The sequence below is a fragment of the Coffea arabica genome, chromosome 2c (genome assembly GCF_036785885.1).
Source record: "Coffea arabica cultivar ET-39 chromosome 2c, Coffea Arabica ET-39 HiFi, whole genome shotgun sequence".
In the NCBI taxonomy this organism is placed as follows: domain Eukaryota; kingdom Viridiplantae; phylum Streptophyta; class Magnoliopsida; order Gentianales; family Rubiaceae; genus Coffea; species Coffea arabica.
In genome coordinates, this window is record NC_092312.1 from 66,496,356 (window position 1) to 66,623,743 (window position 127,388).

Consider the following 127,388-nt stretch of genomic DNA (forward strand, 5'->3'; position numbering starts at 1 on the left):
CAAAGGAAGGTTCACTTCCTCCTTGCCCCGAACTCCACTCGGTCAAGTCAGGACGTTTTACTATCCCTCAGGACAACCCTCACAGAGCTACACTCATGAAAGATTCACTCACAAATGAAAAGCTTACAAAGAACCTCACACCACTAAGACTACAAATCTTCCTTGAAGAGTATTTTCTCACTAAAATCTCTCTAGATCTTTTGTATCTTCAGTGTGCAAAAGTTGTTTGAAATATCTGACCAACCACTATTTATATAGAGCCAAGAAAGTGCCTCATTAATGCTTCCAACGAATAGAAAGTAGTTGAACAGTCAACTATCCGTTGGCAGCGTCGGACGTCCGATAGCCTTGTTTTATGCGTCCGACGGCAGGCAGAGAGTTTAAGAGATTTTCTTCAATTCTTTCGGACGTCCGGTAGGCTGGTTTTCTGCGTCCGAAGGTATGATGTAAAATTGGAAATTTTTCTTCAATTCCTTAGGACGTCCGGTAGGCTGGTTTTCTGCGTCTGAAGATACTCAATGGTTGTCGGACGTCCGATGCAGTATTTTTGAGCGTCCGACAGCTTTCAGCAACCTTTGTCTTCTTTCAATAGCACTTGTTCATGGAATCACATAACTTCATAACTGAAAATATTTCTTGGAGAGATATTAGATCATCCATTTGTTTTGTAAATATCAAAAGATAGGGATCAAGATCAACATTTTTCACCTTTTTGATGATGACAAAACAATGGATGGAAAGAAACAAAAATAAGTATAAGCTCCCCCTCAATCATCGCATCCAAAACTTATAATTTCAGAAAAACTCCCCCTTACACATAGCATCCATCTTTCAGAAAAACTCCTCCTTACACATAGCATCCATCTCTCCCCCTTTTTGTCATCATAAGATGAGAGTAAAAAAAATTAACTATCATAATCCAGCAACAAAACAGAGTATAAAAACAGAAAAAGACAGCAATCACCAACATATCACAGGAAATTTGATATCAAAAGAAGAATCAACATATAATAGAGATTTTTAACAAAACAAACCATCTTTAGATCAGAATTGTTCTTTTCTTTCCCTTTTGATATCATACAGATTCAGTAATATTCAAAAAATCAAGACAAATTCAGTTCAAACATCAGAAACATCAAAAGAGAATTACAAAAAACATTATAAACAAGAATCTCTTCATTCTTACCAAAATCTCCTACTTGTTAGAGTTATCATGTCTAACTACCCACATCCATTTCATGCATCTTCTCATATTCTTTTTCACATAACAATCACTTTTCATGTGACCTTTTTGACAACAGAAATTACACATAATCAAAGAGTTATTTACATGAACAGGTTTAATAAATCTTACTTGTCTTCTCTTATAAATAGCAAATTTGTTGGAATTATAATTCAACATATTCTTTTGGAAACAAACTTGTTTCTTGTGTTTAAGCAACTAATTTAGACCATCCATTCTTCTTTTCAAATCACCTTGTTCCTTTTTGAACAATTCACAAAGTTTTATTTTTCTATCAAGCTCAAAGTGTAAAGCAGTCTCACTCTTTTTGAAGTAATCATTTTCAGCTTTCAACTTTTTATTTTGTTGAAAAAGATTTGCATTATCTCGAAACAAAAAATTAATTTTCTGTTTTAACTCCTTGTTTCTAGTATAGGATTCTTTCAAACTATCATGCAACTTTATAATGAAAGATTCAATATCATCATCACTTTCATCATCACTTTCAAATTGAGAGTTACAAGATGTTACTTCATCAGCTCCAATGGCCATAAAAGCTAATTGAGCAGATTCTTCTTCCTTTTCAATTTCACCATCGGAGTTGCACTCATTCCATGTGAATTGAAATTTGTTGAATCTTGGTTTTCTTCCTTCATTCTTCTTCATCATTGGGCACTCACTTGCGTAATGTCCAGGTTGGTTGCATTCAAAGCACTGAACAGTTTGATTTTTGTTGAACTCTAGCTTCCCTTTATTTCTCGAGTTGTTGAACTGATTTGGGAATGAATTGCTAGGTCCACCTTTTTTGAATCTCCTCTTGTTGAGTATTCGTTTGAAACTTCTTGTGATGAATGCGATATCATTGTCATCACCTTCCACATTTTCTTCATCCAAGGAGGCAGAATCATCTTCATCTTGTGAGGCTTTTAGAGCAATACTCCTTCTTACTTTCGTATCCTCATCCTCTTGCATTTTGGACTTAAACTTCGGCTCATAAGATGTTAGAGAATTAATAAGAGATTCAATAGGCATGGTATTCAAATCTTTAGCCTCCTCAATAGTAGTCACTTTATTTTTCCAATCATTAGACAAGGCATTCAGGATTTTTCTATTTTTCTCACCAAGAGAATATTCTTTTTCCAGCACCTCTAAATCCTTAATAAGGTCATTGAATCTACAATACATCTCATCAATGTTTTCATGAGGTTGCATCTCGAAAGATTCATACTTTGTAACTAGAATGGACTTCTTTTGTTCTCTAACATTCTCATTACCTTCATGAATTTCTCTCAGTTTATCCCAAATTTCCTTGGCTGACTTGCAGCCTTTGACTCTAATAGATTCATTTGAGTCTAAAGTACAATATAACGCATTCATAGCTTTTGCATTCAATGTGAGATGAGTTCTATCCGCAACAGTCAGTTCACTTCTTGTTTTTTGTTTAGATCTCTGAGTATTTTCATCTATAAGAGAGGCATCATATGGACTTTCACTAATGATAAACCACATTTCAATATCAATAGATTGCAAAAAGATAATCATTCTTTCTTTCCAACTCACATAATTTGACCCATTAAACATAGGTGGTCTAATGACAGAATGTCCTTCAAAAAATATAGCATTGTTGGTTGTCATCTTTACTCCAAAGCCGATTGAGCTTAATCTCTAGGAGACTAAACTCTGATACCAATTGTAAGGCCCGAAAACAACCAATCGATAAGCAATTAAAAGATCACAAATGTAACAGTAAGTAAATAAAAAGGAAAGGATTGCAAACCAATTAACTACCCAACTCCTTTTGAGCTTGTAGATTAATTGAAACAAGTTACTTCAAATTGATGAATTACAATCACTCTTGTGTACAAAGGAAGATTCACCTCCTCCTTGCCCCGAACTCCACTCGGTCAAGTCAGGACGTTTTACTATCCTTCAGGACAACCCTCACAGAGCTACACTCATGAAAGATTCACTCACAAATGAAAAGCTTACAAAGAACCTCACACCACTAAGACTACAAATCTTCCTTGAAGAGTATTTTCTCACTAAAATCTCTCTAGATCTTTTGTATCTTCAGTGTGCAAAAAGTTGTTTGAAATATTTGACCAACCACTATTTATATAGAACCAAGAAAGTGCCTCATTAATGCTTCCAACGGATAGAAAGTAGCTGAACAGTCAACTATCCGTTGGCAGTGTCGGACGTCCGATAGCCTTGTTTTATGCGTCCGACGGCAGGCAGAGAGTTTAAGAGATTTTCTCCAATTCTTTCGGACATCCCGTAGGCTGATTTTCTGCGTCCGAAGGTATGATGTAAAACTGGAAATTTTTTTTCAATTCCTTAGGACGTCCGGTAGGCTGGTTTTCTGCGTCCGAAAATACTCAATGGTCGTCAAACGTCCGATGCAGTCTTTTTGAGCGTCTGACAGCTTTCAGCAACCTTTGTCTTCTTTTAATAGCACTTGTTCATGGAATCACATAACTTCATAACTGAAAATATTTTTTGGAGAGATATTAGATTATCCATTTGTTTTGTAAACATCAAAAGATAGGGATCAAGATCAACAGCCTAGAATTGCTCTACCCGATTGTACCCTTGGTTGGAATTTTGGAAGTTGAATCCAATTGGTTCTTGGATTTATTTTGGAAGATAAGCTGTTGATTTTTGGAGTAATTTTCGTGTGTAAGTAGCTAGCAAAATCTAAATTGGATTAGTTATGTGGTGACTGGGATTTGTTTACAATCATAAGTCAACTTGGTTTCCCAAATCAGATTTGCTTTCTTGTTTCAATCCAAGAGTGATCCGACTTCTTGTTTTCTTTATTGTTTTCACAACAACTCTTTCTTTCTTTTCTTTTCCACTTCGGATCAAACAGTCAAGGACAAGAATTCAAGCCGCAACAAGAAACAAGAATTAGCCGCTACTTTGTTCAAGAAATAGGAACTAGGGTTTTGCAAGAATTTCAAGATTTGGAAACTTTTGTTCAAGAATTCAAGAAACCCAAATATTTTCCCCAAGAGCTTCAAGATTTGTCAAGAAAGTATCCAAGATAATTCCAAAAATTCAAGATTCTTATCAAGAAATTTCAAAAACTTCAAACACTTTCAAGAGCAAGATTGATCAGCCACGATTTGACACCAAAACACAAAGGCAGCCACGAATTAACTTATAGAAACCAGTCACGGATTCAAAGCAACTACTGACCAAAATTTTTTTTAGATGAACAGTAACGGTGAACAGTGCACTACAGTACCGTGAACAGTGCCAATGAATAGTACCGTGAACAGTCGATTTTCTTTTAACTTTAAGAAACTTCAAGACTCAAGAAACGAGACAAGAAGACTAGAAAAACATGATGTAATCAACAAACACAAGCGGACAGCAACAAGAAACCAACAAGAAATCCTAGTGTATTACTACCAAGAATAATGACCAGATTTGAAACAAAGGAAACTTACTTTGACACGAACAAGATATACTTGAGTTCGTCAACTAAATTTGATTACCAAGCTTATACGAACCTGTCCGAAAGTATGAACTCGTATCCCACACAGCTCTAGATCTAGATGAAGAAATCAAGTTGGAGTGCGCAATAACATTTGACCCTTCTAAACCCTAAGATTGCGAATCTTGAATTGAATCTCAACTCACAATTGAATGATTTAGTGAACCAATGTTAAAAGTAGAAGAACACCACAACCAAAGTGTCTACTTGATTGATAAGTTCAAATTGAATAACTTAAAAAAACTCTCAAATATTCAAGAAAAGCTCTCTTGGAGCAAGAGAAAAGTGATAAGTCACATATTTCTAGAAAATTCTCAGTAATCATAAATATTGGAAAGACTAGGCTATTTATAACCTTACATTGACTCAAAACCCTAATATGATTTGGACTAAAAATCCAACTAAGATTCGGCCTCTTTGAAGACTAATCTGGCCGAATATTAACTCTATAATTAAACCACTAAAACAGCAACTAAATTGACAATTAAACCCTTCACTTGACACTGCCAATAAACATCACTTACTAAAAAAACAAATAACTAAACTAACTTGCTTCTACTCTTTATGAATGATAACAAGTTGTAGTAAAGTAACACCACCAATTCAGTTTTGAATAATCTTTATGGATTTGGAAGGGAGCAGGTTCTTCATGTTTGTATCACTTTCTATATCTCTGTCTTATTTTATTATAATAATATGGACTATGACATCCAATCAAAATTGGCATTTGAATATCCTGACAGTATATTGCATTTTTTCTTTTTAATCCTTTACTCTTTTTATAAAGTATAACATACATATGTTATCTTTCTTCCTAAGATATCTGCTTGTTCTATTCTTACTTGAAATGTAGTATTGAGCATTCGTTTCCAAGGGTTAAAATTTTTGTAAAAAAACATTTTTAAGTAAGCACTAGCATTATCCATTTGATTGTGGATATAATAATAATATTCTTGAAATATATAAATATATCGTTTAATTGCGTACATGCCACATAAATGTAATTTTATTAATGAAGTAGCATATGTATTAATATTATTCTTATCTCTTAATATATTGCCATCTCCAACAAACTCAAGTTTGAAAGTTTCGATAGCTCTAGTTATCATATTTGCTATTTCAAGAATACCTTTCTTCTTTTTGGATTGTTGGAGAACTGAAGTTAACTTTTTTTACTTTTCAAAGACACAGTGTTCACAGAATTTCAGTGACCCAGTACTCTGATCGCAAAGAAGTACCTTTTTACTTAATATGTCCAAGCCTTTCTCGCTCATATGTCCCAAACGCATATATCACAATTTGGTGATGTTAAAATCAGACAAAGATGATGATGATGAAACTGCAGCCGAGCCTATGATAGTAGATCCCTGTAAAATATATAAACTATCAACCCTGTAAACTTTCATTACAATGAGAACACCTTTAGAAACCTTCATATTTTTCTTCCTTTACCTTAGTTCTCCCGAGTTGTGCAATCACTTTAGAAAGAAGTTCTGCATGTGTCTCTTTACTCATCTTTTCCCAGGATGAAGATGCCAAAATATCGTATGTCTTTGCCTTAGCGAACAATTCTATCAAAAAGAATATTTTAAAGGAAGACCATTGGTAAGATCTATCCTTATGATTTCTGCAATAATTTTCTCTGCGCACTCTTTTAAAGAAGAGATATGTTCGATAGGAGTGTCAAAAATCTGCTCACGAACATTCATCCACAAATTTTACAAATATTTTCTTCGATGCTTTTGGATTAATTTTTGTCTATGAAATTCTGAAACCAATACTGCCTTAGGCTTCTTTTGGATCTCGTACGAACTACTCAGTTCCTTCTTATGCATTGATAAGGTACATCCACTGGTGGCAAATTATTTTGAAATGCTGACGACGATTTTGTCACCTTTCTTGTTTGAAATTGCACTATCAGCTTCAAATTCAGTTGGTGAATTGTTACCAACATCTTCTTGACGAAATTCAAGAAAATAGGGTTGAAAAAGAAAAAAAATTTACAAAAAAAGAAAAAAAATTTACAAAAAAAGAAAAAAAAAGAGAGATAATATAAGTTTAATTATCTTAAGTGGTGACACTCTAACTAATGATGATATAAAGAAAATTTCTTCCAAATCAGAAGAAATCCTCTTTTTTGATTAATTTCAATGACGGTGTTGACTACTACTGTCGCTTGCCAATGAATGGGTTCCTCCTTGGGTAGATACGGTGCCCTGGACTTGAATTTCTTTCTTTTCAATAGTCTTGATAGAATCGTGATCATTCAATATTTCAATTTTGACATCTTCTCCCATAGAAGTCATGGTTAAAGATTTTGAAATTATTGATGGCGTCTTCTGTATTGGAGTCGCTAGTTTCGTCTCTTTGATAGCCCGTTGAGAATTCTTTGAAAACTTATTTTTCGTGAGAACACTTTTCAAGCGAGTGCTTGTCATTTTGCCCTCTTGCAAGGTAGATGTAGTAGAATTCATTCTAGTATCTATGGCTCTATTGTGATTGTCGCGCCCCATTTTTTGATAAGAAAAATAAAAGACGAATTTTCGAAAAATGGCTTTTGATTCAATTTTGATTGAAAAATGAATTTTTGATTTAAAAAGAAAATGAAAAACATGGGTCTAAATGGAACTTGAAAATGCGACGATTTGACCCAAAATATAGTTTAAAAAGGATTTTTTGAATGAAAAATTGAGTCGCCACTTGGTATAGAGTTAAGGTGTACCAAGTCACCTAAAAATGAATTTTTAAAGAAAAAAATAGAAAATCCTTTTTAAACGATTCCAAGTCTACGAAAATCAGAGAAAAAAATTCGTGAATCACATTTGAAGAAAGGGAAGGCAAGGATAAGAATCCAAGGCACCCTTTCAACCTAACCAAGGCTAGTTGCGTGATTTAGTCAAAAAATTTCTTATTTTAATCTAAAGATTTATCACATTTGGATATACTTTATAAATGCAAACCCTAGATCTAAGAGGGTATCGGGAGGTCGAAATTTCTCTTCAAAACTCAATTGGTGCCAATCACATTAATTGTGATGCCCAATGTGAACTCTTTGGAGAGGTCGCGAATAATGCAAAAAATATAAAACTCTAAGAAAAGAAAAGGAAAATAAAATAATTATACAAATATATGCGACCTAAAGGAATCCATCATGTCGGGTACGGGGGACTAATGTTCGTGACTCAATTTTTCCTTTAATAGAGGGAATACGAGCGTGTTAAAATTAAAAAGCCAAACTCGTCCATATTCCATATCCAAGGGTTAACTTCCTAGTCTAATCAAGCAAATGTACTAACCTAGGTCTAATGCTTAGATGAAATGCAAGTCTAATGTCATGTTTCATACAAAGGGGTAAGTAGTATACATATAAGGGAAAATATGGGGGAAGGGATATACATATAAGGAGGGATGCCATGCAAAAAATGATAAAAGACCCTAAAAAGTGAAAATATGTATGAGATGAAATGATTTTGTCCCACAATCATGATCTAACGTGCGGATGGTTCCTAAGGGTCTAGCGTTGGATTAACCCATGTCTACAATTTCTCACTAGCATTGGACTAGTGAGAAAAGTCGGAACAAAGGGCCACAACTAGCGTTGGACTAGTGTGGATTCGAGAAATTGACCACAACTAGCATTGGACAAGTATCGTGACGTCACACATCGGTTACAATCAAATAAATCATGTAAGACCTAATGAAAGCATGTAAACACATAAATCACATATAGCACATAACACATAAGCATGATATCTAGATGCAAAACTCTAAGAAAGCGGTAACACATAGCACATAGACATGCAAAACACACATAAGGCAAATAAAGCAAATACAACCCTAACTATTACATTCGGGGGAAGCCAACTACAATCTAAGAGGGGAAGAAATAAAACAAAATAATAAAATAAATACCTAACTATTACATCTTGGCATTTAAGTGCCTTTCAAATAATCAAAATTGAACTAAAAATAGATATATAAACTAAAGCCAATAAAACGAAAAAATAAATAAATGAAATAAATAAATAAATAAATATTCAAGAGACATGCAATTAAACACGTAAAGTCACATAGACACATAGGGTCAAATAAAGTGAAAATAAGGGATAGAGTGTACCTCCCTTACAATGGTAATCAAATGAAGGAAAAATAGCTTCAAAACAATAAAAGGTCAAGGCACCAATTAAATAGTAAAATATAAACAAAACACAAGATTAAGTTAAACTAACAAATCACCAAATCCTTCCCAACTCCAACTTAAAATGTAATCAAATAATGTATAATTACAAAGAGAGTAAATTATCAATCAAATTTCTAACATAGAAAACTACTAAGGACCCAAAAGCAAACATTAATCAAACATTCAAATCCAATTAAAATATTTTGGGAACTTCAAAGGTCCATAAGTAAAGCAAAAGTCAAGAAATGGTTCAACTCGCAACTACTCTAGGACCTATTCGCAAGCAAATAGAACATAATTTGGCCTTCGTAGCATAGATAGAAGCTAAGGGGAGTAAAGTACAATTTTTGAAAGCTATTCTTCATGCAATCTTCATTCAAACACTCATAACGTAAACACTTATAATGCAATCTTCATGCAAACCGAAGCTTTCTTTGCTCTTGCGAATTTCTGCTGCTCTTCATTACCAACCGAATACATTACCAACAAATATCAACAACCACAAAGCACAACTCCCAATCATTAACCAAATCAAATACCACACTTTTATTGCTGGATTAAGGTAACAAAATTGGTCTGACCGACAGCAAAAGAGAGAAAAAAAATGCAGCAAGGGACGCAAGCCGTTGTATTGCCTCAGGAAGAAATTACAAGCATTAGCAGCTTCATGATGCCATTGAATGTAAAAATGCAGCAGATGCTCAAAGAGAGAAACTCGCGGCAAACATGCCCACGGCATACCAATATCAACCGAATACCAAAGAAAACATAAGTCTCAAGCAAGCCAAAACTTGAACAAACAAAGGAAAAATCACAGCTACCGCAGATTTTAGCTACTTGTCGCAGTTTAATGGTATACCGCACCTTGCTACTTGAAATGGCAGCAAGCACATACACGGGATACCATGAAACAACAAACAAAATTCCAGAGGTAGTTTAAGCCATTCTGGAAAATTTTAGCAGCCCAAAAGATTGATTTTTTTCAAAAACTGCTGCAACAAAAACCAGAACTTCAAACCTGTTGCAGCAGACCTTCATACGCAAACGTAACCAAACTAAAACTTCAACAAACCTCATGGATTCGTCAGGAAAAGACCGTTAGAAAAACTCCCAAACACCTCATCAGGATCCAATACCAAGCATGCAAACAAGAGTAAAATCTGAGTGGGAGGAAAAGCTAGCAAAAACCAGATTTGTCCATGAAACCTTGCAAATTTCTGGTTTTTCAAATCTGCGGCATGTCAGATCAAACAAGCAACTTGGAGCAAAAAATTTCACCAAAACATTAACCATCAGATTTTATTTTCTCAGGACAAGATTAAACAACAGATTTTCAACAAAACTCAACCCATTCGGCTGCCATAAGAAGCAAAACAACAAAGCATGTTCATAACAAAATGCAGCAAGATCTTTGGCATATTCAGAGAAGATCTAGGCTTGTATAAGAAGTAGAAGGCAAAAGAGATTACCTTTGACGTCTTGCAGAGTTTACTGAACTGGGAGTTGGTTGACAAGATTGCGTCCGGATGCAGATTTCGAAGTGGCAGATTTCTGGTGAAGATCGTCTAAGGGCTCTTCTGCTGCCTTTGTTCTGGCCGCCACTCTCTTTTTCCCCTCTCTCTTTTGTTCCCAACCGACAATGCCTTTTCTCTAGCTCCTTTCTTTTTCTCTCTCTACTTTTTCCTTTCCCAACGCAGCCGTCAACCCCAGCTCTCATCAGACCTCACCTCCTTTCTAGCCATTAAAAAACCTCCTCCTCTTGAAGCTCTTTCTTTTCGTTCATTTCCTCTAACTATCTCTCTTTTGCTAACTCCCTTTCTCTCTAGCCCTCTCTCGATTTCTCCCCCCCCAAACCCATTTTCCAGCAGTCACCTTTTCTGTTTTCTCTCCCCTCTCGCCGCAACTCCAGCTCTATGGTTTCTTTCTTACCTAGCCGTCCAAATCTCTCTTCCTCTCAACCCCCAGCCGTCACTCTTCTCTTATTTCATCCGTCCATGTTCTCTTTCTCTCCCCCCTGGCTGCATTTCTTTTGGATCCCTTTTATAGGAACCAGCAACTCCAAAACCCTCACCTCAAAGGTAAGGATGAAGGATGGATTTCTACAGAAAAACTGGAGCCATCCGATGGCATTCTTCTAGAAACATCTTGATATAGATTAGGAGCATAAGATGGTAAATGGTTTGAAAAAAAACAAAAAGAAGTGAAATGGGTTCACTTTGCCACCTGCAAAATTCTGGTTCGTGGCTTGTACGAAGGAGATGATGAATAGTTCCCTTCCTTCTTTTTTTTTCAAATCAATTTTAAACAACAAAATTAATAGAAAAATTATTTATTTTAAAGTAATTAAAACTAAAGGGCTAAAAACAAATTTTGTGAGGATTTTTCCTTCTTTTTCTTTTTTTTCCTTTTTTAAAAAATATAATGCAAAAATACCTTAAAAATAATGAACCTAATTTATAAAAATAATCAAAATGAACACTAACTATCATTTAATTAATAATAAAATAAAATTGAATTAGATAAAGCTAAAATCAAGCTAATGAAATTTTGGTGTCTACAGTTTGCCTCTCTTTCTCTGAGTTTCGTAGAAATTCAAGACAAAGACGTAGACACCAAATATTGACCTACAGTTATTCTGCCATGAAACACATAAACATAAAACAGCCAGCGGGATAAAACCGGTCCCAACGACATTGGTGGCATAAAATTCAAGCCCAATGTGATGTTGGTGGCACAAAATCCAAGCCCAACTTGATGTTTGTGATGTTGATGGCACTAGATGTTGGTGGCACTAAATCCAAGCCCAATGTGATGTTTGTGATGTTGGTGGCTCCAAGTCCAAGCCCAACGTGATGTTTGTGATGTTGGCGGCACAAAATCCAGGCCCAATATGATGTTTGTGATGTTGGTGGCTCCAAGTCCAAGCCCAACTTGATGTTTGTGATGTTGGTGGCACTAAATCCAAGTCCAACGTGATGTTTGTGATGTTGGTGGCTCCAAGTCCAAGCCCAACTTGATGTTTGTGATGTTGGTGGCACTAAATCCAAGCACAACATGATGTTTGTGATGTTGGCGGCACAAAATCCAGGCCCAACGTGATGTTTGTAATGTTGGTGGCTCCAAGTCCAAACCCAACGTGATATTTGTAATGTTGGCGGCACAAAATCCAGCCCCAACGTGATGGTAATGGTCAGTGGGATAAGATCCAATCCCCAGTTTTGATCAATTATTGTGCCACCGATCTTTCAATTTGCATTACGGCATGGTTGCTTCTCCTTAATACTTTGATTCATCTCTTCCTTGGTCCGAACCCTTCAATTCTTGGGTGACATTCCACAATCATATAAAATTTGCCCCAGTGTGTTGCTATTGGACCATTGGGCCTACAAAAAATAGAAATAACCGTAATGATAGATAATACCACCACCATCCGATCAATCTTGCTTTCAAGAAATGTGTAAACATGAGTACTTGGGCGTTTCTTCCTCGATGTAGCGAAAACTGAACTTTACTTTGTGAACTGTGTCAAGTATTCTCAACTTCCACCACTACCAAAACCCTTGATATTTAGCCAATCATAGGGGTTGCCGTTTGATAAATTCTTAACCCAACTGCGCTCCCCCAATCACATTAGATCTTCTTGACTTTTAATGCTAATAAGACACTTGGTATCCAGGTAATTCCAATAAATCACTGGGATTGCCATTGGATAAATCCAAATAAAATGAAACCATGAAACAAATGAAAGAATATTCTATTTACACAACAATGATGAAAGTCTCCGTAATTTGAAAATAATCATTCATTTTGAAAGAAAATTAATTTAAGAAAAATGAACCTGTAAACTTAAAATTTTATGTACAATGAACCAAAACACTTTGATTCTCGAACAAAACGCCGCATTTGACCTTTTGGATATCGTTCCTCCGGAGTTTAATGTCGGCAACTGAACCACAAGGTGAATAGAAATTCTAATGAACTAAGTCACCAGCCTTTCAAATCCAAGCTTACTTCGCCTTATAAAATCCTATCTTAGCGCCCTTTCAGGTTTTCACTAAGGTTACCACTCCACCTTTTTATTTTCTTTCTTCTTTTTTTTTCTTTTCTTTTTCATTTTCTTCTTTGTCTCTTTTTTTTTTCTTTTTTTTTTCTCTTTTCAAAGGTTCCATTTCGAGTTTTAACCTGAACCAATCCTTGTCAATAGCCCTTATCAACTCAGAAGTGTTTTAACAAATAATGGCATCAATGCGACAATCCTTCCTTTGCAAAATGGATAAAGGTGTATTGACATTATTTGCCATGTGACTTAGAAAATCTCTGAAAGAGGTGATGCAAAGAACAGAAGTCAGGACTTTCGGCTTTTGTAGTGGGGTCAGGTGAGGTGCTAAGAAAAGTTAAGGCTTGAAGGCGGATTTCAAAAGTGGTTAAAGTGATCTGAAATCGCATTATTGTATCAACCCTATTTTAGAGTTAAATTACAACTTGCCCCAATTTATTCTCAACTGAGGTTCTGTTTTCTTTTATTTTCTCCCCTTTTTTTCATTCATCTTTCGAAATTTTGAAAATTTGCCCTAGTTTATTTTTAACTGAGGTTTTCTTTTGTTTATTTCCTTTTCTTTCAACTTTCCTTCAAAATTTGAATTTGCTCCAGTGTGGAGTTTCTCTCTTTTTCTTTTGCTTTCAAAACTAAATTTGCCTCAGTGTGGGGTTTGCGATTCTCAGAGGTTGCCAAACGAAACGATTTATTCTGAAGGCTCAAAAGGGATAATTAGGGATATAATGTCTTAATGGGAAAGGAAGAGGGTCTGACTTTCATTCCATTTTTCGCATTAACTCTAAAAGAAAACTTTCATTTATCAGGCAAAGAATTTCTTACACATATCCGAATTGATCGGCTGAGAAAAACTTGTCCATTCTATTTCTGTGATAACAAGTGCTCCCCCAGGCAAAATATCTTTTGACAAATAAAAGGGTGCTGCCAGTTTAGTGTCAATTTGCCCTTAGCCTCCTCTTTGCACTGGTAAACTCCATTTCCACACTTTATCTCCTTTTTGAATAATCATGGCTTGTCCTTCTTATTGTAACATTTTTCAACTTTTCATTCAAAATGAATGCTAATTTAATTTTCTTAATGTTGACCCCGGTTCAGTTCGAGTTTCTCTTTATACCATCCGAGTCTCTTTGAACTACCTTCGGATATCTCCTTATTACTCCTTTCATTTTGAAATTCAAATTCACATTCGTGAGATATTGTCATCATCAAACTTCAGAACAGTGATATCCAAAAGTGTAGGAGGATTTTATTCTTAGCCATTTGAAAAGAATGCGTAAGTAACAAAGAGTATAGAAAACTGTACATTTTATTGAATTCAAGATGAAGATCAAAACGTGTCTTCAAAAGTCACTTGATTGAAAACTATTTTCAAAAAACCAGTTAAACAAAAAACATACGCGTGAACGATTTTTCATTGATTTTAACCAAAACAATTCTCCAAATTTATCGAAACTCCCTTCAAGGGAGAGGAATCTCACTAATTCAACCCCTTCCAGGATTCTCAAATTTCTTCATTGGGGTGGATGCCTCAAAGGCGTCCTTGTGTTCAGGAAAGGGATTTGTACTTATATTCGGTCCTTGTTCACCTTTTTTTCTTAGCACTATTTCTCCGAATTCGATCATATCCTGGATTTTATGTTTTAATGCCCGACAATCATTGGTGGAATGCCCGGGAGCTCCAGAATGATAAGCGCAGACTGCTTGAGGATCATAGTCAGAAGGAAAGCGCTTAGAATAGATCTTAGGAGGTATAACACCAATTTTTCCGGCAGCTTTCAATTGCTCATATAATTAGTCAACAAGCTGACCTAGATTGGTAAAGGTTCGGTATGGCGTTGAATTTTGGGTGTCACTGGTTTGTTGGTAGTAGTAATTTGGGTTAGGGGGTGGAATAGGTCTTGGGTTAAAAGGAGGGTGAGGTCTAGTTTGGAGATTTGGTTGGGGATTTTGAAAGGGTGGTGTGAGCACATTTGGATAATTTGGTCGAGATCGAGAATGGTTAATGGTAGTATGGTGGATAGGACGGGAGTTTGGGTAGTATGGATAGGGTGATGAATAAGCAATGTGGTTTGAAAATCTAGGTCTGGCCGAGCAGCCCTGACTCCCAACAAAAGCAGTTTCCCCTTCTTTTCCCTTAAATTGGGATTTCTTCCCACTGTTATTCTGGCCTTGCAGAGCCTCTAGTTGCATTTTCAATGTTGACACATTAACAATTTTTCCGGCCTTCACAAACTCATCAAATTCCTCCAATTTATTGACAATTTCGGCAAAGGAACACCCAGTCATTCGAAAAATTTTCTCAAAATAGGGCGGGTCATAAGTTTTGATGAACGTGCGAACAATCTCATTTTCAGTCATGGGAGACTCCACTTTGGCAGCCAATTTTCTCCATCTTCCTGCATACGTCTTGTGATCCTCATATAGCTTTCTTTTAGTCCCCTCAAGTGTGGCTCTTATTGGAGCAAGCTCACAATTGTACTCGTATTGTCTTACAAATGCAGTTGATAAATCCACACATGTCCTCATATCTTCAGGCTTTAAATTGGAATACCATTCTAGTGCATTGCCTTCTAAGCTCTCGGGAAACAATCGAACTGGCAAATTTTCATCATCTATTAGCTTGCCCAACTTGTTGTCAAACATTCGGAGATGCGTCTTAGGGTTGCCCGTTCCGTCATACTTACTGAATTTGGGTGTCTTAAAACCTACGGGAAGTTGCATATCAGGAAACAGGCACAACTCATTATAATCTCATCCTCCCTGTTTGCTCAAACCCTGACTTTGCCTTATAAACTCGTCAAATCTATCCAACCTTTTTAACAAATTCTTGTCGATCGGCGCAAAGGATTCCCAAGTTTCAACTTTTCCTTGGGCAGCGGTGTCCATGGTGAATGATTCAGCGGTGGGATAGTAATATGGTCCTTGAGCTTCAAGTGGCATGTTCAAGTTAGTATGTGGATAATTTGGAGGAATCTGAGTGTGAGAAAGATTGTCTTGGGTGTTGGGTGCATAAATATGTGGTAAGCCATGAGTGGGGTAGGTGAAAGTTTCCTCATGTGGATTTGTGACATGTAAAGCAAAAGAGGTTTGATTGTAAGGTAAGGACAAAGGTTGTGGTTTGGGTTGACTAAAGGCTAAAGGCTCATGTTGGACACCACTACTGCCACCAGCGACCAACTGATCAATAACGCGCCGTTGTGCGATCATTTCTACACTTAACTCATTAAATCTGTTTAGCACCTCGCTCAGTTGAGCTCCCAGATTTGTCAGGTCAGTTGGTGATGTCGTTGTAGGCCTATCAGATGGTTCTGGATGGGTACTCATGTTTACACTTTCTTTTGAAATTCGGCTATGTGATCGGGTAATAATGGGGCTTCTTTGTGTAGCAATATTTGTGATTACTACCTGAGAATGTAGGAAAACCCTTATTAGACGCCCTTCTTGATTGACTGTTGTCGAAAAGAAAGAAAAAGGAAAAGAAAAAGACAGGAGTTAGTAAAAATTACAGTAATTTGGATGCATGTCCTATTAGGGGACCCTTTTAGTGTCAAGGGTATGTCTATTATGAGAATGCAATCCTCTGAGATAGGTACTATATAATACCTGATGAATCCGATCAACTTATTGAGTAAAAAATAATAAGTTTAGAAAATTCGGCCAACTGTAGTGAGAAGAAACATGTGCCCTAAAAAACGAGGACAAAGTCCGAATGGATTGCTTGTTTTGATTGGCGCATGATGTGCAAAAGAACCTGCTCTTAAAAGGATTGTAATATCTCGACTAATTTATTCAGTGAATCTTAGACTTAAATCCTAAAAAGGAATAAACAAGTCCTGAGGATAGGATGAAATTGATTATTTATTGAAAATTGACTAGATTACCTTAAAATGGTAAAATAGTCAAATGTATTGAATGAAATTTGATTATTTATTCAAAATTAAATGGATAACCCTAAAAATGATTAAACTAATCAAATGAATTGAATGAAATCAATTGATCAAACAGATCGAGTAAAATGATGATTTATTCAAAATCGATCGAATTACCCTTAAAATAGGTAAACTGGTCAAATGGATTGGACGAATTTGATGATTTATTCAAAATCGATAAGATTGCCCTAAGAATGGGTAAACCAATCAAATGAATTGAATGAAATTGGTGATCTTATTCAAAATCGACTAGATTGCCCTAAGAATTGGTAAACTAGTCAAATAATTTCAAAATCGACTATGTTGCCCTAAAAATGAACAAATTGATAACATAAACTGGATGAAATTAATGAATAAAATGGGCCAATGGAGGGAATTGAATTGACAGCTTATTTGAAAATCAATCTATCCACTGGTAGTTTCAAAAATTTATTGCGATGCATTAGTCTATGAGCACTTCTAAAATCAAAATTTGGCCTCAATTTATTTATCGTCCCAATAGTGAGGAATTATTTGTGAATTTCATCAAATTAATGTCTTTTACGCAAGGAATTTTTACCAACTAGGTTTAAAATGGCAAAAAAGTGATTATTAGATGCTTATATTCTAAAAATTGCTCGATGATCAGATCCTACCTTACCTTGTGCGCTACCCCTTTGGAAGGTAAAAGGAATATAAACGTGCAAGTCTCATTGGATTATATATCCGAAACACAGGGCTGTTTATTCCTAATACGGGATCTCCTAAATGGCATTCCCTCTCTAGGGTTTATGCATGATGCCATTTTATCAAAGCGATAAAACATGCAATTTGAAATGAAAAATGACCTAAGGAACCCTTTATACGTCAGGTTAGGCCTAAAATTATATGGCATTATTAATTTATGAATAAAATACATCAAAAATTTTAGACGTGCAATAGCCTATCTATAAGGGTAGATCCTAAAAGAGGATCATGCCAGGTCTCTTATTCCTAACGTTTGTGAATGCAAAAGACAAGAAGACAAAGAAACGTTAGTTCAACACATAATCACATAACACTTTGGGTGATTAAAAGCAAAAAGATAAATAAGGAAAGAGGGGTGGGATCCCTCCCCTCATGCCTAGTGTTCCTAGTCGGGTAGGTTGATTTTATCCTAGGCACTTCTAACATGGATACATGAGGTTAGGTTTACTAATGCATCTAAACTCGATCAGGCTTTAGGCTCCCAAGCCTTCAGACCTAAAGGCGAAGGGTCATCAATCCCAGGGCCTTCGGTCGGTGGCTCGAGTGATCCCTTAGGCATCGCTATGGGCGCAGTGCACACCATCCGCATACCTAAGGCAATCGATCCTAATCCCACAGGAAGATGTGGGATGGCGCCCACGACAAAGAGAAAAAAATATGGTAAAAATTATGCATGCACGTATGAAGTGATTTTCCTTTTGAGGGGAGGGATTATAATACCATCACAATGCGGTCGACGGTTCTAGGGTGACTACCCCCCACCCAACAATGCAAGCATGATACAAATAAATCATCCATTCATTACATACATAGTGCGCGAGGAGTGATTACACGCGTGATAGATGCAAAAACCCTAATAAACAGAAAAAAAGGAAAAAGGAAAAGAAGAATGCAACCTACTACTCCAAATGTGATATATAAGAAGGTTAAAAGAAGAAAAGGTGGACTAAATCGAATGCTTGGACCCTCTAAATCCCCAGTGGAGTCGCCAGCTGTCGCGCCCCATTTTTTGATAAGAAAAATAAAAGACGAATTTTAGAAAAATGGCTTTTGATTCAATTTTGATTGGAAAATGAATTTTTGATTCAAAAAGAAAATGAAAAACATGGGTCTAAATGGGACTTGAAAATGCGACGATTTGACCCAAAATATAGTTTAAAAAGGGTTTTTTGAATGAAAAATGGAGTCGCCACTTGGTATAGAGTTAAGGTGTACCAATTCACCTAAAAATGAATTTTTAAAGAAAAAAGTAGAAAACCCTTTTTAAACGACTCCAAGTCTACGAAATCAGAGAAAAAAATTCGGGAGTCACATTTAAAGAAAGGGAAGGCAAGGATAAGAATCCAAGGCACCCTTTCAACCTAACCAAGGCTAGTTGCGCGATTTAGTCAAAGATTTTCTTATTTTAACCTAAAGATTTATCACATTTGGATATATTATAAGAATGCAAACCCTAGACCTAAGAGAATAACGGGGGGTCAAAATTTCTCTTCAAAACTCAATTGGTGCCAAGCACATTAATTGTGATGCCCAATGTGGACTCTTTGGAGAGGTCACGAATAATGCAAAAAATATGAGACTCTAAGAAAAGAAAAGAAAAATAAAATAATTATACAAATATATGTGACCTAAAGGAATCCATCATGTCGGGTACGGGGGACTAATGTTCGTGACTCAATTTTTCCTTTAATAGAAGGAATACGAGCGTACTAAAACTAAAAAGCCAAAGTCGTCCATATCCCATATCCAAGGGTTAACTTTCTAGTCTAATCAAGCAAATGTACTAACCTAGATCTAATGCTTAGATGAAATGCAAGTCTAATGTCATGTTTCATACAAAGGGGTAAGTAGTATACATATAAGGGAAAATATGGGGGAAGGGATATACGTTTAAGGAGGGATGTCATGCAAAAAATGATAAAAGACCCTAAAAAGTGAAAATATGCATGAGAGGCAGTGATTTTGTCCCACCATCATGATCTAACGTGCGGATGGTTCCTAAGAGTCTAGCATTGGACTAGCCCATGTCTATAATTTCCCACTAGCATTGGACTAGTGAGAAAAGTCGGAACAAAGGGTCACAACTAGCGTTGGACTAGTGTGGATTCGAGAAATTGACCACAACTAGCATTGGACAAGTGTGGTGACGTCACATATCGGTTACAATCAAATAAATCATGTAAGACCTAATAAAAGCATGTAAACACATAAATCACATATAGCACATAACACAAAAGCATGATATCTAGATGCAAGACCCTAAAAAAGTGGTAACACATAGCACATAGACATGCAAAACACACATAAGGCAAATAAAGCAAATAAAATCCTAACTATTACATTCGGGGGAAACCTACTACAATTTAAGAGAGGAAAAAATAAAATGAAATAACAAAATAAATACCTAACTATTACATCTTGGCATTTAAGTGCCTTTCAAATAATCAAAATTGAACTAAAAATAGATATACAGACTAAAGCCAATAAAACGAATAAACAAATAAATAAATAAATAAATAAATAAACATTCAAGAGACATGCAATTAAACACGTAAAGTCACATAGACACATAGGGTCAAATAAAGTGAAAATAAGGGATAGAGTGTACCTCCCTTGCAATGGTAATCAAATGAAGGAAAAATAGCTTCAAAACAATAAAAAGATCAGGCACCAATTAAATAGTAAAATATAAACAAAACACAAAATTAAGTTAAACTAACAAATCACCAAATCCCTCCCAACTCCAACTTAAAATGTAATCAAATAATGTATAATTACAAAGAGAGTAAATTATCAATCAAATTTCTAACATAGAAAACTACTAAGGACCCAAAAGCAAACATTAATCAAACATTCAAACCCAATTAAAATATTTTGGGAACTTTAAAGGTCCATAAATAAAGAAAAAGTCAAGAAATGGTTCAACTCGCAATTACTCTAGGACCTATTCGCAAGCAAATAGAACATAATTGGACCTTCGTAGCATAGATAGAAGCTAAGGGGAGTAAAGTACAATTTTTGAAAGCTATTCTTCATGCAAACACTCATAATGTAAACACTTATAATGCAATCTTCATGCAAACCGAAGCTTTCTTTGCTCTTGCGAATTTCTGCTGCTCTTCATTACCAACCGAATACATTACCAACAAATATCAACAACCACAAAGCACAACTCCCAATCATTAACCAAATCAAATACCACACTTTTATTGCTGGATTAAGGTAACAAAATTGGTCTGACCGACAGCAAAAGAGAGAAAAAAAAATGCAGCAAGGGACGCAAGCCGTTGTATTGCCTCAGGAAGAAATTACAAGCATTAGCAGCTTCATGATGCCATTGAATGTAAAAATGCAGCAGATGCTCAAAGAGAGAAACTCGCAGCAAACATGCCCACGGCATACCAATATCAACCGAACACCAAAGAAAATATAAGTCTCAAGCAAGCCAAAACTTGAACAAACAAAGGAAAAATCACAGTTGCCGCAGATTTTAGCTACTTGTCGCAGTTTAATGGTATACCGCACCTTGCTACTTGAAATGGCAGCAAGCACATACACGGGATACCATGAAACAACAAACAAAACCCCAGGGGTAGTTTAAGCCATTCTGGAAAACTTTAGCAGCCCAAAAGATTGATTTTTTTCAAAAACTGCTGCAACAAAAACCAGAACTTCAAACCTGTTGCAGCAGACCTTCATACGCAAACGTAACCAAATTAGAACTCCAACAAATCTCATAGATTCGTCAGGAAAAGACCGTTAGAAAAACTCCCAAACACCTCATCAGGATCCAATACCAAGCATGCAAACAAGAGTAAAATCTGAGTGGGAGGAAAAGCTAGCAAAAACCAGATTTGCTCATGAAACCTTGCAAATTTCTGGTTTTTCAAATCTGTGGCATGTCAAATCAAACAAGCAACTTGGAGCAAAAAATTTTCACCAAAACATTAACCATCAGATTTTATTTTCTCAGGACAAGATTAAACAACAGATTTTCAACAAAACTCAATCCATTCGGCTGCCATAAGAAGCAAAACAGCAAAGCATGTTCATAACAAAACGCAGCAAGATCTTTGGCATATTCAGAGAAGATCTAGGCTTGTATAAGAAGTAGAAGGCAAAAGAGATTACCTTTGACGTCTTGCAGAGTCTACTGAATTGGGAGTTGGTTGACAAGATTGCGTCCAGATGCTGAAGTAGCAGATTTCTGGTGAAGATCGTCTAAGGGCTCTTCTGCTGCCTTTGTTCTGGCCGCCACTCTCTTTCTCCCCTCTCTCTTTTGTTTCCAGCCGACAATGTCTTTTCTCTAGCTCCTTTCTTTTTCTCTTTCTGCTTTTTCCTTTCCCAGCGCAGCCGTCAACCCCAGCTCTCATCAGACCTCACCTCCTTTCCAGCCGTTAAAAAACCTCCTCCTCTTGAAGCTCTTTCTTTTCGTTCATTTCCTCTAACTATCTCTCTTTTGCTAACTCCCTTTCTCTCTAGCCCTCTCTCGGTTTCTCCCCCCAAACCCCTTTTCCAACCGTCACCTTTTCTGTTTTCTCTCCTCTCTCGCCGCAACTCCAGCTCTATGGTTTCTTTCTTACCTAGCCGTCCAAATCTCTCTTCCTCTCAACCCCCAGCCGTCACTCCTCTCTTGTTTCATCCGCCCTTGTTCTCTCTCTCTCCCCCCTGGTTGCATTTCTTTTGGATCCCTTTTATAGGAACCAGCAACTCCAAAATCCTCACCTCAAAGGTGAGGATGAAGGATGGGTTTCTACAGAAAAACTGGAGCCATCCGATGGCATTCTTCTAGAAACATCTTGATATAGATTAGGAGCATGAGAGAGCAAATGGTTTGGAAAAAAATAAAAAGAAGTGAAATGGGTTCACCTTGCCAGCTGCAAAATTCTGGTTCGTGACTTGTACGAAAGAGATGATAAATAGTTCCCTTCCTTCTTTTTTTTTTAAATCAATTTTAAACAACAAAATTAATAGAAAATTTATTTATTTTAAAGTAATTAAAACTAAAGGGCTAAAACAATTTTTGTGAGGATTTTTCCTTTTTTTTCTTTTTTTTCTTTTTTTTCCTTTTTTTTGAAATATAATGCAAAAATACCTTAAAAATAATGAGCCTAATTTGTAAAAATAATCAAAATGGACACTAACTATCATTTAATTAATAATAAAATACAATTAAATTAGATAAAGCTAAAATCAAGCTAAATGAAATTTTAGTGTCTACAGTGATGCTTTGATTCATTGATAGAGGTAACCTTGCCCTTCTTTGATGATTACTGAGAGATCTTAACTGTGAATTTAAAACATGTTGAAGAGACGCTATTTGATCGTATTGACTACCAGGTATCGTAGTCTTTTGTCATTAATGAATGCTTCCTATGCATAGGTATAGTCATCCGAGATCGCGTCTGCGTGCGATTTGAGAAATCCCATAATTGAATAGTCTCACCCAAAGTATAAATGTGAGTAATTTCTTTCAAATTATTTGGAATATCCTGACAGAAGCCGAATTACCTACTAAATCTACAAGGATAATATTTTTCAATAATAAAGATATTGTCCCTACGTAGAGTTAAGTGGCAAGAGTATTGACTGATAAAATAGCTCATAAGCCTTAATGATAAGGATCCGTTGTCGATCAACATTTTTTCTTCATTTTCAATCCAGCACAATTTGGAAAGTATCAAGGGATTCACTTTTTTGAAGATTTCCTCAACTTCTGATTTACTATAAAATATTGTCATTTTCTCACCAATAAATCTTGTTATGCATGCGTGGTGGCTACTCACTTGGTTATTCTCATAATACACGTCAAAGTATTGGCCAATCCAATCATAGACGTAATGGATTGAAAAAACTATCCCACATTCTCCAAGGTTAAGGATGTAGACGATCTCCCGCAACCCATGATATATGCTCGCAAGGACGAAAATTGCAAGGCAAAATCTTTTTTCTGTGGCCATTATGTGAGGATTTACAAAAAATTATTATTTTAAATTCCATTTCGAGCTTATTTAAATATTTAATGGACCGTTTGTTCCGAATATTATTTTCTAACCTCTTTAGACCTAATTATATGGGTCTATAGTTTCGTTATATTTTTAAAGTGACTTGTTTCAAAATTTAATTTTTGGAAACTCATTAAGTGAAAATAGTGAATACGCGATTGGAGTCAATAATCGATTCGAGAATACAATAAGTTTGAAAAATTAGAGACTTACACAATAAGTTTGAAAAATTAGAGACTTACACAATGGTCCTAAAATAGGTAATTTTATGTTTAAATACTCAAGTAATAGTTATTAGTATTATCGTTATAAGAAATTCTTAGAGGTTTCGCTTTATCGCGCTTAATTTGGAAATACGCGTTTTCACACGTGCGATTTAATTGAGAAACTTTAGACCCTCATTTTGGGACAATTAAGAGTGAATAATATTTATATGAATATAAGTGTATTGGAGGTTTAGTGCATTAGTAAAATAAACTCGAGAGAAATCGAGCATAAAACGCGCCCGTGCGCTCGCAAAGGAGGGTTGACTTTTGGTCAACTTTGGACCACACACTAAAGCTTCCTTTGGAAGTTTCATTTTAGATCAGAATTCCCTCTCTCCTAGCTCCATTTCCAGCGTGTAACTCCAAGGAAAAGAACCAAACTTGCTCCTTCAATTTTCTTCTCCATTTCCGTCACCAAACTTGCACCATTTTGCACCAAAATTTAACTACACTTAACTTATTACTTGAAGATCATATTAAACTACAAAAAGGGGGAGCTTTTCACGATTTTCTTGGCCAAGGAGAAGACCGAAAATTCTGTTCTTGCACACCAAGTGAAGTAGGTAACGATCTAACCTTCAAAACTTGGTTTATGGAAGTTCTAGTGCCCTTATATACTCATGCATGTTCATGGGCAGCTTGTTTATGGTGAAAAATGGTTGTGTGGGCTCTATGAACTCCCACCTTGCATATATGAACTGATTTGTGGTGTTTTATTGGTAATAATATTTATTTAGTGCCTAAACTAGTGGATTAATGTTGGGTTGTTGATAGAAACTCAAGAATGGTGCAATAACCAAAAGTGACCATTTTGCCCCTACTTTGTTCGAGCACTTTGGTGCAAAATTTTGAGGTTCGAATGGCTTGTTTATATTGTTTACATGTTATATTGAGTGTGTAAAAAGTTTCATTGAAAAATAACCTGATTTAGTCACCCAATATTGGAATTTCGGAAGCTTAGAAATCTGGAATTGGTTCCCGTCACTACCCAGGCAGTCATCTTGTTTTGGCTATAACTCATTGCTTCGATGTCGGAATTAAGTGCCGTTTGCGGCACTGAAAACTAGACATTCCCAGCTTTCCGTTGGTATAAAATGCTTGTCCTGGTTCCATTTGAGCAAGCCAAACCATTCGTTGAAATTTGCTATCCTGTTTCGTTGCTTCCTGGAAGGCAGCACATGAGCTGTAACTTGATGCCCACGAACGAGCTAGTTATAGACAAATTTTGAAAATAGTTTCTTCTGAGAAAATATACCCTTATGAGTCTATTTTCTAACGCCACCAACCATGCTCAATTCTGAGTTAAATTGAGTGATTTATGATCAAATTTCGAATCTGGTGTTGTGAAGGAATACCATGCATTTGGACAGATTTGAAACTAACAATGATTTGGGACTTGTTATCCGAAGCTTCTTAGTGTAAATCACCTATCGAATGTACCTTGGACATATTTTAGACATTTCCTACTGGAATGGACCATGTTTGAGATGTTCCTTGACCAAATGTTTGAAAACGGCAAAATGGAAGTTCAAAGGCAGCTTAGCCTTAGAATTTCTTGTGATTTCAATGGTCTTGTTAACCGATTTCCGTACATATTTTTCTATGCAATTTTATAGAGGAGTTGTCCTTATATGGTAGTGTAATACTGCTAATTTTGGTACCATTCCGAGTTCGTTACGATACTTAACCAAAGTCCCAAAGTTTGAAGTTTAAATTTGGAATTTTGTTTAACAGTTTCGATTTTTCACCAATTTTGAGCTATCATATCTTGGTGCTCAAAACTCCGATTGTTGACTCGCTTATTGTGTTTTAAACCTTGTATGCAACTCTAATGGAGTTCCAAATTTCAGAAGCTGGTTTGCATTGTGTGAATTTTTACCGAATTTACAATTTTGCCGAAGACCGACCTCAAAAACTGCCTTGGTGTCCAAAATAGTGACTTTGGGCCAAATTTTGAATACCTTCTATTTGAAATCATGGAAAAGTGTCTTCTAAAACTTTTAGTACTTTCTAAGAGGTTTCCAACAGTACCAAGTTTTTCAATTTTGGACTTGTAGAGAGTGAGATACGATTTTGCAAAGTGAGTGTAACAAATCTAAAAATTCATAACTTAAAGGAAATGGAGTTTTTTTCAAACTCTCTCGTTTCCTTTGATATCACTTGATCGTTTTACCCTCGATTTCAAAAACGAAAATCAGATTTCGCTTGTGTTTTAAAACTCCACTTTTGAGTCTCAATTTACGAATAATTAAGCTTCATTTTCGTGAAATTTTTTGAAATCGCACAAGTATGCAATCTTTCTTAATGATTGGGATTTATAAGTGATTGTTCATTATTAATTACTCAGACTCGCACGAGAACCTTTAAAAGGATCCCGCGGTGGACACCTGAATTTCCAGTGAAACTTCTTCTTTTGTTTACTTGGTGAGTGTCAAGTGTGTCGATTATGTGATATACGTGATAAGTGTTAAGTGTTATCAAAAATAGAGATTTTGAAAATACTGAATCGAGTGTGTATGTTATCGCACTCATTCTCATTTAAGTTAAGTGTACTTGAATTTCGTGATATGAAATATTTGAAGTGACTTGTTAAGTGAATTTAAGTGAAATATTTAAGTGATTATTTATGCTATGGCTGCATAAGTCGATTGGAGTGAATCTCCTCGACTCAAGTGGTAAGTGGGGGACGCCCAAATCTCACTGGCTAACCTTGGACTCGAGCCGGCATGGGTTTGGACGGACTCCATGGTGAACCATGAGATCATATAAGTTTGACCTATTGAGAGGTCTTACTTGACATACTCGCAGAGTATCGCCTCATAAATGTATTGCAGACTCGGTGTGGTATGCAAGGTGAAAGAGGAAGCGTAAGTGAAATTTCTACGGACTAAACCTACCCGATTGACGGAGTGTCAACTTGTAAAGGTTCGTGATCGTGCAAGTGGAAAATAACTCCTGAGAGCTCCTATATTTTTGAATTATTTCTGTTTATTTTTTAGCATGAATTGTTATTTATTGGAATATTATTGCCCGACTTGTTAAATTGAAATTGTTATCTGAACAATATGCTTGCATGCGTGTTCTTGGCCTCACGAGTTTTTTGCTTATCCTGTAGATTTGTTTTCCTTAACAGGAATGGATTTGGGATGAGACTCGAAGGGACTCCCTTTTGATGTACTCTTATAATAGGATTTCCAATGTATTGGGTTAGACATCTTGGTTGTTGTTTATTTTGGGTTTGGAGATGTAATCTGGAAATTCGAGATAAGGATTGGATAATTGTTGAACATCGTTAAGTTTGAAAGCTTCCGTACTTTTGACGTTATTTTATTTGATTGTAATGCATAGTATTGCTTTAAGCTCAAACGGAAATTGCTTGAGTCCTGGCGAGAGTTAGGCAGGCGTCCCGCGGATACCCTTTGGTTCGCCTTAAGGAGAAGTGGGGGCGTCACACATTAAGTATGCAACCTTGAAGACACTTGGACGAATGCGATCAATCTTTTTGCTTAGCAAAAGAAACTTGTAAATCCAACACGCTATGAATGCCGCAATATAGGTTTCCTTTCTCAAGGATCCTGGGATATCCAATGTGTCAAAAGGAATGTTGAAGTCCTTTGTATCAGCAAGGTCATGAGATTCTATGCTTCCAGAAGGGTTATAGGTCATTTTTATTTAGATGTGGTCTTTCTTCTATTCGCCCTCTTCAGAGGAGCCTTATATCTAATCTCTCCTTTGAACCAGAAATGGATCCAGTCTTTCATCCACACTCCTTAATCATTCGTCCAAAGGTGGTAGTAAGCGAAAAAGAGATGCCTACAACTCTCAGGAAGAAGTGGCTTCCCTTCTTTGTTACAAGTGAGAAGTTCTTGCGCCGAAAGAACAACTTCATCAAAGAATAAGCCATCAATTGAAAGACCACCAAATTGATAAAGGTCCCAAAGCATAATAAATAACTCCCCAACAGACGTATGGAGTGTATTTGTTAAGAGACACCAATATTTAAAGAAACCTCGCGAGATATTTTCACAACGGTTGTCGAAAAATCTAGACGAGTAGACGGTTTCAAATATGCCAGCACGTGTGAGTACCTCTTTATGCCTTCCAATGATGTCCACGACCCAATCCCAATAGTAGGAAGTGAAGCACGGCTCGCCAAAGAAGAAAGAATGAATCTTCCATGTAATTTTGTCATTATTGTATCCCACAAATGGAAGCGTAAATTTGACTATTTTTGGATCTCCATTATGAAGTGACGAGTTTAATACGACCACTTTTTCTATCCTCGACATAGTCAAAAAAGTCGATGGTGTTACAACTTCCTTAGTCCACTTGCTAGTCCAATTTTCAAGATGAAAGCATCCTTCAAGGAGTATAAAAGACTCAACAAAGGAGCCGATTGCTTGCTTATTAACATATAATGATAGACTTTTCGATTCAGATCCTTTTCGTTTGTCCGTCAATGAAATATGTGGTAATAGTGTGGCGTAATCTTTAATTTGCATAGTTGATGAAATTTTGTAAAAGAAATATTAGATGATGAAAGGAAATTCTTACAAAATTTTGGTAATTAAATTACTTAATTGGTTGTCCTTTTCTCGAGTCCCCGAAATTGCTTCAAACTCCACTTCAAGCGCGATTTTGGTTCTCTACAAGGGAGCAAATTAACAAAGTTGAAACATTAATATGGACTGGTGTGAAAATTAAGACCAGAGTTTTAGCCACAAGATATTGCTCAGATGTCATGTTTGGTATTATTCTAATAGATGAATCAAACGGCCAGGCTATTTTATAATATATGGCGATGCAATTCTATAAGTCTAAAAACACGTGCCCAATAGACATGCAAATTTCAAGTACTAATAAGATTCATGGCACTCAAGGAACCGTTTTGTCCGAAATCTCTTGTAACAATTAAATATTGTGAGTAAAGGGAAAGCTTCATGTACCTGATGGGCAAGACAGAGAAAAAAGGCAATATTGTTGAAGAGCACTAGCAAGCGACACCAATTTAATAGCGGCAGCAATGACAGATATTAGCAACAATGACGACTCAACGATGCAGCTAAAGGAGAGGAATAAAACATGTCCAAGAAATTGTGGCCTTGACTTGACTATATATAGTGGAAGGATTGCTCTTATTGAAAGAAAGTTTTCTTCCATATAAATTTGGAAAAAAGTCTATTCCTTTTTGGAATAGATTTATTGATCCAAAACCGGTTTGTCAAGATCTTATGGACTGCATTAGTAATACTCGACTAACTAATTTGCAATGACAAAGAATTCCAATTTGACTTGGAATTGAGCAAGCATAGCTGAAATAGGAAAAGACTTGTAATTCATTGGCCATGATTGTGACAACTAGAATCATATTGGAATCCACATTGGATTTTTTATTCAATTCGACAACAAAGTTGCACAAATTACCAATATTGCAAAGTCTAGCTCAAAGAGGTTGTTCGAGTCTTAAAAGGAAAAGAGTTCGTGTGTATATAATATTTGAATTCCCGAAAGCAACGGAAAAGCTACGGCCATGGTGTAACTATTGCATGGAGGGATTTAGTCTTAGAAATTGAAACCATTGACTTCACCAAGTTATGCATGCATTTGATATTTAGTAGTGATGACTTGGGAAATATTTTACATGGCCATCCTATGTCCATTCAAAAGCCACAGCCATGTGATTTGTAAAGCTTCAAGTTCTAGTCCATTTTTTTTAGAATAAATATTCCAATGGCATTCAAGTCAAATTGAAAAAAAAAATGCAAAGATTGTCCGTTCAAATCTTGCTTCAAGTCTCTAGCAATCACGAACAAGTTTCGAGGGGACATTTATAGACAATGGAATTTTAATTAAATTCTAAAATTACCATTAGTCTATAAATGATTTCTGTGGCTTATACTTAGCCAATCGGATATTGCCATATATCATGCACACTTGGAAGTTGTGCTATTTGGCAGCTATTCATGTCTCTCCACATTGTCGAAATGAGGTGTTGCGGCCAATTAAAATTATCAGAATATCTCTGCCAATCAAATTATACCATGTCACATGTCTATATGACTTAGCAAAATTATGGATAAATATCTAAATAATTATTTCTTTATTAAAGAAATAATATTTAGGGTTATTTAATATATGTAGATGTCTTATATATTGCAATAGCTTGTCCAACCAAATGGCACAACGTCATATGTCCCTGCAAGTTTGGCCAATCAAGGAACCACTCATTGATATTATCTCTTTATTAATAAATACAAAAAGAATAGATAATATTTAAGCTGGAACAGTCCTAATACAACAATGTCTTCAATTTCTATCTCATATTACAGTTATAAATAGGGGTCTCTCTACTAAATCAAGGGACAAAAAAAAAGAGGCATCTCATACGCTCAAGTATTGAAGTTCCAAGTTACAAAGATCTGGATCTTTAAGCCCTTCAAGTCTTTCATATATCAAGACTTGAATTTTCAAATATCTTTCAAGTTTTTCAAATCTTTCATATTAAGATTTGAAGGCATTAGTGGTTGATCCAAGAATAAACTGCGAAACCCTTGGACTGGCGTTTGAGGAGAAGAATCGAAGGAAACTCTCTATAAGCTTGAGAAAATCCCGGAGAATGTACTCACATATTTTCTTAAATTTATATTTTACATATTTATCGGTGTATTTTTTTTTGTCATTTTGTAGACTTAAAATTTTATTGCGTACAGCGGGGGATGGAGAGAGGAGAAAGAGTGTCAGGAAAAGAGTGAAGAAGGAAAAGGGGAGAGGAGAAGACAATTAAGGGAAGAAAAGGGAAAGAGGGAGTAGCATAGGGAGAGAGATAGAGAGAAAGGGAGAAGGGGAAAAAAAGAAGAAGGGTGACCTATGCTAATGAGGTGACTACAAGTGGTGGTTTGTGGGATGAGGTAGGGGCAGTAGTGGTAGAGGTACAAATGGTTAGGAATAGTGGTGGTAAAAGAGGGATTGGGTGTGTGTTTGATATTTTGAAATGTATATTTAAAAAACTAAAGGTTTGTTTGGATAGGAGTTTATTTGGATAATTTATTTAAGATAATTATTGTAGCACTTTTTGTGATGTGATTTATGTGAGGTAAAAAGATGATTGGAAAGATAAAAAGGTGATTGAAATTTATAAAACAAATTATTTTATTTTAAAACATTTCAATCCAAACACATTTTTTGTATGTATTTTAAGGATTCTTATAGACAAAAAAACTTATCTAATAAAAACAAGGAAAGAATTGAGATGCCAAGCACGCCCTTAAATTACGCGTATAGCATACATGTAACTGATATGGATTACCATAACCAAGGAGGCCTTAATCTAGTGGCTTGAGCCCCGAATTTAGAATTCTTGAGAAAAAATTTAAAAAATGTGACTAATGTGAGTAAAAAAATTGCATTTTATGTAAAATGTATATGACCAAAAGATACACTTGAGAAATTGAGGGACATTATTAGCAATTTTCCCAAAATTAATCTTTTCAAAGGTGTCTCCCCTCTTTCTTTCTCATATAATGGCGTCCGCGGAAAATGGAAACTCCTTACCAGCTCCGCCCCAACGGCCACAGTCCCCCCTCATCACGTGACACATTTTGAATTAGAGTTCGAATGTCACGTGCCTCGTCTTCCTCCTCCGACTACTCCAATTAAATCTGGATATAAAATTACAAGAATCCTCCAAATCCCAAAATTAAAACCCTTTTTCTCACTCTCCCCTCAAATCAAAACCCCTCTCTTTATTACTGTGTGTTCTGCGTCTAAAAATCGGAATCCATGGAGGCAATACTGACGGAGTGTGTGCAGAACAGCTTACGGCATTTCATGTACCGCAACGCCATTTTCATGTGCGAACGCCTTTGCGCTGAGTTTCCCTCTGAGGTAGCTTATAATTCACTTTTTTTCCTCTGTTTTTTTAATTCTTTGAGTAAAAGTTAAACGAATTTACTTATTTTGAACCCTAGAGTTGCTTAGTAATTAATTTTTTAGGTACAATTTAGTGTTGTTGTTATTAGTATTCTTAAGTGTAGGCAAAGTAGAATCCTTTTTTGGAAAATTAGTGGATACGTTTGAAAATTTTGGGTATATGTTTTTTGGGTTTCGGTGATGAGTTTTATGGAAAGGGGAAAATTGAAGTTTAGGTATCTATAGATGAATAGAGATGTTTTGGACAAAATGGAGATGTAGTTTTATGGAAAATCTGAATATTTGTGCATTGGCAATTTTTACGAGGCAAAATAGGGCTAGCTGCTTTGAAAGTTTGGACAATTAGGAATTGAAATTTATTCAAGTACATTTCGATGCTGAGGGTTAGTTGTACTGTGCCTTTTGAAGTTCTGAAGAAGCCCCAGTATCCTTTATATAATTCCAAATTTATTTTGAGTTTGAAGCATACGGTCCACGTGTTTTTATATGTTTAGTGATTGCCGCCATGCATTTTCATTAGGTAGGTTTCAGCAAGCCTTTTGGTTCTTTGATAACTTTTTTCTTACTTTTCAATGTCTTCTTCATGTATTTCAGACAAATTCGCAGCTCTTAGCTGTCTGTTACTTGCAGAACAATCAGGCTTACTCTGCATACCACATCTTAAAAGGTATGTTTTACTGGTTATGCTAGTAGTTTTACTCTCTCATGCACCTTGGTTCTTTACTTTTTGCTTTTCTTTTTTGTTTGGCACAGTAGTTCTTATTCTGGTCTTCTTACTTTTCCTTTCAAATATCTTCTGAAGGAAACCATATGGCTCATTCCCGGTACTTGTTTGCACAATCATGCTTTAAGATGGACCTTTTAAATGAAGCGGAAGCGGCATTGTGCCCACCTAATGAATCATCTGCAGAGGTACAAATATGGAAGTCAGCTTCTGGAACTGTCTTGTGCATTTGTGTGCTTGTATTGCTATATAAATTTGTGTTACATGTAGATTAGTTTGGATATATTTGTTTGTTTGAAGATGTGACGTAGTGTATTCAGCTGGAGAAGCTAACAGCCAGTGAAAAATGGATAAAGGAACACTCTGGGATTACAATTCTGGTGGAAAAAAAAGGGTCTAATAAGTAAAGGACCCTTTTCCTCCAGAATAATTACCTATGACCTTATTTATGGAAGTAAACAATAACTGTTTCTTTCTTCAGGATGTTGTCTGCGTATTATGTTTTAAATTTCACCCTAGATGTAGAACAGGTCTTTACTGGACAATGATAATGCATGATGAGTCCAATATGAGCTTCAAAATGCTGGTTAGTGTTATGGAAAGTGCAAACTTTATTCCAGTTAAGTGCTGGAACAAAGAAGTAAATATTTTGAATAAAAGTTTACATATTTTGCTTGATGCTAAAGCATGTAGCTATGAGTTGATTAATACTTTTGACTAGAGAGTTGGAAAGAGCATAATGTTTTGGATGGGAGGCAATGGCACAGACTCATATATGGCAGTGTCTAAGGATTTTGTTTTGACTTTGAAATTATATCTGACCACTTTGCTTTATATTGTTTTCCTTGCTTTCAGTAGCTTGGGCACTATATTTCCTGAGTGAAAAATACACTTCAATTGCTTTATGTTAGAGTTGTGAAATTTAAGTTGCTTGACTCCGTATATTGGTCATGGTTAAATGTTTTCGGTGGCAGGATTAAACTAAATATCGATAGATAAACTTCATTTTGATTTTAAATTGTTGGAAGTATAACCCAAGGTGCAGTAATATACATGGAGAAATAATGATGATATCAAGAGGGGGAAAAAGTTAGTAGAAAGTAGGCACTGTATTATGGCAGAAATAGAAAACCTTTCTACAATGCTTTCTTAGAATCTAGACAAATACAAGTGCCACCTTCTTTTGTAGTTATCAACCTTATATTCAGGTGATTTTACTTGAAGTATGTCTTTTTGGCAGATTCCAAATGGTGCAGCTGGGCATTACCTTCTTGGGCTTATTTACAGGTTCTCATTAGTTCTTTATCATTTTTTAGTCATTATATTTATGTGAGTTTTGCTATGAATTGATCATTCGTTTTCCATTATGTCTGCAAGTTTTGGAGAAGCTTCCTCTGGATGGATAATGGAGTCTGCTACCTTAGTACTTAATTTGCTAAAACTTGATGTAATTAGATACATCCAAAGTGTGACTTTGTAACATCACTTCCCAAAAGTTCTTTCTTGACTAGAGATGAGCATTTCAGAAATTTTCTTTTCCTTTTTCTGTTAAAAGTTTGGTCCATATTGTCACCATTTAATATCCCAACCTCAGAACAATGGCATATTCAAAGTTTACCTGTGTTGAAACATGAGAATGTGGGCTGGCTGTGTAGGTGTGTTCTTGAAATATTTTGTCAACTTTTATTAATGATACTATTGCACAGATTTCTTTTCTTGGTATCTTCACAAATACAATTTCTAATGTGTCTGGTTTTGGACATATTATAACTTTATATCATGGTTGTTAGTTTCTTTTGTTTTTCCCAAGTGCTTTGAGCTATTATGTATGAACATTTTTAAAGTTTCTTTACAGCAACTGGAATTTTGGATTGTGGATGATGCTTTTTTATCAATGCAACAGTTTACTTCTATGATTTGGCTTTCCTTTTATAACCTGCTTATTAATTTCTGCTACTAGCTAGTAGTATTTTCTGAATGGTATTTCACAGTTTATGGCCTGTCTGCACAGCTTTGTTGTTTTTTCCTCTTTTTCAGCTATCTTCTTACTGTTTTTTCATTCGTTTCTTGGGTTTTTTATTTTTATTTTTTTTGACTTCTGTTGTACTGGGTTCCAAAATTGTGTATTTATTAAGAAAAGTGTCTTCTATAAGTTTTTGTTGATCTGTTGATCTTTCACCATGTATTTCAGATGCACAGATAGAAGAAAGAGTGCCATTTATCACTTTAATCAAGCTTTGTCCTTGGATCCATTGCTCTGGGCTGCTTATGAGGAATTGTGCATATTAGGTTTGTATATGAACATTGGCGTTATTCAATCTTCCTTTTTTCTTTTGGCAGAATTTATTACACTAATCTTGTTGAGTTATTTGATAAGTAGTTGATAGTGCTGGCTACTTCTTATTTTGGACCAGCAACCATGAATAGTTTTCATTTTTTATATCTCATTGGTATTGGGGAAATGGACTAAAGGGAAAATCTTGACCTGAATTTCCACGGGATTTGTGGTTTTAGTTGCTTGGTTTGATTTAATTGTGACCAGATAGCAGACGCAGAACTCTATCTCCTCGAGAAAGATTGAATCATTCTCCATATTTTGCACCCATTTAACCTGAAAATGATGGCTGCCGTCATCATGTTGGTCAACTCAATTATAGTACCTTTAATTTGAAGTCATACAGCTTGTGATCGTGTTTTAAAACTATATTTTATCAGCACAATAAGGAAATCAAAAGAAAAAAGAATTTCTATGAACAAAGATAGGAATAAAATTCTTTGCCAGTTTGAGGTATTATTCCATTTTATCCACTGAATATGATTTTCACAGCTCAAATTGTCAGCAGTTAATGTAGATTCTGTTTGGCCAATTTCCAGTTTTATGATTAAAGAAAGTCCCTTGGATTACTATGGAAACAGTATGATTTGTTTTGGCTGAAGTAAGGTCTTCACCAGTAGAGCAATTCGGTTTTTTGTGTTGCATATTCCTCTTAAGCTACTACCTACCTTTATTTTATTTGTCTAACATTGCTTGGAATTGTTTTGTATTGTGGCTATAAGATTGAGCTAAAAACACACTTTGGAGACAGGTGCTGCTGAAGAGGCTGCTACAGTTTTTGGTGATGCTGCTTCTCTTTGTATCCAAAAGCAGCATTTGCCTCATGGATTGGGTTCCAAAAGTATGCAAGCATCTGCTGAAGATCAGGGTCTAATCTCTAGCAGGAATGTTGGTGCAGAAGATTTGAGTCCAAGGCATTTGAAAAATATCCATGGCAATAGTCAACGAGATGCTGCTGGGAACTATCACAGTGCACCTCAGCCTGGAGGAACTGGTAGTCAGCCTTTAAATGGTGGTCCTACTACTTTGTCATTCTACAGTACTCCTTCACCAATGGCTGCGGCCTCCCAGGTATGACAATCAGCTTATAGCTTACGAAGAGTATCTTGCCAGGGAAGGGCAATTGGGTGATCTTGGCCAGATAATATCATTCTATTGTTACTTTTGGAGATTCTATAATTGCAATTAAGTTTATTTAATTTCATAAATTAGATAGTAGCTTTTTCTTTTTCTAAGCTTCAATAGCTGCATATTCTTTATGAGTTTTGCAGATAGCTTGCCCGTCTTAGCTTCTTAATATCTTGCAGTTGTCAGGTGTAGCTCCACCTCCTATATGCAGAAATATGCAAATAAATGGCCCAAATTCTTGTGCAACTGGGGCTGATAGTTCTCCACGATCAACTGTGAACTCAACGATTCAGGCCCCTCGGAGGAAATTTGTTGATGAAGGAAAACTAAGAAAGGTTAGAAAGTTGTTATGTTGCTTTTTGTGCCTGTTCAAAGGACAACCAGTAATAGTGATGCTCCTAGTCAACTACTTTTGACTGCTTTCAAGCACCTCATAGGATCTCTAGGGAAATGGAGTGTTGGTTCCACATGCCATCCATGGTTTGTTGCACCTTCTGATAACCATCTTTTTCTGTTACCTATTCAAACTTCCCCTGCAATGTTTTTAAAGTATGTCATGCTTGGACGGAGCATATCATAGTAATGCATAAGAACTATGTGTCTTTCACCTGAAGGCTGATAAGGATACAACTCTAGCTTGAAATTGTTGTCTCACCTCCTGATTGTTAGATTGTAACCAAAATAATGTTTGTAGGAGAGATTGGTGCCTGCTTTCTGTAAAGCTGCATCAACTGTAGTAACTAAAAGGTAGATGGCATTTGTTAAACCCAGATGTGTGCTGTAGAAAGGTCCTTAATTTTGCTAAGGTAGTTTTAGGCTTTGACACTAATGAGTACTCTGGTAGCACACTTCACCATATATTGCACTTTTCTACCCTGCTATTTCAGACCAAAGTAACTTGGATACTCTTGTATTTGTTTCTTTTAGTCTAAAAAGTAAAATATAGTAAAAGCATTAGATAAGTTATGTGGGGGGATGGGGAAGGGGGGGAGAGAGAGAGAGACTACGGAAATGAGCTGAGAACCTTTCAGATGTATGAAAACTATCCAGATCTGGGTTATGTTGGTAGGGAAGTGAGGCTCTGCCTTGAGATGGAACATAGGCTAAAATAAATGGATGGGGTGGGCATCTAGTCTAAACTCTCAAGTAGTAAGTACAAGTAAAATGATATGGAAAATAGAAAGGAAACTTCAGGACTGTATCTTTAGATGGTCTTTGTACGGTAAGGTGGATATTGATTATGCTGGGCCATCAAAGCTCAGAGTCATGTTGAAGGCAAGATTCAACCTGAAGTTGGCTTTTCGATTTGTTATTGGTTAAGGTCATTTGAAACCTAATACTCTTGGGCATCACAGAGTTGTACGTCTGCTTTGCATCCTTTTGTGCTTTTGTTCTCCTTTTAGGTGCATATTGCACATCGAGTTCTATTTAGCATATATAAGTCTCATCTGACATTGTATTTGTGGCTGATAGTGTCTTGTGTTACTGATTTGAACTCATCCTGATTGTGGTAAGGTATCAGGGAGGTTATTTGCTGATTCTGCCCCTCGACGGAGCATAAGACTTGCCACTGGAGATTCTGTGGCCAACACTAATTCAAATGTGTCAACAGTGTCTGGCAATGGGACAAATCATTCGTCAAAATACCTTGGTGGTTCCAAGATTGCAACTGGATCAGTACGTCCAGTGACAGGTCGGAAAGGACAGTCTTGGTCTAATGAAAATTTTGATGAAGGTGATGAATCTTGTTGGCAAAGCTCCTGATAATCTATCTTGCTCATTTGTTTGTTAACTTTTTCATATATCAGTTGATTGGTAGGCTTGGATGTAAAATATCAGCACGCGTTCAAATATTTAGTATGCATCAATTCCAAGGATTAGGATTGCAGAAAAAACCAAGCTGCAATTCCAATTTTGGGTGGCTTTCTAGGGCTGAGACTCCCTTCTTCATACTGGCCCTTGTAATTTATTGAATATAATCTGGTTGAGCTCGCTGTAGGGCTTTTTCTTCCTTTACTAGGTCTCTAGCTGGTTATACTAAAAGTTCTGATCTGTATGGATAATTCCGCAAATTACAATATTCTTGTCTTTTTAACTGTCTACAAAATTTATGAAATTATTCTCATACAATAGATACAAGTTAATAGCATTTGCCTAATTCTACAAGGTCAAAGTTTTGTTCACTATTTGTTTTAATTTTTTTTTTTTGAGTTTGAGTAGAAATTTCCATTTAAGCCCATTAACTAGTCAGAACGGGTTCATATGCATTGTATTCTTTGTTTTGGAAGGTAATTATTATGTTCTCATATTGCTTTTGGGGGTGTATGAGCAATTATTGTGCATAAAGATCTTATGATACTTGGTAATTAGGGAAGTTGGTCTGCTTGATTTTAAGACAGACATTAGTTGAAAAAACTTCTTGAGCAATTGTCAAGTAACAACCACGTCAAAATAGGAATTTAACTGATGTCGCAAGTAAAGGACTAATAAGAGATATTCCACTATTTCTCCCAGTGTCAGGCCTCTTATATATGAAGTATTCCAGTAGCTAAAAGAAGTGGTTAACGTTTGCAGGGATTAAGCATGATGGTTATGATGATTCTCGTAATAGTAGCACAACTTGTTCATCCCCGTCTAGTGAATCTAGATCTCTGGATCAAGAAGGGCCTACGTCTGCAGCTGGGGTTTGCCTGAGCGGCTCAAGAGTCGCAGTTGGTGCTTCGGATTTATTGGCGCTCTTGAGAATACTTGGGGAAGGTTATAGACTCTCTTGTGGATATAGATGTCAGGTATGCATTTGACATCCTGAAGAAATGAAATCTCCAGTCTCTCTTGAAACTATATTTAGTTGTATGAATCCTCTTGCTAGGACAGGATGCATTGGATGTCTATGTTAAACTCCCGCAGAAGCAATATAATACAGGCTGGGTACTATCCCAGGTATCTTTGCTAGCTTTATTTCGTGCTTTATGTCTTGTGGATCTTATGATTTGCATGCACCAATTCAAGCAATTGACTTCACAGACATTGGCATCCCATCTCTCTACATCACCTGCAAAGCTTTTCTTCTGGCTTCTTCTGTGTATTAGTGGGATAAATGAACTGGGAGTGTGAGTTGAATCTAGAAATTTTCCTTGAGAGATGGTTGCCACTACCAGTGGTCAGAATCTTTGTTCTCAAGCTTTTAGATGTGGTTGATTTTGAGGGGAAAAGAAAAGATAGCTTCAAACGTGGTGTGTTGAGCTGAATATGTCCAAATTGAGTGTCTTACTTTCCTTTCCCCAAACTAATTTAGACTTTTCCTCAACTGGAAATCTTGAACTCTGACATGCTTGGTGCAGCCAAAAAAATAGGGACCTGTTTTTTCTTCGCTTTTTCCTTTGTACATTTGCACTTTAAGTGTTGGGCCCCATCTGGTTGCTATTTTTTCCTTGGACTATTGAATATTCCAAACTTCTCATTAAAGGAAGACCTGTCGAATGGCAACTTTCACTTTGGGATAAAGTGAATTAACTCTATTTAATGGTATCATGGGTTTTTCCAGAGGACAAAGCTGCAATTTACATCTTTATGTTCGTTTTAGGCAGAACATAGTGATAGGTCTTCCTTACTAACCATGTATAATCAGTGACATGTCTTACATACTTATTTCATGTATACGGATTTGTTGCAGGTCGGAAAAGCATACTTTGAAATGGTTGATTATGTAGAAGCAGATCATGCCTTCAATCTGGCTCGTCTTGCCTCCCCCTATAGCTTAGAAGGAATGGATGTTTATTCTACAGTATTATATGTGAGTTTTCAACACTCTTGGAAAGTTTATTCTTTGAATCATGAGCACAAAAAGGCGCTGTGCATTGCAAAAAAGCTCCCTGCTGTTTGTTCCTAAAGATGCTAAAGTAATTGACTGTTTTTAATAGTTTCCAATCAATGTAAAAAGTAGTTGTGGAGATAGTGTGAGCAGGAGGTTGTTTTATTCATTTAGCCTGAAAACTCAAGGTTATCAACATAGAAAATAAAAGAATTACTAAAGAAGGATTATGCTGCTTTTATTTAGTTATCATGAAAGTTGATTTCTTCATTTCCAACTGCATTTTCCTGGACCCCTCAAAACCTAACTGAATTTTATGTGAACCGTGTATATCAGCATCTCAAGGAGGATATGAAGTTGAGTTACCTGGCTCAAGAGCTGATATCAACTGACCGTCTGGCTCCCCAATCATGGTAGATATGCTATATTTGTGATTGTGTTTGTTTGACTAAATTATTAATCTTGAAAAATTAGTTTCTGCCAGGTGTCTTCTCTTCTCAATAGAACATTGTGTGCAGCACACATTCCCTTTTTCTGTGCTTTTACACTTGAGAGAATCAATTGGTTTTGGAAAATGCAACATTTCATGGGTTCCTTGGTTTTTCACATGTTAAATAGAGATGGGTTCCTTGGTTTCCTGAAGTTGTCATCCGTGCAAAAACGGTTGCTGAATGGTCTCTGACCTGATGCAAAATCTGTGCAGTATAGCTTTTGAGCCTGGGACTTAAGTGAGCTGATTTACTGCCAGTTGATGAAATCTGTCATTTATCTGAAATTAAACACTTTTACGTGCTTTGTGATGGTCTTGAGTATTTTAATCATAAAATGGTCGTTTTTCCATCCTATTTTGGAACTGGCCATTTTAATATTACCTGCTATTTTTGTTCTGTTGCTTTTTCAAGTTGGTGCTTATTGCTGTCACTGTAATATGATGACACTTTTTGGTTATAAATCCTTTAGTTGCAGTCATATAAGCAGTCTTTTGATGAGCATAGAACACCTTTCTTCTGTCAGACATTTTTGCTTCTGGTCACTTTCTTTTAAAAAAATTTTATGTTGATATGGCAGGTGTGCTATGGGAAATTGCTATAGCTTGCAGAAAGACCATGAAACGGCACTCAAAAATTTCCAGCGTGCAGTGCAGCTAGATTCAAGATTTGCATATGCCCACACCCTTTGTGGTCATGAGTATGAATATATATCTGCTCTTTTAGGCAAAAAATGAAACCAGGAGTTAGATGGGATCTCTCTTCTTTTTCACCTAAACGTAGTATCAGTTTAGAGATTATTTAATTTGAGGTTCTTATATTCACAGATATGTGGCCCTTGAGGATTTTGAGAATGGTATAAAGAGCTATCAGAGTGCTCTTCGTGTTGACACCCGACATTACAATGCCTGGTATGGTCTTGGAATGGTCTACCTTCGGCAAGAGAAGTTTGAGTTTTCAGAGCATCACTTCCGAATGGCATTTCAAATAAATCCACGTTCTTCTGTTATAATGTCATATCTTGGGACAGCTCTACATGCGTTGAAGGTTTGTCAAATTTTATGAGCTGGGAACCTTATCAAGACAGTTCAATTTTAACCATTGGCATCTTCTAAATTTGGCAGAGAAATAAGGAAGCATTGGAGATTATGGAGAAAGCTATTATGGCAGATAAGAAGAATCCTCTCCCACTTTATCAGAAGGCTAATATTCTTGTGACCATGGAGAATTTCGATGGGGCTTTGGAAGTCTTGGAGGAGCTTAAGGAGTATGCGCCGCGGGAGAGCAGCGTGTATGCACTGATGGGTAGGATCTACAAAAGGCGTGATATGTACGACAAGGCCATGCTACATTTTGGACTCGCTTTGGATATGAAACCATCTGCAACTGATGTTGCTACCATTAAGGTAACAATATAGCTTCTTATCTATGATTTCTACCTGTAATAGGTGCTACTGAAGTACTGATACAAGAATCACTGGTATTATTTGTTTATTATTTCAGCATGAGAAATTGCTAAAACTAGATACTGTTAGTATTATTTTTTGGATAAACCATCAACTTTGACTTGAACCGTGAGATTGCAACTCATGTTTAATACTGGTCTAGTGCATTCTGTTGAATCACAAAATTTGACCCCTCTCCATCCCTACATTTTATGTGTACAAGTATTTCCTACCGATTCAATCTTTTGATAGTACTTCTATAGCTCAGATATCAAGAGAAGTCATTTATCATCTTCATAATCAATTATAGATTATGGTGCACTTCCTCTTGTGGTTTACTAAGCTGGGCAATTTATTTGATCATTGCTTAAGTATACCCTTCATTCCTTCCTCGAACAGGCTGCCATTGAAAAATTGCATGTACCGGATGAAATAGAAGATAACTTATGAGTAATGAAACATGAGACTCCAAAGAGAGACGAGTTTGTAAATCATCCCGGACTCCCTGCTATAAGATTAGGGGTTCGCCATCTGCTTGTGCTGTCGATAATTTGTGGAAGAGAGAGAATGATTTGATCCTTTGGACAAATTCCTGCAGCAAGCTCTTCCAGTTAAGGAACCCTGTAACTCAGTTTTGTAGGCTTTTCGCATTACAGAGGAGGGAGCAATGTGACATTTGTTGCATCAAGTCTCCTTCTTGCCTGTATTAGAACAAAATTGCCCACTGCCAAACCGGCTTGTATCAGTAGCTGTACTCATTGTACCATTTCAATCTAATTCTGAATTTTTTTCAGTACAATATTGTTACAATTAGTCCTATACTGGAAGTGGACGAGAATGGTCCTATCTAATCTATTGAGAGGTTCGAAGAGAGCTAAACAACCTTCAGTCATGCTCTAGGGAAGGAAGCAACGCAGTTAGGGGGATTCGACCCCAAGACCTGCGCCTAGGGAGGGACTTAGTTCATCTTCCGGTGGTCAACTGAGAATTCTGAACTGATATGACGAGGATTTGCATCTTGTCAAGCTTTTGTTTTTCAGAAGGAATTATGATTCCATTGTCAATGGACATGTTTAAATCTTTCCAACCACATTTCCAGTATAATACTGGAGATTCTCATCCATATTTTCTCTTATAACACCATCGTCAATTCTGATCTTGTATCCCATTGTTTTTGCAGCGCTATTTGTGTATTTGTTCCAAATAATTCTGGTGTAAATTCAGCAAATATTTTCTGGTTGCATTTTCTACATTATTTATCAAATACCTCCTTTTCTCCATTATTCTGGTTTTGGCCCTATTTTTTCTTGGGACGACTCGAGGAAAGGGAAGACAAGAGTTGAAATCTATCAGTAGAGTATAATTTTTCACTAATTCTTAAAAAAGCTTGAAGCAATACTTTGTTTGTAGGATTTAAAAAAAGAAGTTAGTTCGAATAAATAAAATTTCATTGCCAATGTGGGACTCGCCATTGCTAATAAATTTGGCGCGCAAACACGTGTCACAATGTAAGAGAAGTGGGGCCCGTTTTGTTCATATCACCACCGTCAATTCAATTCCCCTCTTCCTTAAGTTTCCTAAACGCGCTAAGCCATGGATGGGATAATTTCACAAACCTCCCTTAAGGTTTCTCAAATTTTCACTTAGCATCACATCATTTTGAAAAATATCATTTGTCTTTGTTACTTTTAACTTTTTGTAATGTTGTCAACCCATTTCAAAATATAATATACAAAAATTTATTTTTTGGATAGAGGAGATGTTTTCATTTCAAAAATACACTTTGTTGTCCTACTTTTTTCAAAATTGTAAACTTGTCATAAAAAGTTAAATAAAGACGAATTGTACAAATGTGTAATTTTGAAAGACACAATATAATTGTAAGTATATCAATGTACACAAAATTTATTTTAATAATATATTCAAAGTGTTTTTAAGACAAAAAAAAGATTATTCCTTTATTATAAAGTGTTTTTGGTCAATTTGAGGAGTTTTTCAAATTTTTAAAGTTTTAAAAGTTTGTAAATTTCTTTTCTAGATTGATGCCTTGTAAATCATTAAAAAGATAAAATGTTTATGTTTACAAATTCATTTGAGATTTTCTCAAAGAAAAAAGTCATTTTTTTAATTCAAAAATATGTATGAATGAAATTAAAGATTTATGAATTGTGTATAAATTTTTTGAATTGCTAATTCTTTGACTAGATCAATGGCTTGAAAATTTGAATAACATAAAATTCTTAACTATAAATTTAAAAACTCATTTGAGGTGTTTCAAGGTGCAAAATGCTATTATTATCATTGAAAAATTCTCATGCAAATTTTTAGAATTTTCTAAATTATTTAGAATTTCAAAATTTTATCAAATTTCTTGTGTAGAATAATGGCACGAAAATTAAGAATACGTGTTTCAACCTTGTTAACTACTTTATAATTCCTAATTAAAAAATCACATCAGCCAAGTGTTCAAAAGTTAAGAGATTAACTATATTTGTTATGTAAACAAAATGGTTCACAAGAAAATATTGGAATGAAAATATACTCTCTATCCACAAATAAGTTTTTTGATAATATATTTTGAAATGTGCTACCAATGTTACAAAAAGTTAAAAATAATGGAGGCAATCAATTTTTTTAAAGTTCAGGGGGCTAAATAAAATTGTCACAAACGTTAAGGGAGGTTTCTAAAATTATCCATGTACAACATATCATAAACTTTTTGTAGTATCATGAAAGGATATATATATATATATATATATATATATGGATAGAATTGATAGATTACTCAGTTATGTTTAACATATTTACATGACATTTATTGACCCAAAAAAGGAAAAAAATTAAAAGATTATAACATAAAAGGGCGTTCTTTGTCTTGGAATAATGGGTTTATTTTTTGGATCAATCATTTCATGCACCGTTAGTATATATATTTTGCGAGTCTAGATGTATATCATATATATAAATTTTGGTGTTTAATTTTAAATTGATATGATGCAGTAGATAACTAGGTCCGTCAGTGCATACAATAACAATGTATGAAAAATTAATCCTTCCTTTTTATGTTATAATTTTTTATTTTTCCTTGTTGGGTTTTTATTTCCTTAAAAATCATGTTGAGTTTACCAAGTGATCTATCAATTATATCCCCAAATTTTGTAATCAGGTTACTAGGTGGTTGGATTCAGATTGAAAGTTGATTTTAAAGATATAATAGTTTCAATTTTTAAATAGGGTTAAAAATAAAAAAACTTCATGTGATATATCTAATACGCAAAAAAGCCCCCCGTGATTTCAAAATATACAAAATGACACATCATATTTTAAACTAAATTGTAAACTAACGGAATTCGTTAAATTTAACGAAAATGACGGTCTCAACTGTTAAGTTTACCGAATTTTGTTAAGTTTAAACGAATTCTGTTAGTTTATAATTTAGTTCAAAATATGAAGTGTTGTTTTATATATTTTGAAATCATGAAGGACTTTTTTGTGTATTAAGTATCGCAGGGATTTTTTTTGTTTTTAACCCTTTTAAATATCATGAATTTGGTTCGCAATTATAGCATGAGCGAAAATTATTTTTGTAAAATGTGAGAAATAAAATTGGTTATGTTTCTAAAAATAAATATCCGTAACTGTTAACCCATACCGCGTAGTAGGACTCAGTGAAGTAAAACACTCGTCTTCTTCTATCCATATGGACTGTTTGTGTATAAATTTAGAGAGATAAAGTACGAAGACCGAAAGAAAGAGGGAAGAAGAGGAGGAAAGAAATGAAGCACCTCTTGAAAAAGCTTCATCACCACCCTAATCGATCCAACGAAACTCCATCTTCTACTTCTTCGTCCACGTCATCATCGTCGGCGCCGGCGTCAACGTCAGCGTCATGTGGTGTCTCCGATCACCGTCCTTCCAACTTCGGCAACGCTCCGGCGTGTGTTCCCACTACTGCTACTGCTGCTTCTCCTACTACAACTTCGCCGACTTCTGCTGCTCCTGCCACTTCTCCGGAGGCTACAGCTGCGGCGGATAGGCAGCAGCAGCAGCAGCAGAAGAAGGATTATTTTGATTCGGAGGAGGAATTTGAGATGCAGCTAGCCATGGCAATGAGCGTCTCGGCCTCTTTGGCGCAGGAGTCTGGTACTATCGATGGGAATACTGATCATCATCATCATCAGAGTTTTCTCGGAGGAGGCCGAGGTGGCGACTCTGTGGGCCACAGGGATGATGCTGCTGCGGACTTGTTGTCCAGGCGGTTTTGGGTGAGCTTTTGTCCTTGTCGAATTTGCTTTAATTTTGTCTAAAGCTTTCTTTTTGTTTTTTCCTGAAAAAATTCTACTCCAAAATTCAGTTAGGCTACTGCATTCTTCTGAATTGGAAAATTTTATTATTTTAAGTCGAATCTGAATAAGGTGGTAAATTTGATTAATTTCATGTAAATGTCGAAGCTGGATTAAAAAATGCTCTTATTCTGCAGATTTTATTCTGCTTCTTTATTCAGTGATGTTGTTATCTCTTTAGATTTCTTTCTTACTATATTTGCTGAGTTCATAGCTATGTGAAGTTACAAAAATTAGAGACCAAAATGGCCGAGAAAATGGGAGAGTTGAGTGAGAAAGAATATTAGGCATAATTAGGAAGTGCTTGACATGCTTGATTTAGCCATTTTGGGTGTTGTACAGACATCTACATTTGCTTATGTTGGTAGTGTAAATTAGTGCAAATTAATGCAAGAATTCTTTTACTCTTTCTGAGTGCAGATTATTGTTATGAAGATGTGTTGGCAAATCAAAGGTTAGTGAATGAGAGAATTTGATTTTTCTAATTTTTCTGATTAAAATCAGGGAGACTGTTGAATGAAAGCTTGACCTGGTTTTGAGTGGTGGCTCTGTGTAGCTGTGCAATGTTTTTCTTTAGCAACTATATGCATCTAGCAACTTATCATTGAGCTTGAATACTGGTCATTGCTAATTGTTCAGTTCTAGAATCCCTTACAATGACAAGGAGAGCTTTTTTCGGCAAGAGATTGAAATAGTTTCCTTTATTGGTGAACCTTCTCTGTGGTAGAGCAGTAATATAATTCAGGTTAGAAACATTGAATCATACTCACATAACAAGGAAATTGGCATTGTCTATTTCAAACTCAAATAACAGGGAAGTATCCTTTCCTTTTCCATTAGCCTTTCGATATTGAAGTGTTCTTTCCTTATGCAGTTTGACAATATTCTTCTTGTCACTTAGGACTAATGACTAACCTGCACACTTAATCGTGGCACATTTGAGATTTTCAGTTATATCTAATCTAGAGCAGTAAGAATCTGTCTGCAGTAAGAGTTAAAATGACGGATAATTGTTTCTGATGTGCAAGTTTTGCAGCCACTCTGCACAGATTTTGGTCTTGGGGTTAGTGATGCATTTATTCATCCAATGCACGATACTGAGAATTGTTGGAAATTTTAATTGCCAGACCATTATTGTAGTGGCGCACTCTACTGATTTGAGAAGAGAGTTGTTGGTTCATTTGCCTTACAGGCTTTACTTGCGCCATTGAGTGCTGTATTAGACGTGTTTTGGTTTGTGGATTTCAACTTTTAAAATTCATATGCGACAAATACTTTTGAGGCATTTTGCGTTATGCCAAACTATTAGGAAATAGAATAATGGATATCAAGTAATGAGAATGGAAATTTTCCTGTTCAAAGTAATAAAATACTTATTTAGCATTTTGCATTTATCTTTGATTTGTCAGGAAGATAGTGGACTTGACTATGAGGAAAAGGTGGTTGAAGGCTTCTATGATGTCTTCAGTCTCTCCATAGATCCAGCAAGCAAAGGAAAAATGCCATCTCTTACTGATCTTGAGACAAATCCTGGTGGCTCTGATTTTGAAGTAGTAATAGTCAACAAATCTATTGATCCTGCTTTGAGAGAGTTGGCGGAGATTGCACGGTGTATAGTAGCAACGACTGAGATTGGTCTTCAAGTACAGAGACTTGCTGAACTTGTTGCAGACCAAATGGGTGGACCAGTGAAGGATGCAAATGTCATAATGGCAAAATGGCTGGAAAGAAGCACAGAGTTAAGGACATCTCTCCACACAGTTGTGCGACCTCTTGGGTCATTAAGACTTGGGCTTTTACGTCATCGATCGCTGCTTTTTAAGGTTGGGGTTAATATATTTCTTTTGAACTTAATTGTGTCCTTTGCTTGCTATATATCTAGTGTTGTTTCTGTACTTCACCAAATTTTATTAGAAAATGCTGTAAAAACTTTAATTCATGTCTTACCTTTTTCGGTTTTGTATTGATTTTTTTATTTGTTTTTGCTTGAATGCAGGTATTGGCTGACAATGTTGGTATACCTTGTAAATTGGCGAATTGGAGTAAATACACTGGAAATGAGGTTGATGTTGTGAACTTTGTAAAGTTTTCAGACGGAAGGTAAAATTTGTGCCTTTCCTTTTCCTTTTTACTCTTCATGTACTTTTAAATTGACCACTTATCTCAGAACTTTATAGCAGTATGATTTGCTCATATGTTTCTGAATTGGGGGGTATTTGTTCTTATTTCTCAGCTTTCTAGGTTAATAACTTTGAAGGTTATGGCATGCACCTTTGAGTTATTGATTGTACATTGTGTTTTTAAAAGATTGGATGACAGTACCTTCAATTGTTTATTTCCTTAGTCTGCGTGTGTGCTAGAGATGGCAGATTTCCTAGTTCTTGGTAATGCGGTTGGATATTGTGGATTTTGTTGGATAGTTGATAAAACTGGCTGAACCTTTTTCATGTATGTGTCATGTTGCGTACAGCTGTTTTGCTGAAATAGGAGTCAAGATGAACTACTGAACTATATTTAACCTGGTTGTAGAAGTTGCTTAGTTCCTCTCTACCAATTATATATTGGTCAATAGGGATTAGGATGAGGATGCTTTTGATGTAACTTGTTAGAGGCTGCAAGATTGATGTCAAGTTCTTGTACGTCACTTAATTGTGCATAATTCCTTGAAGGCTGCATATAATTGGAAACAAGTAGTCTTTCTGTATTTTGAGTTGTTAAGTCCAAGGATGTTGATCGAAAATAAATTGCAAAGGATTGAGTCACAAGTAGTGCTGGAAAAGGGACTGCTGCTCAACTGTTTCTTGACTGAATTTCTTGAAACAAGGGTTTTGGTATTGTTCTTGTGTCCTTAAGTCTTTGAATGCACTCAGAAATTGGTTTGTTTAGATGTCCGATTTGCAGGGATTTTTGCATCAGTATCATTGATGTCTGAGTAGCATCTTACAATTCAAAAATGAGCACAACAGCCCAAAGATTTCTATTATGTGGACGCCAGTGGAAGAGAATTAATACTAGTCTTTTGAGGACTTTTCCTGATTGTGTATAGATCCTGTCTGTGGGTACCAACTGGGACATTAAGTAGCAAGAGCGAATTTTTGAACTGATTATGTTCATTATCATAATTAGTTTATACCAACTTGAAGGTTGTAGGCCCATCTTTAAAATTCTATGATTTCATGAAGATTGTATCAATGCTCAGCACAATGAAAACCGTTTGACATTGTAAAATAATTAGATAAGGACACTGAACAAAAATGGAGGATACATGATTCAATCTTCTAATATCAGTATTGTACTCTGTATTTTAAACTGAGAAGGTTGAGGTTTGTGTTTTTATCTAGTTCCCTTTATATCTTGATGGTTTCAATCGTATTGCTGTGGTAAAGTTCTTGGAAAACACTGACATGTATAGTTCAACACGTGCACAAAAGACTAAAGTTAATTGCTGCCTGGTGAAAGAATGTGATGAAATTTATGGATTCTGTGTGGATAAAGAAAATTTGTAGGATATCTATTCTACGTTTGTTCCCCTTGTTTTACCATTTCATTTACATGAACGTGAAGATTCATGCCTCATTGAGAGATAAATAATTCTTTCCAGTAAACTAACGCGTGTATTGCAGTACTCGATTAATTGTATCAGTTGACACCATTTTAGATTAGCAGTACTTTTTTAAGTTATTTTTGGCTTTCAGTTCTTTTACTTTTTCTTGTCCAGTGGTATGTTTTTGGTTATTCTTGTTGAGCTACCTTTGTTTGCTTTCTTTTGTAAAGCATTACATTCTATAGCGACCTCATTAAACTTGAAGACTTGGTTTTTGACTGAAACAGTACATTTTTGCTTCTTATCTCTGCTTGTTCATAGCACTAACTCATAACCTTATAAATATCATAAATAAAAGAAGCAAACCCATCAGAAGAACTATTCTTTGGAGCTTACCCTATCTATTTGCGTGGTTATTAATGCTTTCTAAATGATTAATTTCCTCCTCCTGGTTTCTTCCAATCCTTTCACATTTAAGGTATTGAATGATCAACAAGTGCTCCATCATTTGTTTTTTGGGTTGGGGTGAGTTTGAAGACTTACTAGGACGAATTCATAATGAATGATAATGGAATTTGGGTCTCTAATTATAGCTGAAATGTTGAAGAATACTCTATAGCTGTTTTATAGAACAGTCAACGTTTGGTACTCTTGTAAGTGTATAATCCTATATATGGTTCTAGTTGATTAATGCTTTTATACATTTGCTCTCCAAATTTAAGCTCCTAAATTAATCTCTTTACCTGCAGTGAGTTCTTAGTTGATCTCATGGGTGAACCTGGGGCACTCATACCTGCTGATGTTTTGAGTGCAAAAGATGGATCTTTCAAGTCATATCCTCCGAAATTAGGCAAACTTCCCACTTTTCAGGCAACCAGTGATACTGGAGCTGCTCAATCAAATCCATATTTATTATCTGGACAGAGTTCCGCAGAGGAAAATAGTTTCTCTTCACAAAAAGATTCCGAAAAGACAGATTCATTGCCTTCTCCTCAGAATGGAAGAACCAGTAGCAGTGTTAGCTCTTCTGGATTGAACAAAAGGGCACCAGCTTCCAACCAGATGGATCATATCCCATCCTTGGCTATTGGGACTTCTTTGTACAAAGGTGGTCGTGGGCCCAATGCAGCTGGTGATGGTGCAAGAATGAATGTGAATCTGGTTCCATATAATCAGAGCAGTACTGAAGACCCAAAAAATCTTTTTGCTGATCTTAATCCATTCCAAATAAAAGGATCCGGTAAGGCTTCGTTGCAAGGGGACTATGGTAGGAAAAACTTTAATGAAATACCACGGCCAAAAGGTAACCTTCTTAGTGGCCGACCTCCAGTACCTTTGGCACAAAAAAGTAACCAGATATATAATGAGGCTTCCAAGAAAAATGAATATGACTTTGTTGAGAGCCTCTTCTCAAAGAGCAATCGCACAGCTGGTGAATGCAGTATGTTGTCAACTCCTTCTACAAGCTTCACTCCTCCAGTCGTAGCTAGAAAGTCTGATGATGCCTACAGAGAGGATGATGCAAACATGTATGCTGTTAATAATTTGGCAATAGCTGAGGTGCAATTCAATCGGTTGTCTCTACAGGATGACCAGGGCATTGATCAGAAAGAAACTTATCAAAGTGGTGGTGGAATGCTTCAGAATGGCCAATCAAATATTACAAAAGAGTATGGGAAGGATGCTAGTGGGATGCATGACCAGAGAAACAATCAGCAAGATGGTTTTACATTGACTGATTTAAGATTCAAGGATCAAGCATATCCAAGCTCTTCTGTTAATCCAGCTGTTCCTCAACTTGATCCTGTAATTGATGATGTCAGTGAATGTGAAATTCCATGGGAAGATCTAGTTATTGGTGAAAGGATTGGACTAGGTATATACATGGAACTGCCTGCTTTACTTTTTAAGGTTCTCCGACCCGTTAGAGTTAGCATTGACATATAATTGCTTGTCGTAACTTTCTGATACTTAATTATCCACCTTATATACAGGTTCCTATGGTGAAGTATATCATGCTGATTGGAATGGCACTGTAAGTCATTTTTTTCATGCTTAATATTGTTGTTTCTGCTACTTTCATACTTGATATCTGAGAAGTAGAAGTTTGTCTCTTATGAGATTCTCCTTGTGAAACTTTTAATTGAAAGTTACTGGTGATCCAGATGCCTAATTTTGCGATGTTTTCTTTCTTTTTTTTTTTCTTTTTTATTTCATTCTTAGGAATATTAAGTAAAGGTTCTTTGGAATAATTCCTAATCTTTTTACCAACAAGTTCTTCGTAAAGCGGATACTTCTAAAATTCCACTAAGGTTTAATTCAGCAAGTAGTTCACTTTTAAAGGAACCTATAGAGCTTTCTGCTTGTTTGCAACTGGATTTGGAAGTAGTTCTGGGCTCCAAGGCATTCTTGAACAGTTTTTCCAGCTTGCTATCGTTATGAAAATTGAGGAAGGAGCCATCCTTTAATGTTACTTATTGTCGACTTAAATTTTTAAACTAGCTGATACCCTATTCAAATGAATTAATATCAGGCAACCGTAAAAGAAGCTGGTATAGGCTAATGGGTGAATGAAGGGACAAGTACACAAATTTGCTTTGCTGCTAAGCTCAAGTGTCAATACTAGAATTTGTGTCAGTCACTTTTTTGATCAACTTAATTATAGATGGCTTTATCTGATATTAAATTGCTTATTTCTTGACCCAAGATCACTACTGTAGTTAAAACTTGAAAGTATAACGAAGGGACCATTTATACTGCTTGGCGGAAAGGGGATTACATCTTTCTGATGTTATGCTCAAAAATCTTTATATTGATTATACGTCATAGCATGGATTGCAACCCCCTGCCCCTCTTTTCTTCTTCTTCTCCTCCTCCTCCTCCTCCTCCTCCTTGGTGAGTATCAACTCGGCAGTCATTTGTTAATTCATCACTAACTTTTTGAAACTCTTGAAGATGAGATATGTTTGCATCTGTTTTTATTGGGACTTTAATCCTCTTTCTAGAGGACAGTCTTCTGTGATATTGAACTTGACATAGCTGTTCATTTTTCCTGCAAGAAAGCATGTCATTGGCTCTAATGACTTGTCTGGTGAATTGTCTGGATCAGGAAGTTGCTGTGAAAAAGTTCCTTGACCAAGATTTCTCGGGTGCTGCTTTGGCTGAGTTTAGGAGAGAAGTAAGAACTATTTCTTAGAAGCATCTTTCTTCTTCATTTGACTGGTAACTGTGATGTCATTCGTGTTAATCTATGTGCCTTTATGCGCATAATAAAGTACATTAGTCTTGTTCTGTTTATTTGCCCAAAAATATTTGGTATACACGAGAGCAGAATTTTACAGAAATCAGAGATTATAGCATCATTATTATAGCAAGCATTGTGAACTATTCTTAGTTAAGCCGATAACATAAGGTGAAGTGTTAAAAATGGAAATAAAAAAAAAAATCTGAGTGCGGGTTTTGAAGCGCTGGGTGCAACAATGAATTTTGATGCTGAAGTTGAAATTTATTTGTGAGGAATTATCTTAAAGTCCTCCACTTGTTGAGTGAAATACTATAACCTTTATTAGTGTACATTGACATATGATATGTGTGGTTACAATACAAACTAAAAGACAGCCGTTGTTATTCACATGAGGTCATGCTGTTTTTTAGATTTTCTCAATGTTTATTTACCTTGTTCTCCTTTCAATTTCTTGGTAAGAGTAAACAGAGATTGATATAAATCTCCATTTTACAATAAATCGGTTCACAAGGGATGAGCAACGCTTATTCGTGCATGCAGGTGCGCATAATGCAAAGGTTACGCCATCCAAATGTAGTTCTTTTTATGGGTGCTGTAACTCGGCCTCCGAATCTCTCTATTGTCACGGAGTTTTTACCACGGTACGTTTGCTACCTTCTTTTCTTAATTTTCCCCTGTTCTATTATCTATAGTTAGCATTTATGTGCAAAGGTACCTATTAAGGGGGTGCTACTCTTTTGCAAGATAGCATATCATGTTGCATTTGGTTTTGCTGAATTACTGGCAATTCATCCCATTAAAAGACAAGCTATGGTTTTTGCTTTACTTTTTGTAAATTATCCTGGAATCTGCTTCATGTGAAGTAGCTTCCCTGTTTTCTTCTGTCGTTAGTTTTTCATGGAGACTTACCTATTTTAACAGTTGGTTCTTTTGAGATGATTTGATGCATCAGATATTGTCAATTCATAGTGGTTGCTCCTTAGTATTGAAGTTTACGTATCTATAGTAACTGTCTCTGTTGGTTCTTGCTATCAAAAGATGTAAAAAGAATGGACCAAAAACAAAATGTAAAGAAACATGTCAAGGCTATTACGACAAGACAATTTTCCAAGTGTCAGTTCTCAAAATGCTGGTGGTTATGTCCCCACAAATTTGTGAACTCAAAACTTTGCATTATTTAAGAATTGCAGTAATTATACCAGACTCAAAAGACAAGGCAGTTTTTTAAGTATCAGTTCTCAAAATGCTGGTGGCTGTCCCCCCATCAAAATTGTGAACTCAAAGCTTTGCATTTTTTATAAGAATTACAGTGATTATGCTGCAGTTGTAATATGTTTTGCCAATGGTGATAAAATTATGATAACTGCCTAAAAGTAGAAGTGCTGGTCAATAGTTTAAGTGGCAACTGCACTCATCTATAGTGCTCAGGAAGTGTTAATAGAATTTATATGTGAGCTATTCATTGTGTCACTTGGGAGTTTATTGCTCGTAGGAGATAGCTTAAGACGAATATTGTCCCCTGCCCCTTGGTACTGCTGTCAGATGTCAGAAGCTGATAGTTGTTATCACTGTGTCTTTATCCTCAACATTCCTTTCTAGATTTTGTGAGTTCAGTTCATTCATTAATTCTTTTATTTTGCAGAGGAAGCTTATATCGGATTATTCATCGCCCACAGTGTCAAATTGATGAAAAGCGAAGAATTAAAATGGCTTTAGATGTGGTATGGCATAATGAAATAGTTGATAGTTGTTTTGGCTGATTTCCTACTTTTCTTTTGCTTATAAGCTGCATTTGAGGTTCTGTTTTTCAGGCAAAGGGCATGAATTGCTTACATACTAGCATACCTACAATCGTCCACCGTGATCTGAAGTCACCAAATTTGTTGGTTGATAATAATTGGAATGTGAAGGTATGTACACTGTTGAGATTTTTTTTTTTTTTTTTCTGAATTCGGCAACAACTCGAGTCAGCTCAACAGTAGCCTCATTCTATGGTGTCCACAAACTAAAATCGTAGTATCATTTATTCTTTTGTAATCCTCGTGGCTGCTTTTGTGAGTCATGCCTTTTGAACTATTGTGGGAGGATGACTTAACTGAGAAAAAGTGCTCCTAATGGGGGTTGTCTGGATGTCAAATTGATATTTCTTGCTTTCAATGAAGCAGCACTTAAAACTAGTGATGAAAGGAGACCAATGGTTCATTTGTTAGCTAGACCTGTTAGCTTCTGTGTATAATGGGGTGGAATCATCTATATGACTGAAAATTGTTATTGCTGTTTTCTTTTCTTTTCTTTTTTTGCCCCCGCCTTTCGATGTTTGCATAATGCTCTCTCATTAACTAATCAAGAATCATCTTGTCTTCCAAGTTGTAGCTCTTTCTTTATGCTTATCTTTTGTTTATTTCCATGTATATAACGTCTATCATGCAGGTATGTGATTTTGGGTTGTCACGTTTGAAGCACAATACATTTTTGTCATCGAAGTCGACAGCTGGGACAGTAAGGATGACCACTTTCAAGCTTTAGTAGATTAGATTTCAATCTTTAGTTGCTTTGTTCTTTTGTTTCTTATGAAAATAACTTTTACCCTGTAGCCAGAGTGGATGGCACCAGAAGTACTCCGAAATGAGCCTTCTAATGAGAAGTGAGTTGGCATTATAATCTGATCCTAAAAATGTCCATTGTGCAGCACACGATGTGTTTGGAGCTCATGTTCATCTTTTCTTTCCTAAAATTTGTTTACAACTTCTTCTTTACTTGAAATATGCTTATATCTCGTGTATTGCTAAATTGAACCTAGCAAGTCCTTGCGCCCTCGGGATATTATAAGTAGGCTATTTTTGTCTGCTTGCTCTTTTTTGTGTGGTAGGTTGACCAAGTTTTTAAAGCAAACTAAATCATTTTATCTAAGATATATCAAGTGTTATTACAAAGAGAGTTTTTTTTTTTTTCAAAGTATTATTTACAGAGAGAGTTTAAAAACTTAGAAATACTACCAGATTCTATATCTAAACTCATTATAACAAGAACCTAGTCACAATTGTCTTTTAGTAACTCTGCACAAAAATACTTTTCCGGAAGCCCTAGGCGGGTGCCATACTCCAATTCTCCTTGTTCCTGAGAATTGGAGTATGGCTCTTGGCTAGGGGCTCCATAAAAGTCAAAGCAATAGTCTAAAGGGGCGAACATGTGATTGAGCCGTGCAACTGATGGCTGATGCAAGAAATTGAGTCCATAATCAGTGGCGAAACCGATTTTCCCTTACATTTCATTTTTTCAACCTTGACTCCCAAACTCTTGTTGTGGACATTTTTTACCTTAGTCTTTCTAAATTGTCCCATATTAGCCCAATTGCTTATGTGTTTGTACATCATGCTTCATAAAGTGACCATATCATGTTTTGAACATATGTAGTCAACAATTTTGGGACACACACATGATGTGTTTGCGTATACTTTAAATTTAACATTATAAGTAATTGGCAGGATTATTTGGAAATTTTGATAACTTTAGAGTGCAATATGCCCATATAGAAGTTCCAGGTGCAAACTGGAAATTGGGAAAAGCATTAGAAATGCAAAGTCGCATTTGTCCTGATTATGATGTATGAAGTGACACTGGTGGTTTCTAGTTTCTGGCAATAATTGTTTGTATTCATTACTTAAATGTATACATGGGTCATCACAAATCCTTTTTTTTTTTTTTTTGCCCTTTTCATTCTTGAATAAAGGTTGATGAAACTGCAAGAAATTTGAACGGACATTGCTTTAGCAGTTTAGCACCATTCTTTGAAATTTTGGATATTACCATCTCCAACACAGGGCACAAAATGGATATGGGTTAATCAGGGAGCTTTATCCAGTGTCTTTTGTGCTTTTTGGTATTTAGGGCAGGGAGCTTTGCACTAAGGGGTTTGTGGATTTCTGTGCAGGTGTGATGTTTATAGTTTTGGCATCATTTTGTGGGAATTAGCAACCCTCAGACTACCTTGGAATGGGATGAATCCAATGCAGGTTGTGGGTGCTGTAGGCTTTCAAAATCGCCGTCTTGATATACCAAAGGAAGTTGATCCATTAGTAGCTAGAATAATTTGGGAATGTTGGCAAACGTAAGTTGCACAATATGACTACAGCGATGCATTTTTCTCTTTCATTTTGTCAGTTTTTCCTCAACTAATCAGCCTTGCCTGTTCTATGCCATTTTCTTTTACCAGGGACCCAAATCTGCGCCCTTCATTTAATCAACTCACAGTGGCATTGAAACCATTGCAGCGGCTTGTCATCCCTTCGCACATAGATCAGCCAAGCCAACCCATGCCTCAGGAGATCTCAGTGAATTCCACGCCTTAAGACACATCTCAGATCCTCAACTGTGAAAAAATATTGTTGTGTTTGCACAGGATGACGAACATGAACTATTCAGAAAGTGATAAAGTTTTGGAGTCGCTTCCCTGATGGAAACAAAAGCTGGGGATTTGCTGTTTGAGTTGGGAGCCAGAACTCAAATTTGCGAATGCAGTTTTAAGGTCAAAAGCAAAAGTTAATGTGTGTGTATTGTTTCTGCAGCTCGAAACTTGCTGTGGCTCTTCTTGTACAGTGGCTTGTGCATATGTGATCCCAATGCTTAAAATGTATAGCTTGATGTCTTGTAATATTTCTTGTTGGTCTCATTAAAAATATTGAAAAGCTACCATCTTATCATTGCTCGGCGCAAAAAAAAAAAAAAAAATCATTTTAAGCCGATAATAATTGCTGCTATTTGCCATTGGAACACATTTTCTTTGGCAAATTGTCTGATTCAATTATAATGGGGGTGAACAGATGATTTGCGATATTAAATCCCAAGTCAAAATGTTGCGTTAACAGGCCGTTTCTCAAGTTCAAGGGAATTTGGTATGTATGCGATTTTCCGGACTTGCATTAAAACCAGATTGACAATTTTGTATCACCCATGAATATATCTTTAGAGTGTATCGTTATGAATGCGTTACTTTTTTATGGAGAAGTTTAGACCTCTAGTAAATGTTCTTTTTTTTTTTTTGGAGGAAAGACCTCTAGTAAAGTTAATGTAGCAATTTAAATCTCAAATTTATCAAAAGACAGAGAGACAGAATTTTTTTATTAGAAGACAGAGAAATTATAGAAAGATTATAAAGTTGATACATGATAAAAAGTGACAAAGAGTACCTATTTTCATGAAAAAAAATCATGGTGGAATAAGGTATCTCCACCCCATTCATCGCGCCGTTCCCCATCTCTATAAGAGATATATACAAAAATATAGGTTAATTTCTACTTGTCAATGCCCTATGTAACTGAATTTTAGTTAGTGTTTAGTTTGGTTGTGGTTGTAAATGAACAATATTTATGGCCTTGGTTTCAACCTTAGCAGTTCTATTTGATTGCTCTTGAATTTAGAGCTACAAACCAATTGAGCCGCGCACAAGCAGTTCGACTCCGAGTTCGAGTCAAATTCGGTCAATATCGAGATCCAAATCGAGTTTAAGCTAATCAAGTCGAATTTGAGATACAAAAAATACCCGACTCATTAGTTCGCGAGCCGGTTCGATTATATATGTTAATTTTTTATTTTTATTTTTAATAATAAATTATATATATATTCTTAATATTTATTATTTGTTAAAATATTAATATTTTATTTATTTTTTAAAAAATAAAATAATTATTTTTTAGTTCTTTTTAACTGGAACTTTACATTGAGAGATTGAATTCGAGTTTCATAAAACTAAATTGAGACTCGACTCTGCTTGGCCAAAATTTGACTTGTTTACACCCCTACTCTTGATTACCTCGTGTTGGTGCTGGTACCACTAGCAAGAAGGCATTACATTTACTTTATAGGTGGCAAATAAATCCATTTAGATAATTTTACCTATACCTACCCATGAATAGTTGGATATGGGTGTATTAAGTTTTTACATATGGATATAAAATGGGTTACCCAACAAGTAGAATATTGCCCATGCCTTAGCATGGACTTATTTATTTATTTATTGTGAATTTATACAAATATAAATAATTTAAATATAAAAATTAACAACATTTCTACATGTTCATTCATATTAAATTTAAAAAATTACTGTAATTTAAATGTACAATTATTTACTAATTTTTAAAAAAAATTTATTCATTGTGAATTTATACAAATACCAATAATTTAAATATAAAAATTAACAATAATTTGACCTATTCATTCATATTAATTTAAAAAAATTTTAAAATTAATGTATATTAAATGTTCAATTATTTACTAATTTTTAAAAATGTGTTTACATGCTTTTACTATAATCTGATAGTATACATCAAATAATATACCACATATCAAAAACTTGGTAGATATTTTTTTTTTAAATAAATGTTCTTTTAGATAATTTAAATTTTTATAATGACCATAAACCTAGAACTATATATTCATATTTAACTAAGTAGAAAAAAGATCTAGCAATCCATTTTTCTTTGTCAATAAATATTTAGTTTTCAATAATATTGATAAATCTATCAATGTAACAGTTAATTCTTTTTTTACACTAAGTTAATTTAAAATTAAGAGAAAAGATGATGAGCAATTTGAATACTAATCAATGATATAGTGATGAAGTGAAGTAATTTATGGGATATGTAAGATTTCAATAATTGTGATTTAGAAAGGTTTTACTATACTTCTATGTAATAATTTGCTAGAATTAAGATTATGGTGGTGCAAGAAAGTAATTTTTTGGGATGTAAGGTTTCAATAATTGTGATTTAAAAAGGTTTTACTATACTTTTTTTTTATAATAAATAGAATAATATTATTAATTATGAGATCAAATCTGCAAACAAGTGCAGAACTAATAAAAGGTGGAGGAGAGTTTTTCCATATATACAATCTAAAAGATTAACAGCATATTTGACAAGGTTGTGCGTAGGAATATTAAAAGATCTAGGAATTCATGAACCTTCCCAACACATGAAATTTTGACATAAGATAATGGCATCATGAATCAACAAACCACATGATGAATCATCAAATTCCAAATGGTCCATCATTTTAATGACCTTTTGTGAATCTCCTTCCAAAACAATCTTATTGAAACCGAAATCATGTAGTAATTGAAGAGCATGTTTGGCCGCATATGATTCAACTACATTTGGCTCCAATATCCCGAGAATTTTTTTGGAAAGTTCAGCAATGAAACCTCCTTTATCATTTCGGATAATAACACCGACCCTTGATGATTTATCATCCATAAATGCAGATCCATCAAAGGTTTTACTATACTTGTATGTAATAATTTGACAAAAAGTAGATATTATTAAGATAAGATTAGTTATTTTTTAAAGTTATTTTAAAATTAAAGATAATTTTTAAACATATAATATAATCATTGTAATAATTTGATGGAAAGCAGCAATCATTAAGATAAGATTAGTTAAGATTGTTGGTTTTTAAAGTTATTTTAAAATTAGAAATAATTTTTAAACATATAATATAATCCAAATAGAATTAGCATGGATAAAATTCAAATGACCCGTAACCCGTTAATTCTTTTCAATTAAACATGCCACGTAGGAGTGAGAAACACTGTGATTAAAATAACTATTTTCACACACACACACACACACGTAGATTTGAGTTGTTCGTGAGCCGAGCTACTCGAGTAGCTCGGTCAACAACTCGACTCGAACTCGGGTTGACCGAGTTCGAGTCGAGTTTCGAGTAACTCGACTCCAACTCGGGTTGACCGAGTTCGAGTCGAGTTTCGAGTAACTCGACTCCAAATCGAGTCGAGTATCGAGTCGCATATTCCGAGCTCGTGGCTCGTCGAGTAGCTCGACGAGCCAGAGTTAATTAAATAAAATATTTATAATTTAAATAATATATATTTATTATAATTATAAAATGACCATTATGGGTATAGGTTATATGAAATTTACAATATTACCTTCTTTATAATAAAATCCTATAATGGCAAAAAAGTAATAACATAATTGTAAAAAACACTAAAAAGAAAAAATGTCTAAAAAAAAAAGGAAGAAAAGACTTTCTTCCTTCTCTGTGCCGACTGTGCGACTTTCTTCTCTGTTCGAAGAAAGCCTAGCAAAAAAATTCACTTTACCAGCCGGCAGCCGACTCTGACTGATTTAGATCTACACCCTCACTCCGTTCGTCGCCGACGCCGTTGCTCGCCGCATCGCCGAGACTCCATCGCCATCGCCATCGCCATCGCCATCGCCATCGCCATCGCCATCGCCTTAACAAGTCCCAAGTCCCAAATCGAAGCTGCTCTCTGCCTCTCCGGCCTCCGCCAGTCCGCCGCGCTGTACGTCTCCTGTCGGCTGTGTCCTGCCGTGCTGGTTCATCGCTGCCGAGTGTCGAAGACGAAGCACCAAGATCTCACTAGTTCATCGCTGGTTCATCACTGCTCATCTCTGGCTCATCTCTGGAGCACTTAGGTAAGTGCTCCTCTGTTTTTGGCTCTGTGTCTCTGGCATTAAAATGGGCCAAGATCGACTAGGAAACTTGTTATCCTGAATTGATAAGGGGACGAAATCTGAGCTTCCAATTGCAAACTCTAACTGTTGTAGTAGTTTAGATTAGGTGTGATATAACATAAGCTTTGTATTTTATACACAAGAAGCTCTCTCCAGTTGTGCAGCCTTTAAAAGTTAAGGCCTTGGGGTTGAGGCTATGTATAGACATTTGTAATCTTGTAGAAAGTGGGGTTGAGGCTATGTGTTGGTGTTCCACTTCGGGTGTTTTGTTTACGGAGTCTTGAAGGTCTTAACTTGCTTGTTTGATGCTAGAGTTTGCACCCTTGCGACTTCTGAAAGATTTACATTTCTGGGACCACACATGTATTAGCTTTAAGTACAATGTGATTTCTGTGCTATTTAGTCAATTTTTATAATTTCATGGCTGAAAGGAATAAATTTGCTTATTTTATGTGTTCCTGGGTAGTTAAAACCTTTATTTGAAGTTTTTGTAGTAGAAGCTACATTCCATCAGATAGTTGTTAGTGTTGTTTGAGGATTTTGCTCTAGTATCTGCTGCATTTTCCTTTTTTGCCTGCCGTTTGTATAAACTTAATGACTATTGTCTAGTTTTGTTGCATTAGTTCGTGCCTGCATTAATTTTTTTGCTCAGAAATATTAATTGTTAGATCTGTGTCGTTTTCTTGTGATTCTAGTTTGGAACTTGTTCTTTTCATTTTCTTGTTATTCAAGTTATATTCCATCAGAGAGAGAGGTGTAGCTGTATTTGAGCATTCATTTTTGCATGTTGAAAATAAGATCTTGAGTGCTGTTGATTGCTATTTTTAATTTTACTTTTATTACAAATGGATTTAGATCTGCTTTGTACGTAGATGATTATACTTGTGTTTATGCGTGTAGCTGTGCCAAAGTTTATCGGTCTTCATACATGCCCTTATGACCTCCTCAGTTGAGCACATGCGCATGCCTTTCTCTCTCTTTAGATTCAACTCCTGGATACTGAGTTGACTGGTTGCATCTCTACACTATTGCTGTCATCTCCTATTATGATTCTTTTAAGGAAATATGGTTTTACCGACATTAATCCCAGGGTTCCATTGTTGGGCAGGACTTAACAACTTATTATGGTCCTATGCTATGAGGCATTTGTCGTGGTAGAAGAGTTCCTTTTCTTCCCTTGTTTACCCGCGTATAGAAGTATAAAGCTGTTTACAGTCACCTTTGATCTGGTTTTTTGGTCAAATCGAGTCAAAAAGCTTGATAAGACTCGACTTGATAAGGCTCGATTAAAGATCGAGCCTTATCCAGTTGAGTCTCGAGCCTAAGGAAATTCTTCGAGTCGATCTTCGAGTATCGATTTTCGGGCTCGATCGAGCTCGAGTCGAGCTCGAGCCTCTGTGTGTATGAGTCGAGTCGAGCTCGAGTATAGCGATACTCGAGCTCGACTCGACTCGATTACATCCCTAACGTAGATATCCACTAAATCCAATTAATCAATTTAAAATTATTTTTAGCATGCTTGTTCAAGTAATTTTGCTAAAAATTCCCTGTCCCACCTCGCGGCCCGAAGCCATTCCTACTCAGGTCCCACAAATATCAAACTTATTGTCACTTGATCAAACAACAATGGGTAGATAATTACTACAAGAGAAGCTATGATCTATAATAACCACTATGCAAGGCAATTGGGGCTGATGCCCAGTGGATATAACATGCCCGTAGTCCGTACTCTTAAATGCAATATTAAGTATACTTCCGAGAGAGACGATTATCCCATAGTGGATATAAACCTTATGCCACGCTGGGCCAATATCATATGCCCGACCTTGGAATGGATAAATTCCACTAGTGCTAAATTTTTTAATAACCCATAAGTTTAGGGGTTATGTGAAATAAATTATTACCTCAATTATGATGAATTTTAAGATGACAAAACAATTAAAAAAATAGGAAAACAAAGATTAAAATGCATATTTTGCCCTTCTCTCTCTGTCTTTCTGTCCCGCCACCACCGTATGCGCTTTGCTGTGCTTTTGCCATATGTGCTTTGTCGTGCTTGTGCCAACTGCCTCAAATCACACATCTCTTCTGAAATTTTTTTCTGCTGTGACTCTCTTTGTATCTTTCAGTGCCGCCACCACCATACCATCACCAGCCCCACCGGCAAGGGTTCACCACCTTTATTTTGCCCAGAATTCCGGCAGCTGGTTAACTCAAGTGAGCTTCATCTTCCCCCTTTTTATTACTTCTATCATTTTCTGTAATTTCTTGACTTGTACCAAATATGTGGCTGCTTCCATTGCACCTCTCTGCCTGACTCGTGTTAGTCCAACGACCTGCCTTCAATCCCATTTTCTTGACATGAAGGAAAAGGGATATTTTATTTCTTCATTTTGGTGTAAAATATTGTTGGTTTTTTTTTTTTGTGTGGCTTTTCTTCAATTTTATCTGAATATTGAAGTTAAAAGACCATTGTTCATATGGTATGGTAAAATGGCTTCAGTACATCACGGTTGCTGAATTCGGCGTGTACCTAATGTAGCCATTCTTGCTTCTTAACTATCTACTATCTAACTTTCCTATTGTGCCATAGATTTAGAACTCCCCCCTATTGTTTTAATGTTACATCCTCCAAAAAAAAAAAAAGAATAGATAAGGTTGTTTTGCAAGTCAGAAGCTTGATTAAGCACGTAAACAACTTCTGATGCTGCTGGCTGAAAAGAGAGAGAGAAAGTGAAGACTCGGAGTCTTTCTTGTGCCTCCTTTGTCCATTTTTTATGCTAGTCTAGTGTTGCAAAATAGTCCTAAAGCGAATTGACCTTGTTTTTTGGTCTCAGAAATTGAAGGGAAACAGGGGAGTCAAAAAAAATAAAAATAAGAAAACAGCTGGTTTGGTTTAATTTGATAGAAAAAGGCATTTTATCGCAGAACTGAAGGTCTTGTTTGGGACCCTCCCTGCGTATCCCAGACGCTCTAAAGCAGAGAAATATTCTCTAACTCTTCTTAGTTTTTCCCTTTTGTTAAATTTATCTGCTTTCAAATAATGTGAAGATTGTAACTGTTAAAAAAAGAAGGAAACTTTAATAGGTTGCATTCAGAGTTCTTATTATGATGATTATTGGATGATGGGCTTTTCATACTAATCTGCTATGGGTGTTCTCTCAGAATGCTTTGTTTGAGGTTTACTCCGGTTAGTTTCACTAAATGGTGGGAACCGGTTCAATTTCACCGCATGAATAAAAATGTTGTGGTAAGTTTCTCCATTCCCTGCAGTACATATTTATTACTCTTTATTGGGTTTAGTAGTTTTCTAGGTGTCAGTGGTCTGTGACATTCTGGATAATGTATAGTACTATATAGGACAGTGCTTTTAAGCATCTGACTTTCAACAGTTTAAGATTTCTATCTAGATGTTTTCAAGCACTGTATTAGGACCTTTTCCATAATGCTAACAGTAGGACTTATTTTTTGACAACTGCAGTATTTCTTTGCTTCATTATTTGGTCAGGTGTTAGAATTGGCTCAATGGTTAATTTTCCTGCTTTTGTATATACAAGGAGCTTCAAATTAGTGACAGAGATTGATTCATATGGTTTTCCTACTTCACAATTGGAATAAAGTTATCCACTATAGTTACCTGCTTATCCTAGGAATATGGTTTGTAGGGTGAGTAAGAAGTTGACTCGATTGAGTCATAACTCAGATGGTCGTTAATGTTCGCAGTCTGACAGATTATTTGCAAAATACTAGATGGACCTGTCTTTCTTTGTTCTCCCCTACTATGACCAAAATCTTAGGTGTTGCTCTTTCACTAACTGGTAATTCAGAACTTGTTTGTTGCATAAGATGTTATATGATTTTAGTCAAAGCTGTAGATTTTTAGTATGCTAATGGAACACTTCTTTCTTCCATATTTTGTTTGGAACCTTATCTCCATGGCACAATATGTTACTGCTCAGATGAAACGGACCTGGATATCATTAACTTGCAGATAAATACTTATGGACCTTAATAAGATTTTTATTAAAGGAATAAGTAAAATTTTGGTTCAGAAGGGCCCAAGATATTAATTCAGCCGATCTTTACAAGCATTGTAAGTTAATCTCAATTTCTCAGATAGGGGATTTATATACATCACCTGTTTGATATCATATGGCACTTCTCTTGATGAGTTTGCTGAATTTAAAGCTTAAAAGCTATTATTAAACTAATGATCTATAATCTCTTATTTATCTTTTCTCATAAGCTATCCTATAGCGTAGCCTTGTACATGGCAAAATATGTTTGTTGTTGGATACTGTTCTAGTAAGCTACAACCTTTGTGTGGTAGTGGTCAACTGTATGGTCCACCTGACTCATAATGTTCCCTCTCATGATCATAAAAAATATAAGTATATATCTATCTATCGCATTAGACAAAACTGGCGCCTCGTATGTCTTTATTCAGATTATACATAGGCACATGTCAGTCAACATCATCTGCATCGCTTTTGGAAATTTAATTATAATTTGGCTGGAATATGTACAGAGACAATGATCAAACTGAAACTTGCAAGTGAAAAAGGTTATGAAGGTAGATGAGTTGATTCTGGTTTTTGTCATTGTGAGAACTTTGTATTTTTCTGTCTTCTGCTTAATACAGTTTAATATACCTCAGGTATGTGCTGCTAAAGGTCCTCGACCAAGGTATCCCAGAGTTTGGAAAACCAGAAGGAAAATAGGGACTATCTCCAAGTCTATAAAACTTGTTGAATGTGTAAGTTCTCTTTGCCTCTCTAGAATGTGATTTAGGTACTCTTTTATTGCATACCACTTTTGAGTTTTGTTGGACTGTTGCATATGGAAGAAGCTAATGGTTTACCTTTTTTTTTTTGTCAAAAATATGATAGCTATGACTAAGATTTTTAACAGCTTCAGAAACTATAATTTTCATACCTGAGCTAGCCATTCCATTTTGAGGCTGACCGGAAAACAGAAAGAAGTTTTTAATACATATTGAAAGGAAAACCATTATCTGGAGTCTTGTTCTGTGCGCAATGCATGGAACTTCGATGCTAGTCCAGCTAGGACAGTTTTGAGCGTGAATATAAAGTTCCATACATTTTGACTGGAAAATTCCTAATGCTTCTGTCTTGGAATAGGCTGAAATTAAATTTTAGGGAATTCTATCTTAGATAATTGGTATTGGTTCTATGATATTCCAAGTTTACCTATGTAATTAATCACACATTCTTGATTTCTTCTAGGGACTTACTGAAACTAAATGACTTATACTGTAATTCAGTATTGGAGAAAGGAAAAGACTATTTTATCGACAGGATAGTATATCAAACTGGAAGATATGATGTATCTTTGTGCTCGAATTAAATGAAATCTTTATAGTCTAGAATGTTCCTCAGCTCTCATGAGGTTCCCTTCATGGTTTCGCAAAGTCACCAGAATGCTTCTTGTGTTATGGCTTGTGATTTCCTTTTTTTTTTTTCAGCCGAAGCCAGAATTGAACCACTTAAAACTTTTTTTGTTAACAATCCTTGTAGATAAAGGGATTATCGAACGTCAAGGAAGAAGTTTACGGTGCTCTCGATTCATTTATTGCCTGGGAACTGGAGTTCCCTCTAATTACAGTTAAGAAAGCTTTAAAGACCCTTGAAAATGAAAAGGAATGGAAGAGAATAATTCAGGTAATATGAATCCAGTGGCCCTTGCTGCTGTTTCAAGGGTTTTTGGTGTCCTTATCTTATTAACAAATTAATAGGACCCCTTTGATTGCAGGTCACAAAGTGGATGCTAAGCAAAGGTCAAGGAAGGACCATGGGAACCTATTACACGTTGCTTAATGCTTTGGCTGAGGATGGGAGGCTTGATGAGGCTGAAGAACTCTGGACTAAGTTATTCTCCGAAAATCTGGAAAGCATGCCTCGTCTTTTCTTTGAGAAAATGGTATCCATATACTATCGCAGGGAAATGCATGACAAGATGTTTGAGGTACCATTTTTGCTTTTTCATTTGCATTCATCATTTGGTGCCTTTTTTCCTTTTTAGTTCAGTGGAATCTCCTCCTCTCTCTCTCCGCCCCCTGCCCCCCCTCCAATAAAAAAAACCACCACCACACTCACACATGTTTTTCACATTTATTCAACTCATTTTGCATTTGGCCTGTGAAAGCGTATAGACCTGGCATTGAAACCAACAAATATAGTTAGTTCAGTTCCTAAATCTGGATGAGCTTGAAACTGGGAACATTACTTAGAAGTCAACATCCATTTCTAGTTCATGTAATGGACCAACTTTATTTGGCAAACATACAAGGTTAGACATACTATTATATCATTTAACTTATGTCACTTTATACTTCATTGCTAATATTTTGGTACCCTTAATATAACCTTTTCACTCAGAAGATCTTTGGATGCCATTTGCTTTGCTTGAGTTGCTGTCTTGCATTCCTTTCTGAAAATATTTGCTTTGTGGAGTTCTCCAGTTCCTAATTACATCTAAAAGGGATTTTGCCTTTACGAGCTCCTGTATTAAACATAGGTATTCGCTGACATGGAAGAGCTTGGAGTAACACCTACTAGGTCAATTGTGAAAATGATTGGAGATGTGTTTCAGAAGCTTGGTATGATGGACAAGTGCCAAAAGCTGAACAAGAAATATCCACCACCAAAGTGGGTATATAGATATATCAAGGGAAAGCGTGTCAGAATTAAAGCCACAGATCTTTATGATTCTGATGATAGAAATTCTGTAGGTGATTCTGATGATGATGCTAACAGCGCTTCATCTGGGTCAACTGAAAATACTGAAATTCAGATGGATGAGCAGGGTGAGGTTGACCATCATCAGAATCAAGCTACTGATGTACGTTCTTTGGAATCTGTTAAACCAATTGAATCTAAAGTCTTCTGAGCCCTTTTGTACAGTTAAAGTTATTTGATTATTCCAAAATTCATGCTCAATATATGTATATTTTTTTGCCTGGAGAAAGTCTTGACTTGAACTCCACCCCATGTATGAGCCTGGAGGGAGAAAGGGAGAAATTTACATGGCTTCAGCCTGCGTAGCTCTTCCTTTCCCTTGGTGCATGCAAAACTTACAAGAGTGAAAATATTTGAAGTTTTTATTACTAGAATGCACGCGGATTGGTTATAAAACCCCAAACTTTTTATAGGCTGCAACGGTAATTTTTTTTTTTTTTTGGCTAAACAAAGGGAAAAGTTCACTTTTCGTCCTTAAACTTTCGTTCCAAAATTTTTAGACGCACCATATTTAGTATATAAATTAATTATTTTGGATCACATTTAATCCAAAAAGGGTAAAATATTCAATTTGGACGGAAAAAGTCGATGATTTTGATCGAGAAATTATTTTTATTTAACAGGTATGGGCTAAACACGTGATTTTCTCCATCCATATCAAGTAATTTACCATTTTTGGATAAAATACGGCAAAAAATAATTAATTCATATACCAAATGTAATGCGTCTAGAAGTTTGGATACGAAATGTATCTTTATTTCAAAGTTTAGGAACGAAAAGTGGATTTTTCCGGATAAACAAAGTTTAGGCGGACAGGCTTGATTAACAGTAGGCTATAGGTCGAACAAAGGCTAGCTTCAGAATGAGCTACTACAAACGAGATTCCTTGGCATTTGAGAAAGGACAGCGTTTGTGTGAACACCCAGAAAATGAAAATTAGACTGATGGATTGATATCTGTAGAAAGGAAGCTGTAAACAACCAAGTCGCATAAATTCCCCTTGAGATAGCTATACTTTCTCAATGTGCCCTCCTTCAGAAACCCAGCTTTCTCCAGTACCCTTTGCGAGGCTATATTTTCCGCAGCAGCATAAGCCTGGAGCCTTAAAACTTCAGGGAAGTCCTTGAACACCTGAGGAACAGCCAACTTTAAAGCCTCAGTAGTGATGCCTTGGCCCCAATATTCAACTGCTAAAGCATATCCTATGTCTGCTCTGCATCTCTCATCCCCTGATCCAGGGAAAACTGATACAAAACCCTTCGAAAGATCGTCGACACAGATCGAACGACGCCAAGGATGGGGTATACAGACTTCCCCGATGAAGGTCAATGCCTCCTCTTTTGATGCCAGAGTCTTCCATCTGATGGACCGAGTCACTCGATCATCACCTGCCCACAGAAGTAAATCATCCGCGTCCGACAGCCTGAATGGACGGAGCGTGATGCGTGAAAGGTCCATAACAATGTGAAAATGGAGGAAATGGTTGCAGAACAAAGAGTGGTTAAAGAAAGGTCTCCCAAGGAATATGCTAGCCTTTTAAGTCAAATGGAACGTTATATATTGTTGTACAACTCAGTACTGCCATACATAAACAAATAATCAATCAATCAAATTTATAGATAATGTGTCTCTGCTGTGCACTGCAAGAACACTTAGTCAAGTCCAACCTTGTTTTACATAATCATGATTTCATTTTGACGAGTGGTGCATACGTCGACCATCAGAATTGGCGTGCTAACAGTACTGATTAACACAACTATCACTGCGAAGTACTATGTTTAAATCCTTCATATACTAGTTGTATAAAAAAGAGGCAATTATGTATAGGGTGTAAACGAATCTAATTAAATCAAACACTCTAGCGTTCAAATTTGTTTGATTATTTTAACAAGTTCAAAGTTTTGTTTAAACTTATTTTTGTTTATTCGCTGAATGAAATTTGAATGAATTTTTTATCGAATTTGAATATTATTTAACATAAAATATTGTTCAAATTTAACTTGACTAATTGGCAATCCAAGTTTGAACAAACTCTTGTCAAACTACGGCTATCAGCGGTTCGGGTTTGGATCCGGACCCAATAGTTTTTTCTGGGTACGGGTTGAGAAATAAATCGGTTACCAAGATTCAGACCCGTTTATTCTAACAACAAAAAAGGTCAGATACAAAATATAGGATTCTGACTCATATCCGACCCGAACCAGGACAATATTTTAATAATTATAAAATATAAATATTTCTAAATTCAATAATTATTCTTTTACCAAATTAACAAATCCTAATCTTGTTGTGGCCTTATTTCTAAATACAATAATATTTATAAATATAATAAAATATTTCTAAATACAATAATTTTTTTAAATACATTATTTTTGTTGGTCTTATTTTTTCGAGGCAGACCCGGGACCCATCGGACCTGGTTCCGGGACCCTAAGCACAAGACCCGTCGGGGATACGGATCGGATCCAAAACCGGTACATTATAATGGGTTAGGGTCCGAAATTTTCAATTTCGTCCCAAATCCAACCCGTTGACAGGCCTATATCAAATCAAACTCGATTCGAGTATCGAATAGTTTGGTCCATTTTTCAGTCCTAATTATGCACTTGACCACTAATCCAACAGAAAAAGGAAAAAAAAAGGGGGGGGGGGGGGGGTTATTAGCGTCTATGCTTTGATTCTCTTTTCAATTTTATCTTTCCATAGAAGGGGTGGAGGAGACCAAAGAGAGTGGCGTAGACCATTTCGATAAGTTCATCATTAGGCCAAGCTCATCATTAATTTGTTCATTAGGCCCTAAGTTGTATCCACTATCCCTCTGAATCACCGGTCTAGTCAAACTAACACAACCATTAATCAACCAAATCCAAACGGAGATATCCAAACTCTCAATCTTCCAACTTCTTGCTTGTGATGGGAGTTACATTCAAATGTGTAATATAGGTCAAAACCATTTTAGTTGATGTCATTAATGGAATCATAAAAAAAAAAAATTCTATACGTCATATATGCTGTATATTATATAAAAGTAAAAGATAGTTTGTTATTTTTATGAATATATCTATCAGATATAGAAATTTTTTTATCTATCTCTCTCATAATTTATTTTCAGTTGTTTTTTACAGGCGAATTTAAAAACCTTTAAATTCTATTTGACGGTGAATGAAGAACACAATTAAAATAATAATGTATCAATTAAAATAATAAAATTTCCACACATTTTTATAGTCAGGGGTCCACCTAAGACTTTTACCGGGCTTTTGCCCAATTGTAGTGGGTTGTATAATCCCCATTTCTATAGGCTCTCCCGCTTTCTTCTCGCTCTCGGCATTGGCTCTAACAAGATCAAAGCTTGCAAACTAAAGCCAAATTCCCAATTCTTAGCATCATCGACGATCTAGGGTTTGTGATTTAATCTCAAGCTTATAAGGTAATAGTCCCTCTGCTTTTAATTTTTTGCCAATTCAATACATTTCAGGAGAATACTGCATATTATTTGGATTTTCTCTGCGTTTTGTTGTGCCGATTTTCACTGCTAAAATGGTGATATAAATTAGTATGAATTTTAGTAACAACAATAAACAATATTAAAAGAAACTATGGGGTGAGAAAAGGAACATGATTTTACTTGGGTTGGAAATTTTAACAGTGCAACTAGCATCTCTAAAGAAGAATTTTGTGTTCTAGTTAGTTATTTTCTGTGTTTCTGCAGTCTGGGTTCTGTGAATTATTAGAAACGGGATTATTAATGTATCTGAATAAATTTTCATTTTCAATTGATAGAAGTTTTGTCTGAATATTCGAGCATTCAGTGAAGGTGCTCATTCTTGCAATTTTCTTGGTACTTAGTTTTTTTTTTCAGTTACTTATTTTTTGTGGTTTTGATTTGCCAGTGCAGTGAATTTTACATTTTAAGCTGACCTGCTGGAGAACTGATATGGAGAATGAGGTGATGGACTACGATATAGGTTTGGGAGGTTCAGGAGGTGGAGGTGAAGATGATGGCCTGTATATTGAACAGGAAGAGGATGAGCCAGTGGTTGATGGTTCTCCCACTGCTGCCGGTAGTAGTGCTGGTGCTGGTGCTGTGGGTGGCTTCCAGGGCAGTGCCTCTTTAGAAACTTATATTCCTGAGGCAGACCCTGATCTAGAACCTTACGAGGGGATGGAATTCGAATCAGAGGAGGCTGCTAAGGCTTTCTACAATTCATATGCCCGGCGTGTTGGCTTCAGTACCCGCGTCAGCTCCTCCCGTCGCTCCAGGAAGGATGGGGCCATCATCCAGAGGTCCTTTGTTTGTGCTAAAGAAGGGTTCCGCAACTTGAATGAGAAGCGCACCAAGGACCGAGAAATCAAGCGTCCCCGGACCATCACCCGTGTGGGTTGCAAGGCCTCTTTATCTGTCAAGATACAGGACTCTGGTAAATGGCTTGTGTCCAACTTTGTCAGAGAGCATAATCACCAGCTGGTCCCCCCAGACCAAGTCCATTGCCTCCGTTCTCATCGCCAAATCTCTGGTCCTGCCAAGACCTTGATTGATACCCTGCAGGCTGCTGGCATGGGCCCCCGCAGAATTATGTCTGCTCTCATTAAGGAGTATGGCGGTATTAGCAAGGTTGGATTCACGGAGGTTGATTGCAGAAATTACATGCGAAATAATCGTCAGAGGAGTCTCGAAGGAGATATTCAGCTGCTTCTGGATTGTCTGAGGCAAATGCAGGCTGAGAACCCCAATTTCTTCTATGCAGTTCAGGGAGAAGAGGATCACTCTACTGGCAATGTCTTCTGGGCTGATCCTAAGGCCAGGGCCAACTATACTTACTTTGGGGATACTGTCACCTTTGACACGACTTACAGGTCCAACAGGTACAGATTACCCTTTGCACCGTTTACTGGGGTAAACCATCATGGACAGCCTGTTCTGTTTGGTTGTGCTTTCCTGATAAATGAGTCAGAAGCATCATTCGTATGGCTTTTCAAGACCTGGCTTGCGGCTATGTCTGGTTGTCCTCCAGTGTCCATCACCACTGATCATGATTCTGTAATTCAGTCAGCTGTCATGCAGGTTCTTCCTGACACTCGTCACCGTTTTTGCGAGTGGCATATATTCAAGAAATGCCAGGAGAAATTGTCCCATGTATTTCTTAAACATCCAAATTTTGAAGCAGACCTCCAAAAGTGCGTAAACTTGACAGAGTCCATTGACGAGTTTGAGTCCTCTTGGTTCTCTCTTCTTGATAAATTTGAACTTAGGGATCATGAGTGGCTTCAGGCACTTTATAGTGCTCGTAGTCAGTGGGTCCCTGTCTACCTGCGTGATACATTTTTTGCAGAAATGTCTATTACCCAGCGTAGTGACAGTATGAACTCATATTTTGACGGTTATGTGAATGCATCAACAAATTTGAATCAGTTCTTTAGATTGTATGAAAAAGCATTGGAAAGTCGCAATGAGAAAGAAGTTAAAGCAGATTATGATACAATGAATACTTCACCAACTTTAAGAACCCCGTCTCCTATGGAGAAACAAGCATCTGAGCTTTACACAAGGAAACTGTTTACGAGATTTCAGGAGGAGTTGGTAGGTACTTTGACTTTTATGGCATCCAAAGCAGAGGATGATGGAGATGTCACTACGTATCAGGTCGCGAAATTTGGGGAGGACCACAGAGATTACTATGTCAGATTTAATGTTTTAGAGATGAAAGCTTTTTGTAGCTGCCGAATGTTTGAGTTTTCTGGCCTTCTTTGTAGACATGTATTGGCAGTCTTTAGGGTGACAAACGTTCTTACTCTTCCATCACATTACATCTTGAAGCGATGGACGAGAAATGCCAAGAGCAGTGTTCTATTAGAAGAACATATTAGTGATGTATTTAGCAGCTACCTGGAGTCACATACTGTTCGATATAACACTTTACGGCATGAAGCCTTAAAATTTGTAGATGACGGAGCAGAATCTGTTGACTTGTACAATGTGGCAATGGCAGCTCTGGCAGAGGCTTCTGAGAAAGTTTCCCTGGAGACAAAAAATGAGGGGAGGATTTCTGCAAATAATGGACGTTTTAGGGATGACTCTAGGAGGAATGGGATCCAGGCAAATCATAAAAACCGGGATCAAAATAAAGGCAGCTTTGCCCAACAACTTTCTGAGGTTAGCCGTTAATTTTTTTTTTTTTTTTTGTTGAATTTTCTTTCTATTGGAATCACTTTTACCTCTTGCTCCAAGCAAGAGGCATCCCATGCTTTTTCAGACCTTGCTGGAATCTCCTTTTTTCTGTTTTCATAATATAATAAAGCGATTTAGATCAGGCTTTTAAAAATTAAAGATATTAATGTAGGTTAGCTGAGTTGAATCCTGCTTTATATCTCTAGTGATGCGTGGTTTTGACCGGGATTTGAAAATTCAAGAGGTTCAGATTGCTGCAAAGTTTGATAAGATGATAGCCTTCTGTTCTTTATGGTATTGTGGTGGTCTTTGTTCATGAATTTTGGTGCAACTTCTACAGTATTTAACTCATCTAACAATTTGTTGCTTGGTTTAACTTACTCTTCCCAAGACAAGGTTCCTTACTTTTCCCTTCTTACTTTTTGATTCTTTAAGAATGTCTATATGTATCATTCCAGATTTTATATCAGCTTCATGATGTACTATCTCAAACTATGTTCTGCGGATATTTTGGTTTACAATTTTCTGCAAGCTGTTATGCTTATGAGATCATGGATTTTTTTTCTGCATCTTTTTATTCAGCTATTTTGAGGAAATGCTTGTAATTTGGCTATATTAAGGATTCTTATTTCCCAAGTTTCTCTTTATCAGTTCAAGCTGTGAGCTGTAATTTGTATTTATTGACCACTTAACCTTGTTTAGTAATTGTATTTATTGATCACTCAACCTTATTTCTGGATATCTTGTTTTGGTATGAGTGTAGATCACTCAACCTTTTTTCTGGATATCCTGTTTTGGTATGAGTGTAGATTGTTTCTTTGGTTTTACTTTATTGTTTTGCATTTTTTCCCTTTTTTACTTGATACCTGTACTTATACATGATTGGAAATAATCTCCATTTTCTGTGGACTTTTTTTTTTTTTGATTAAATGTTTAAGTTGTCCTCATTGACAGGTTTAAAATCAGCATAAAATTGATTTGCAAAATATTCTTGGGCTTTTGAATACATGGAGAACTACCTTTGAACATTGAATGGTTGGAGATTAAAAATAGAATATTGAAGCTCAATAAAATAGAAAACATATGTTTTGCAGTATTTTCCCCACTTCGTGTCTAGTAGAAGTTGTTATACATTCCAAATTATGCATCCATAGTAAAATGTTGTATTCTGTATTTTGATTAGAAAAATATCTGTGCTTAATAAATTTCTTCACAATATTGTAGGAAGACATGGATACGAAAATTCATGAACTTATGCAAGAGGTGGAATCTGCTAATCGAAGATGTGAAGTTTATCGTGGAAATCTTCTCTCGGTTTTGAAGGATATAGAGGAACATAAGCAGCTACTGTCCATTAAAGTCCAGAATGTCAAACTTAGCATGCGGGATGGTCCTCAAAAGGTGAATTTACACCTTACAGAATGTGATTGCTTGATCTAAATATTTGTGTGTGCAAATTTGTGTTGATGTAGGCTCTTCCAAGGAAGTCCCTCCTATTCTGCTTCAATTCTTCGATTTGCCACGGCTGATATTCTTGGTTTATAGTTGTGCAAATGATTTTTTTTTTGGGCTGTAGATGTGTAAATATATAAATAGAAGACTTGTTCTAGTTGTTTGAAGTTTCACAATGCACTTTTTTTTTTTTTCATTTCTTTTTCTCCACAGTTTAAGGACTTATTCTAAGGCATAACGCATAATCCTTAAAAGTGGAATTTTTTTTTGGAATGCTGAACGCCCAGTACATTTTCATATCCCCCTTCTTTTCTTAATTTTCTTATGATTTCACAATTTTTTATCTTCTTGTTTCTTCTATAGTTAATTTTCTTTCTTGGGCTAACATGAAGTGGAGATTGTGGAAGTGGGAGTGGTTGAGAATCATGGGTTAAATCGTTTGGGTTGGTTTTAAAATATTTCTGCCTTTGTTGTAAAAATGCTTGAGAGGAAAAAAAAAAATCCAATTTCTACTGTTTTGCTTGTGAAATATCAACAACTGATGATGTTTCTCTGAGTTTCTCAAAGCTTTAGTGGTTGTTTTGGATGAAAATCTTTGATTTTGGAGACAAGAAACTACACCTTTATGCCTGGGTTTTTCTTGGTTGACCTGACTCGGTCCCTTCCTTTCAGGCCATTTTGTCTGAGTCTGTCTGGAAAACTAGGATGCTGAAGGCATAAAGATTGCTTATCGTGATTCATTTGGGTGCTGACCCCATGTATGTTAAGATTTAGGGGCTTTGGATATTCTGATTTAGAGCTTCAGTTCATGTTCTTCTCCTTGTTATGGTTGATTGTCCTGAGATTTACATTCTGTTTGTTTAAATAAACATCTTAACTTAAATTATGCTTGATTGGGAGAAAACTCTCCAATATTGCCCTTGTCGTGGGCGATTTTGTGTGGTTTCTCTGTTTTGATAAGTTTAGGGTCAAAATTGAGATTTACTCGAAAATTTGAGTGGGGTGTATGTTTTTGGGTAAAACCCATCTTTCAAAGTTGGTGACCCTTGGTGGTGCCATTGCCAACAGTGTGGCAGCTATGGCTGTTTAGTCTATAACTACCTGCACATATGGTATTTGAACTACCACCTCAAATAAGAGGCCATGGTGTTTCATACTTGCAAGAATCTTCTCTTCTCTGGGTTTGTGCTTGACATTTTCACTCTGACATGTTGACTGGTTATCTTCTCATCTTTGTATTGAAGAACTAGTTTCGAAATTTTGTTTTTATACCTCTTAAGTCTTGAAAACTCATATTATGTTTTTTGGGTGCTCAAAGAAATTTATTATAAAGTTAACAATAATCTTTTGTTTGCTGTGCAGTTTTGGCATATAATTGTTCATTCAGTCCCTGCTTCAGAGGTGTAATGATATCTTAGACACTAATTTCATAGATATGTTTACTTAGCTGACATCTGAACCCTTATATGTGCAGATACTGGAAGCTTTGTCTGTTGGTTCCTGCCAGGACTTTTGATGTGGAAGAGTGAAGCTATTGGGTGGTGCTTATATGAAAGGGTTGTTAGTCAATCTCTGTCCCAGAAACATGAAGGTTACTCACTTAGATGTGGCAGCAAATTTTCATCAATAGGGTGATGCTTAGGTATGCATTTTTGGTTTGGGGCTTAATGGCTTAAGCCAAGCATTTAAGCAGATGGGTTTGCTCCATCTATGTTAGCCTCTCCAGGACGCTGCCCTTCTTTGAAAAGGACTCAAAGGAAGGTGAACCATTGTTATTTGATCCCCTAATTTTGCATGACGAGACTAGGGCAGCTAAAACTATCAAAATGATGATGTGCATCAAGATGAAGAGTTGAAGGTGGTGAGCCGGAAAATGATTCAAGGTTATAGAGATTTCTCTAGCAAAATGCTGGCAGCTGTTAGGTGGAAAATTCAGCAGCGAATTGGATTGGCATAGATGCAGATGTTGATCTGAAGTAGAATGAGCATCCTGATAGGTCCAGATTGGTCCAGAGAATGTTGTGAGGTGTATCAACTTTGATTTGCTTGAAACTGCTTTGCGCATCAAATTATCAGTTGGAGAAAGAGATGTCAGCCGCAGGCTTAGGAACCTCCAGTTTAAAGCCACTGGCTTGCAGTTGGCTTTTGGCTACTTTAAAAGCCTATGTTGATGGTGTTCTCGTGGGATCAGCTCAGAATCATCGGAAGAAAATGGCATAGATTGGCTGCCCAAAACGCCCTTGTTACGCTAAATGAGAAGGCAGCTGAAGCGAAGAACAACTCTGATGATGGGGAGAAGAAAATTATAAAAAAAAAAAAAAAAAAAGGAATGGCAGCCAATTTGCCTTTTAAAAGGTAATTGTTTTGGAAAGATTGGCCAATCCCTTTTTTCGGACAAGGAAATGAGTTGCCAATCATGTTTTTGTAGTGTGAAGTGAAATTCTTTCCTTTAGTTGTAAATTCAATTTCTTATGGTATTTTAACACTTAGGTCCTATCTTCCATTCCATTATTTGTAAATTTTCTCTTCCTTGTACTTTCTCTCATTAGTCCTTCAAGGAGATATCCTCTTCTGATCCATTATTCGCAAATTTTCTTTTCTTCCTTAAACTTTCTCAAACTAGTTCTTCAAGGAGATATCCTATAACCTTTTGTACAATAATAGATAGAATACCACAGGTACCATAAGTATACTGGTTTGGAATAAACTGGACCAGTTGAGAGTAAAACTGATCAATTTACAGCACTTGCTTTGGCCGCTGTCAACGCTTGCAGTACTTTTAACAGGAGGTGTGACAAGAAGCAGTAGCAGAAAGCAGAAAAACTTCAAAAATACAACCTTGAATTATCAATGTTGGACTAGGATGTAAATACAAACTCATGACCCGAGACTTTCATGGTCTCCAAAACCATATATTAATCAGTAATACACATGCTGAGCGAGAGAGAATGAAGTAAAAGGTCTTGAAAATCTGGCTGAGGGAGTCCTTAAATCCACATGCTGTTTTATTGAGTTCAATGAAATCATATGTGAAACCTGTTGGATATAGAGGATTGCTTGTTCATAATATGAGCCCACAAACTCTGATTCAGTGCTCTGGCTCTAGGTCTTCCACCATATCAAGTTCTCTTTCAGACAAAGGACAACCTTGGTAGGAATTATTGTCCTTGCAATACCACAAAAGCTTATGCCAATAAAAATCCTGCAACAGAAAAGCAACAGATATGATCTATGCAAAACCCAAAAAAGCTTATGCCAATAAAGATCCTGCAACAGAAAAGCAACTGATATGATCTATGTACAACTTACTGGCTTTACAAAGTTGTGTTTACGTCATGCGGTGCAATTTGTTCACATGTCATACAGCTCTACTACTTTGAAACTCAATATGTTGAACATAAGATGTAGTACCTGTTTTGGAAGTTTAGCTGTCCTTTTTCTTGTTTATATGCAGCACTCTATGAAGAAGAAGGCTTTTAGGATGAAATGAAAACATGGCAGGAATACTACACAAACTGAAGATGTGGTTTTATGTGATTAATTTATTTACTTACTCTCTGCCTTAGCTAAGATCAGAAATTTCTCAAAGTCAGGAGAATAGCATGCTAAGGTTGCTTTAGCATATATGTGTCAAGAGTAGTGGTAAATTTTCCTAGAGCTCCACACGTTTTTTCTGATGACAAATTCTACAGAATAAGGATCAAAATAAAACAAACCATGCAGAAATCAAAATAATCTTTTACCAGTTATGTGCTCCGGATTCAATTGGGGGATTGAGGTGATTATACCAACATAATTCAACGAATCGATTTATGTCCTATGCATTTTCCAAAAGCAAAGGTATAAAAAAGAATAGGGCAACTGATACACAAGCCCATGATGTGGTTCATAAGTTGATTAGATATAAGAGTACAAAAATATTCTCTGGCTTTTCTTCTCCCAAGATCTCTATATAGTCCATAAATCTGTATATCTTTGTCAGTCAACAGTCCTGGAGCAGGCACAAAATTCAGACACACAGACACAAACAGAAATGTATGACTTTGTAAGTGAACTAAAGTATCTCCTGCATGGAGGCATTATATATGTAGTTGGACCATAAGTGCTAATACCATGTTTCTTTTTGGCTTTGAGATTTTAACAGCTGGTAAAACTCACATGAAGCTGCGTTAGACACAATTGTTGGATATCCGTTTTTTGAGGTTCGTAAAGTTGGAGAACTGCAAATTATATCTATTTCCTCTTCTTGAAATCTCTAAGCAAGAAATTAGAATTCCAACTAAATTCTAGCTGATCACAAGACTGACATAGAAACAAGTACATCACATCCAGGTTATCTGATAGTGGTGCTCTGTTGTTTCTTAAGGCATTTTTCGCCAGACGGTATCAGCAGAAGGGAACCCTAAATGTATGCAGAAAAGGACAGACCAGACACTCGGCATGATTTCCTTGGCTTTGATGACCAGAGACTAGTCAAATGTTTGATTTTTAACACATCTGACACCATCAATGTTATGCACATTATCCAAAGGCATGAGAGTATAACAAAAACTGTAAGAACTAGTAGAAGTACAGATGAAGCAATTGAAAAAAGAATGAGGAAGTCTAATCTAGCATTAGTACCTTACTGATAATGTGTGGATTGCCCACTATGACAAGCAATGATTTTGCACGTGTAAGTGCAACATTAAACCTTCTAGGATTACTAAGGAATCCAAGGCTGAACGTTTTATCATGCTCGTTGTGTCTGCTAGTTGACCGGACTGTAGAGATAATTATAACTTCTTTCTCTTGTCCCTGAAACTGCTCAACACTCCCAACTTTAATGCCAAATATATCTTCTGATTCAAGTACATTGATAATCTTAACCACTTGTTGACGGTAAGGTGTTATTACACCAATGTCTCCTTCTCTTAGATCTGGCAAGGCTCTCAGCTTTATGATCAAGTTAACCACCTTGCTTGCCTCAATCCTGTTAAACCATGAGGGGTTGTACCCTTCTCTCTCATCACATCCCTGAATGCCAACAAAGAGAATAGGAAACTCTCCACGAGGAAGAATACCTAGCCAAGACTTTGCTGAAGAAGTATCTTCTTTGCATGCAAGCAACTCCCCTTCATAGAATAGTTTTGAGGGGAGTTGAAGAATTGCAGGATGACATCTATAATTACTAACTAATTTCGTGATGAAATTTGGATCCCCATGTGAATAGCAGTTACATTCAAAAAGTCTTTCTAAGTAAGATTTTCCCAAGCCATAAGTCATTGCATTTCTGGAAAATACAACAGGGCCTAATTGCTTGGGGTCTCCTGCAAGAACAACAGTAGTTTCCCTTTGACAAAGGTTGGACATAGGTACCATGGTTTCTGGTTCTGAAACTTGACCGGCTTCATCTAAGAATATATGGGAGAAGTGACCACAACTTATACCTTCTGCATAAAGGAGAGATGAACTCATATAAGTAGAGATGATGATCCTGTAACACATTAAGGCCTCCAAAGGAGGACATTTGAAAATAGAGTCCTCAAAATAGCAAAACCGAATGCAATCTGGCCGAACATCTTCGTATTGACGGCTGGTGGCATTGAGCCTGAAGATCTCTTTATCTTTTACTTCAACAATTCCATTGAGAACAAGTTTCTCTAAAATGTAGTCGGCTGCACTGTTTGAAGCAGCACAAACAAGAATGCGGGTATTCTTTCTTGTTGTATAAAGTTGTAGGATTGCTTCTACCAAAGTCACTGTTTTGCCAGTACCTGGAGGTCCATGGATGACATAAGGAGGTGCCCCTTCAGAACTAAGGATCTTCTCAACAGCTTGCAGCTGCTGCTGATTGAGACTTGTAAAAGGCGTGACTGGCATCCCATTACTTGACTGTTCTTTAAGTTGGGAGGGGAACAGGAAATCTATGTCCAGGTATTGTGCAGATTCAACTGCTTGATGTAATCTCTGCAGGTTTATCCTATTGAAAGTAAACCAAATATTATAAAAACTCCCTGGGTGATTTTGCATGTGAAAGTCCTTGCCAAACTTCAAAAGAACTTCATCAGCCTCAATCCGGTAGATGGAACCCTGAAAGTATACATAATTCATATTTTGATCTAATTTCTTATCTAATGCTTTAAAGAGAAGAATACGATCTTGCATATGGTGCTTACCTAATTTTGATACTCCCTATGAATTGTAGCTGAAGGCACAAGACATAAATGAAGGCATAAAAAGAAGGATGACAGATACCAAGCAAACTGGATAATTTACTAATAAATATAGTAGCCCACCAAGAAGATTAATGAAACATTTTCATGTTATCAAATTCATCATAGGATTTCAGAATTAGAACCTTTGCTTTTTATTTAGAGTTTCTCCTTTGAATAAAAGCTCAAGAATATTTCTTTGCATAAATAGGAAAATTTATCTAGCCCTGGTCTTCTAATGTAATCAAAGAAACTCTGCAACAGCTATTAAGAGATGAATTATGACAAGGGAGATCAGTGCTTTGAGAGCTAGTTTCTGGAAAAATATCATCCAAAGCACGAACTTTTTCAAGAAGCAAGGTTCAGGAGCTTATGAGGCTAGGATCATATTTAACTACATGAACCCAAATATAATCACTATACTATGCCAACCAAATACTGACTTTGGCAAAAACAGCGGTATGGTTCTAGAAACGTATCATCTGTTACACCAAATGGTGATGTATATCCAACTAAAGTTGTCATGATGTCTTCATGAGACTAGATAAAATAACTTAGAAGAACTTGATACGAGATGTAATTTAAACTCAACCAGGACAGAGCAACCTGAAGTTTGGGAATCCAAAATTTTGAAGTGCTTGCTACTTCTGAAGTGGTAGAGTTCAGAACTTTAGCCCCTACATATTTTCATGTTTGCAAAAAGAAATTAACCTGATACTGGAAATTAAGACCATTTCTCTGCTGGTAGGCTGGCCCAACAAATACAAAGTCACCATGTACAAGTGAAGGCCTTCTCTCTGCCAGCCCAGGGACCTCAATAGCCATTAAGTTACCCTTCCTTCGTCTCAGTTCCACAGTCCGCATGTCGTAATTCCTCATTTCTTTCTGTTTGCAAAATATTTATAACTTTATACCAACAGAAAGGAGACGAGAGAGCCATAATGTTTATAACTGAATGAAAGTTACCTCCAAATGTAGCTCTTCCATGTATAGTAAGGTGCCGAAATAAGAAGCATAATTCTCCTTCGTTAAGTTTTCTAATATAACTGCAGGGATTTGCTTATCTTCTAATAACTTCCTAGTTCCTTCTGGCATTTCAAACTGACGAAGCTTATATTTCCACCCTCTGCTGGATCTCTTTGCAGGATATCTAGCAAATGTTTCAGAAGTAGATTGTCTATTTCTTTGATATTTTGCATATGACTTCCTTGAAGCCAGAGACTGGGAAACCTTGTCCTCAGCCAAGAGAAATATCACACGCTCTATCCTTTCATCCCCTACATCAAAATGCACTATACTTGTGTGCAATCCAATGTCTTTAGGTTTGCAAGATAACCAAATGGTGAGCGTTTTTTCTGGCTGAAGGGTTCTATCTTCAAGAGAAAATCCCTCCAGAAACCTTTTAATGTATTCATCATCAGAATCCATTGAAGGTGGTTTCAGCAGTGATATAGTGAACGAGTCTGCAGGGTTTGAACCAAAAATTTTCACTCCCCAAAGTGGCACAGGCTCTCTAGTTGTATTAGTTATAGTGACTGCATCATAAGAAGTCTCCCCAACAAAAGCAGACCGAGGCTTCCCTCGGGTAAAGGGAAAAGGAGTTGAGATTATCACTGGATCCTCTTCATTTTGGTCATCAGAGCAAACAGGACCATCAAGCTCAAAATCGATAAAGCTGATCTCACCTTTGTCTCCAATAACAGAGCATTCATCATTCCTGTTCACCTTTTGAACTCTACTCATGCTTATGTTGTTTCCAGTAACAGTGTAGTGCTGCTAGTGCAACCAAAAGAAATTGCAAAAACTTGGTCATATGATCAAGTAATAGCAAGAGGCAAATTGAGTTTGAACATGTTATTGTTGTTATTACAGAGTATACAGAAAATTTGCTATCGCACTGGGTGTTAACTTTGAATTTCTCATGAGAACATGGTACTTCAAGAGGAAAGAATTAAGAATATGCCCACCAAATAGTTTAAAGCAGGCCTTGTCATCTGCTAGATTCCAACCCTATTTTAATGTCAGAAAGATTCGAGAATATGCAAAATATTATTAAAAAAAAAAAAAACCAGAAAGAGTGGAACTGAATCATTAAGACAAGTAAAATTTTTACTCTCATGTTGTAAAGAACCAAAAAAAAATCATATCTGCGTTTGTGACCATATACTTATGAGTTATGACAGCATATACACAAGTAAATGGAATATAGTAGTACATGTAATCAAGTGGAAAAGGAGAAGATGTGCAAGCAATTAAGGAAACATCAGAAGACATGCATTCCAACTATTGACAGCAAAATCAAGTAAGAAGGAATTCAAGAAACATGGCTACAATTTAAACCCTCAAGGCTGTCAATTAGGAAAATCATGAATTAAGATTTTTTGAGCAGCATTGCCATTCAAGTATTATCCGTCTCTCGTTCAAAAGTTGCTTCAAATTCTCTATCTTTTTGCTCCGTACTTAATAATCTTCACCCTTTTTTAAGTAGTAACAATGATCAGACCATTTCATGCCACACTCATTCATCAAATGCATGCATGCATAAACAAATATGAAAAACCATCTGCAAATGCAATTCAAATTCACAGAACCAAAATTGAAACATCAATGATGCAAATCTTTAATTCTTACAATCTGCAGAAAAATGCCAGGGAAGCCTTCCTTATTGCCTCAATGCCTTGGTTAAACTTCAGCGATCAAGAAAAGAATCAAGAAAGTAAAGACTAAAGAGAACCCACTACCAGGGTGGACCCAAGGGAAGACTAGAAGTCAATAGCAACAGGAAATAATGCAAACCTTTTCCTTTTCTTTTCCTATTTTCTTTTCCTTTAACTTGCAATCAATACCAAGACACAGTTGGGTACTTCAAAATAGTGCATTGTACATGAAAATTTAAACATGAACAAATACAATTCATTTTGTTTCTCTCTTTTTGTTTCTTATTTTTTGGGTTTGGCTGAAAAATTGTTTAGTTACAAATTTCGTGCTGTAAATTTAGCACTTTCGTCAATGCCATACATGTGGAAGTTTGTCAATGCATGTTGGTGGACATTGGTGAATTATTTTTGGTAAGGTTTTTGATGGAACTGCCAACCAATTAATCTTTGTAGACTGAAATGTTCTAAAAGTTTTTAGCTGAAACTGATTTCAACAACATTTCAGAGTAAATAAGACCTCTTTTTCCTGGATAAAGTTACAGAATTTCTAAAACTATCAATAGAACTCTTGTTTTAGGTTGAGCTGCATTATATGCACTCCATTAGAAAAAAAAAAGGGATTAATGTTCTGTACACAGATAATAATATATTGTATACTTTTACCACTGAATGTATGACACATAATTTGAATTTGAATTTGCAATCTAAATTTTGCATATATGTAGTGCATCCAATCACGATAGTGCATACAATGTCAGTGCATATAAGATTGACTCAAAAAAAAAATGAAAATGTGTATACATAATTTGTGTGTGTGTGTACCTTTATATGCATGAATATGGGAAATTTGACAAAAATGTTTTCTAATTATACTAGTTTGAAGACAATATATCATCATATTATTCAGGATCCTTAAATTAAGTAGAAATATCTACGTCCACACAATTTTTCAAAGAGAAAATAGCCAACACATGGAAAGGCATTTTTACCATACATTTTGAAAACAATAATTTTGAGTGTTGGAGTAAGGAACATGAAATAGATCACTTCTTTATTTTGTTTTTACTTTTTTGGAACAGAAAATGACTTCTTGTTGATATGGATTCTTGTCAAAATAACCTTATCCTATTACTTTAGAAGAATCTAAAGCTAGTGTATTCTGTTTTAATCTAAACTAATAAAAATTGAGTAAATAGCTGTTTTATTATGACATCAAGTGTCCTGTTCTAATAAATGATCCTTCTTTGAATTTTTGATAGCAAGATCACATTACAATGCTTAACTGAGATTTTTTTGCTCAATAAACACACAGCTAAATGAACTTGTTCATAAAACACAAACATATTTACGGATTGTAATGCTAAACAATGGAATAGTAGATTGGGACATTTTTTTGCGACAGATTAGGAGCATTGGACTTAGCAAGTGAAAGATATAGAGAATAAAGAGTGAGATCATTAATTTTAGTCGATCAACGCACAGCATAGTCACATAGTCGTGACCGTTTAGTTCATCATTTTTTTTTTTTTTCATTTTACAGTTACACAGGAAGTTAAAAAGACTAGGTATAGAAGGTCAATTTTGTTATTGAGGAAAATTTGCCAAATCGGTTCCTCACACTATCAGAAAAAAGAAACTTTTTTAGTCTCTCGCGTTCAAAATCGTTCACTATAGTCCCTCAGATGTAAAAAGTCCATCCAATTGGTTCCGAAGTTCATTTTGCCCACTTCTCTGCCCAAAAAACCCACGCCTCTCTCATGTGTCTATAATTTCAAGGACAAAAAATTAAAACACACTTCGTTTCCTTTTAAGGAACACATCATCCATCAAAACCCTAAATATAAACCTTTTAAGAAACACATTGGCCGATTGATAGTTTTTAACAAGTCAAATATTATTGATAGCAATTTACTGCACAATAGAGGATCATACCACTTGAACTAACGACAAGCACGATTCACCTAAAATGCAAGAATATCACATATTAAGAACCAATTTTCACCCCATATCAAGAACAAGTTTTTTTCAAGACAATCAAAATGAAATATGCTCAAACTTGCTCCATAATTTGGGCAGCTATAGAATCTCCCTCCCACATTTGCAGGTTTCCAAGAAGTCACAATCATGGATTCTTTGTCACATAGCATTAAAAATTGTTTGCTTCCATTGTACTCTTCAATGAGTGAATTCCTTTTATATCTTTTCTTGCTCTTTTCTACTACTTGCACGTGACCCTACTGAAAATTTCTTCTTTGATTAGAGGCTTGGTGGCTTACAATTAGGATTTTGGTAGCTGAAAAAATAGGGGAAAGGGGGAAGAAAGGGTTTGGCGACTTACATTTTCTTCTTTTTTTTTTAAAAAAAAGGGTTTGGTGGTTTACATTTCTTCTTTTTTTTTTTTTTAAAAAAAAAAGAGGAAATAAAGTGTATTTTCATTTGCCCTTGAAATTATGGGTGGAAGAGAGAGGTGTGCACTTTTTGGCTGAAAAAGTAAGCGAAAATGAGTTTTGAAATCAATCAGGTGGACATTTTTTTATATCTGAGGGACAAATTGTGACTGATTTTAAATTAATGTGAAGGATTAAAAAAGTTTTTTTCTCAAAATGCGAGGACCAATTTGGCAAATTTTCCTTTTATAAAAGTCATTTAAACCATTTTGATTCATGAAAAGATAGTAATGGAGTTTCCAAAGCTAATTACGGAGTACCAAAATTGTTGGTTTAGACCAAATAGAAGAACAAAGCAAACATCGTGACAATGATACAATACATTGCCATTGCGGTACAATTACCAACAAGTGAAATGGGAATGACCAAAATCTATTATCATTGAGGACTTTTTTGATACCCATTTTCATTGCCATTTCAGAGTGTTTACCAAACAGGTGGCTGAGTAGAGCTGTGATTGTGTAGCCAACTAATCATTGGAAGATCAAAACTAGATTTTAAACCAAAAACCACTTTCTTGAGGTTTAATCTTTCAAAAAACAGAAAAAACTAACATTAAAATTCTCGGAATTTTGGTATGGACAAGGGGACACCAAGAGGTTTTGTCAACAATTTCGTAGAAGCGAATGAATTCAAGTGGACACAGGCCCTGTCTCTAAATATATGCATTGAATCAAACTAATGAAGTCCTTTGACTTCTCTGAAAAATTCTGAAGGAATAAAAATCATATATTCTCCCCTCTAAGAACGTATGTAGAAGCAAAATTTCAGCCTCTAGCAAGAGCTTAAATCTTACAAGAATGTCATCAATGTTTCATGGAACCTTGGATAAGCCATCACAGAAAAATAAGACTTTAGAATCCATTTCAGTAATTACTTTATCGAAATGCCGAAATAAATAAAGAAAGAAAAAATTTGATGGGGTTTCTTACCTTTAATTTTTTTTTTTCTAAAGGTTTAGTTGATGGGATTTCTGACCATTTTTCATTAACTATTCGAAAGTTTTCTTGAACTCGATCAAAGTTGTTTAGTGTATAATTGAGGGGGGGAAAAAACTAAGGTGAAACGCTGTATTACTTGTTCTTTGACTATACAATTTTTAAGTGAAAAAAAAAAAAGAAAAGAAAGAAAGAAGAGTAACGAAGCCAGGAACACCTTAATATGAGAAGTTCGTACTTTAAATAATACATAATCCTAAATTAAAATTATGATTTTAGTGTATTCTCAAGCTTAGTTTGCCAAAATTGTAGATATCAACTTGGAGTCATGTTATATTAAGGCAAGCAAACAACTTAGACAAGAAATTAAGAAAATGGTTACAACCTCCAAACATCTTTTACTAGTATCATTCTGATATTAGTATTATTGCAGTATAATCTATAGCTTCTCAGGCCATTACATCATGTTATAAGGAGATTATAGTTTACAGGACGTACTTTCTTAAGCATGAATATTCGTATGAATAATATGCAATACATATTAGACAACGTTCACCCACATCCCAGTACTAGGTATATCTTCATGCACCACGAAGAGCATATAGTATCCTTTTGGTGCGATCTCAGGTGAGGATGGTCCAATTGCAGTAATCCTATAAGTACTCGAGGCAACATTAACGGCCTCAACAAACTTCAAAATCACCATTCTTTGGTTCATTGAGAAAGAATGCGTAGTAAAAGATGGTGCAATGATTCTCACTGATAAACTTGCCACTTTCAGAAAATTGTTGACTGAGAAAGTCACTGAAAACTTCCGCTGGTATGTTATATTTTCAGCCATTCCAACAATCCTCGGTCTCACCGGATCATGCAGCTGTGCTAAGTAAGGTGGAGAAAAGGCTTCCAAGCTCAGGTCAGTTGGAAATTGTACACCAGTAAATTTGTAGTATACATGTGGATTGCTTCCTCCAACTAGCACTCTTCCGTCAATGAGTAGTGTGGCAGAAGAATGGTACATTCTTGGCCTTTGTGCAGTTTCCATAACTGAGAACCGATTATGTTGCATTGCGCGGGGCTTGTAGATCACTGCCCTTGTGACAGGATTTCTTGCATTTTCCCAACCTGCAGTTCCTGAACTTGCACCATTGATTATGATGACATCTCCAGTAGGAAGAAGTAGCATGTCACCCATTACTCGTGCCATGGGCATTGTCTCCATTTCCCAGGCAGGATTTTGGTCAGTGACTTTTAGGCGACCACATGTGGAGCTTGCACGGATGAAATATCCCTGCCTTGCACTCGTGAACGCCCCGTGAGGTGCACCGCCGCAGACCATGATCTCTGCCTCTATTGGACCATTTTCGTTGATAGGAAGCAGCACTGATGAGCCTGAACTAGGATAGTTCCTGGAAGCATCACCAGGAATCTGAGGAAACTCCCTGACAACCTTGCTTTGACGGTAGTCAAACAAAATGGACCTTGTGTTTGCAAAAATGAACAAGTTTCCGTCTGGTAAGAGATGGAGAAATGGATACAAGTTATTCTCACCTTCATCCTTGGTTTCTTTAAGAAACTCCAGATCATAAGAAACGGTTGCAGGTTGAGAATAAAACTCATAATTAAACTGTCCTCTCCCCCCAACTATGATTATTCTTCCATCAGGCAGAATCTGATTTGTTGCATACCATCTACGTCTCATAAGAGCATTTGGAAACTCAACCCAATCACAATCTTCACCACCACAAGGGGAAAATTTTCGTACAGCATGATCTCCATCATTGTATCCACCTGTTTGAACCAGTGTTCCATCTTCGAGGACTGCCCCTGAAGAGCACCAAGTATCTGTCTGTACCATTAACGGCCTAAAGTTATTGGTGCCAATGTCATACAGAACAGAGTGAGCTGTGCAGTCCGTTTTAAGTGCTACGTCATGTGGATCACGACGACAGCGCCCGCCCGGAAGAGAGATATTAGAATTGCCAAAGTCAGTCCTATCAAACATAATAACTCTGTTGTTGTGCAAGAGTTGCATATGCATTGCTGATATGCCAATACATTCCTGCAAGAGACGCCATTCTCCTTGAATAGCTGTAGCCAGTGAGGTTGCTGGGATTCTGGTTGTTGCCAGAACGAGATGGAGGAAGAAAAAGAATGGCAATAGAACGAGGGTGACAATTTTTGTACCCATAGCAGAAGGGAAAAATAAATAAAGAGCAATTATTTTGGTTTTCTGTTGTTAGATTTTAGCGTTCGAGTAGGTGCAATGAAGTTGATCAAATTTAGGAACTGTGTCAGTCTACAAAATGGTTCACGGAGTGTGGTATTTATAATTCAATTATGTTATGATTAAATACTAATGGGTGCAGAACATGCAGGACTTCTTCTGTGAAGATCAATCCAAGCAGAAATTCAGCACCATCAAGAAATGGTGACCCGAAAATTGCATGAAATAATGACTCTTCCAGGAAGCAATGCCAAGAACCCCTTCACCCTATTACTGCCGCTTTCATGATGTCCGGGATTACAAAATACATGTTTTTCAACAGCATCTGATGGATACTTGTATCCAGTTCTCAGCTGGCGCCGATAAAAGTTGCAAATTTAGGTACACTGGTCACTGGCGCTTTCTCATAAATACATATAATTTCCAAGTGAAAGCATTTCTCTACATTCAATTTCCACTATATAATTATTTTAGCATTCAATCTATTTAGTAACCATATTCCCATTGTTCTTATTTTTTTTTTCAACATTACTATTTGATAAAAAGTTGAAAATCATATTTAAGCTCGTCAATCGGGCCATTTGAATCGGACGTTAACAAACCCAGACTCGACTCATCTAATTAGTAAGACTTTCGGGTTTCAAACCATGAGTTTTGAATTAATAAATGTGAACTTTATACTTGACTTACAAAACATTTGGGGTTTTAAGTTTAATTCAGACTTAGCCCAAACTCACTTGTTACTCCTTAATTTCTTTAATATAATTACTATAACTATAAATTCGTAAAGCTAATTTAACATCCACAACATTAAAACTATACACGAACCAACAATAGTCCATTAAAAAAGTATATAAATCAAGAAATTTTCAATAATAATTATCTAATTCGTTCAAAATACATGAAAAATAGTAATAAAATATGATTATCAATCAATACATATTCAAAGGTTGAAACTTCGCCATAACCTTCTCAATTTGCACCTACTAATATTTCTCCACTCATTTTGTTTATAGTGTCCAAATTTGAACAGAAATACAGCATTTGAATCCAAATAGAAGTAAACAAATTGATTTGTCTCATGAGTCATGAGTCATACAAGAACCTACAAGAAAGAAGAAAATAGACCAAGAAATGATGGTGATCAATTCAGGTTGAGATTAAGCTGATGCTTTGTCATTGAAACTACCAATGTATGCTTTACGGATGTGGAGATTGGAGATTAGAGGTGAAGATTGGAGAGGCCAATCGTACAGGTGGAGTGGGGATTGGAAAAGTAGAGGCTAGTGTACTAATAGGAGAGGTGAGAAACCAAAGGGATTAAGGCTCTCGTCGTTCCTTTGTCTAAATGTATAGGCACAAATTAACGGATTTAACCTATATCATATTTAAGTGTAGTAAGACCCAAACTCGGCTCACATTTAATTCTATATCATATTTAAGTCTAGTAAGACCCAAACTTGGCTCATATTTAATTCGAACCTAACATTTAAATCTAAACTTAACCCAATCCAATGAAAGGTTAGGTTCGTCAAACTTTTTATCAGGTCGAATTGAGTGAGTTTGAGTTGATCCGACCCTATTAACAATCTTAATCACATTTTGAACTAATCTAATTAAGCACGATTATATTACATTTTGGACTAATCACATTAAAAAAAGGTTTGTTATATGGCCCAGGAATTTTTTTTTTTTTTTGAAAAAAAACGTTTAGTCGTACGCACGATAATTTATTCTCATTCTCAGATGACAATCTTGACATGCAGTGATCTAGAGAAAAGGTATTGCTTCTTTTTTTTTTTTTTTTTCCAAACAACCGCATGTGGTGTTATGATGGAGGACTTGCCAAGGCTAAAATGGTAGTCCCCAAATTCCTGCTGTGTTTCGCATACTCCAGCTATCTTTGTTGTCTGTTTATCTTTTCCAATGTTGCATCTGATGGAATCTTCCCTTCTTAATGGGAATTATGGGTGCAAATGTTATCGCCATTACCTCCAAGAAATCTGACAAACACGGATTTAAACCATTGCCAAATTCCTAAGGTAGACAATTTCAAGTGCAGAATGTCCAACCTATCTTTTCAATATTCTGGGTTGCTTCATTGAGAGCTGTCTCGCATTCATCAAACACCATATGCATTCACCGTACTTTAAAGAAGAAAGGAGGAGATGAAAACAGACACTATTAACAGTGAGAAGATTAAGTTTTTAAAACTGAAGAGCAGTTCCTTCTCGTAAAACAGACACTATTCATCAAACACTATTTAGTGCATTATCTAGCTTTCTTTGAAGATCTCAGATCATGCATTTCTCCACTTGCTTTTGATTCTCTCGAAAAATTTGGTAAAAGTATTCACTAGGGAGTAAAATGCAGTCTTTCAGGAGGGAAGAATAGAACAGTACAAGGGAGGATAAGGGACTTCGTTATTCACTTCCTGTGGAAAGATTAATTCACTTTTGTTCTAAAGATGCAACTTACAAAACTTCATCTGATCAGCCAATATGAGGTACATCCGTACTCTGATCAGAAAAAGAAATAATAAATCCAGTCTAGAAACCTTCTTTACTTCATTCTTACCAAAGATCAACTTCAGGTTTACCTTTCTCCAAAATCTCCATCCAGAATTCATATAAGAAGCATTCTCTGTACTTATAGCTTTGTTTGACCTAAACTTTTCCCATCCTTTCCGCAGCACCTTCAAAGCAAACATGAGAGATAAGCCTTGAAATAACAAAATAAAAAGTTTGTGAACATTCGTTAAGGTGAAACAGTGCTCCTAACTACAGAGACTAATGGGAATACCAGTGAACATTTTCTTTGCGATAATGCCAACATCACACCACAAGATAGTGTCCTTCAGTTGTAAAAAAGGTTAAAATAGATGGTATAATTGATCACAACAACTTCCATTGTGATATTTAGAGAAAGTTGGAATTAATGGAAACTTGTGAGGATATGAAATACAGTAAGCTAAAGTTCACAAGCTGGTCTAGTTCAGGTTTTGGCCATTTTTTATATGGACAACTATAAAATTGTTTAAGGAACTTCCTGCAGGAAACATCTCAAGTAAACTAGAGATAGTGTTTTTGGGTTGTAATGAAGTTCAAAAATAAATGATATAATTGATCACACCGACCTCACGTTTTGGACAGTTGGAGAAAGTTGGAATTTATCAAATCTTGTTAGGAAAGAAAGTAAGATACAATAAGCTAAGCTTCACACACACTGCTATCAAGTTCGGGGTTCGGCAATTGAATTGTTCAAGGAACTTCCCCCAGGAAACAATTCAAGAAAACTAGATACGTATACTTGGATTATGCCCCTTGCCTCAACTGTAAATGTCTTGCAAAACTTGCATCAAGTAGATCTTTCCCTCTACCTAGAAAAATAATGCATTTGCTATAAAAATCAAAACTGAGAATAATATGCACTGAGACAATCTGTACTGGAATGTCATCTCAGGTCCTTTGTATTGTATAAAGAAAACTATGCTACTACCAGCCCTCAAATCAAGATGCATCACTGAGAAAAGATAACACTGTCAAAGAAAAAAATCATCCAATTGAGGAAGCTCGTCTTCCATAATATTATTTTGACTTCATAAAATTTTTAGAAACTGTCCTGTCTCATATAGCATCTCAAGTGCATCATGGTGCTTTATTACTTAAACAGCAAAGTCTGAACCACTTCTCAACATGAAGAGTAAAACTCTCAAAAACACAGTATTATTCATCAACAGTTAAGGAGAAGTACCTTTTGTATAACTTTTTGGACCCACAAGGACAAGGTGCATTCCTACTTATTTGCCCACTCTTAGCCAAGTTTGACCGAGCAACATCCATTGGGGTTGATCCCATCAACTTCTGGACCTATAGATAAACGAAGGCAACTAATAAATTCACCTATTGTCCATCAACTACACCTTTCGGCCTTCTGAATCTTCATAATCAAGGAAGATTATGGTAAAATTGCTCCATCTTTTTAGCAGATTTTATGAAAGGAATCACATCAACATAGCAATGAAAGAATGGAGAATGCTCTATTATAAAGTCTCTTCCCCACCCCCCCCCTTTTTTTGCCAGGTCAACAGAACTGGAAATGATGCGCAAATCAACGTGTCTTTTCTCAGAACATCACTATCCAACTTCCAGAATCATAGAACAGTTGATAAATGTATTATCCAAAGCAACTACTATAATCTGGCACTTTTTTGGTTCCCATTAGCAAGCAACACAAATAAATACTCATGTTCCTACTGTTCTTTAAGCAACAGCATCTCTATTTTGAAAAGTCACTTGACGATAATTTCTCACAATTCACCTTGGTTATCCTTTAGAAAACGAACTGTTCAAATCTTCAAATGATTGATATTCCATAGATAGAACAAGTATATGTATGGAAAAGTTTATCTAATGATTAAGCTATTACTTTTTCCAGATGTAGGCAATTGCTTTTCAGTTGAAAAGAAAACACATTACAGAAACTTAAGCATTAACTAACATTTCACCTCAAAAGTAAGATGCAACACATGTACTCAGGAAATCTCACAACACAGACTAGATTGGAGCGGCCATAATGGTTTGCAATTCCTATATTCCCAGATAAATTTTTTCCCCTCTTCTTTCCTTCTTCTCCATGGTGAAGTATATCTCACACAAGTTACAAAAGATATAGTAGATCAAACATTTCAGGTACCAAAATCTTGTTATATCCTATTACACTAGAAAAAAGTTTACCAAAAAAACACAAAACAAAAACACAAAATATCCATGATAAAAACAAAGTGAACTTCAAATAACAGAAAAGCATCTTCACTTGACAGAATAAGCCAACTGCCAAAGCAGACGGGAAAGATAAAATCAGCGATAACTATCAAGTTCTTAAGTCCTGCATTAGCAGTATTGAATAGCTCAAAGGATTCAAGCACCAAGATGATGGAAGAATATGCACCACAAAAATTTCTTTTCCAATTTTTGAGAGACCACCAAATAAGACCCCAAGGCTGTTTGGAGAACAGTGAAAACTGAGATTTGGTATATATAATTAGTCAGGTCAGGAATACCAGGGAACAGATACAAAATTAAGTTATTGCGATGCAATTCAGTAAATCCACTTGTTTTTGTTTAGCCGAGCATGGTTATTTGCTTAAGATGTTTTATAGGTATTTTGGCTGGCTGACCTTGGATTCACCCGCTGTAAGGATCCTTTCAGTGCTTATGAAGCCTTGAACAAAGAAAAGCTCTTAACTCATAACTGAGAACAAAATTCAGACCTCTTCAAAAAAATAGGAATATTGCTACCCCAAAAAATTCACACAAACTGAAATGGATGCAACCGCATAAAATTAACATAGACATCAATTAGAATGCATCAGTTAACTCACTGGGACTCTGGAACAAATGCGATCAACAATTTCTGATCACATTATTACAAACTTAACCAATCACATGCTTACACAGAAAAGAGTACCAGGCTCCCAGCCAGCACAAGCACACCCCTTCATACAGAAGTATCCAGGATGTATAAAGAAAGATAGGTAAAAACTCTTCAGAGCAAAATGAAGACAACATTGTTCATAAATGAAAAAAAAAGTACCTCATTCAAACTCTTCGGCATTGGTTTACCCTCTTCCTTTAACTTCTCAATTTTTCTCTGTGCTTCTTTAGCCCATGTAAACTTTGCCAGTGCATTTTCAACATCTGCTATTGTGCAATTACAGTGCTTTGCAGCCTCTTGCTTTTGGCTAGTTAGGAGATTCTACAAAATGAATAACTTTATAAGGAAAAGTGTGTAAAGAAAAGCCCCATGAACAATCTCAAAAGGCAAAAATAATAAAAGATATGGATGTGCCAAGTTGGGTATGCTGTTCAGTTAAAATATTGGTTAAAATTTGCAATTATGAACCAATATCAACTTCAAATATTTTTCCAGTACAATAACTCAGAATGAATCAGCATCAAGACCTACTTATCAGAAAAATCATGAAAGAAATGCCTAACAACATGGTTAATTTTCAAGCCAACAAGTAGAAATTCCATGGGTGATTAAGCAGGAACAGCTTCGCAATTTTTAAGTGACAACCATGGGAGTAGGTCAGATGCTTGGTTATGGAAAAAAACATAGTCCATAGTAGCTATTTACAAGCTTACATGTTCCCAAGGTTTCCATCTGAATGTACACTTGACAATTGAAAAGTTTCAGATGTTCATCTGCTATGTAGTATGTAGAGGTTTAGTTTTTCATTTTATTACAAGCTTTCCTCAATCATCTAATGTTTCTTTTTCCTCTTTTAAAGTGAACATTGGGGGCTAGAGGGGTTTAGTTTTGGCAGGGCTACAAAAGAGAGAATAAGCCTTACTAGATCCAGATACACCATTTCAAGTCTGTAAAATTCTGCACATTGACAACTTGATATGCACAATTGGCCAGATGCAGGATAAGAGTAATAAAGAAAAGCATTAGACATGTTTTAAGAGTTGAAGTTTGCTGTGGTTTCGGCATATATCTCAGTCTCATAAAACTAATCCTCATGGAAAAGAGTTTGTCTTTATACAAGCATTTTCTCTACACTGTCTTGCACTATCAATTTTTTCCAGTATAAGGCAGAAAGCTGTTCACCATTGAAGAACAATGGTTATACTACATTTGTGAAGAAAGTATCAAGCATGAAAATCTGACAGTACATGCCCTGCAACATCAAGTGGTTGCCACCTTTCCATGGGTTCAGTTATAGCACCTTCTCAAGTAAATGAAACATTACTGTCATGAAAAATTATTACTTTCATAAGCACCCGGTGTTCTTAGGTGTAACAGTCTTTGTGTTTGCCAAAGATGTCCTCATCACAGAGGCCCATAACCTGCACTCACTACATATATTCTAATTCACAGATAGCTCCCTAAAGTTCCCTTTGTCAGTTCTTATATAACAATGTATTAAAATAAATTTCAATTTTGACAGAGTAAAGCACAAAGTATGAACATGATGAAAATGAGCACACAAGCGTAAGTGATGTTCAGCCACGAAACCACATATTCAGAAATTCCAGATATCCCACATTATCCTAACACCAAAGAGCGACCTCAATCCATACTGTAAAATCATGACAACTGTTTCCACAAAGGAAAAACAAAATCTCCATCTGCTAAGACTTGTGCAAATGTAAATCTTACATAGAAAAGTAGTCAAATGGCTACCTCTCCAGTAGTGTCAAAACCCCCTAGATAACGAATTATAGCTTCCTGCTTTTCAAAAGCGTCTGAAAAAGTAGCTTCACTACTTCGCCCCACTATATACTGCTTGAATGCCCCTACCTTCCTAGCTTTGCTCAACTCATCCGCAAACCCTAAAATCCATCAACTCCAAAATCTCAACAAATTTGGTACACATGAAAAAGAAAAAGACAAGCAACATAACATATTTTCTAGTGTATACACAACTCATTTACGTACAAGAAAAATAATAACCATATATTAAGCAGTCGTAGCATCCAACAACTTCCTTTAGCCTGTCTTATCTACCTTGATTGTATCTTAGATGCCACCTTTAGCCCTTCTTATCAAGAGATGCTTCTCACTCCTAATTCAAAATTCCCCACAAACAGGGAAAGCAGCTGAAGTTTAAAAATATCTGTCCCCTTAAATTTTAACACCGGTTTTCTGTGATTCGGAATTTTTTATCCTATTATAGTCCCAAACTTCCATTCTCCCCAAGGCAAACCCACTCATTATTGTCTACAATGGATAACCTGTTTTCTTTTTTTTTTTTTTTAAATTCACTTTTATTTTCTCGTAACTAAATTACATTTTTTTATATATATAAAAAAAAACTTCACTATCTCAAATATCAAAAATCTTTCAGCATAAAAAAGTAGATATTATCAATAATGAAAATTCAAACCAACCAATTACAAGAAAAGAAAATGAACATTTAAAAAAAAAAAAAAGGGCAGCGGGTTGACGGTAGGAGCTTACGGAGGAGAGTGAAGGACTCTGAAGAGGTGGAGGTGGTATCGGGTGAAGTCTTTTGGCCGGTGAAGACCCCTTTGATCTTGTCCATCCACGAGAAATGGAGCTGCGACGTGGAGGAGATCCATCGTTGCTGTGAAGGAAGAAGGTGGCCGTGACGGTGACGGAAGAATGCGGAGGCTGAAGAGATCAACAAATTTCTCGGACGAAGCATTTTGATAACTGAATCAATAGTAGTAGTTTGCAAAAAAAAAAAAAAAAAAAAAATGTTTAATGCAGAGTTCGGAGTGGAAGTGAGGAAGAAGCGCAAAGAAAAAAGGGTTTTAGTTCAAGGGTTTTGGAATAGTAAATACGACGTCGTCACAAGGATATCAACTTTTTATATATTTGTTTTTCTCGTTTTTGGTTATATGCTCTGACATTAGTCCCTTAAATTTGAAAAAATGTTTTCTTCATCCGAACTTTTACCTTCTGTGCTTTTTATTTTGGAGGTCGAATCCAATTTTTTGAATCTGTGCTTTTAATTTAGGGTGCGTTTCATAAAATTGAAATCTGAAAATTGAAGTCTGAAATTTGAAATCTGAAGTATGAATCTATTAAATTATAAAATTATTAAGTATTAAATCTAATACATTTGAGTGCATATCATATTCAGTGATAAATGAATAGATTATCACATAATTTTGAAAGCAAATTTTGCCTAAGAAATTTAGTGTCATTTAATTAATTCAGATGTTCAATTTTTTGTTTTCAAACGATCTAAATACATTAATTTTAAGTGTTGAATTAAATTATTAAACAAGGCCTTAGATTGAGAAAATACACCCATTAAATAAAAGCTTTAATTATGTAAGTGACTAAAATCAATGTAACATTTTCAATTTGAAAAACTACGCATGACTTGAGCAATTTTTTCATAGCTTTAACTAATGCATTTTTGCGAAGGTGGATGGACTAAAAGAACATTTGAGGGCTCTTGAAATTCCAATTTTACGAATATGGATTCTTTTTTTCTTTTTTTTTTTGAAAAGAATACGAATATGGATTCTTGAAGCATTGAAATGTCTATTTGCAAAAGACACTTGTAGTAATCGTCTAGCTTTCTTAGTTAAGTAGTTGTAGGCATTAGCTATGATCAACCACAAAGTTTGTCCTAAATAAAATGGTTTATACAAAAAGTGAAGTACCCTTTGACAGGAGCAGCCCTCCTTTGATGCTGGCTGCTTCAGAACCAGGGCTTAAACATGGCAGAAATCAGCAAATCTTTCATCATTAAGCAAGCAGAACAGTCATAGAAGTACAAATGAAGTCGGTCAGAATGAGGTTCAGTGATGAAAAACAGAATTTGGATCACTGGTCGATGTCCGTCAAAATCATTGACCACCGACCAATATTCACAGGAGAGAAATGCAGGTCAGCAGATGTTTCCAGATAGAACCCTCTCCAGCATTGCAAACATGGATAAATGCACCACCAGCTGCCTCCACAACCAGCGTCTGCACATAGAATACAAGCGCATGTATACCCACTTTCTCATGAAAAACGTGAAGCAGGTGCCCTGTCACTTGAACAAAGTCATAATCCACTCAGCTTATCTGTCGTAGAGAATGAGTCCGATTCTTCTTATAATAAAGATCAGCAACAGACAACATGTATGCAGCACAATAAGTTGCACAGAAAGAATGCCTCAACATGGTTGATGTCACTGCAGCAAGTTTTTGGGGCAGCCCCATCGAGCTTCATGATGCCATGAAATTTGGCTACAAATATTCTGTCCAACTCAAAGTTTTGATCGCCTAAATTCATACCAGATCTCATAGTGATTAAAAAGTAAACTATCATGAGTGTGCTTTCCAAGATACTCCATTCCCAAATGATTTAGCCTTCTCGTGCATTCTTCTCCTCCCAGCCGCGAACAGAACTTTATGTTGTGTGACACAAAAATTCTACCTTCTAAAGGTTTCAATCTATTCACTAACCTCTCTAATCCAACCCAGACAAGCTTATCTGGAATATGGAGAAAAACGGCACTCGCATATATCAAATCGTACAAATCTTCAGATCCAAACTTACTAAAGTCCATGTCATCACCTCTAACAATCAGAGGACGCTTATGCAGTAAACCTTGAGAAGGAAGCTCGTACCTAAATGCCGTCATTAGAGAAAGCTCATCTCTCTCTAAACAATGGAAATGTGTGGGGTTCAAGTAGCGTATAAAATGCGAGCCGACGCGCAGTGTTCCACATCCAATCTCAAGAACACGAGAGTCAGGAGTCAGGTGGATTGACTCTGCAAGGAATTCAAAAACATCTCGGCCTCCAGCCCAAGGCTCCCCATAGTTGCTGTGGTGCTGTTCTACGAGGAGCTCACCAGGGCATGGAAGAGCAGTGTGATTTTTTCCTTCCTCTCCTTCATAGTGTGATATGCCCTTAAACCTGAAAAATGGCAAAAATAATTCAATCATTTATCAAATATGGCCTGGAAATGGACATTAAAAAGCTAACTGCAACCGTACCCACTGGTCAAAAGTAAAGAACAATTAAAAGATTTAGAAAAAGAAAGGAGCAAAGATATAAGAAAAAGTCAAAAGCAACATCCAGTGTTGAGGTGTAGCTTGACAGTCTAATTCTTTCATTATAAAAATATGAAAAAAAATTGTTCATATATATTTTTAAAATAAGTCCTTAAGAAAGACGATATGGCTAATTAAAAATAGCCCCACACAAAAGAAGGTAATTTAACTAATGAGACATCAGGCATCATCAAAGGAGAACCATATAACCAAGGCAAATACTTGGGTAGGCTTTGTCTTGAGCAACAATGTGGAAGATCCAAAGATTCAAGAGTCTCATGGTCATGGTGATTATAATATTATGCCATTAGGCTACGATCCATATAGCAATCCATGTTGTCATCCCCTGCCATTCTCACCTCTAATCTTTCTATCAGGCAGAGGCGCGAAAACCACCATCAACATAATCAAGGTGGTGACAAAGTCAATCAAACAGCAGTAGTGGGGACAACAGAAAAAAAAAATTACAAACCCCTGCCACTTACACCTCTAATCTCTGTATCAGGCAGAGGTGGCAAACACGCAGCAAATCAAGGCAGTTAAGAAATCAATCAAACAGCAGTACTGGGAAGAAGAAGAAGAAAAGAAGAAAAAAATAACACTACAATCCAAAGGTCCACATAACTGCATAAGAAACAGAATCAGAATTTTGTTCTATAACGAACAAATTTGTCAGAACCCAAGTTACGATTCCATTACCTACTAGTATCCATCAGTATCAATTCAACCACAGTACTTAAAGGCATAAAGATACCTACGCACAAGAGGCCTGTCAAAGCCCAAGCGCAAGACAAAACACCCCATTTTAGAGGAAAATGCATATTATACACATCACCTATGATTCTTAGTTAAAGCGTACAACGATATACTATCAACCCATTTTAAAGGAAAGTGCACATTATACAAATCACATATGATTCTCAGTTAAAGCATACAATGGTATACTAATAATGCATGAAATCATCTAACATAACATCCTCCTCTCACATATCAACCAAACCTGTCTAGCATCGGCTAGTGCAAATCATTTGAGTTAACTACTGCCCTAGTAACTTGATGGTTAGTTGGCCTGTTAGGGGTTTTCTTCATTTCCTAGATGTTCATCCCCAGAACAGGGTTCCTTGAGTGCTACAAAAGCCCTGTTTCACATCCTCTATATTTAACCACAACATATGACCTAGCATATATGGCGAATTTTTCTCAAGCCAAGCATCAAGCTACCTACGAGTAGCTTGAATAGTTTGCACTCCAGGCTTATCCACAATTATAGTACCTAACAATTCCCCTAGGCTCGAAAGGCTGGCCAATAACACCCCAATCAACACATATGGAACAATTATCCCTACCAAAAAAAGCGCAACACAAGACTCAAAAGTTTCCTTGCTAAAATCAAAACCAATGCAAACCCAACAATTTACTACAACCGCTGATGCTTAGCCTAAAATTGGAACTTCATAAACTTACAACACTTCCAATATCGTGAACCCACTAATTGGATAAGACAAACTATTTAACCACCCTCAATTTCACATCTAAGATGCAACGATTACATCAAAAAGAAGAAAAAAAAAATCTTAACATACATTGCTAAAACCTCGTAAAAGCACCAATGCAAACCCAACAATTTACTACAACCGCTGATGCTTAGCCTAAAATTGGAACTTCATAAACTTACAACACTTCCAATATCGTGAACCCACTAATTGGATAAGACAAACTATTTAACCACCCTCAATTTCACATCTAAGATGCAACGATTACATCAAAAAGAAGAAAAAAAAAATCTTAACATACATTGCTAAAACCTCGTAAAAGCAAATTAAAAAGCAGAAATATCCCTGATTTAGTTATAAACACAAAAAAAAAACTGAGGAAAAGGGTACTCACTGGAGGAGATCCTGAAGCTGTTGTTCGCGGGTTCTGGGATTAATGCCTTTACGGAGCACATTTTCGGCCATGTGGAGGCCATTGGCATCGATCTGGCATTTAACCCAATCTATGTCCTCTTTTGAAGCCGAGATCCGGCCCGAGAACCCAATTGATTTATCATCAGTTCTAGAATACCCCGTGGAAATAGGAGTGGTGGGGCAGGAGCAAGGAGGAGGGGAGGAAGAAAGGGAGGATAGTAGGAAGAAGAAAAAAATTGCAGCGGTGGCTACTGAGAGAACCAGTACTGGGACTGATATCACCACCCCCTTTGGTGATGTTGCCGATGACAGAGCCATGGTGAGTGAGAATTTTTAGTGATTGCCTGTTGCTCTGCTAGGCTCTGTGCCCGTATGGGCGGATGCCTGGGTGGTTTTTGTTAAGGTTTGGGTTGTGGGAATATGAATTTTGGGTTTTCTTATTTCTAAGGTTCAGGTAAAGATTAAGTATTTTTGGAAATAACTAATTCTTTTCTTTCTTTTTTTTTTGCCAAACAATAACATATGCATATGTAACTGTAAAAGCACATCTTCTCCAAGCTAGACTGTCTAACCAAAGAGGGAAGTAACCTTCCGCACAACTTCACTAAGCAGGTTTATGGCATATTTTACCAACTTGTGATTGACATGGTTGCCTTGCATTTTAATAAAGGACAATTAACACTCATATAAGATTTTTCCTAAGCACTCTGATATCCTAGAGGATTGTACCTATTTTTTGATCATCTGTATTCTCCAAATTGATTTTTTCCACCACCACCTTGCAAGCTGACTGAGTTTTCACCTTCCTCCGACCTTCTAATTTTGCTTTGATAAGCGCATTCTTCATTCGCTTGTTTCTTCAACCAGTGGCATCAGGTCCACCCAAATGCATATGACTGCTCCATTTGCTATTCTAGCTAGAATTCCCCATCCAGCTTTGCCTTTTTTTTAATGTCTACTGCAGCATCAATGTTGAGCTTGATTATGCCCTCCTGTGGTGGTTGCGATTTGATCTCTACTCTTATATCTTCATTCTTCTCTTTTCCTTCACCTGCCTCCTCCTGATGTGCTTTATGATGTTCTATCCATTCATGCATTGCCTTGTTAACTATCATACCAGAACATTTCCTTTCGCTGTTGAATTGAATTTGGTTTCTTGACTTCCAAACCCATCGTAGCGTATTAACCGTCAGTATGATATGATCTTTCCCCTTAGGTCTTTCCTTGGCTTCCAAAATGCTGTTCCACCAAAGTCAAAAGTTATTTCTGAACTCCTAGATTCCATCCCATTTTATTGGAGCAGCTTTCCATATAACTCAACATGTGTACAGAAGAAAAGTATATATTCAATTGTCTTTATTCCTTCTCCACAACACCTGCACTTATCATCACCTTTTCATGTCCTGCTTTTAATCACCTCATTCACTAGAATGATTTTGTGGAGACATTTCCATATGAAATGTTTGAGCTTTTGCTTCATATTTAGATTCTCTTCTTGTTGTATCCTTTCCATTTTTTCCTTCTGCATCTCCTTTGCTACGATATATCCCGTTTTGATAGTATACTCTCCTGTAGCTCAATAGGGCCATAATAATCTGTCTTTTCCATTGCATAGGCTAACTGTGATGTTGATAATATTCTTGTAGTCTTCTTCACTACAGACTACCCTTTATCTTATCCACATTCCATTTTCCATTTTGTATTAGTTCATGCACATTCTGCAATTGGCAATTTGATAGTTTGGTGTAGATACCTTTCCTTTTCCTCTATCTAGTATCCATCTACCTCTCCAAATGTCTATAGTGGGACCATCCCCTACTCTCTTCCTAGCACCTCTTTCAAGTAAGTCTCTAGCACTGATTATACTTCTCCAATGGTAGCACTAATTCAGACATTTATTTTTTTTGTTTGCACCAATGTGGTAATACTAATTGTGAGGCGGGAACTAATAGGGCGGGGTTGGCACAAATTTGGCTCCTCTCCAGTAATTTCACTCCATTTTCTACAACACATACCTGAATGCGTATCTTTATTATTCTACATAAGTAATAAAAGAGCTAAGAGTTTCGTCGTTCTACGTGTGAATTTCATTGTCCTCACATGACCCTCCTTTCCATTTTTTTGAGCACATTGCACAAACTTAAGTTATTAGACCTCTTCTACTTATAAATCAGACTCAAGCCCTAATTTAGAGAGTCAAAGGCCACTCTCATCTTCTCTCCATTTTTTACTTTGTCTCCATTCCTCTAATCCTCTATCGGCGACGTAGGGTTAGATACAGACACCTCTTTCTCAAACTTTCTCTCCGCTCCATTTCTCTTCATCTCTCTCTCTTGCTATCACTCGTATTGTGCATTTCCCAACCTCTAAAACTTTTCCTCTTGCTTTTGTTTTCTTTTCCTGTTCCTTTCTAGGCAAAATATTATGTAGCATTTGGGTCCTTTAAAGGGGTAATTTCTGTAGTGCATTCGCAACTTCAGAAAACAGGTGTGGAAAGCAAAAAATATGGCAAAGAAGCCTCCACGTTGCAATCTGACAAGTACGGACGCGAAAGGGAATAATTGTAGAAAAGGAAGTGATGACCTATAACCGCGGTTTGGACATTGGAAATGTAGCGTACTGCACAAGCTGAAAATGCATTGGGATGAAATGGAATTAACATAAATATAATGGCCTAAGGAGTAAAAATAAACCCGTTAACTTTATTAAAACAACCCCAACGGTTATTGGACTTTTAATAAATTTGAGTTATTTTTTTTTTTTGGGTTTCTCACTTTTCTAACAACTTTTATCTAACCTACTAAATTTGAATTATTGAAATTGATTTTAATTGTTATATTAGTAAAATATTAACATTTGTGGAAACTGGGTTCATGGGAAGACAGATTGTTGCATGTTTCATATTTAATTGAATACAAATATCTCTACTTTACATAAAGCGTCCAAGACTGAGGAATAGTGGATTCCAATTGATTCTCCCGATTATGGGTATTACATCAACAAAATACTATTTATTTATGGGCATTTTACTCTGAATAATTACAATTATGTAAAATAAATAAATGTTTATAACTAAAATTGAAAAACTTTTACACTAATATTTTTGTGAAAGGTAAACTGATTGTCCTGTATTTAGCATAAACTGATTTTGAAAGTAAAAAACAAATTGCCCATAACATACTTGCTTTTTATAATTTTTGTTTGCATTATATCAACAAAATACTAGTTATTTATGGACATTTTACTCTAAATCATTACATTTATGTAAGATACATAAATGTTTGTAACTAAAATTGAAAAAGTGTTACACTAATATTTTTACAAAAAGGAAACTAGTAAATTTTGTATTTAACAATTTTTAAATATGTGAAAGTAAAAAGTTTTTGCCCATAACATACCAGCTCTTTATGAGTTTTTTGCATTACATCAACAAAATACTAACTATTTATGAGTATTTTACTCTGAATCATTATATTTATGTAAAATACATAAATGTTTGTAATTAAAATTGAAAAAGTATTATACTTATATTTTTACGAAAGGGAAACTGGTAGATTTTGTATTTAATAAAATTTAAATATGTGAAAGTAAAAAAGATTGCGCCCATAACATACCAGCTCTTTATGGATTTTTTGCATTACATTAACAAAATACTAGCTATTTATGGGCATTTTATTCTGAATCACTACATTTATGTAAAATAAATAAATGTTTGTAACTAAAATTGAAAAGGTGTTATACTTATATTTTTACGAAAGAGAAACTGGTAAAATTTGTATTTAACATAAATTAAATATGTTAAAACAACATTACAGGTGATTTTATTAGTTACTTAATTTGTTGGTAAGAAACAAGGTTTTTTTTTTTTGCAAAATTTGTTCATTAGATTTTTTCAAATAATTAAGATATAAAGGTAAATTTTCACAATCTTTTATTAGCAATAGACCCCAATTTCTTCCTAAGCAGTGAGGAAATCAAGATTTTTTCCTTGGAGGGAGGGCCAAAATGATTGACAAATAAAATTATTTTAATATGTTATATTCAAAATAATTTTCATCTATTTAAATATATGGCATCCTAAAATATCAAATATTAACTTTAATTATAAAGGTATGTCTATTTAATAAATATGTAACATAGTCATAACAAAAATTAAGACAAGAAATAACATTTGATTAAATATTTTATAGGAAAAAATGCACTTTTCATCCTCAAAGTTTCACCCCAAACATATAGCATCCTCAAAGTTTCGTAATTTTGGCCAATTAAGGACAATTGACGGGAAATGAAAAATAGATCGTTAGAACCAACGATTTTACCCAACAAAAAATGGGTAAAATCGAATAGAGCCATTTTTAATGGAACAATTGCAACGGACAAAAAGCTCAATTCTTCTCCTTCTTCGCTCTGCCTTTATGCAACCCCAAAATTTTTTTGCCAATCTCTGGAGTTTTAACGACCGTTATACAACTTTCAAAACAAATAAATTCATTCTAAATTTTTATTTGGGATTATTTCATAAACCAAATTGCGATCACTTTGTGTAAAGTATCACTTTCCCATAAAAGACCAGCTCTTTATGATTTTCCTCCATTATTGGAACAGGGTACCCCATTTTTTATAACTAAATTTATTTATCGAATAAAATAAAAATAAATTTATTTTCTAATAAAAGACCAGCTCTTTATGATTTTCCTCCATTATAAGAACAGAGTACCCATTTTCTCATAAATAAATTTATTTATCAGATAAAATACAAATAAATCTATTTTTTAATAACAGACCAGCTCTTTATGACTTTCCTCCATTATAAGAATAGAGTACCCATTTTTTCATAAATAAATTTATTTATCGGATAAAATAAAAATAAACCCGTTTTTCAATAAAAGACTGGCTCTTTATGACTTTCCTCCATTTTAAGAACAGAGCACCCATTTTTCCATAAACAAATTTATTTATCAGATAAAATAAAAATAAACTCATTTTTTCAATAAAACACCAAGTCTTTATGACGTTCTTCCATCATAAGAACAGAGTACCCATTTTGAAAGTAAAAAGGAATTTGTTTATCGTATAAAATAAAAATAAACTCATTTTTCAATAAAACATCAACTCTTTATGACTTTTTTCCATTATAAGAAAAGAGTGCCCATTTTATCATAAACAAGTAACTTCTTTAATTAGAAACCATCGACCCCTTACCAAAGACGATCAAATGCAACTAAATGATTTTCTTGCAAGAAAGTTGCCAAAAGCAGTTTTGTGACTGTAGTTGCTACTTTTTTTTTCAACCATTTTTCAACGGTACAAAGCACAAAGATACTCAAAGCCAATAGCCAAAAGCCAATATCTTTTTTCCCTAAACAGCAATTCTACAGCTAAAAGCCAAAAGAAAAATGAAAAATGTCGAGAGCTCAATTGCCAACAAAGTTCTTCGCAGCAGCAGCATGTTGGGCCAACCACAGCACTCGCACGTATTTTCCTACAGCTCGTCCTGCAAAAGGGTGGAAGTAAGAGAGTTAAAACAATTGAAATTTTTGATAACAAATCATCATGGTTAACTCAGCACTGAAGGATCAGACAAAGCCCTTACTTTAACATTTTCCTGTTGAAGGGGAATTACCAAAAGGGTAAGGCATTTGAACCAAATCAAGTTCAGATAAGCAACTCAAAAACTGTCATTGGCTATTCATTTAAAGATGACAACCAAATCCAGTACAAAGAGAAGCACCTAAAAATCTGGTCCTCCTCTAAATACTGCTTAAGAGCTTTTGTCAAAGCAGCAGAAGATTCAGAATCGCGACCAAAGGGTTTCTCAACAATGACCCTAGTCCAGCCATTTGCAGCAGATGCAGAGAGGCTCGCACATTTTACAGCATCTATAAAATTATTTGGTGGAATTGATAAGTAGAAAAGTCGATTAGAAACTCTGCCAGCCTACAAAAAAATAGTTATCATAAAAAATGTGAGGAAGATAGAGGGATATGCTATGATACTGCACAAGCAATTCTGAAACATTCAAGCTTCAAAAACAATGCGAATCACAAGGCTGGAATTTGGTGAGATCCTAATAGAAAAATCAAGTGACCAAAAACAATTTTGAAAGCACAATGGAACAGTTGGAATATCACTCTTTAAATGAAACACATATTTCACTTTGACCTAGCCGAACTTCATTGACAGCCCAAAATCAGAAGCAATAAATCTCATCTCTAATCTCCATAACAAGTTAAAAAAAGGGACGCTCATTACTTGGCTAATTATACTTATCAGTTATATAACTTAAGTGGCAACTGTAGTCATAAAATTAGGATTCCCAATTTTAATAAGAATGCAACAGAGAACTCCAAAGTATTCTACTTGTCAAATTTTCTTACCAATATATGCACCAAGATCGAACCTTCCATCAAACTTTTACTCTTAGGATGCCATCACAGGTGATTGACAAGCGCACACAACAATTCACCGTATAAACAAGCAAAAGTGGAGATGCTGTAATTCTAAGGTTGTCTCATATTCAAATCAAATGAACCTCGTAATTGTAAAATTGTATGCATGACTTCATCAAGTTACAAAAACACACTCCACGTCACATGATAAAACCAGAAAAGGCTCTGACTTCAATATGTCACAATACCTAGAAAGTTTGGTCCTGCCTTAGATTAGCTTTTTAGTACAAACATGAGGCAAGCAAAAATTAACAGATGCTAAACAGCTGAAGTCTGCAAACGTTAATTACCTCCTGTTCCTTGAGTTTCTTATCAAGTTCTCCAAAATGTTCCTGGGAGTCATACTGACCACAGTGGTAAAAACACCTGTTTAGGAACTCTTCCATCTTTTCACCACAGTTTTCTCTACAAAGGAGAAAGTTATGCAAGAAAGTTTTAGTCAACTGCATAAGCACAAGTTCAAAACTACCACAAATGGCACCTGGAAACAACATGCTTTGTGGCAGGAGTAACAATAGCATCGACAGGTAACATTAAGCACATAAAACCAAGGAGAACAAAGCAAAGACCACCTCTTATCTATCCTGCAAGTAAGAGTTTTGCTAACCATGGTTCTAAGTTCAGCATCCGTCATCTTACTCCGAGCATAACCAAAAACAGTGAAATGCTGCAATGAAAAGAAATAAATATTTACTTATTCAGCGGAACAAAAGCATGTGGAAATTGGGCCAACACGATTTGTGCAAGTCAAACTAAGTGGAAACAGGATAAATAAGATGAAGACCTCAGGGAGGCAACCCTCATAGTAAAGTGCAAAAAAGTGCAGGAAATATCTTCTTCTTGGCAAGGTCTCCTGAGGCACCAACTACAGTGATGCTGACGGTGGATTTATCTCTATTGATATCAAAAGCAGCTGCCTCTTTGCGGTCCTCCGGGGAGGCTACATTTAACAACCCATCCGTCAACTTCTTTAGAGGAGTTTCATTTTCAATGGGGCTAATAGTTGCTGCTGCGGCACCTGTATTAGATCACCATTCACACAAGAAATCAGAACAAAGGAAACCCAAAATCCAGAAAAGCAATTTCATACCGGAACATCTACAACAAATGACAAAAAGTTCCAATCTTTTGCTAATATATTAGCCAATGTTATAGTAGCTAGCATATCATCCGAACCAAAAACAAGACACCCACCCATGACCCACCCAACCCCCCCCTTTTGTGGATCAATTCATTGATGAACGAACAATTGAATAAACGTATTAGCAAAGATGTCGGCTGGGATGTAAAGAAGCATTCTTCCAAACCATCCACAGGAAATTATGGACAAATTAAAACGAATCTGATCAGTTCCAAACCAAAAGGCACGAGCATTCCTCGTAGCTGGGATGTAAAAGAGACCCACAATGCAGCCCATTAGAACAGCAATAAAGAACTTCCCAAATCCGTCCAACGATTCAAAATCAAAATCAAGACCCCAACCGGGAACCATCTCCAAAACAATCGCGAGGCCCCAGAAAAACCCAAGAACCCCAAATACAAGACTCAACAGCCTCTCTGACCTTTTAGAAGCTGATCGCTCAAATGAAAGCTTGGCAATCAAAATTAACAATCTACATACCCCAACAATTCCTAACAAAATCGGGATCACGGACCCATTTTCTAAAATAACACATTAAAAAACCTACACCATCGCTTTTCCTTGAAGTCTGCCATTGCATCGGAAGGGTCTTTAAAGTGTGTTCATGATTGTATAAATTCAGATCTGGATGCTAGAGAGGAAGAGGGGAACCATATGTCTACGGGAAACTGAAAATTGATAGAGAGGGAAAGAGAGATAGAAGGAGAAAGGTGCAGGGGAGGTTGCGATTGAACTTTCGAGGGCTCTGATTGAGAACAATATATTTGGGAAAGTAGCCTTGCAAGTATGGAAGGTTTGGAATTCATGTGGTGCTGCGCTTAACAAGTGCTGTGCCGGGAATAGTTAAAAAATTTTCAATGCGGGGCTCTGCTAAATATTGGAATGGAGCAAAATTTTGAAATTTTCACAAAAGAGCACCCATAATTTCTCACCAATAACATAAACTTTGACCCACTAGAATCAGTATTTGGAGGGAAGCTTTCCCGCACTCATTTTGGTGAGAATTTTAAACGAGAAAAGTCTTTGCCCTCGCAGAGTATGTGATGGCGCCAATTTTTGGTGAGGCATTGTCCTTTTCCTTGCTATAAGCCTCTTAATAGCGTCAAGTTTTCTACTTCTTGCTAAAGTTGTTGTCGCTAATACCCTTTTTTGTTGTAGTAAATGGAGGAAAGCCATAAAAAATTGATGTTTTATTAAAATATATTTTTTTCATTCGATAAATAAATTTATTTATGAAAAAATGGGTGCTTTGTTCTTATAATAGAGGAAAACTATAAAGAGTTGATATTTTATTGAAAAACGGGTTCATTTTTATTTTATTCGATAAATAATATTTTTTTTTGAAAAATGGGTACTATATTCTTATAATGGAAGAAAGTCATAAAGAACTGATTTTTATTGAAAAAAGAGTTTATTTTTATTTTATTCGATAAATAAATTTATTTATGGCAAAATGGATACTCTTTTCTTATAAGGGAGTAAAGCCATAAAGAGCTGATATTTTATTGAGAAACGGGTTCATTTTTATATTTTCGATAAATAATTTTTTTATCCGATAAATAAATTTATTTATGACAAAATGGGTACACGGTTCTTATAATAGAGGAAAGGCATAAAGAGTTAGGATTTTATTGAAAAATGGGTTTATTTTTATTTTATCCGATAAATAATTTTTTTTAGGAAAATGGGTACTCTATTCTTATAATGAAGGAAAGTCATAAAAAGTTCATTTTTTTTATTGAAAAACGGGTTTATTACAATTTTATTCCAGCCAACTGCGACCCATTTTCCCACTAACCTAAAGTAGACGGACTAAATCATTGAGTTTGTTAACCACAGTCAAAATTAACACAGAAGTAGCTGACTCAAATCACTGAATCCTTTATGGCTTATACCAAATCAATACTAGGAAGCTTATTTGAAATAAGAATAAAATATTTTATAACTGATTAAAATTTAGTACATTAGTTAGTAAGTACTCGTAACATACTTGTATAATATATGATTATATGTATAATTTAATATTCTTTTGTACTTATATATTTTAAAATATTCTGTGAAAAATATTTTGACCTTTCACATAACCTTAGAAAATAATAAAATTTTATCGTATTATAAAATAATAATTTTATCTTATTATATTCATAGGTGTTAAACTATAAAAATTGTGATATAGAAACAAGTGATATTCTACATGTAACTAGGAAGATTTGTTGTTATTGTTATCCAAACTTTCAAACTTTTTAAAAATTGAAAATGATTACAAACTTACTTTTCTACAATTAGTATAATTTGTTAATTAGCCAAAATTCTAGCAAAAGGCAAGCAAATGCAACTTGTAATCAATCCATTCTGATGCATGTAAAAATAAGGTAGCATTATGCAAATAAATAAAAAAATTCACTTTATATAGTTCGTTGTGACAACCAGGCTTATTCCCACATTTGTTTGAATTTTGATTACAATGGATATAACCTATTCCCTCCAAACCCCAAATTTTGAATTATAACATTCAACCAAAACATGCTCAAACTCTCAGGCTCGGTCATACAAGGACAACTAGTGTGAATATCCATACTACGCACGGTGCTTACATTATTAAAATAAATTAAAAGATTATACCATTTTAATTTGAAAAAAGTTAAAAAAATTATACCAACATAATTAAAATTTAAGATTTGACTAACAATAGTTCAAAATATGACAAAAACTGTAAATCATTCAAGAATTGTGTTTTTGCGAAAGATGAATCCTAAAATGATAATAATAATTTATATTAGAAAATGAATGATATTTGGATAGAAATAAATGTAATTGCATGTTTTATTTGATTTTAAAATGAAATACTTACCAATATTATGCATTCGATTTGATAATCTTGTACAAAGGTGCAAATATTTTTTACACCAATCAACTTTTAGTATGAAAATTAATATTGGTGGTTTAATTAATTCTATTGAATTTTGAAGAATTCGTACTACAAAAAAAGTTCAGCAAGACTTGTATTTTTTTGAAGTGAACTTGCTGAATCTTTTTAAAATATTTCATTGGGATCACTATGGAGTGGGATTCGCTTTGTGATTAGTTATTTTTTTTCTTTGTAATCTCACAGGTTTGAAATTAAGATGCTGTTGAAATCAATAATGGAACCAATGGGGGCTAATGGAGGTCATAGCCCTCCTCCCCAAGTTTTAAAAATTTTAAATTATATAAATATTTGTGTAAAATAAAACTGGTCCTCCAAATTTATTATAATTTTAGTTTATATTATGAGAATATATAAATATATATATGTACGTGTGTGCGTGAAATAACTACATTTGGGTGGGATCACCATAGTGTAAAATTCATTTTGTGATAAGTTATTTTCTCTTTTGTAATCTTGCAGGTTTGGAACTAAGATGCTATTGAAATTTGTTTGGATAGAGTGTTATTTAAAATATTATTTGAAATAATTATGATAGCATTTTTTGTGATATGATGTATGTGAGATAAAAAAAAATGGATTGAAAAATGTGTTTATAATATAAGCAAAATATTATTTGAAAAAATCTGCTATCCAAACACTCCCAAACTAATAGGGGCTAATCGGGGCCATAGGTCCCTTCTTTTCAAAGTTTTAAAAATTTTAATTCATATTGTGTAAATATTTGTGTAAAAAAAAGTTAGCCCTTCTAATTTTTTATAATTTTAGTTTATATTATGAATATATATATGTATATATATGTATGCGTGTGTGTGTGTGAATTAAATACCTTTGAATTAATTTTTTATTAAAAATTATTTATTTTTTAATCCCTTTATAATTTGTGAATGATTGTGAGAGTAAAATATATTATAACAATAAGATACGTTGAATTGTGAAAATTGTAATTTAAACAGGTTACTAAATTTTGGATATTTGACTTTCGTAGTTGCGAATTTCTTAAATTGACCGTTAGTTATTACTATCAGTGATATGATAAGTGTCAGTAATAAATGTGAGATGTGAATTGAAATTTGCAGATATCATTTTACAGGGGTGGTTATTATCTGTTAGTTAAAGTTTAGGAGTTTGAATTTTACGGGGTAGTGAAAAAAACGTGCGGGAAATGTGGGAAAAATATGAGCATAATTATAGGATTTGTAGGAGCGGTTACATGATTAGTTAAGAGATAAACATTTTTTAATTATAAAAATGTAAAATTCTATTAAAATAGCATTCAAACTTTTGACAATTTTGGAAGCTCCCTATCCAAAACCCCCTCAACAATACATATAGATATACTAAATGATAGTTATGGTAGCGAAATAGCTTTTACCTAATATAACATGTTGTTGCACTTTTAGCGATCATTTGATTTATTGTTGGACCTATTCACCTAAATAGAATAACACTTAAAATCATGGAAAGTTTCCTATCTAAAATAGTAAGTTAAGCCTAATAGATTAGTAACTTTTATATCTCAAAAGGTAAATTGGAATAAATATTAAACTTAATTTTTAAATAAGTAGATTACTACTTTATATCCCAAACTTACTTTTAAAAGAGTAAGTTTAGTTCAAATAATAGTAAGTTTTTATACATAAATAGTAATTCTTACTAATAAATAGAAATGTATAAAAGTATTTATCGAAAAAAAGTATAAGAACGGAGTACCTATTTTCCTTAAATAAATATTTATTTATCTGACAACATTATATTGAAATGCATTTTTCGATAATAAAACCAGTTCTATATGGCTTTCCCCTATTATAAGTAAAGATTAAACCCATTTTCCGTAGAGGCGCATTCATATATTCAAACGTGTGTTTCAATTTAAAAGTTTCAACTCTTTATGGCTTTCTTCTCTTACAACAACATAATACCCAAGGTGCCTTAAAGACACAATGTTTTATCAGATAAAATGAAAATAATCCCGTTGTTGAATAAAAGACCAGCTCTTTATGTCTTTTGGACCGTTACACGAACAGAGTAGCAAGGTGCCTTAAATAGAAATGTATTTATCGGAAAAAAAAGTATAGTTAAACCCGTTGTCTTATAAACGACCAGCTCTTTATGACTTTCATCCATCATACGGTCAGGAGTACCCAATTTTCTTAAATTGGGTACTTCATTTATCGGAAAGCATACAAAATAAACGCATCGGTGTTTATTAAAAGAATCCCACTTTTCAATGCTTTCGTCCGATTTCGTACTTCTTCCTTACTACTATGCATACTGTGTTTAGCTTACCACCAAGCTTCGCGCCTTTTTTCCCTGCCCTTACTTCAGCGTACGACCCCCTCACTTTGGAAGTTGCCTAATTTAGGCACTCCACATTTTACATTTGCAGTTGTAATCCCCCAACACCCAACAGCCCTCCAGGTTGCAGGTAAAGAAGCCCTTTACAGGTGTCCATCACCCACACTTCCCCTATTATTTGTGGTCACAATCATACCGCAGCAACTTTCCACACCTCTTCTCTGATTCCTAAACATACTGCAGCAACATCCCCTTTAAAGGTTTGTAGCAGGTGTCTTTTTCTTTTGTTTTTCTTAATTTTTTAATTCATTTTCTTTGCGCTAGCCTAATATAATTCTTTTCTCTTCTCTTCCTTAGGCTGCATTGGTTGTTTTAAAGTGTATAGAATCACTAATTTTTTCTTAATTTTTTTTGTTCGGTTGCTTTCTATTGGCCCAATATAATTCTTTACTCTTCTGTTTCTGTTTCTCTCCGGGTGAAATATTAGGCAGCATTTGGGTGTCTTAAAGGTCTGTGGAAGTATTGAATATGGTTAGATTTGGTTTTTTTTGAGGGATTGCAAGTTTTTAAGTTTTTTTTATTTTTATAATTTTTTCCTCTTCTCTTCCTATTTCTCTACATGTGAAATATTAGGCAACGTTTGTGTGTGACATTTTTATCATTTTTTGAGTTTTTGTTATTATGATTTTTCTCTTTTTTTTATGATACTTAGTTTTGGTGTTTTGAAATATCTGAAAATTCAGGGCACGAAGAACTGGTGATTTAGTGGTTTTTTCCCACTTTGTTTGGTTGTATTTCTTTTCCATTTTTTCCCTTTTCCCTTCTACACTAGTGAAGAGGGAATTTTTTGCTATTTTTAGGGAATTTTTTGAAGAGTTCGTGGTGTAGTGTTTTCTTTTTCGTCCTACTTTGCTTGATTGTGTTCTTTTTGCTACTTTGCTTAGAAATAATTTAGCTAATTTTTATGCTCTCTACGTTGGTCCGAAATATGATACTACCAGAGCAAAAGATAGGATTCAAAGCAAATTTCACTTCACAAGACAACTTTGCCCTTCCTTATATTAAGAATCATTCTTTCAACTAAATTCTCTAGACCCCATGACAAACCTTTTTTTTCCTTTTCCTATTCCTAACTACAAAAAGTTTTCAATTCTTGATCATCATGATCGCCATGACAATAAAGCCACTATCACTGCCACAACCATTAATCTTCAACCTAGCTTCATCTAAAAAATTGAACAAAAGCGTAGGTTGCGTTTGGATTGCAATTTTTCAACGGAAAATCACTGTAGTTTTCCACCGGAAAATGCGGAAACTTGTTTGGATTGCACTTGTTCAAATATGTTGTTTGGATTGCATGATTTTTCAACAGAAAAATATGGCACCAACCTTTTTCGAATAATACTGTGCTAACGACTGGCTCCTTATGCCTTATTATGACCTTGGTCTAGATAAAAAGCAAAATGAAGGTGAATTTCTGGTTAAAGGCACTGCAATAAGGCCCCCACATATGTATGACCAAAGTCTTTGGTGAAGGCTATGAGGCGTAGCTATAAAAAATAGCATCCATACGCGTTCTTGGTAATACCGTGATTATTAACGATTGGACAAAATTGGCGGTGCTATTGGTAAATGCAAACATGTTGGTGAATGTGAGATATCTGCAAGCAATTTCGATGCTTGCATATGAACATTGCTTAGGTTGCTATAATGGAACTAAAAGGTGCACTTCAAACTCGTGTACAGTTACTAAACACGAGTAGCATGCCAAAAAGGTTACCAATGTTGTACAAGCCTACATGTTGTTGGTTTAAATTTTGGGCTAGACCCTCTAATGACAATGCCTTTAGATAAAGGGTTGAACGATGGTATATACCAGGCCATATGGTCTGCATTAAACCAAGGAGAAATCAGAGACCAGTTTGAGCCTGTGTTGAAATGGAGATACCATCCTTATGCAACATATAGGTAAATATAAGTAGTCAATCGTATCCAAAGTGGATCAGGACAGTGTGATCAACATGTCATCAAATGTTTAGAAAAAGGGGAGTCCATCAGGGAGAAAAGCAAAAAGATTCAACTTAGGCAGCTAAAGAAGAACACCACCTTTGGTTTTTTCTAACGTGAAACATTCACCAAAGCATCACATCTTCAGGACATACAAGCTAAAATAACGAATTACGGACAAATTTTCAATTACAAAAAGGATCTAAAGCACATGAACAAAGGTAAGTGTACAAAATTAGTGGCATTCAGGTTGTTTAAAGCCAAAATAGACCACACAACTGGCCATGACTTGCTTTCGTTTGGATAGCACATTCATGGTACAAACTTATCTCGGCTAAGGTTCATCCAAAAAATAAGCGATTACCCCATTGCAGTGAAATACACTTGGTACAGTGTTTAATTTTGTTGACTCCGCGCCGCCGGTCTGTCTTCGATGGTAGACAATCGACCCTCGACAGCATTCACTCTCCCATTCATCCTATCAACAACCTCACGCATTCCACGAACCTCGGCAATCATGGTTTGAAGGAGGTCGTGAATGGTTGGGTGATTGGTAGCCTCAGATGAGCCTGCTGCCATGGTTTGCCGTCGCGAATCTCGGTCGCGTCGCGGTCTCGATTGTTCCACATCCGTCGCGGCATATCGGATGAATATCGGGTGATATATATATTATAGTATATAAAAATTTTCAAAAAATCTGAAAAAATTACTAAAAATAGAAAATACCATAAAGAGCACAATTATCAACTTAAATTTACTAAATACCTACATTATCATATATAGTTACTAATTATTAAATAAAGTAATGTTGTCATTACCATAAGGGCCTATAGCATTAGCAATAAATGATTTTAGAATAAAGTGTCCGTTCTAATTCTATTTTATATGAGATAAAAAGTATATATAAGAATAAAATCATCATATCTTACATAATACAATACAAATCTCAGTACACAAAGGAAGTAGCGGTGTTTAGTTTAATACAATAAAAAAACAATTGCTACACGATACAAAAGCCCATCTTCTGTTTAGTGCAGCCACACCTCACTAGAGTCTTTCCCGAGTCTGCCCTTCATTTTTAGCCGTATCTTCCTCTGACTCCTCCCTTCATTTTTTTCCCAATTTCCGTTTCTCACTTTTTTCACCTCCTTCACGGCCAAATAATGTGAAAATTGAAGAGCCGGCCGTCACCTTTATTGTTTCTTTTGCTTTCCCTTTCCCGCTATTATTGTCTTCCTCCAACAGCCTGCCGTCACCTCTGTTTTGAGCTGCAGCAGAACGATGAAGAAATTGAAGAACCGATCGGCTTGTACCTCCAGCCGGCCATCACCTTGATTTTGGAGTAAAGCTCAAAAAGTAGTGATGGATTATGCAGAAATTGCTAATATGGTTCTCCCTTTATCCCCACTTTTCCCTAAATTTCTCCAACCGGTTGTTTTGAGCCCATTTTTTCATAAATTTCTTTAGCCGATTTGAAATTGCTGGTATGCTTTGGGCCTCACTTTTTCCTAAATTTCTCCCTTTCTCCAGCCGGTTGTCTTTGTGATTGAAAAATGAAAAAATAAAGCATGGGAAAAGACTGCAACAACCGTATAGCTGTGGTGGACCACCTTTTGTAATTGTAGGACAATAATTTACTTCTCTGTTTGAACTTTATTTGGTTTTGTAAAAGGCTCTGCAACAGCCGTAGCTAGCTGTGGTGCGATGCCTTTTGTGTCGTTTCGGTGTTTGTTCCTTTTTTGTTTGGTTATGGCTTCCCAGTTGCTGTTTAAACTTGTTTACCGGTACATATCCGAGTCGAATCCGAGAATTTGGCCGTTATCTTGCTACACGGTTCCAATTCGGACGATATCGGCTGATTCGGAGTGATTCAAATCGGATATGGTGTAATCGGCGTTTCGGGTATCGGTATCGGAACGGCACTTGCCGTTCCAGTTATGACTCGGCCGAGTTGGCGAACCTTGCCTGCTGCAGTGCTAGTTTGCCTATGTTCCTCTTCATCTTCTTCCTCTTCGTCTCCCAATTCCTCTTCATGGCAATAGGCGATTCGATTGATAGTGGCTTGGTTCACTATGGTTGATGCAGTGTTGTACAATTCTCCTGTCAAATCTACACCAAAGTGCTCAAAAATACACGTCAAGGTTCTAGCATATAGTAGTGCTTTCTTAGCCCCCTTAAACGCTGCAGTTCTTGACATGGCTCCGAGTATGATTGTAGATATCGGAATCCTGATACATTGCCTAATCCAGCCTCCAATTTGTCTAAGAAGTACATATCCATTACCCGGACTTCATTTTTACTGCTTGAAGTCGAAAGAATGTTGTGATTAAATAAATACACTAATAAGCTATGCCGCAGCCTAAGACTCTTAGTGGGAATAGGTGCTACTTCCATTCTTACGTCCCCAGTCACAGGATCTACTACCTGTTTAAAAGGATTAAAGCTAGTGCTATACTTATGGAGAGTCATCTCGAATTGCCATGTCGGATCCCCTCGAACAATGTACTTTCCATGTTCAAACACGGGACCCTCGTCCATTCCTCCTAAAATCTCAAACAATGACTGTCTTGTTAGAACTATACGTACACCTTTAACATAACTCTCTAGTTTGATGGAACTGACAATTCATTTGTTCGAGATGTTCGCACAGAATTGTCGCACCAAATTCGGGAAATACCGTCGAGGTAAATTCAACATACAATCCCAACCCATTGTTTCAAACTTTTCACGAAAGTGATATATGCCATCAAACCCTGGATCAAGGTCGACTTCAACTAGAATCCTATTATTAGCCCGAATGACATACCAATCTTGGTTTTCAACACAACTGAACCTAGATGCATCAAAGTTGGGGACTTGACTGGTGCTACCACCAAAAAAATGGTCCCGATTACTCTTGACCACGATTGTTTTTCTAGTCCTAGGTGGCATTTTTTCCTATTTTTGAGTTTACAATGCTGCTTCCCTGACCAAATCAAGCAAAATCAACATCCAATTTATGTAATTTGTTACACACATTAGCCCTAGGTTGTAGATAAATTTGCATCTCACTCAATTAAGCATCTGAAAATAACAAAAGGCAAAGTTTGATCCTGACTTGACACACATGCATTATTGAGTAACGAATGTTACATCAACTTGCATTACAAGACACTTAGGAATAACGGTTGTTTTTGGAGGGATTATGTTATTCTGTCATCACAAATATCCGAACCATATGGGTTTGCGATTCCTCTCAGATTGCATACTGGTCCATAGTTATTTCATCTAACTTTAAATTTATTTAACATGACCTTTCATCAACTTTGACAGGGAAACACTTTACTTTAATCCACTAATTGGGGTTCGAATTCGTCCCCCGCAGTAATTAGCCATAACCCTAACCATATTAAGAAGGAACATGGTAGGACGTGTTCCCTAAAAGCCATTAAGCGAAAATATGGAAAACAGAAAAGAAAGTATGGGTCTCAGTGAACTTACCCGCGCGCGCCAGCACAGCAATGAACCTGGTGTGTGCACCGGTTCGGCAGCGACGAACCGGAGATGAGCGGTGCATCCCTGATAATGCCGAAATGAGGTCTTTCGACTGTAGGAGTATTTGGGCGGAGCAATAGTCGTTGAGTGCGGCGGCCAATATGGTGTGTTTGAAAGTGCAATTCAACCCTACCTTCAGATACACAAATAGAAGTGAAAGGGTTCTAGAAATACGAACATCCAATTATTGTTAAAATAGAACACCGGCGCCAATCTTACATGGATCTTATCGCCAATGTTATACTGCTGGAAAAAATGAACCTGGTAGCAGTTGTAGAACAGTTGGCTATTATTATCAGACAAAGACCGGCCGAAAAAACACCGACGCCGGTGTTTGTTCTCAAAGTTTGGGCCTCATTTTCGCGAACCAGACGCACACCGGTGCAGGCCCAAATGAAAACACCGACGCCGGTATTTGTATAACCAAGGTCGTTACGTTTGCGAATCAGACAAACACCAGCGTCCCTAATCTATAAAACTCCGACGCCGGTATCTGTCTGCCCTCTAGGAGGCCGATTGTTATATGATCTGTTAGCCTGGCTCGAGTTAGTCCTGTGTTAACTGGCGCCGGTGTTTGTAGGGATTCGCCCCAATTTTGACCATTTAAAACTTCTAAATCACGAATATCCAATTACCAAAATCTATTCATATCAGTAGAATTGCCAGCATAATAGTTAGTTTATATCTATCTATATAACACAACCAATAGAGCAGCACTCTAAGTAAAGCGTTATTAGAAACATTCTCCATACAGACTTAAAATATTCCTTCCGTTAGAGCAATTTCTCACAATACACACTTTTATACTCAAAAGTACAACAAACCAGAACAGTTCGTTCAAAACACAGAACCAGCAAGTTCTCACGAGTTTACATTGTGTTGCAGTCTTGCATAAATACATTAGATGTACGACCATTTCCATTTTCAAAAATAGCTACTAGCAATCATATATAAAAGCATCAGTAAGAATAGCAAGCACTTTCTAATTTTGGGCGTAATGGAATTTTGCCACCGGAGTAACTATATCTCCCATTCCGGTGGTCATACATATGATCAATTATGGCCATTCGGAAAGTATTCCAATCGCGCTGTGCCGCAGCAGATAAGTCAATTTGCTGACGTTGTGCATCGGGATCCGCATTTAAGTCTTCATTTTCGCAGGACTCCCTTGCAAACAATTCATCATGTGGATACTCATCTCCAATGAAGTTATGTAATACATAACAGGCAATTACCAATTCTACTTGTCTACTCATCAAATAGTTTGGCATTGGCCCTTTCAAGATCAGGAATCTAGCCTTTAGCACTCCGAAGGTCCGCTCAATGACATTGCGAAGTTACGAGTGCTGATGATTGAAAAGCTTATACTTGCCTCTTGGTCCTCCTGCTCTCCCGTCGAACTGATCTCGTTGGTATCTATGGCCCTTATGCGGGGCCAAAAAATCAGGCATATTCTTATACGCCGAGTCCACAAGATAGTATTTACCTAGTTGAGGACATAGACAAAAGCAAACCCTGTTAATTAGGCCAAGAGAGCTTACACAATCAAGATTAATGACCAGTTTGATACTTGTAAAACCAATCAAATTGTGAAGGCTAACTTAACCTGTAGGAGGCATTGGAAATGAGGAATCAGGGGACAGGACAGCATGCTGAAAAACTCTAGCGTCATGTGCACTCCCTTCAACACCAGCATAAATATAAGTGAAGTGCATGTCGTGGTCACAAGTAGCTAGCACATTCTGTGAAATTTCGCCCTTTCTACTACAAAAAGTACGTTGCCGAGTCAATGATGGAAAGGTGAAAATCAGAGTGCCGTCAATTGCACCAACACAGTCCTATTGTTTGAGCAAAGTTAAGTGTATAGTAGTATTAAAAGCAGACAATTACCAAACGCATCCATATCAACTGAAATTGTAGCCAAGAGAACGGGTAAAATTTGATGGGACAATTAGATGTGTTTACCTTAAACCATGGATAGAAGGTGTTGCTACTGTATATCTTGGTATGCACAGCAGTCTCGTCTCTCGGCCTTATCAGAATCGGGGCTAAACGCATAATAGCTTGCAACGCCTCCTTAATATTCCTGTGGATCGTTTCAGTAGTGTGTTGAAACCTCTCGGCAAGATTTCGGTGCCGTTCATCATGGCTAACACAATGTAAAGCCATGCGTATAGCCTCTTCAACTTGAACCCTTTTGCGATAATCTTGTTTAATGAAATTCCCTGCTTGTAAGATTTCACATAGCTTTAAGAAAGAAGGAACATCTATTCTCATGGCATTTTGCACTCTATCATGATGTCCTGCTTTAAGTTCATTGATCCAGTCTTTTCCAGTTTGTGCAGAGTCATGACATATTCGCTTTTCGCCAACCACACCCGTTACTGTGTAACGTGGATTCAAATGTGCATTCATACCAAACAAAGCTAAGAACTCAAGTTCTTCATCATCTGACGATGAATCACCATGTTGTGGTTCAAGGGCATTCTGCATTGTGGCTTTTACCTGCAAACTATATGGTCTCCAGTTAAGGATACAGAGTTGGTCCTAGTGCATTGGAAGTTTGAAGAGTTGAAGGATATCCAGCCGAGAGAGAGAAAAAGAAGATATATTTGGGTGAACAAAGAAGGCGCAAATGGAAACCAAGTTCATAAAACAAAACCCAATGCCAAAAAAACAGGCAGCTGTTCATAAAAGCGGAGAAAACTAAAAATGTAACATCAGTTTTGCCCTGCAAAGCAATGAAGTACAAGTTCGAACAACATCTAAGTACAACTAATCCCTAATATAACACGAAATTCGTTCTGCATAAGCGTACAACAACCTATGTTAAAATTGACCAAGTGCTCTCAAGTAGAAGGTGAACGGGCCTAGGAAGAACAACATGATTTGTTAGATCAACAACCTATCACGTTACAGGCTATTAATCCATGAAATCCTCTGGGCAGCGGACATTGCTATAAGCATCTACCTCCATACATCTTCCTTAAAAAAAGTGTATGCCTTCTTGGCCTGGCAGGGAAAAAGGAATGTTTCCAATTTGTCCACTTCTTGTACACAGTGGCGGTGAAGTACTGAGAATTATATGATCCAGACTTACTGGAGTAGTATTCACGCTTTGCCTTAACTACAAGGCCAAACTCCTCGTAAGCACAATCATATATTTCATCACGCTTTCTCTTCCTAGACAAAGACCTTGAACCCTCTTGCAAAGAAGAGGTACCTCGACTATTCTTACACTTTCCCTTCTGGGCATCCCGGCATTGTGGCTCCTTGTTAGAGACCGTTTCGCAGTTCTCAGCATCTACATCACCTGGCGTTTCCAACCCTGGCGCAGACCCCTCTGTACCTATTGTACAGTTACCCTCATTTCTACCATAGTTCATTGCTTTGATCGGGCCTCTTCCCCAGTTAGAGGTGGGTCATTCAAAGATTGGCCGTAAGTTCCTAGGGCGCCAATATCTGCAAAAAAGTTCAACTAAATTCCAGTAATGGTCGCTGGGCCAATTCTTGATAAGACTTATGTCTTTGTCCTACACAAAATACGCAACAGCCTTAGCTTGAATGTGAATGAAACAAATTAAGACGTTTCTGGACGCGACAATCGTAAAGAGTATTAGATAATTGGATTGACTAAGTAGAAGTCCCTAACCTGGCCATAGTATCTCCAAACATAATCTGGTACAGCAAAGCACTTTAATGTTTCATTCCACCCTACGCCAGTTTGGCCCCCAATTTACTTGAATAGCCATGCAACCCTCATGAAACTGTAGTACTTCCTTTTCACTTGCTCATAATCGTATGACTTATGGCTAAACCTCATGTTCAGCCTATTCCACACATCCTCAAACACACAGGCATTTATGTTATTTTTAGACAAGTTGCCAACTTCCTTGTGTTCCTGCAACAGCTGAACATAATAGCACTCTATTTCGTATTCCCACTTGGCTATGGCACTAGAACCCCCACTGTCATTAGTCTTGCCTCGAGCCATCTAAGACGTAAATTCCAAATAAAGTAGTATCAGTCGACCATTAATGGCAATATTGAAAGACATTAAAAACCGCACAACAAATAGGGTTGTCTTTGAAAACCTGCACTGAAATACGATTGTGGTAGTATTTCAAGCACACCTCAAGGTCGTTTGAGCCACTCTTTGATTGACAACAGTTGCTGGTACTAGAACACGGCGTAGGGGAGGTTCCTAAACGATAAGACTACTGTTAGGAAAAATAAGGTGTAGTGCGTGTAAATGCAACCCAAAGCAGTGGCATATATACTACTAGGACAATTTACTATGCACCCATGAATACAAGGCAAACATAAGTAATTCACCTTTTAATTTATGGGGACTCGAAGACATGAAACGGTGAGCAGGTGATCGAAATAGATGCAGCACAGATCAGAGAGTATGCCAATGTCTGGAAGGAATGCAACCAAAACAAAGACGTAGCTAAAAAAGCTTTCTGTTGCCGAAAGGTTCAGAACATAAGACGTCATTGATAATATTAACCAACCATCTGGCCTGTTTCAATTGTATTAAACAGCGGTTTGAATAGCAATACCAAAAACTTTCTAAAAGACCCTGAACTAGATCCACAACAGGCTCCCGTTTCAATAAATTAAATTACGTTCTTGTTATATAATTCCAGTTATGAAAAGGATGCTTATTTTACAATTGGTGACAAGCATTGATACTAATAATGGACATTCATTGCACCTATAATACAATACACACTTCAAACGATATGACCTCAGTAGGGGCGTGTTCAGATGCTAGAATATGACAAACAATGGCATCAAATTTTAGCACAAACAGCTTCATCTCTGTGTTTTGAAATGAAAAGATTCATATTGGCAATCATAGAGAAATTTGCAACCCGTAACCACACTCGCGTAAGGGGTACTCGTATGTCAGAGCCCAATCCAAAAAAATGTAGGTACAATATTATCGTGATGTATAGAGAGTAAACCAGCAAATTTCCCTACAACAGATACACTTGGTACACCCAAAACAATCGACAAACAATTCAGAAATTATAGGGGATTAAGCAGGATAGGGAGCTATGTTTCACGAACCAAAGGGAAATAGCATAAATGTAGATGCATTTTTATTTCAATGTGCACTCCAAATTACCCGCAAATACAATGCTTATGATCATTGCATTGGTTAAACAGTGACGTCAATTTCGACAACCAAATAACCACGGCCGGCATGGCCAGCCATTTCGGTGGATCCGTACAGCTAACACCAATGTACAAACCCATTCAACAGTACTAATTAGCGAATGCACAAGTTCAGCAGTATGTTTCTCCTCTTCAAGAACAATGTTGGTTTTCGATCTAGTAAAAATAAAAGGGCTACGAACCTGGTATGTAGTATCTCCGCTGAAAAAATAGGCCTCCGTCACCGCCATCAGGCAGCAACGTTTGAGCCGTAGTAGCAGCAATCTACGGCCAAACTAAGTAGGCTCTCCCCCGGCACAAACTACTGCCGACCAAGTAAATGGTTGCTAATCTGCTGCAAGACGATAGACAAATCTTGGGATGTGAATGATCCCTGCAATTTCCAAAGAGGAGTGCGTTGAGATGGCGGAGAAGGAAAACAGTTCAAAGAATATGTTTTGAAACAAAAGTTAACCCAAAAAAGCATTGATGCAAGATTCCTGACCGTTTACAGCAAAGTAATAAAGTGAGGGCCATTCACAGGTATATGTCTTGTCAGCTACAAGTCGGACAGTCCAAAATTTTTGATGGGTAATTTCTGAAGCTGTGAAAAACGTAGGGTATTTTCCATTGTAAAAATGTGGGGCCCATCCTACAGAAATAGCATTTTCCGGTGGAAAATGCAATCCAAGCAGGGCCTAAATCTTCCCTAATTGAAATTGACAAACTTCCCATTTGACTATTTTTTCCAAACAAATAATATGCAAAGTTCAACAAATAAAAGGGTAATTAAATACTTGGGAAAAAAACAAATGTCTTCTGGAACCGATTTGTTTGTTCTTTCTTCACGATCATTGATTTCAATTTCAGAAGATAAGAAACGAAAAAGAAGTGATTCGCAGTATTGGAGGATATTGATAGAGTCGCCAATAGGTGCGAAATGAATAAACAATTCACAAGGTTCATTTGGGTTCTAATTTGTTGCTTGCATTGCTAATTGGGACATGGTGTGTTTGGCTAGAGTATTATTTGGAATAATTATTGTAACAATTTTTGTGATGTGATGTGTGTGAGATAAAAAGTAGTTGGAAATATAAAAAGGTGGATTGAAAAATGTGTTTATGATGTAAGCGAAATATTATTTGAGATAAACTTGCAATCCAAACACAGGGGCAAGGAGAATGACGACGGTAAGCATTGTGGGGTAGAGAATA

General features: G+C 36.0%; 10 protein-coding genes across 18 annotated transcripts; 4 read left to right on the forward strand and 6 right to left on the reverse strand.

Moving 5' to 3' along the window:
• Positions 1–31,391: 31,391 nt before the first annotated feature.
• Positions 31,392–42,537, forward strand: LOC113727490 (cell division cycle protein 27 homolog B). 2 transcript variants are annotated; one of them, XM_027251689.2, is made up of 16 exons: positions 31,393–31,768; positions 32,408–32,480; positions 32,616–32,725; positions 33,778–33,824; positions 34,729–34,826; positions 35,624–35,943; positions 36,180–36,335; positions 37,516–37,735; positions 38,575–38,789; positions 38,875–38,940; positions 39,674–39,793; positions 40,148–40,224; positions 40,880–40,999; positions 41,127–41,346; positions 41,424–41,705; positions 42,144–42,537. In XM_027251689.2, the coding sequence occupies exons 1-16, from the start codon at positions 31,664–31,666 to the stop codon at positions 42,192–42,194; spliced, it is 2,280 nt and encodes a 759-aa protein (XP_027107490.2). In that variant the 5' UTR covers positions 31,393–31,663; the 3' UTR covers positions 42,195–42,537. The 2 variants fall into 2 exon arrangements, with proteins under 2 accessions (XP_071932266.1, XP_027107490.2); XM_072076165.1 differs by lacking the exon at positions 38,875–38,940 and having other exon boundaries at positions 31,392–31,768.
• A 2,858-nt stretch (positions 42,538–45,395) lies between these two features.
• LOC113727491 (serine/threonine-protein kinase EDR1-like) lies at positions 45,396–57,575 on the forward strand. 2 transcript variants are annotated; one of them, XR_003457830.2, is made up of 13 exons: positions 45,396–46,009; positions 47,497–47,910; positions 48,084–48,187; positions 50,381–51,507; positions 51,626–51,666; positions 52,741–52,809; positions 53,416–53,516; positions 54,518–54,596; positions 54,687–54,785; positions 55,306–55,374; positions 55,474–55,519; positions 56,807–56,983; positions 57,089–57,575. XR_003457830.2 is itself a non-coding variant. In XM_027251690.2 (13 exons), exons 1-13 carry the CDS (start codon positions 45,521–45,523, stop codon positions 57,222–57,224), a joined length of 2,955 nt encoding a protein of 984 aa, XP_027107491.2. In that variant the 5' UTR covers positions 45,398–45,520; the 3' UTR covers positions 57,225–57,575. The 2 variants fall into 2 exon arrangements, 1 of the variants encoding a protein (XP_027107491.2); XM_027251690.2 differs by having other exon boundaries at positions 45,398–46,009; positions 55,470–55,519.
• Positions 57,576–60,916: 3,341 nt separating this feature from the next.
• On the forward strand, positions 60,917–68,318 carry LOC113727493 (pentatricopeptide repeat-containing protein At4g21190). Of its 2 annotated transcripts, XM_072076167.1 has the most exons (8): positions 60,918–61,331; positions 63,500–63,587; positions 64,536–64,620; positions 65,899–65,943; positions 66,028–66,126; positions 66,908–67,051; positions 67,143–67,355; positions 67,908–68,318. In XM_072076167.1, the coding sequence occupies exons 4-8, from the start codon at positions 65,938–65,940 to the stop codon at positions 68,277–68,279; spliced, it is 834 nt and encodes a 277-aa protein (XP_071932268.1). In that variant the 5' UTR covers positions 60,918–61,331; positions 63,500–63,587; positions 64,536–64,620; positions 65,899–65,937; the 3' UTR covers positions 68,280–68,318. The 2 variants fall into 2 exon arrangements, with proteins under 2 accessions (XP_071932267.1, XP_071932268.1); XM_072076166.1 differs by lacking the exon at positions 65,899–65,943 and having other exon boundaries at positions 60,917–61,331.
• A 544-nt stretch (positions 68,319–68,862) lies between these two features.
• On the reverse strand, positions 68,863–69,720 carry LOC113729614 (uncharacterized). Its single transcript, XM_072076168.1, has one exon. It carries the CDS (start codon positions 69,584–69,586, stop codon positions 69,065–69,067), a length of 522 nt encoding a protein of 173 aa, XP_071932269.1. The 5' UTR covers positions 69,587–69,720; the 3' UTR covers positions 68,863–69,064.
• Positions 69,721–71,369: 1,649 nt separating this feature from the next.
• Positions 71,370–78,326, forward strand: LOC113732695 (protein FAR1-RELATED SEQUENCE 5-like). 3 transcript variants are annotated; one of them, XM_072076173.1, is made up of 5 exons: positions 71,370–71,558; positions 72,027–74,282; positions 75,522–75,698; positions 76,422–76,507; positions 77,224–78,326. In XM_072076173.1, the coding sequence occupies exons 2-4, from the start codon at positions 72,066–72,068 to the stop codon at positions 76,467–76,469; spliced, it is 2,442 nt and encodes an 813-aa protein (XP_071932274.1). In that variant the 5' UTR covers positions 71,370–71,558; positions 72,027–72,065; the 3' UTR covers positions 76,470–76,507; positions 77,224–78,326. The 3 variants fall into 3 exon arrangements, with proteins under 3 accessions (XP_071932274.1, XP_071932273.1, XP_071932275.1); XM_072076172.1 differs by having other exon boundaries at positions 71,371–71,558; positions 72,022–74,282; XM_072076174.1 differs by lacking the exon at positions 76,422–76,507 and having other exon boundaries at positions 71,371–71,558; positions 72,022–74,282.
• Positions 78,327–78,465: 139 nt separating this feature from the next.
• LOC113732693 (probable RNA helicase SDE3) lies at positions 78,466–84,688 on the reverse strand. Of its 3 annotated transcripts, XM_072076171.1 has the most exons (6): positions 84,575–84,688; positions 82,910–83,716; positions 82,655–82,828; positions 81,506–81,821; positions 80,373–81,181; positions 78,466–78,951 (listed from the first exon to the last, which is right to left on the reverse strand). In XM_072076171.1, the coding sequence occupies exons 2-6, from the start codon at positions 83,684–83,686 to the stop codon at positions 78,838–78,840; spliced, it is 2,190 nt and encodes a 729-aa protein (XP_071932272.1). In that variant the 5' UTR covers positions 83,687–83,716; positions 84,575–84,688; the 3' UTR covers positions 78,466–78,837. The 3 variants fall into 3 exon arrangements, with proteins under 3 accessions (XP_071932272.1, XP_071932270.1, XP_071932271.1); XM_072076169.1 differs by having other exon boundaries at positions 80,373–81,821; XM_072076170.1 differs by having other exon boundaries at positions 80,373–81,821; positions 82,910–83,719; positions 84,575–84,672.
• Positions 84,689–88,363: 3,675 nt separating this feature from the next.
• Positions 88,364–90,287, reverse strand: LOC113723629 (aldehyde oxidase GLOX-like). Its single transcript, XM_027246632.2, has one exon. It carries the CDS (start codon positions 90,171–90,173, stop codon positions 88,527–88,529), a length of 1,647 nt encoding a protein of 548 aa, XP_027102433.2. The 5' UTR covers positions 90,174–90,287; the 3' UTR covers positions 88,364–88,526.
• A 2,327-nt stretch (positions 90,288–92,614) lies between these two features.
• On the reverse strand, positions 92,615–98,454 carry LOC140035387 (uncharacterized). The gene is made up of 5 exons (XM_072076175.1): positions 98,181–98,454; positions 97,404–97,552; positions 95,805–95,966; positions 93,963–94,078; positions 92,615–92,904 (listed from the first exon to the last, which is right to left on the reverse strand). Exons 1-5 carry the CDS (start codon positions 98,386–98,388, stop codon positions 92,859–92,861), a joined length of 681 nt encoding a protein of 226 aa, XP_071932276.1. The 5' UTR covers positions 98,389–98,454; the 3' UTR covers positions 92,615–92,858.
• Positions 98,455–99,419: 965 nt separating this feature from the next.
• Positions 99,420–103,093, reverse strand: LOC140035388 (uncharacterized). The gene is made up of 2 exons (XM_072076176.1): positions 102,634–103,093; positions 99,420–100,609 (listed from the first exon to the last, which is right to left on the reverse strand). Exons 1-2 carry the CDS (start codon positions 102,969–102,971, stop codon positions 99,955–99,957), a joined length of 993 nt encoding a protein of 330 aa, XP_071932277.1. The 5' UTR covers positions 102,972–103,093; the 3' UTR covers positions 99,420–99,954.
• Positions 103,094–107,864: 4,771 nt separating this feature from the next.
• On the reverse strand, positions 107,865–111,075 carry LOC140035389 (glucose-6-phosphate 1-dehydrogenase 2, chloroplastic-like). 2 transcript variants are annotated; one of them, XM_072076177.1, is made up of 6 exons: positions 110,791–111,075; positions 109,887–110,120; positions 109,675–109,769; positions 109,393–109,507; positions 108,385–108,590; positions 107,865–108,147 (listed from the first exon to the last, which is right to left on the reverse strand). In XM_072076177.1, the coding sequence occupies exons 3-6, from the start codon at positions 109,734–109,736 to the stop codon at positions 107,952–107,954; spliced, it is 579 nt and encodes a 192-aa protein (XP_071932278.1). In that variant the 5' UTR covers positions 109,737–109,769; positions 109,887–110,120; positions 110,791–111,075; the 3' UTR covers positions 107,865–107,951. The 2 variants fall into 2 exon arrangements, with proteins under 2 accessions (XP_071932278.1, XP_071932280.1); XM_072076179.1 differs by lacking the exon at positions 110,791–111,075 and having other exon boundaries at positions 109,710–109,769; positions 109,887–110,293.
• Positions 111,076–127,388: the final 16,313 nt, after the last annotated feature.

Coding starts and splice junctions, on each gene's coding strand:
- LOC113727490 (XM_027251689.2), top strand. CDS start 31,664: ATGGAGGCAATACTGACGGAGTGTGTGCAGAACAGCTTACGGCATTTC. Junction 31,769..32,407: donor GCGCTGAGTTTCCCTCTGAG/GTAGCTTATAAT, acceptor CATGTATTTCAG/ACAAATTCGCAGCTCTTAGC. Junction 36,336..37,515: donor ATGAAGGAAAACTAAGAAAG/GTTAGAAAGTTG, acceptor GATTGTGGTAAG/GTATCAGGGAGGTTATTTGC.
- LOC113727491 (XM_027251690.2), top strand. CDS start 45,521: ATGAAGCACCTCTTGAAAAAGCTTCATCACCACCCTAATCGATCCAAC. Junction 53,517..54,517: donor GTCACGGAGTTTTTACCACG/GTACGTTTGCTA, acceptor TTTATTTTGCAG/AGGAAGCTTATATCGGATTA. Junction 54,786..55,305: donor ATAATAATTGGAATGTGAAG/GTATGTACACTG, acceptor TCTATCATGCAG/GTATGTGATTTTGGGTTGTC.
- LOC140035388 (XM_072076176.1), bottom strand. CDS start 102,971: ATGGCTCTGTCATCGGCAACATCACCAAAGGGGGTGGTGATATCAGTC. Junction 100,610..102,633: donor CAGCTTCAGGATCTCCTCCA/GTGAGTACCCTT, acceptor GCCATTTTTCAG/GTTTAAGGGCATATCACACT.
- LOC113732695 (XM_072076173.1), top strand. CDS start 72,066: ATGGAGAATGAGGTGATGGACTACGATATAGGTTTGGGAGGTTCAGGA. Junction 74,283..75,521: donor TTGCCCAACAACTTTCTGAG/GTTAGCCGTTAA, acceptor ACAATATTGTAG/GAAGACATGGATACGAAAAT. Junction 75,699..76,421: donor TGCGGGATGGTCCTCAAAAG/GTGAATTTACAC, acceptor CCTTCCTTTCAG/GCCATTTTGTCTGAGTCTGT.
- LOC113732693 (XM_072076169.1), bottom strand. CDS start 83,686: ATGAGTAGAGTTCAAAAGGTGAACAGGAATGATGAATGCTCTGTTATT. Junction 81,822..82,654: donor GTCTTAATTTCCAGTATCAG/GTTAATTTCTTT, acceptor GTATACTTTCAG/GGTTCCATCTACCGGATTGA. Junction 78,952..80,372: donor ATCCACACATTATCAGTAAG/GTACTAATGCTA, acceptor TTTCTGTTGCAG/GATTTTTATTGGCATAAGCT.
- LOC113723629 (XM_027246632.2), bottom strand. CDS start 90,173: ATGGGTACAAAAATTGTCACCCTCGTTCTATTGCCATTCTTTTTCTTC.
- LOC113729614 (XM_072076168.1), bottom strand. CDS start 69,586: ATGGACCTTTCACGCATCACGCTCCGTCCATTCAGGCTGTCGGACGCG.
- LOC140035387 (XM_072076175.1), bottom strand. CDS start 98,388: ATGCTTCGTCCGAGAAATTTGTTGATCTCTTCAGCCTCCGCATTCTTC. Junction 94,079..95,804: donor TGCCGAAGAGTTTGAATGAG/GTACTTTTTTTT, acceptor GTTTATCTATAG/GTCCAGAAGTTGATGGGATC. Junction 92,905..93,962: donor TCCAAAAAGTTATACAAAAG/GTACTTCTCCTT, acceptor TTTGCTTTGAAG/GTGCTGCGGAAAGGATGGGA.
- LOC113727493 (XM_072076166.1), top strand. CDS start 64,537: ATGCTTTGTTTGAGGTTTACTCCGGTTAGTTTCACTAAATGGTGGGAA. Junction 64,621..66,027: donor GCATGAATAAAAATGTTGTG/GTAAGTTTCTCC, acceptor AATATACCTCAG/GTATGTGCTGCTAAAGGTCC. Junction 67,052..67,142: donor AATGGAAGAGAATAATTCAG/GTAATATGAATC, acceptor CTTTGATTGCAG/GTCACAAAGTGGATGCTAAG.
- LOC140035389 (XM_072076177.1), bottom strand. CDS start 109,736: ATGACGGATGCTGAACTTAGAACCATGGTTAGCAAAACTCTTACTTGC. Junction 108,591..109,392: donor AGAAACTCAAGGAACAGGAG/GTAATTAACGTT, acceptor ATTTTTTTGTAG/GCTGGCAGAGTTTCTAATCG. Junction 108,148..108,384: donor GAGGAGGACCAGATTTTTAG/GTGCTTCTCTTT, acceptor ACCCTTTTGCAG/GACGAGCTGTAGGAAAATAC.